Source organism: Salvia miltiorrhiza, chromosome 5 (genome assembly GCF_028751815.1).
Source record: "Salvia miltiorrhiza cultivar Shanhuang (shh) chromosome 5, IMPLAD_Smil_shh, whole genome shotgun sequence".
NCBI lineage: Eukaryota > Viridiplantae > Streptophyta > Magnoliopsida > Lamiales > Lamiaceae > Salvia > Salvia miltiorrhiza.
The window spans coordinates 19,239,412-19,374,705 of NC_080391.1; the positions used below are offsets into that span (position 1 = coordinate 19,239,412).

Here is a 135,294-nt window from a genome sequence, read left to right on the forward strand (position 1 = left end):
AACATTGTGCACTTTCTTAACAGGACTCACTCCCCCGACTGAGTGCTTTACAACCAAGATAGGAAGGGATACGTGATACGAGAGACAAAGGGTCGGGAGATCTAGGGTTTGAGAGGAGATCAGATTGGGGCGGCGGAAAGAGGATAAAGGATTCTAAGCTAGGTCATGAAAAGTGGGGGGTATATATAGAGAGGGTGTTGGGCTTAAGGAAAGGGCTAGAAGGTAACGGGCTCACGTGAGTTTATGGGCCGGAGATGGAATAAGGAGTAATTGGGCCAACATGTTCATAACAGAGTATTGCACATGTCACCAGGGGGGAGTAGGGTGTATTCCCGTAGTCCCCAATTTTCAAATTCAAAAATCCAAAAATTGCTCCTCAGCGAGTCAAGGGAAAAGCAGAGGAATCACGCTGCCATCAGAGCGAAGGAAAGCTATCGTAAGCCGCGAAAGTTGGTTGTGCCATCCGGGCCCTCCATGCTCCGCGCAGAGGGAAGCGCTCGTAAGCCGCGAAAGTTGGTTGCGCCATCCGGGCCTTCCATGCTCCGCGCAGAGAGAGGGAAGCGCTCGTAAGTCGCAAAAGTTGGTTGCACCCCCCGGGTCCTCCATGCTCCGCGCAGAGGGAGGGAAGCGCTCGTAAGCCGCGAAAGTTGGTTGTGCCACCCGGGCCTTCCATGCTCCGCGCAGAGGGAGGGAAGCGCTCGTAAGCCGCGAAAGTTGGTTGCGCCATCCGGGCCTTCCATGCTCCGCGCAGAGGGAGGGAAGCGCTCGTAAGCCGCGAAAGTTGGTTGCACCCCCCGGGTCCTCCATGCTCCGCGCAGAGGGTTACTATTTAATCGTAAGCCGCGAAAGTTGGTTGTGCCATCCGGGCCCTCCATGCTCCGCGCAGAGGGTTACTATTTAATCGTAAGCCGCGAAAGTTGGTTGTACCATCCGGGCCCTCCATGCTCCGCGCAGAGGGTTACTGTTTAATCGTAAGCCGCGAAAGTTGGTTGCACCCCCCGGGTCCTCCATGCTCCGCGCAGAGGGTTACTATTTAATCGTAAGCCGCGAAAGTTGGTTGCACCCCCCAGGTCCTCCATGCTCCGCGCAGAGGGTTACTATTTAATCGTAAGCCGCGAAAGTTGGTTGCACCCCCCGGGTCCTCCATGCTCCGCGCAGAGGGTTACTATTTAATCGTAAGCCGCGAAAGTTGGTTACGCCCCCCCGAGTCTTCCATGCTCCGCGCAGAGTGTTCAAGCTTGGATGGGAAGCAGCAAATGAATGCATTGGATGGGAAGCAACAAAGGAAGGCTTGAACGGGAAGCAGCAGCAAAATCCTCGCCAGAGGAGTCATCAAAATCCTCGCCAGAGGAGTATGCCAAAATCCTCACCAGATGAGTCATCAAAATCCTCGCCAAAGGAGTCATCAAAATCCTCGCCAGAGGAATCAGCCAAAATCCTCGCCAGAGGAGTCAGTCAAAATCAGCAGAGAGGTCATTCAGATTTCAACAAAGTCAAAAATCAACATCAACAGGTAACAAAAGTAACACGAAGTACGAAGGAAAGAAAGAAGCACAAGCAGGGAAGAAACTTCAATTAAACATGTGCAGGAGGCAGAGTTATACACCAAAAATCAAAAGTAAGTATTGAGTTCTTTACAAACCAAGGGGTTACAAATTTTTTTGATAAGTCAGGGGGAAGATTGGGGACATCAAGAGGGAGGAGTAGATGAATCTTCAGCAGGAGCAGAGGTGGCAATTGCGGGGACCTGGCTAGCAGAGGCTCCCTCTGTAAACACCGGCAGCATGCCAGTTTCCTTCATCTTCGGGAGACGGGAATCCACGTCCAGCAGTTTCACAGCTTCTTGTAGATATGTTCTTTCGTCTCTATACAGGGTAAAAAGCTGATCCACTGCGGAGTAAGAGGAAGCCGAGTCTTCAAAAGCGGAGGCCGCCAAGTCAGAGGGCAGGGGAGGCACCATGCTGTATTGAGAAAATTTCCGGGTGCTGGTTCCAGTAGGATCCCGTAGCCGGTTCACGAAGCCCACTAGGGAAGCAGAGAAGGCAGGCATATACATTAGAGCAGAGGGCAATGAGTCAGGCCCGACCCCAAAGGCAAAATAGGGAAGAGCCTTCTCCAACACAGAATACCACCACACCGGTTTCCCCGGGGAATTCTCAGGGATCCTCATCAGCTTGTTTATGTCCTCATCTTTGAGGTTCTCCATCAGGGCTCGCAGATCCAGGGTGGCAAGCTGCTCCGGAGATGCCCCCGCCATCTCTAACGCCTTCGTGGCGGATTGTTTTATCACGTAAGCAAAGAGGGGCCCGAAGTCTTCCAGATACTCGGGAGTCCGCTTGAAGGCCTCCAAGGTGCCCTCTAACATCACCCCTAGGAAGTGCTGGCCTTGGGGAGATAAAAAATACTCCAGACGTTGATCTCGCGCCCCTAGGACATAAGCACGGTTTTGAGCTTCCACAAGTGTCTTCCTCCAGTCACGCCTGGCTTCCCTGTAGTCTTTTTCGTACCCCGCCTTGAACCTCATAAGGCTCTCGTGACTCTCCCTCGTCACCCTTGTCAGTTCGGAGGCCAGGGATGACTTTTCCACCTCTACTTGGGCCAGCTTGGCCTTCAACTCAGCAATCTCTGCCTCAGCTCCACTCAGACGCTCCACTACCCCAGCGACGGCGTCGTCACGCTTGGCAATGTCCGCCTGCTCTTTTTCTCTTTCTTTCTCCAGCACATCATAATCGTGGATGCGCAGGATAGCTCCCCAAAGCCGAGACTCCACCTACAAGGAAATAGAATGGATCATGTCAGAACAAAGAAATACTCTTCGCTAAATGAATGATTTTCTTCAGAGAAACGGGGGCCACCAGAACAGTCAAAAGGTTAATAACTCAAATTTTTAGATAAGGATACAAGCTGCAAAATACCTGAAGAGCCATCTGGGCAAGCTGACTTGCCAGAGCCCCTCGTGTCAAGTTCTCCACTTTCTCCTTGTCTTTCGAATGAACACGAGACGACAAGGCATCAATAAACCCCTGCCCCGACAAACTTGAAATCGGGCCAGGAATAATATCATCCGACTCATCAACAGCGGGGACCACAACCTTGCTCTTGCCCTTTCCCCCAGCAGAAGGAGGGACTTTCGAACCACCAGCAGACTTCTTGGCGGGATTCGCGGACTTGCCAGCCTTCTTCAGGCTTTCTTGTCTCTCATTCTCACCCACGGAGATCAGAGAGCCCCTCTTCCGCTTCTTCGAGAGATCGGGAGTGGCGGTGTCCTGGGCCGAGTCGGGAGAGGCAGCTTCGTCAGTAATGTCCACAACTTGGACATCTTTTCCACCAGTACCAGATGCGTCACCAGTACTGGGGCGTCTGCGCTCGTGAACAAGGCCACCTGCATCGACCTCCTCTGCATCAAACGTGCGTGAGGCTTCCACGTTTCCCTCTGGGACCTCTGCCACAGGGAGAGTGATAACCATCTCGGACCCAGTGGGTTGTTCTGAGGGGCCCGTTCGAGAAGCAGAGCCTCCCGAGCCATTTTCCCTGCTGTGAGCGGGAGAAGCAACGTCATCCAAATTGACTCCGCATTGTTTCCTCCAAGACATGTCTGCAAATAAAAATTCTACACCGTTAGATTTAGGGTAACAAAAGTTAATATATTTTCTAACTCATATTTTTTACCTATTGATTTCTTTGGATATAGGGGAAATAAGCCATTGTATGCCAGAGCCGAATTGTTCTCGGCAAGATATTTACAGGATAAGGGCTCAGCCTTATTCATGGCATTAAGGTGGGCTATGACACTCAGATCAAATGCAGTGGGGGCAGCGGGAGTGGCGGGTTTGTAGGTGGTCCGCGGGCTATGCCATTCCAATTCCAAGGCACCATAATCGCGTCAGGAACCGACAAGGGTGCGCACGTAACAGTAATTAAACAAAAAATCCTTGTCAAAGGAATTTAAGGAGGAAAGAAAGGAGGAGGGATATTTCGGAAGACCGGCAAAGCTATACAAGGGACTGCCCTGCATGCGGAGAGATTGGGTCTGACAGAATAGTTTGGCAGTGTCCCCAACACCATGGGCTCGGCAGAGAATATGGAAGGCATATAACCTTCGGACGGCAGAAGGGGCAACTTGATAAAAGGGGATGCGAAAATGGTTGCAGACGTCAACCAGGAGAGGAGGAGGAGGAAGCCTTAGGCCAGCGTCTATCTGGGCTTGCCAGATGGCTATTGTTTTGTGGTCACGAAGTTGTTCCGGGGGTTTCGAGGCTTTAGAGAAGGCCTCGAATCTTAAGTCGTCAGGGCAACGACACTTGCTTCTCATCTTTTCCATCGCTGTAAAGCTAAGGCGAGACTTAGGAATAGGTTTAGGGGGTTGGGGGGCTTTTTTGGTTCTCTTCTTAGGCCCAGATGGACTCGGAGTAGCCTGAGAACTATGAGAGACGGAGGGGGAAGGAAGGTTTTCAGGACCCTGAGGCTGGGGGGATGAAGATGAAGAATCTCGGGGAGAGGGCGAACGCGAGGGCTGGGGAGCGGAAGTGGATGCCATTATCAGAAATTTTAAATCCTAGGGTTTCTAGCACGCTCAATCAGAGCACCAACAATTACACCACTGCACTACAACTAATCACAAATATTGGAAGAGAAAGGTACGCGAATTACCTAGGTCAAGGAAAGATTGACTGTAAGTACCGGAATGGAAGGGTCGCTGGAAGTACGCCGGAACAGGAGCGAGGATCGCCGAAAATCGCAGATGAAGGAATTAGGGAAAAAGTGGAGAAGAAGAATAGTGGGAAGCAAAATTTTGAAACTGACTAAGTAATGTACGCGGGCAACTACTACCATACATGATGAATGACGCGTGGCATACGGGAATTAATCAATGGCTAAGAATTTCTACGGAGAGACGAAAAGACGCAAAGGTTAAAAAGTAACCTCGGGGTACGGAAAAAGCACTGTAGAAAGGGCGGGCATTTAATGCTAGTGACGTCATCCACGCGGGCGAATCCTCTGACTAGTTGCATCGTCCCAGAGTGAACTAGTCAGACCAGGGGAGGGAGTAACAAAAACGTCAGAGAACAATTTACAGGGCTTACCTTTACTTTCTTATAATATAAGAACTCTCATGCCTTCATAATTTGCAGGGACCAAGGAAAACAGCATAGCGCTGGTTGAACACGAAGAATACCCGGTTCAACCAGACTAGAGGGGGGAGTGGTTGATGAGGAGTGATATGTGCAGAGTAGGGAAATGATGCAAATCAGAGGAATCGACTCCACTAGCGGAATAAGTATGGCAGAGGAAACACACTCGTCAGAGGAAATCATCCTCGCCAGAGGGACCTTACTCACTAAAGGCATCTTATACACTAGAGAAGTCACCCTCGCCAGAGAAGTCACCCTCGCCAGAGAAGTCATCTTCGCCAGAGAAGTAACTCTCACCAGAGGAGCCGTCTTCATCAGCGGAATCGCCAGAGACGCGGGAGATTTCCCGCGTGAAGGCAAATTTACCGGCATGCCCCTCTATCACGCCAAGTGCACGCCTAGCATTGATTTTACCATTTTGCCCTCTTATGTAGTCTATAAATAGAACCTGAGCTCATACATTGTAACTACGCTATCTCTTATTTTCTAATACAACAGCTACTTTTCTCCCGTTCTGAGTTTTCCGATTGTTTACTTTGCCTTCTCCGATCATTCACACTAGGTATAGTCTATATTTATCGCTTTGTAGATTAGGTGTTGGTCCTTGATTCACAAAGTTGAACATTTTATTGTTACCAACTTATTTTCTATGTTATGCAATCTTGATGTTTTTTTCAATATCTTATATTTTTGCATTTCATGTAATTTATATCTTTGATTTCTATGTATATTTTATACATTATACCTTAGATCATTAAAAATAACAAAATACAAATGATTATTTTATTTTACGCATTTAAGCCGACTAGCCCGAAACCCGAACGTTTAGGATTAGGGTTGAAAATTTATAACCCGACAAAATCCCCAACCCGATTAGCCCACACCCAATTAACCCGAAACCCGATAGGGCTGGCCCGAAACCCGGTGGGCTGGCCCGATTGACATCTCTTTGAGGCACACAACGACAAATTATTTTATTATTGAAGAAGATGATTTGCACTTTCCAAAAGGTATAATCCGGAGATTGTTAAAAAGATATTTGATGAAAGCAACGTGCCTCGTCACCATCCAATGTTGAGCACGTGAAGACCCCAAAATGGAAAAAAAAATCCCCCAACATAAAGATAGAAAGATCGAAACGCTCTACTCTCATTATTGTAAGCTCTATAAATAGCATGTAATTTCAATTATAACATATACTCCCTCCGTCCCACTTCAATAGGCTCGTTTTCTTTTTTGGGACGTCTCACTCCAATAGCCCAGTCTAAAATTAGAAATAATTAAGATTCTAATTAAAATTATAACTAGTTAATTAAAGGAGATATACACCCCTAATTAAAACCCTAAAAACTCTCATTCACATTTTCCTCCCACCTTCAGCCGCTTCAGCCCTTCTCCCTCTCGTTCACATTTTCCTCCCACCTCTGCTCAAATTTCGTCGCCGCCACTTCCCAAAATCCGGCGACTGGTAGTGTCTCAGTGGCTCTGAAACTCCAGCCTCTTTTCTCATCCGGCCCTCTTCCTGATTCTCCAGAAATTGCCCACCGGAACGAGCCCTAACTTTTCACCAAAATTTCCACCGCTTCTGGAATCTCCAGCGAGCGCCGCCGCCTTCAACGGCTCTGCCCTCTTTCTTCCTTCATTTCTCTAGTAACCTCAAGTGGAACTCAATTTGGAGCCCTAACGCTCCCCTCTTCCTCAATCTCAATGGAAACACACAATTGGGGGAGAAATGTCGAGCTCTAGCTTCTCCGAGCCTCTCTCTTTCTTCCTCTTGGTTCAGACAAAGTCGCCTTTGTAACTTCAGACGAAGTCGACGCCGCTCTTCGGCCTATGTCGCCCAAAGGCCTCCGTGAATTTCCGTCGTCGCCGGGTTTTCTACTAGATGTGGTTTTGATTCTTGTTGCTACTTTATCATTCTTGATTTCGTGAATTATCCAAACTTTCGTTGATTTTTGTTAAATAAGTTCTTGTTTCTTGATTAGTTGATTTCTTGAGTTTGAGTTTTTGATATTTTCGTTGATTTTTTGAGTTTGAGTTTTTGAGATTAAGTTTGAGTTTGAGTTTTTGAGATTTTCGTTGATTTTCGCTTATTTTTGTTGCTTGATTTTTGTTGATTCTTGAGCTTGATTTTCGCTGATTTTTGTTGCTTGATTTACGTTGATCCATGAGTTTGAGTTTTTGAGATTTCCTGCACACTTTTGTGAAATGTGCAGACTGTTGATTCACTTTAATTTCTGCATTTAAATGAACAAGTAATCAAATGAGATTAAGAAAAAAGAAGGAAACACTTAAACCTTAATTGTTGGTGGACCACACCATTTACCTACCAAAAAATGAGTTTCTTAATTTCCGTACCGAAAAGAACTGGGCCTATTGGTCTGGGACGGAGGGAGTATGATATATCATCAATAAATTGAAAGGCTGCTAATTTGAAATCTATATTGTTTCTCTCGATTTCTCACGTATCTTCACGTATACATCTCATCTAGGGGTGAGCAGTCGGTCCGGACCGGACTGAATCGGACCGAACCGACAAAACCGAGGATCGAATTTTCAATATTTTTTGGACCGAACCGGACCAATTGAAACCCTAGGACCGAACCGAAACCGCCATCGGTTCTCGGTCCGGTTCGGTTCGGTCCAAAACCGATCATTTTTAAAATATTAAAAATTAATAAAAATATTAATAATATTAATAAAAATATTAGAAATTAATAAAAATATCAACATATTAATAAAAATTTAATAAAAATATTAAAAATTAATAAAAATATTAATAATATTAATAAAAATATTAAATATATATTTAAAATATATATATTTATTAATTTCTAATATTTTTATTAATATTAAAATATATATATATTCGGTTCGGTTCGATTTTCGTCGGTTTTGGCCTCCCCGGGACCAGGACCGAACCGAAATATTTTCGGTCCAAGAAAATAGGACCGGACCGAACCAATACATGGACCAAAACCGACCCGAACAGAAAAAATCGATCGATTCGGTCCGATCCATCAGTTTTGATCCGGTTTTGCTCACCCCTAATCCCATCCACCATTCATTAATTCCTTCATCTGATTACACCAATAGAATTGTTGCAAGTGTAATTAGTTAGGACTTAATGTTAAGCCTAAAACTTAATAATACAAGTTTTAACGATCGTTTCATCGGTCGTTAAACTTTAATAAATTAAAAGAAAATTTAACGTAATGATCGTTGGTTTTTTATCATTAACTGATGATTTAATAAATAAAAAATAAAATAAAAAAGATAACAACCATATTTTTTATCGTTAAAAACAAAAATTGTTAGAGCTGCTACTTTAACTATAGCTATTTTCGGTCATTATTTTCAATGGTTAGAACTTAGAAGTGTATTTTTTTGTAGTTTAAATTGTGAAAAAATTGTTCTTGCAAAATCTAGAAGACTAAAACACAATTTTAAAAGCACACATCCATGAAGAATTTTTTCTACGTGGCCCCATGGATATATATTACCCATTATACTTGCAAAAAAAAAACAATATTTTTGAGACACAAGTTTTGAACAAAAATAAGTTATCGTTTTAGTCCTCTACCAAACCAAAAAAAAGTTTGACAAACTAAGTCAGTCAACGATCAAACCTCTAACTGCGTGGCTCAAACCACTAGGAGCTCACCACGTGGATTCGTGGAATTCCGAGTATCCAATTTACTCCTCGATTTCGAGTAGGTTTCACCTTTACTCTTCCGCTCGTTTCCCCCAAAACCAGATTTCCGTGCGTATTCGGTCATCTTCTATTCGATCTGTCGGCGTGGGGCTCTGTCCTCGATTAAGGTCTCTTTCTCTCTGATTTGATTGGTCTTGATTTGCTGAGTTTTACGATTGTTAATTTGATGCATATTGGGGGTTTAAGATTTAAAGTCCCACCTTTTGTATTGAAACTTGGATGACGATTTTGTGAATTTTGGATTAGAACATTTAGAATTTGCGTTTTGGGATGTTTTAGTTTTTATTTGTTGACTGAATTTACCTTTTTATCTTGTCTATTAATTCATGGGGGTTCTCACGTGTTAGATTCAGTATATGAAATTATCAAGCTATGTGATTGTTGAGGTTTTCTTTTGTCCTACCACTTCGATTTGAGTTTTAATTATCTGTTGGCAATTTCATAGGCAGTTTGGTGTTTTGAGGTCAAAAAATGGAGGGTGGGTTTGGGGAATCGATGAATAGGCAGCCCCCAAGCCCTTCGTTTGCAAGCAGTAGCAATAACAATAGTGATGCTGGAAATTTTGAGTGTAATATTTGCTTCGATTTGGCTCAAGACCCTATAGTTACTCTTTGCGGTCACCTCTTCTGCTGGCCTTGCCTGTACAAATGGATCCACATCCACTCGCATTCACATGAATGCCCTGTTTGTAAGGCTCTTATTGAAGAGGAGAAGTTGGTCCCTCTATACGGGCGTGGAAAGAATTCCACCGACCCTCGCTCTAAGTCAATTCCTGGAATGGAGATTCCACATCGTCCCACAGGGCAAAGGCCCGAAACAGCTCCTCCGCCTGATCCAAATGCTAACGCCAATGCATTTGCGCACCAAGGATATGGATTTATGGGAGGGTTTGGCCCCTTTGGTGGTTTTGCACCTGTGGCTAGTGCTAGGTTTGGGAACTTTACGTTATCTGCAGCACTTGGGGGACTATTGCCATCATTCTTTAACATTCAAGTGCATGGGTTCCCAAATCCCAACTTGTATGGAGCAGGCCATGGTTTTCCATATGGGTATCCTAATACATTCCATGGTGCACATGCTCAGGGATTCCCTCATCATGGAAACCAGCAACAGCAAGCGGATTCCACCTTGAAGCTCCTATTGCTGCTGATTGGTTTGAGTGTGCTTCTAACTTTAATTTGGAGTTGAGGTAAATCATCAGTTGGTGCTTGAATTTCGACAAATATCGGTTCCTTCCTGTATATATGTTAGTGCATTTCTTCTATGCGAGTTTTATTAATTGTATCCTTCACTTTTTTTTGTGAGACAACTTTGGTTTTTATAACATCTGAAGTGTTATTAATAAATAGCTGTTTAGTAAATTTGTTTAAATGTATGCTCTGCCATTTCTGAACTATATAGTGTGTATCAAGGAACAGATATTGCATTGGAATGTAGTGGTCAGGTGAAGCATCGTCTGAGAGTTACAGGTTTCTTTAGTTAGCAGTTTTACGTGGTGTCATGATCTGCATCTTGAATTTTAGGGCATTTCTCTCATCGATGAGTACTCCAGTTTCACTCCTATAACTCAATAAGTTGTATTCCAAATTACAGCAATCTAGACTCAATTGAGTTTTGCGGGTTGTCCCTGTGATATAACTATATAAGGTTCCATTTTTCATTGGATTTTTATCTTCATTGATTGTGTTGGCTTTTATATTAAAACGATGGACTCTTTCAGTTAAACTCACTTACAAATTGATTTCAGATTGTTCCTGGATGCATCAATTGTTAACACTTAGGGGGTGTATTCGTTGTGGATTTCCACAGACTTTAAAAAGGCCATGGAATTTAAATTCCATGGAATTCACATAGATTCCAGACGACTTTCAAAGAATTCGTGGTTGGATTTCACCTCAATTTTCACTGATTTTCGAAGAATTTAGGGGATAATTCTGGAATTGAAATCCATGATGCCAACGCCCGCTGAGTCCCAGCACCGCTGGAAACCCAGCGACCGCTGGAAACCCAGCAAGCGCTGGGAACAAAATAGTCACCGATCAAATACGCTTTCAGGTAATCATGATAGGAGCAAAGCTTGCTGATTAAAAAATCATAAGCCCAAAAAAGTCTTACATAATTACATATAGTCTCCAAGATCCCCATATCTCGGACACAATGTTGCACAATTACTTCTCTTGGTGGCCGTGCACCTGATTCTTTAACTCCATCGAGAAATTTCCATCTACTATTTCTGCACCACCATTGTTAATCAATTAAAATAGATGAACTGTAGTCTATATCTGCAACAACCTATGTTCCACAACCATATTAAAAGTTCAACCAAAAAAGATGAAAGACAGTAAGTAGACTTGTAGTTCAATATTCTCCTCTTAAAAGAACTCGAAATACAAGCTTACCCTGCATCAATTAACCGAATTATTTGAACAAATACATGTGTGTCGTGATATGGCAATGCGCATAAAATCAGGTCTTCTGCATTGTACACATGAATCCTACAATTCACAAAATTAAAGAGATTAAGCTTCCGCAGACTGCAGGCAAAAGATAATATATTCATTCCAAAAATAACCATGATCGCATGGAATGAAATAGCATACTTGTATCTACGAATCAAATACTCCAGCGTCTTCAATGCAGAATGCAACTCGAGGTATCCTGATAACAATCTCAAATACGAGCCAAGTGATGCATTGATTCGCTTGTTCTCTTCTTGGCCTACCAACTCCCTGTCCAGCTCCTTGCTCTGGAAACTGAACAAATCATTCTTGTAGTTCCTAAAGCGCTCCTCCATACTTATTAAAACCTCCAGCTCCTGACTATTTTGTTCCCAGCGCTCGCTGGACTATTTTGCAATGAATACCTGGTTACTATTTTGTTCCCTTGTGGCATTATTAGTTTATGCGCTGGGCCCAGCGACCGCGGAAACCCAGCGGCCGCTGGGAACCCAGCGCCCGCTCAAACCCAGCGAGCGCTGGACTTTATCAACGGATGCTGAGTTCCGGCGCTCGTTGGCTTCTTGGCCGCGGGCGCTGGAACTCAGCGCTCGCTTAAAATTTCATGGATTTCAATTCTCGTGGTTCTTGGCCGGATTTCGTCGTGTGTATTTTTTGGATGAAATCCATGAAAGTCATTCCGGATTTGAAGTCAATGGAATAACGAATACACCTAGATTTGTATGGATTTTAAAAAGTCTGAAACGAATACACCCAGATTTATATGGACTTTTAAAAGTCTTAAACGAATACACCCAGATTTCTGCAGACTTTTAAAAGTCTGGAACGAATACACCCAGACTTTTAAAATCCATAGAAATCTATTAAACTCCACAACGAATACACCCCCCTTTACAGATTTTGAATAATGCACTATCTGTCAAAAAAATATTTATTTGATTATAGGAGTTAATGAAAAAAAATTAAACTTCTGAGCTTCAAAGAAACAAAAGATTCAAAGTTTGTTTGCTTAACTGGGAGAACAGTGGGGAGTTGGGTGTCATATATATATTCTTCTATGAAGTTCAACTATTGGTGAAGATAATGAGATCCCTTACCACAGGTTTTCTCATTCTTTTTAATTTCCTCTAATGTGGTGACCAGAGGGGATGAAAATTATCGTTTAGGCCAAGTGTTTATTAGGCCCAGGGGAGGAGCTCTCTATGGGACAAGAGAAACAGTCAAACAGACATACATGCTCTCTTAAAAATGAAAGATTAGTAGTTCCAATTATTTATCTCCTTTTCTTTTGTTTTTTGAATGGATTTGGGAATTCTCCTATTCAAGAGGGCTGATGTTTCTATTTTTGTTCAGATATTTTGTATTAAGTACGGCTAATTATAGTTTATGGCCCGAGCTTTGGAGTCATTTGTGAATATAGCCCTAACTTTAAAAAGTACAAAAAAATAGTTTGAACTTTGAAGTCATGTGTAAAGTGGCCAAATTTTAAAAAATAGGAAAAATGGCATGAACTTTGGAGTCATAAAAATTGTCTGGATTTTGGAGTCATTTGTACAAATTGTATGAGCTTTAAAAAATACAAAAAAATGACATGAATTTTGAAGTTATTTATAAAAATGGCTCAAACTTTGAAGTCATTTATGAAAATGGCATGAATTTTAAAAAAATACAAAAAATAGTTTGAATTTTGAAGATTTGAGAAATGGTCTTAACTTTAAAAAATACAAAAAATAATTTGAATTTTGAAGATTTTTAAAAATGGCCTTAGCTTTCAAAAATTTAAAATAACTCGATCTTTCATAAATATAAAAAATGATTTGAATTATATGACGACGTAGAAGGTCCGAAGTTGATATGGAAAGTATGTGAAAAATCCTTGTTTGTGCGTAATTAGGATTTTATGAAATTGAAGTTTAAAAAATACGTGTTGTCAATAATATTTTACGAGCAAAAAATTATTTGTGCGAGATTAAAATTCATATGAGAAGAGAAATATTATACTTTTTTTTATGAATATACCAAGTGAATTTATCAATTTATACATAATTTTAACGTTGTCATAATTTGGATCCGAAAGTGTAAGCTCATGCCATTTTTATACATTTCATAAAAATTGAGGTCATTTTATGTATTTAATAAAGTTCGTGCCATTTTTATAAATGACTTCAAAATTTATGCCATTTTTTTGTATTTTTAAAGGTTATGCCATTTTTACAAATGACTCTAAAGTTCAGGTCATTTTTACAAATGACTCCAAAGTTCATGCAATTTTTCTGTATTTTTAAAGTTTGGGCCATTTTTACAAACGACTTCAAAACTTAGGCTATTTTATTGTATTTTTAAAGTTCGTACCATTTTTACAAATGACCCGAAATTTCGGGACTATAATTAACCCCGTTAAGTAAGCTGACCAAAAAAGTAATTACTCTCTTCATCCCATTACAAATGTCCCATTAATTTTGTGCACGGAGATTAAAAAATGTGTAGAAAGCAGATAAAATGGATTGATGAAAGTTATTTAAATATTATGTATAGAGATAGATTGCCAAAAATGAAATGAGACATTTGTAATGGGACATCCCATTATGGAAAGTGGGACATTTGTAAGAGCATCACCAACGCTGGGTGCGAAGGCCGGATCGAACCCGGCCTATCGCACCCAGCGTCGTTGCTGCACCCGGGAGCGAAGGGAGGGGGGCGATGGATCGCACTCGGCTGCTGTGGGAGCGAAGGAGGGGGCGTGTTTACACGCGCCCCTTTTCAAACCAAAAAAAAAAGGAAAATTGAAAAACAAAATTTAAAATCGGCAGTAGCCGTTTTTTCTATCCGTTTTTTTTTCCCGTTGGCTTTTTTTCCTTTTTTTTTTTATAATTCTTATAGCACCTCTATATATATATCAACAAATACCTCATTTTCTTCTTCATCCTCAAACATTCATCATTCTCCTCATTTTCTTCTTCATCTTCTACTTATATTATTTCAACAAATAGCAATGGAAGGCGATTGGAGCAACTATTGGCGTGAACATCCTCAAAATCCATCCCCCGGTGAATCAAATGCTTCCAGGCAAGGATTCTCGCCGTTCACGCAAGAATCGAATGCCTTTCAAGCGGCGGCCACCAATTTGAACCCCCGCTTTGCCGCCGTTGCCGACCCCGAGCCCGACGTGGAAGAGATTGCTTCTATGCCGGCGGCCAAACGTAGCAACTATTATCCGCCAGAAACGGTGCTAATTTGCCGTTTGTATTGCGAGCACACCCACGACTCTGTGGTGGGTGTCGACCAAAAAGGGGCGAAGTTTTGGGGCTCCCTCTGCACCCAATACAACGCTGAAAAGCCCCGAGGATCTATTTCACGCGACGTCACGCAAATCAAATCTCACTTTCAACGGGTGGCGAAGGATTCGAAGAGGTTTGAGGCCATGCACAAAAAATGTCACGATCAATGGAAATCAGGCATGAGTGATGGTCAAATCCTGGAGCAAGCAGAGGCAATGTGGCTAGCCGAGTACCGTGTTCCTTTTCGGTATCCGCATGCATGGAAGATCTTGCGCGAGTCCAAGAAATTTACAAGTCTCGGCGAGGATGTTCACTCCGATGTCCATTCGGACAAACGATCAAAGGGCTCCGACGGTCTTCCCACAACGACTTCTAGCGACGCGAGTATCTCCACCCGGCCCCAAGGGAAAAAGGCGGCCAAGAGAGACAAACGGAAAGGCAAGAAAAAGGCCGAAGAGACGTCGGAGGATAACCAAAAAGCTCTCGGGTACATGGCGAATATGGTGACTGCAATGGAAACGTTCTCCCAAGTTCAACGTGACCTCGCCGATAGCATGTTGATGAGCCGGGACACCTCTCAAATGAATCCCGACGAATTGGCGTTTCACATGTGCAAGGTGGCGGAGATCAAGCAACGAAACAACATCCGCTAGATTTTTAGGATTTTTTATTTTATGTTTGTTTTAATTTAAGTAATTTAGGATTTTAATTTCTTGTATTGCAGCTTTATTTCAATCAATGTAGGATTTGAATTTTAATTCAATGAAATTTTAATTTATCAATTATTGTAAATTTAAAATGGAAACTAGAATAAAACTAATTCAAAAATAAAATAAAATCTATTTGTCACAGCCCGCCCTAACTAGGGATAGTTAGGCCGAGTGATCCACGACTAGGGATGGGGTTAAAGAAGAAGGGGAAGAAAAAGGGCGTTATTTATAGCCGTAAAACTTACTCATCTTAATAAAACTCGTCATTTTTATTCATTAATACTCAATTGAAAACAGTCTATGAAAGACAGCATAAAACTTAATTAATATCATTAATCAAGTTATACATCATATGAAACCATTCTCTTAAGACTCAAAGTATGACATAACATACTATAACATCAACAACATCTTGCAGCGGAAAGTAGCTAGACATATGTATGAAGACATATTCTAGACAGGTTAACTATTTATTAACAACCCTGGAGACTCCGCTCATTGCAGCACCATCATCACATCAGCTCAACCTGCACATTTAGAAAACATATGCAGGGCTGAGTACATAAGCACTCAGTGGGCACGTATGCCTAGGTATAAAAATACATGCTTCAAAACTGTAAATTGTCATGCCATCATAATCAGTACAGCAAGGGAGTTTTTCGCTAAAAATGCCCAAGCTTACTAAGTTCATTTGTGATTCTTAAAGTTCGTCTGCAGACTAAGTTCTTTTGTAATCTATCATATCTGGAACTTTGTGCCGGAGAGGTGGCCACCTCTCACGGTCACTTGACCGGCCAACCCGCTAGATGACTCACGGTCACTGGTGTACACTAGCCCTGGCAGGATAGCTATCAACTGCTCAGGACCCGAATTCGATTGCATCATTGGCAAAGCCAAAGCAGATAGATATCATACTAAAATTTAAACATTTTATGGCAAGACAATACTTGAAATAACTTTAACTCAAATATTTTGTAACGAAATAACTTGCTCAAATGTAACATTAAACTCATTTGATAGATATATATAAAACTGAAATTAACAGTTAAATCATCTCATGCATTCATTCGTATAAGAGGCCTACGACACGCAGGGGATCTCTATATACGTATAGTAAAAGTAATGCCCACCTCGTTGTGTCTCTGTATCAATGAGTAACGTCACTCTCTCCCTCAAGTCGTTACTTCCCAAAAGGACCTTCATTGTTATGAAGAATTGATGAGAAGTTATAAAAGAAACCTCGATCAATAATCTAATCTCTTTTATGAAACATTAGTATCTCTAATGTTCATCTCTCTTGATTGTTAATCAATATAACAATTATTATCTCTCGTCATTACTCATTAATTATAACATCCTTATGTTATAATTAGCAGCTCTTCAATTAAAAGAAATATTTAACACATCGAAAAGTCCACTTTCTTAGCAGATCTATTCGCTCTCATCTCGTCTAATTAACCAATTAGAAGTTAAACTATCCATTAGGCATGTATTTGAGTCACGGGTCAACAAGAATTGACTATGCTCAAATCCTAATTTCACTAAAAATTTCGGCATGACCTATTCATATATAATGTCAACCACGAGATTTCAACGCGTGAATCTCACTACGTGAACTCGTCTCTCGACTCAAAACTTAACATCTTGACATCTTTTCAACGCAAACCAAATAATTCAAAATCATCAAAACTCTTTATCAGTAAACTATCATTTATACTCGACACCAATTGTTCGAGTGTCAGATACCAACATTTATGTGCGTTAATCATAACTCTCACACTCACTCCATTTAGACACATAATCGATATCAAACTCAAATAATAAATTATATCTTAACAATTTATCATGCTCATAGTTCTCGATTAAATCTCGGACTTTGTAATTAAATACTAAATTCCAACTTTAATTAATTAACATGCTTCTCTAATTTATTTATCTCATTTAAACTAATAAATCTAATCCATGCTAATTTCTCATACTTAGCCATTTTATATGCATTTATCATGCAATTCAAAAAGCTCAAAAACTTACTAATCATGCTCATCTCATAAATACTCAAATAATTCATATAGTCTTACTAACATAGCATTAACTCATATGCACTGCTAGTTCACTTACATGACTTCACATACTCCACATATCTCAACTTAATAAATCATCGAATAATTAGAAAATTTGTATTTAATGGAAATAAATTCCAAAAATTTAAATACAAATATTTTTAATTATTCTAAACACATTGGCATGCTCAAAATAACTCAATTAAAATCGAGCATCGCTCGTCTTTGGCCTTATGACTCACGGCCTTCATCAAATTTGAACCTTGGTGTTCAAATTAATCTAAGTAAATTATACGTGCAATATTTAATAAATATAAACACATATATAAACTCAAATCATTCAAATAAAAATCAAATATTCACATCCGGGCATCAAACCATTCGGTCCTCATGCTTCTCGTTTCTAACATTTCTCAAAAATTCCCAAATTAATCTAGCATGCTCATGTGATATCGTAGAACACATATACGCAATAATATTCATTATGCAACGTCCCAAACTTCACGAATTTAAATAATCATACTCTAAAAACTTATAAAATTTTCGTGCTTGGAAAAATACGAATTTAATATATATCGATCCTAGCATACCCCTAAGCACAAATATCAAGTCAAAACGATCAAACAAAAATCGAAAGACAAGCTAATATGTGAAAAACGGGGCTGCCCTCATGGGTTTCATAGCTACGGTTCGTTCCGTTCTTACTCCCTTCATTAAACATGCTCAACATCTACCCAAGAACAACATACTAAAATTTCACGACGATCCGACGTCGTTTCAAAATAAAGTCGAGAATCGACGTTTTTCGACGTCGACGAAAATCGAAAAGAAAACCATCAAAACGTAGGTAGAGATCTTACCTACTTAGATACGTGATCGAAAAGATGATCGACGCTCGTCTCGGTGCTCAAATCGGAAGTCAAAAGCTTGAACACCAAAGAAATGGTGTTAACGTGAAGTGTGTGTGTGTTTCTAATGTGTTTTAGTGTGTGTGCAGCACAAATTAGTGTGTGTGTTGTGTGTGCAGCGTGAGTTAGGTGAGATAGAGGGATAGTGGGCAGTTGGGGGGTGGTTAGGGGTAGGGTAGGTTAGATATTTAGGATATTAACCCGTTAGTCGTTAAATATCTCGTTTCGTCTCGTTTTAACGACTAACTACCCATACTCTTCGTTACTCGCCCTCTCAACCTCTACTCACTTTCATTGCACTCGTAATTCTATATAAATATAGAAAACACAAGCTCGTTCTCGAAATTCTGATAAACGAGCTCGGTTCGTTTATCGAGAAAATCTAGTTCACTATTCACTCGTCGTCCAAAAATAAAAACTTTCATTATTGGACTCGTATCGAAAAACTAAGAATATTTCTCGACGACGTGCACGTAAGATTTTGAAAGTCGACAAAAAGACGAAATAGCAGTATTTTACTATTCATCATCAAAAAGTCAAAATTTTCAAAAACGTCTTAACGGACTCAGATCTCACTTCCGAGTTCACCGTTCTCATTCAAATAATTATCTCGAATTATTCGAATACTCAAACTCAATTTCGGATATAAAATCTCACATCATCCAAACATCATCAAAAGAACATCTCAACATCTTTAAAAAAAAAAAAAAAAAAAAACTTCATATAACTCCTCATCTCTTTACAAAGTAATCAAACAAGGGATCTATACCCTAATTACTCAAACTTAAGCAATTAAACACGTCATCAAAAGCACGGGTATTACACTATTGCACCCAAGTGAGTGCAATACCATTGTTGGAGTGGGTGCAAGCGTTGGTGATGCTCTAATGGGACAGATGGAGTATTAAATAAGATTAATTATTTTTATTATGGAAAGTGAGACATTTGTGAATGGAAGAGACCTACATTGCTAACCATTACACGCAAGAGGTAGATTTCCAATACATTGCCATCAAACTTTATATCTATTTTTCGTGGAAGGGACATCTCATTATATCATGATCCTCGTTATAACAAATGTTGCATTTTTTTTTCGCTGACGTCTGTGTCTCGATGGTTCTCCCTCCGTTTCTTTCGAAGGGATATTTAAAGTGACACCACCTATAGAGATGGATGCACTGCAAGATTTACACATAGAATACACTTGACCACGTATTATCACCATATTTTCAACTGCCGACCGTGCAGGACTCATCCTCGGATGACCGACCTAAGGTACCTTACCTGGAGGAAGGCAAATGATTGTGAGATCTATGGTGGCACATTCCATTCATCATGATGTGAAAATGGACTAATATGCTCTTTATAAGTCTCTCTCAAGTTGTATTACTTGTAATAACGACTGACGAAATCTTATACAAATAAACCTACGTGCCTGTTAAATAAGCAATGTGTTATACACACAGACAAAATTATTAAATAATATTTAAAAGATATTTTCATGGTAATAATTGAACAATGACCTTATAGCAACAACATTAAAGAGGTCATATTTGGGCCCGTTTATGCATCTGTTTTTTTTTTTTTTTGATAAACTAACGGTATTAAATAAAAAGATCACGCCACAGAGAACTCGAACCAAGACCTTTGGCCTTGAAGATTAACCCCTTATCGCTTGAACATTAACCCCTTTATGCGTCTATTTTTAGGTCTACATGGAGTTGTTTTTTCCTTATTTTGTTAAAGTATTGTTTTTGGGAAGGCACAATCTACATATATAAGAGGGTCTTTTGGATGTAATAGGTGCAAGTAAGGGCATAATGTTGTTGTATTTTGCGAAAGAGGTATGCTTATCAAATCGAAGGCATTTGAGGCATAAAGCAGCTGGGAATGAAAGACGTTAAATATTTTTGCAGATGATGATAGCATAATTCATGCACAATTAAAGTAATTTTCGGTCGGATTTCGACGAATTAGACGTTAGTTTAGAATAATTAATGTTACACGAATTAAGTGTTAGTAAAGATCAGGAATGAATAAATTGGTGTAATTGAAAGTAAAATCAAATTAAATATATTGGGTTAGAAATTGCTTTTGCCTCATTTCTTTTCTCTGGTTTGTATTATTTGGTTGGTTATTGGTTTTGATAGCTCTGGGTCACTGCTCCTCTGATGTTTTTTGTGGTACATCATGAGCATGAGAAACCATGCGGGAACATTTTGGATCACCCCCAAAAGTGTTTATCTCGTGAAGATGGCCTATCTTGAGAGCAAAATAAGTTAACCTTATTTAAAAAGGATGAGATTTAATTGTAAAGGCAATTGCATTAGGAAATTCACTCATAGCGGAGAATTGGGTCTGGTCGGCTCGAATTGTTTCAGTTTGTTGTTGCTTCTTAAAATCTTAACTTTGTACACTTCCCGGTGAATGTTGATATCTTGAGAGAGTTGGATGGGTGAGTGTTGTGTTTGGTGAGTGGATTCACCTGTAGTCCTCCTTAGTGGTTGGCGTTGCTGCTTGGGAGCTAGCATCTGATTAAGTTTGGGCGAGCTGTTTTCCTTGCCTTTGGGTGCTTTTGGTGTACGGTTGTGCCTGCTTTGGGTTTTGTTGTTTTCCTTTCCTGCTTGCTTTTCGATTGTTGTTTTTGTTGGTGGTTGGTGGGTCTTTTCGGTGGTTTGTTGGTTTTGCCTGCTTGGCGGTTTTCTTCTGCTCTATCTTCGCTGTGGTTTCTGCGATGCTCTGTCCGTCTGTCTTCCATTGGTTTGTCTCTTTTTGTTTGGTTGTTCTTTTCTGGACTGCTGTGGTTTGGTTCTTTGTTTCTGGTTCGTATGAGCCGGACTTTCTAGGGGCGATGGTGCGGTCGGAGCCTCTGAGGTGGTCCCTCCCCCGATCTCGGCCAATTTCTTTTTTGTTTTGTTTCCTGTGAGACGGACACTCTTTTTCCTCTTTTTGCGGTTTTTAACGAGGCACGACACTCTTAGAAATTGCTTCACAAAAAGCGAACTATACATATTTTTTCTGAAAAGCGTGCTGACGTTTCAGCGACTCTCAAAATATCGACGCCTATCGTCTTCAACGCATTCCGTTACACTCTTATCACAGCAGACATCAATGGCGTTAGCCACCAAACCCCTCTCCTCTCTCTCTTCCCTCTCCTCATTCTCCACCCCTCACCCCTTCCACAAACACAACTCATACCTCGTTCTCCCCAAATATCACTCCCGCGCACTATCCCCTTCCGTCACTTGCAAATCCACCCCAACCGACGCCGCCGACTACCCGCTGTCAGAACTCGACGGCGCCGGAGCCGCCGCCCCAACCAGAGGCGACGTCTTCCTCCAAACCCATCACTCCTCAGCCGCTTCCTCCGCCGTTCTCGCAGAAATAAAGAAGAAGAAGAAGAAGAAGGAGAAGAACTTAGAGAAGGCTGCGAAATCCTCTTCCTTGAATAGTCCTAGCTGTTATGGCTGCGGCGCCCCGTTGCAGAAATCCGAACCCGATGCTCCGGGTTATGTCGAGCCCGACACGTATAGTCTGGTGAGTTATAGCCGTTGTGGGAAAGCCTGGCCTGAGTTTATGGTTGATGGCTTGAGCATGTGTGTGTTTTTGTGCGTTTACAGAAGAAGAAACATAGACAGCTACAAACAGTGATATGCGGGAGGTGCCGGCTTTTGTCGCACGGGCATATGATCACCGCAGTTGGTGGCAATGGAGGGTATTCCGGTGGAAAACAGTTTGTCACTGCGGAGGAGCTTCGGGAGAAGCTCTCGCATTTGCGCCATGAGAAAACGCTCGTTGTGAAATTGGTAATTGCTTTGTAATTGTGATGTCTTTTATAGGTTGTTTAATGATCATAGGATTGGATGCTTGTATTGCTCTATCTAATTGAGGAAATTTGTGGGTAATCGTCCATAGGTTGATATAGTGGACTTCAACGGCAGCTTCTTGGCTCGTGTGCGTGATCATGTTGGTGCGAATCCAATAATACTTGTCGTGACAAAGGTAGCTGTGATAGCTAGTCTTTGCCACCTTGAGTGGTTGAGTTGATGTTTTGTATTGCTGTGTTTTAATGTTTTTAATGTTTTTAAAGTAGTTATAAACTTTTGTCCTCAATGGTTTTAGGTTGATCTTCTTCCAAAGGGAACTGATTTTAATTGTGTTGGTGATTGGGTTGTGGAGGCAACAATGAAGAAGAAATTGAAGTGAGTTGTATAACATTGGCCAGATTTTTATTTGAGGTTCAACGAGCTATGCTTTACCATTTTTCTAATTTTCCTTTCTGCAATGACTCCTTATCATGCTTCTTCTTTAATCTATTTTAACTGGAAACTGTTGTGATGGCCGACAGTAATGGATTCATAATATGATACTGATAACGCCTTTAATGAGTTGCTTCCCTTTGGCACATCCTGATTGCTACTCTATGGACACACTTGATTTAAGGGCATGTTGGACATATGTTTAATCTATTCAGGAATCTGTGGAGTAATATAAGTCATAAGTAGTCTTGAATGCCCAACATGTCATGATTCCTTTCCTGTAGTTTCCTCATGGATTGGCAGCTAAGTGTTGTGAAAAAATGCTATTATGCAGCGTACTGAGTGTACACTTGACAAGTTCGAAGTCTTTGGTGGGTGTTGCCGGAGTGATCTCGGAAATTCAGAAAGAGAAGAAGGTCAGTGGCCAACTAAGGCTTCCATTGGACCATTAATTTGTGTGTTACCTGATTGCCTGCCCTGAAAATCATGCTTTGAATTGCTGAGATCACATAGAAACAATTAACTAGCATGCATTTCTGTTAAATCTTTGCATGTTGTTATTAAAAGAATGTTCAAGTTCCATTTGACGAACGTTAAATTGGCATATCTTGATGTAGTCCGATCCTATGTCAGAACTACCCAGTAGTAGGCACCTTAGATATTTGCATGATTAAATTTGAAGATTTTTGACCTTTTAAAATAATATTTGAACTGCTCTTAATAAGATCTCATGCATCATCAATATGGGGTATGCCTGTTGGATGAATATGCTGTGCATATCCCCTAAAGAAATTATATTGAAGTATGCATGTGCATTTGTAGGCATAATTGTACCAGTTGGGATTGGCCGATCACTTGAATGTGCTTTTAGGATAAGGTAAACTCACGTGTTTCGTGGAATTTGGTCCTGATTGTTCTGCTGTTTCTTATTTCATAGATGTATGTCTCCTTTTGAATGATCATTGAGAATCTCATAATACCTTTAAGGCTTTAATGCTTCTTAAATTGATATACACTTGACTTTGGTTTACCATTGCAGGGAAGGGATGTCTACATATTGGTAAGTCTATTCCGTTGTCCAGGTTAAGTCCACCATCTATCTCTGTTGTTTATTTACTGCTCAGAGGTCCAGGTGCATCTGCTTATATAATGCTTCGTTGATCTAACAGGGCTCAGCTAATGTCGGAAAGTCGGCTTTCATAAATGCGTTACTAAGTAAGCTAATGTTGTTATGATTTCCTTTCATATTTTTTTATTACAGAATTCATGTATAGGTTCTGTGAACCTTTGTTATGCACTTGTGCATGCTTTGTTTCTTCATTGATCTTGTTGAGTCTCTCCTCTGATTGATATGTTTACTTTGCACAAAAATGTATTGTCCCAGAAGATAAATCATAACTGGAGTCTCGTAGCAAAAACATTCTAGTCATAAGCATTGCTTCATTATCATTAGCTGGATATACCCAATGTTTATGAACCTCAACTTTCTTGGTTTGTCTTAGTGTGCAGTTTCACCTTGGGTGTGGCTAAACACACCAACGTGTTTCCTTTACATACACCAATTTATAAAAACTGTTGAGTTGTGTAGAGAAAATGGTTTAATGTTTAGACACATCCTTCCACATTCTGGGTTGGCATTCAAGTTGCTAATTCTCAGTTTTCCTCTTCCGCATCATTTTGACCTTATATATGAACTTATATTGAGTACATCCTCTCCTAGTAATATTCATATTATTAATTTGGAGTTTCTGCTTGTCATAGAACTGTTATCTTATAAGGATCCAGTTGCTGCTGCTGCGAGAAGATATAAACCAATTCAATCTGCTGTTCCTGGAACTACTTTGGGTCCAATCCGAATTGAAGCCTTCCTAAATGGAGGGGTAAGTGCTATCCACTCTAAGTCTTCAATGGGTAGTGATCTTATTTTCACCTTCTATTTTCTATATCCTTATACCAGAGTGGATATAAGAGAAATTAGAAATCATTATAAATTCTCTAGAGGGAAGCAGCCCAATCTTTGTGTAGGCCACATGTGATGAGAAAAAATCAAGAGAATTAAGAAAGTATGTTCATACCCCAAAAATTACGAATGAACTAGATACACCAACTAAATCAGTTTGTCATGACTCATGAATAATGACTATGGAAGTACATAACTAATGCTTCCCAAGCTCACAATGATATCAATCAAGCCAATATTCTTCAAGACCACACACAACCTTGTCGTTATCAAATATAATTAAATCCTAATGCTTTGGTAGTAGAATTTACAAATGTGATATTTTTTTTTGAACACTTGTCACGTTTCACGGTTTGAAGTTGAAAATCTAAGTATTAGATTAACAAATCAGCACATTATTTCAAATATTTGAGAAATATTTGGTTTTACTCTCCACCATTATGGAACTTTCATTCTGCTAAACAGTGTTTTTTAATGAAGTTTGTGAAAAATGTGTAGAGAATTGATGTTTTGGAAATTTTGATGGGAAAACTAACATGATGTATTTTATTAGAGTGTTCAGTCAGTGAGCATATGGTAGATATGTATAATTATTTGAATATTGTAATAAATAATTAAATAATTGAAATTCTTGAGATAATATATTCCCATAGGCCCTAAGATATGTGAAATATATGCATTTTCATGTTTGAAGAAGTGTATAGAAGGAAAGAATCCAAACATACCGTTAGTGATTATCTTCTAAATGTGATGAAGACAATATATACTTTTCATTCAGTTTGTTCATAGTACAATTCAGGAACTATTTAGGTTCCGGATAATATTATTTTCTCTATTACTTATTTTACTGTACTTGATTATAGTACAATTCAGCAACTATTCAGGTTCCGGAAAATATTATTTTTTCTATTACTTATTTTTCTGTACTTGATTATATTTTATACTACTATTTGCAGTCAATCTATTTGTGAGAATATCATTTTTTGCTAAACAGTGAATAATGAAGCAGATAGAAGGGACACATTTTCTCAGATAAATGAGAACATTCTAGCTAATAATTATACAACTCCAAGAAAAATCTACCAAACTCCTTATGATTTGAGACCCACCAAGCAATTCTAAACTTAATTCTGTACCACACATCTTCTGAGGTATTCTTTTTTATCCTCAGAAGTTCTTCTATTTCTCTCTAACAAAAATGACCAACACATAGTTGGTACAATAACCTCCTTGACACTTGACCCTTTTTTCTAATAAAGCCCTCAAAATTGACAGAAACAGCTCTTTAATATTTTGTGGCTGAATCCAATATATGCCCAACTCCCTCAGAAGTTAGATCTTAAGAGTGTTTGGCTGAGCTTATAAGTTGTTTAGGAGCTTATAAACTCCTTCAATAAGTGTTGCAAAATAAGCTCCTAAACAGCTTATAAGCTGTAAAAATAAGCTCCAAGAGCGTATAAGCTTCCTAAAAAATAAGTTCCTCTACCCCAACTTATGTTTTCATAATCTTATATGCAGCATCATTTTACAAATATATATATATATTTTTCTTGAAATGATCATTTTACAAATACTTATTCAACTATGGACCTATGGTTTGTTATTTCTATCATATACCGTTTTAAGTTCATCTCTTTTCAATTTCCTTTCAGTAACAAAGATTTTCTCTCTATCACAAAATTATCTCTCTAGCTTATAAGCTTAATTATCCTAACACTTTGACAACTTATAAGCTCTTGAAACATCTTATAAGTTGTTGGAGCTTATAAGCTCTTTAAAATAAGCTTAGCCATACACCCTCCTTGTGCCACAAGCTGAGATAATCAATTATATGCCCAACAGTCATGTTAGTTATTTAATGAATGCCTTTTACATAAAAGGTTAAAATAAAATAAAGCTTACACCATTGAACAGCAAGCAAACTTTGGAATGTTAAATATGAGGTCTGGGGAGCTGAACAAAATGGACACCCTTAATGCTTCTCTAAGTTGCCCTCTTGTATATTCTCTCCTGTTTCTTGTGTAAAAGACGAAGACTAGACAGTAACAAACTTAGAGTTTGTGGACCCAGAAACTAGAAAGCCTTAATATATAAAATATTGCTATCCTACGGGCTACAGTGAGGCATACATTTTTATATTCCTTAACACTGTTGTTTTCTAAACGTTTATTGCATAACCAGGATTATATAGTCTTTGCCATATTGACACAAGCGCATACTGTCTGCGGCTTCTGTTGAAGTTTCTGAATACAAAATTACAGAGGCACACATGCTATTTTACAACAGAATTTCAGGATCATGATTCATGAAATTGGCCTGTTTAAATAAATAACGGCTGTTACTCCTCTAACAATCAGTAGTTGTAGCTACCATAATGGGCTGTTGCATCAGATCAGTGTTTTATTATGGAAGTGTTTATGTTAATGATTCTCCAATTTGAAAGAATGTTGCCCCACTTTGCTGTAGAACTTATATGATACACCTGGAGTTCATCTTCACCATAGGCTAGCTGCTGTGATCCATTCAGAGGATCTTCCTGTTCTTGCACCCCAAAGTCGACTGCGGGGTCAAACGTTTCCAGTATGTTTTCTTTCTCAATCTTGTTCTCTAGACTACTTAAACTTCCGGTGAACTTACTCCCCCCCACCTCACTTGTGGTGTAAAACAGAACACTTCTCTGATATTCGATGACCCATTGATGGACCAAATCAAATCTAGCGGATTGGTTGGTTTCTCAATCTTTTGGGGAGGTCTTGTCCGGATAGACATCATTAAGGTGTTTGGCTGTAGAACTCGTTCAAATAAGTTCATATTCCTAAATGTTTATCTTTTGTATTGACTAGTATTATGACAGGCTCTCCCAGAAACCCATTTGACATTTTATGGACCTAAGGCGCTTCAACTTCATGTTGTACCTACTGAAAAAGCTGATGAATTTTACCAGGTCAGTTTGTGATAAAATTGCATAAGATCACCTCTCCCCATTTCTTTATTCTACTGCAATCCTATGTCAAAGGCATTGATGTGCGTCTTGATCTCTACTTCATTGAGTAGTGATTAGCTTCACTGAAGGTACTGAGCCTTGTGTATGAATTGCAGAAAGAAGTCGGGGTCCTCTTGACTCCTCCAACTGAAAAACAGAAGGCAGACAGCTGGATGGGTCTTGAAGTGAAACGCGAGTTGCAGTTAAAATACCATGATGTCGAGAGGTAGGTGAAAATCCTGCTAAAGCCAAAGATTCCCCTACTTGATGTAACTCCTTAGTTTCTTGGTGATTGCTAAAGATTTTTTTTTTCTCTGATCTCCTTCGCCTTTATAGGCCCGCCTGTGATGTAGCTATATCAGGTCTCGGATGGATATCCGTTGAACCATCATCCGTGTCAGATGGAGTGGAAGCTGGTGGTGAGATAGCTTTAGCAGTCCATGTTCCTAAGCCTGTGGAGGTTTTTGTGCGGCCTCCTTTACCAGTTGGTGCTGCTGGAGGGAAATGGTATGAGTATAGAGAGTTGACAGAAATGGAACAGGAAGTAAGACCAAAATGGTACTTCTGAATCGCCTGTAAATTGGATATACGTATTGATTGACAAGATGGTAAAAGGCTTTGAAAACGATGCACGATGAGTGCAGAGGAAACAAGAAACTGCATATATCTGCAGATTTTTGCCCAAGCTCTGCGTTTCATGTCCAAGAAGTGAACGTATCATGATGTTCGATGAGAAGAGGATCCTAGGAATTCTCTTAATTTTGTAGAATTGTGAAGCTAATTTTTAGATACTAGCAGAAAGAATATACGTTGTACTCGTAATCAATGTTATTTTATTTGATAGAAACAAAAAAATAGATATAATATCTATTATATTTAATTTTTTAATTAACAATTTGATCTATTTGATTCTATAATTATAATAAAATCACTTTAAAATAATAGTACTCAATAAATCAACATAGTTTATAACCAATAAAATTCTCATGTCCCAATTTGGATAAATTCAAAAAAGGTTAAAGTACACCCCTAAATGTTTATACTTATAGTAAAAATTAGGAATGTCAAAAAGTTCAAAATCGATGGGTCGATCCAAATAGACCGATCGAAAAGGGAGGTTAGGGCTGAAAATTTTTAGTCCGAAGAAAATTTAGTCCGAGTGGCTTGAACCGAAAATAGCCCGAGGCCGATAGGGTTGGTCCGATTAACCGAACATTTTCTTAATAATTGATTTTTAAGCTTTAATACTTTACTTTTTAATTCGATAATAACATTTTGATGCTTATAGAATATATTTTAATTTTTTTATTGTCTTTTTTTTGTATTTTTTTAAAGTTTATTGTATTTTTTTTCTAAAATCTAGTGATCATACTGAATTTTCAAACACATACATTTCAATGTATGATTTATATACAACTTAGTGAATACGGTTCTAAATAGTACTAGACAAAAGAAAAGTAAAAGCAAATAATAACTTAAATAAAACTCAAGAAGAAAAGACTGATTGTAGGAACTGTAATGACATTAATTAAATTCATATAGTTAACCTATTAATTCAATAATTCAGTCCCGATGAAAGATCACTTAATCATTCGTACACTCTCTCTCGAGCATTTTATGAAAGTTGATTATATAAATTTTTTATTTCCGTTGAATCTCAAGAAAACGCTGACTCTGACATCAATTAAATCTATATTGTTGTATAGTATATATTTGACCATTTCATATTTATATGTTATATTTTTAAATTACTAATTGCAAATTAAATCACCATTTTAGACCCAAAGTTTGCAAATTAGATGATACTATATACATAGGTTTATGGGCATGACTTCAAAAAATTCACTTAAAAGCTAGCTAAGCTTGGCACTGTTTATTATTTAATTATTTTTATATAAAAAAGTTATTTGATTTTTCTTTCACAAAATCTCCTGTACACCCGGGCCGTACCCGACTCGGATCCTGATCCGAATTTAACTCAACTGAACTATCCTACCCGAATGTTAAGTGTTAGTGTCATTTCGCTATAGTGTTAGTGTCATTTGTAAAATAAAATAGTGTTGGTGTTATTTTTGAAATAGTGTCATTTGTAAAATAAAATAGTATTAGTGTAATTCCAAGATCGTGTTAGTGTCATTTCAAGAAAAAATGGGTCAGAATAGTTTAACTGGGTCAGGATTCGAGTCGGGTACAATCCGAATGTACAGTACACCCGAGTGTATACGAGACCACATCTTTTTCTTTAGTCTCTTTTTTACTAGGCGCATGCACCAACAATCCTATTAAAATCATTCCACCTAGCTTATGATAGGTTGTTATAACAACTCACCATGTATATATAGGTTTGTAGTTTAACTTTAATATTTTCCCTTACCGTATTAGGATTACTAATTTCTTAGCTGTAGTGCTACACAAAATATGATACACCCAATCCATTTAGCTACCATATTAGAAATACTATTATGCATTTGGTTACCATATTAGGATATCATGCATTATACCTTACGCTTACATTTAATATTACATTTTTTAAAAATAAAATTATATTTAATATTACATGCTATCAAGACAAAATATATAATATGTAAATTCATTAAATTAGACATACTATGTGTGCGTGGGCAATACAAGAAAAGAAGACGAAGTATAATATGTTGAATAAAATTTTGGGTATTTTTTATTGGATATATGTAATTAATGTGTTTCATGTAATTAACAGCATTGTATTAATAAATCAAATTCTAATATTATGAATAGAAAAAAGACAAAGATTGTGCGAAATAAATAGAGTTTGGAATGTATAGGTTTTTTCCCTCTTCATCCTCCTATATAAACGTCCCAGGCTGGTGATGTTATTCATCATCAACTCTTTCATTCTCTCTCCCTCACACACACACATACATTAAGTCATTGGCCATATATAAAATGGATATGAGCATAGCTAGTAAGGATTCTAGTTGGTGGATTTTCACTCTTCCAGCTTTTCTTGGGGCTAAGACCCTCCTCGATGAATATGTAATTGTTGCAATTCTCTTATCTTTCATCTCTATTGCTCTTCTCACGTGGTTTTCCTCCCATGGTGGAATGGCATGGAAGAATGGTCGGAATAGTAACGGCAGCGTCACCATCCGTGGCCCACGGGGGCTTCCCATTTTTGGGAGCCTCTTCACTCTTAGTCGTGGCTTAGCTCACCGTTCCTTAGCTGCCATGGCTAAGGTCCACAACGCCAAGCAGCTCATGGCTTTCAGCTTAGGCTCCACGCCCATCGTGGTAGCTTCCGATCCCCAGGTGGCTAAAGAGATCCTTACATCCCCCGACTTCGCGGACCGTCCGATCAAGCAGTCAGCTCGTAGCCTCATGTTCAGTCGCGCCATTGGCTTCGCTCCCAACGGCACCTACTGGCGCCTTCTGCGCCGCATCGCTGCCTCCCACTTGTTTGCGCCCCGACGCGTCACGGCGCACGAACATGGCCGCCAGCAAGATTGCGACGCAATGCTGCACAACATAGAAATGGAGCAAAAACTTAAGGGATCTGTGAGTTTGAGAAAGCACTTGCAAGCTGCAGCATTGAACAACATCATGGGAAGCGTTTTTGGGAAACGATACGACCCCACAGAAGACAGCGAGGAGTTGAGGGAGCTTAAACAAATGGTGGAAGAAGGGTTCCATCTTTTGGGTGCCTTCAACTGGTCTGATTATCTCCCATGGTTGTCATACTTTTACGATCCTTCCCGCATCGTTGTTCGTTGCCAAGCCCTTGTGCCCCGAGTGAGGAAGCTTGTCTCCGGTATCATCCACGAGCACCAGCTCAAGAATAAAAAGAATAGCGTTTCTGATGATGCTGCTGATTTCGTTGATGTTTTGCTTGCTTTGGATGGTGAGGAGAAGCTTAATCAGGATGACATGATCGCGGTTTTGTGGGTAATGTTGTTAATGTAGATTATAAATTTTACATTCCATATTTCTTCTTCTCACGTACATTAACATACTTGCATGCATGCAGGAAATGATATTCAGAGGAACCGACACAACCGCATTGTTGACCGAGTGGATTATGGCTGAGCTGGTGTTACACCCTGAGGTACAATCTAAGATGCGTCGAGAACTAGACCACGTCGTTGGGACCCGTAACATCACTGATGCTGACGTGGCAAGGCTGCCCTACTTACAAGCCGTTGTCAAGGAAACACTCAGGCTACATCCACCGGGCCCGCTTTTGTCATGGGCCCGTCTCTCCACATCAAACGTCACTCTCACCAATGGGATGGTGGTTCCCGCCCAAACTACCGCTATGGTCAACATGTGGGCCATCACCCACGACCCAACCGTGTGGGCCGACCCGCTTAAGTTTAAACCGGAGAGGTTTGTTGCGGAGATGGGCGGGGAGGATGTGGACATTCGCGGCCGTGATTTGAGGCTTGCGCCATTTGGTGCTGGACGAAGGGTTTGCCCGGGGAAGAATTTAGGGATGGCTACGGTGGAGCTTTGGGTGGCCAAACTGGTTCAACAGTTCGAGTGGACAGAGGACAAGACCAATCCAGTCAATCTCGACGAGCTTCTTAAGCTCTCTTGCGAGATGAAGTGCCCATTGGTTGCTCTAGCCCAACCTACATCTATATGATCGCACGCTGCAATCAACTAATAAGACCATCCTGCATTTTCTTCATTTCATCACATATCTATGTGGTGGGAGAGGGGGAGAGGGGGTGGGGTCATATTTTATTTTCTCTAATAATTCAACAATATCATTTACTCCAAGTTGTACTGCTCATACTTTTCTTCGATGTTGTTGTTGTGTTTTCGTTCTTTCTTTTTCAGTTATAATTAATAAATGGCCTCAATTCATGTATGTTGTCATCATATATATTAGTTTTCCAACTATATTCGTATTTAATACAAGCGGAAAAAGAAGAACAAAAAAATAAGATAAAATCAATGTTAATTTTTTATGTTCTATTTTTGTGTTTATAGTTCGAAATATCTATTTAAATCATATCGATCGCTATCCTTAGCCACCAAATAATCAATGGCAAGCTGCTTCGTATCAACAACACTTGGAAACAACTAGTTCAAATCGGGTTCTTTAGCACCAGTTGTTCCTAGTGTTGCGCGCTACCTCTTGGGACGAATGGTTCGAATGAGGTCATTTCGAATCAGTCGTCCTAAGGGTAGCGTGCAACACTTGGAACAACTAGTGCAACATGACCTACTTATGTCAACATTAGCGCAAATAGTTTGGCACGAATGGTGCAGAATAACATATTCGTATCACTTGTACCAAACGATTAGCGCGAAAGACATTGGGATGAATGGTTCGAATATAACATTTCGTAACATTCGTCCCATAAAAATGATGCAATAAAAAAAATACTCCCTCCGTCCACTAAAAATGGGGCACCAATTACTATATTTGGTGTCCACAAAAATATGGCACTTTCCCTTTTAAGATATGGGCCCACCACTTTTCCTTATATTTTATCCTTATCAATACTCCTTATTTACAAAAAAAAAAAAAACAACTTTAATTCAATCTCGACCACTCATTTTAAATCATGGTGAGACCCTTTCTCCACTAACCACCAATTTTATTAAAACTTGTGCCCAAGATGACAAAATTCGAATCAACATTTTATTCATTTTCTAATAATACAATTACAGATCATATGAGCAAATTAACACAAAATAACACGAAATCTGTAAATTCTAGTTAAATCCTTGTTATGAACGGTACGAATTGGTTCAACGACGCTTGTAAATCCTCATGCGATTGGAGTATGTTTTTCTATTTTTTATGTCTCCTGCTTAATACAAATTCGATTAGAGGAATACATCACTTGGCACTTTGATACGGTAGATCATGGAACGAATGATACAAATTCATATCATTTACTTCTAGATCTTCTTAGATCTAGATTTATATCTCATAATTATTGTAGATCTACAACTCCTTGAACTGCTGGAACTCGTTAGAGAGATATGAACTCGTTGAAGAGAGAGAGAAAGCAAGAATGGGAGCGCGACGGCGAATTGGGTTTTAGAGAGAGAGAGAGGGTGCGAAAGTGAGAAAAAGAAAAAAAAAATATATATATATATATATATATATATAGGGGTTATTGCCGTAAAATACATCAAGTTTGTCAATTTTATAGTTTATATCATGAGCTTTTTTTTTGGCCAAAAAATACATGATTTCGGAGGCCGCGATTTAGGTGGCCTAGGGCGCGATTTGCAGACGGGTGCCGTGATATGGGGTGGCCTAGGGCGCGATTTCGGAAATCGCCATTTGTAGAGGAAGACCGCGATTTGAAGGTGGCGATTTGAAGAGGGAGGCCGCGATTTGAAGAGGGGGGCCGTGATTTGGGGTGGCGAGTTGAAAGAAGGGAGGCCGCGTTGCAGAGCGGCGGTGGGTGGTTTCTGCGGCCGACGACGCCGGGGAAAGGGAGGAGGGCGGCGACTCTGCATGTGTCTGTGTGTGTCTGTGTGTGTGTGTGTGAGAGAGAGAGAGAGAGAGAGAGAGAGAGAGAGAGAGAGAGAGATAGAGAGAGAGAGAGGCGGAGAGAGAGAGACATGGGATGGTTAAGGGATGAGAGGGTGGCGGCGGCGGCGACGACGCTGCCGTCGCGCGGAGAAGGAAGAAGGGGGAGGGGCCGTGCGTGTGCGTGTGCGTGCAGCGCAGTGGGTGTGTGCGTGTGTTTGTGTGTGTGTTTGAGAGAGAGAGGTGTGTGTGTACGTGTGATTTGGCCGCCACATTGGCAATTCCGGCAGCCACGTTGGGAATGCCGGCAGCCACCTCAGATTAATTTGAGCAAAATTATAAATAGTGGGATATTTAAGAATCAATTATAAATTCATGTATTTTTTTGCCAAAAAAAAGCTCATGATATAAACCAGAAAATTAGCAAACTTGATGTATTTTATGGCAATAACCCCATATATATATATATATATATATATATATGGGCGTGCTCTAGTGAGACCCCTTATTTTTCGTGAGACACTGACACTAATTAACGAATAAGATCAGATATCCCACAATGGAGTTTAGTTGTTTTTTCTCCCCACGCAAAAGGGTCGGGTTGGTTACAAAATGTAACTGGACTAATTAACGAATAAGATCAGATATCCCACAATTTGTTCAATTCCATCATATCTCAATATTTTATAAATATTTATTATAAAATAAAAATATATATTATCAGATAATGAACTATAATTAATATTTATTATTAAAAAATAAAATTTAAAATAATATACCCCAATTTTGGATTAAATAGCCTAAAAAGTCAATTATTAAATCAAATAAGTATAAATACTAATTGGAGGAGTGAACGCTAGTCCAATGAAGATAAATTCCAGAGTTTCTTTTCAATGCTGTAACAGCACTTTTCTACATTAAGCTGTAACCTAACAGAAGCTCCATCTAGGTAAAAGTTTTCAAAAACCTGACCTGAGAGAGAGAGAGAGAGAGCTACAATTCCACAGGAACAATTTGTAATCAGAATACAGCAAGAGTGCAGGAAAATACAAAAAAAAAAAAAAAAAAGGTTCCTTGGAGCAGCAGGTGGTTTGTTTTTGGCTGTAAGGCAGAGCTCTTGTTTTAACACTTATATTCTCCAATAAGCAAGCAGTATCCCCAAACTCCGACCATCAAAGAACTGGAAAATTTTCTTAGACCAACAACGAAAAGGAAAATTCATCAAAGAATAGGAAGACAATGCTGCTAATGAAACTCGGGCATTAAAGCTTTTCATGAGTATCAGCTATGATTTTCCATCTCCTAGTTGTCTTTCATCCTCACCATTATCTACAATACTTTGCATTTCAAGTAGCTTCTGCTGCTCCTCATCAATCTGCTGAGCCTCTACTTCTTTTGCTGCAGGTTTAGGTTTATTGCTAGTCGACTGTTGGTACATTATGCCGCCGCCCATACAAATCAAGAGCCCAATAGTTCCCACAAGGGTCGAGTGTTTATCCCAGATGATGAGATTTATCACCACTGTCAGCAGCTTGTTGACGATGCCAAGAACAGTGAATCCCGTGGCTGAGATCGCTCTGCGGCAAGAGAAGCCAAAGAAGGAGATGGCCAAGCCGAATAGGCACGACAGCCCTACAGGCAGAACCACCCCGAACGAGTACCAATCCGACTCATCAGTGATCTCATGCTCGATCTTCTTCAGTTCTCCCATGATAAGCAGCTCGATAGGAAACAACATCAAAGCCTCAAGATTATTGTACAACACCAGCCCCCATGTGTTGAGGCCAATCGTCATGACTACATGCTTGATGTAGACAAAATCTATTGACATGCTCACCAAGTAAGCTAGAGCCCAGCTATAAGCCTTGACAGAGAACTGATAATCGGTTGTGACATAGAGCACACTCCCAGCAAATATAGTGGTGAGCGAAAACCATGTCTTCAGCGCTGGCCATGGCTGGTGCAAGAAGAGGGTCTCGCCAATTGCAACGAATATGGGGACCACCGAACGGAAAACAATGAACGTATCAACATTGGCATGAAGCAGGAGCTCGCTGTTCGTGAACAGGGATAGATAGAATATGAATGCAGCAGGCAGAAACCGCCACATGGTAACAAGATCAAGCTTATCGTGCTCCAGCAACTTAAGCCACCCAAAGATTACAACTCCAACAGCACTTGTCAAGTACTGCAATGCAGTTAGAGCTCCCGGGTATGGAAACTTCATCACTGCCCATTTATTGATGATTGATAGTAACGAAGCAGAGAGACAATAACCCCCTGCAATTCCATAGACCGAGGCTTGCTGGAGAAAGGTGCTATACCAACCCGAACTTGATTGAGCATCAGATGAAGCATCCCCATCTTTAGAATTTTCCACATCGCCAGTCATCTGATCTCAATGTACTACCGGAAAATAAAAAAGAAATGTTAACCACAATCTGTATCTATATCTATATACTACTATATTAAACAAAGTTTGACAGCACTTTTACTGTTCAATTGCATTGAATTTTTCGAACGTAGTTTTCCAGCATCCAAACTATCTGTGACAATTTTTTTGCTATAATAGTCAATGTGTTACGCATAAGAATATGAAGTTGATAATGATACATGTATTTGGCAAATCAGCTGCAATGTTGTGAAAATCGCTGGAGGTGGACGCCTTGAGGTGCACCTCAAGGCAAGGCGACGCTGAAGCGCACCAATATGTGCACCTCTGTAAGATTTTTGTGTATGCGCGCCTCGTCGGCGAAAGGCGGCCGCCTCGACGCGCGGAGGCGCTGAGGTGCGAGAATGTAGGAATCGAGATATGCAGGTATATTTAAATAAACGTGATTTCGGCAAAAAAAAATCAAAATTTCAGACGTGATTTCAGCAATTTTACGCATAAATATGGATTCAGTAATCACACCAACAAAATTCATTCAATATCTTCAGCATAAAAAAGAAATGTAAGGTGAAATCATCTTCCATAAATACCTTTTATTGAATCTGCTGCTGTGTCCCCAAACTCTGGAATTGAAGATGCAGACGAGGGAGAAGGGGAATTAGGGCTCAAGAAGGATAAAAGAATGCGCAGCTTCTGTTACCAAGTGTGCTATATCCTCTCAGATTTATGCTAGTGTCGGTGGAATTTAGGGCATATGAGAATGGATCGGGGAAATTTCTGGAGTAATTGATTGAATCTATGGAGCTGATTCATTTACTCGCAATTCATCAAATGACTTCACCGTTGCCGAAGAAGCTCCAAGAAGCATCAAACATTTGCAATGAGATCAATGGAGCAACTCTATAGCAAGATTAGCTGTCGGTGAGACTTTCAAAAGAAAAAGAAAAAAATAGATAATTACATGTAATGTAAAGATCGATGAGAAGTGAAAAAGAAGTAGCAGTGCTGAAGAAGAAGCCAGTGAAGTAGCAAATATGAACGAATTTTTAGGGCTTTATATTGTTTTTTATTTTTATTTTTGTAACTTACTAATTTTACACTTTCTCCTTTTGTATATTAATAAACATTCAAACTCATCCCAAGCCCAAATTACTTAAATTCAACATACATTTTTTTTTTCCTGAAACGGAAATGCATACAAATTTATTTATTTTATTTTCTTTTAACTTTTATTTATTCTATTTTCTTGGAACTTCTTTATTCTTTTAAATATTACAAACATTATGAAACCCAATACTAATCACAATAGAAGCTTTATTTATAACTTAAAATACTTATAAATTCTAATTATGATACCATAATTCCTAAAATAAAAATATTTAACAAGAAAAAAATGAATTAAAAGATATTACTAAACCATGAAAACAGAGCAAGTTAAATTAATATAAAACACAACTTTTATATGGTTTCAAAAAAAAAATTAAAATTGTTTAAAAGAAAACACAATTTTTATAGTGCTTTATACTACTCCCTCACTTCTATTAAAAATGACTTGTATTTTATTTTGAATCGTTCCATTAAAAGTGATATGTGTTCAATTTTGATCGTTCCATTATAAGTGGTCTGTTTTTATAAATAAAAAAATTTAACCTTTAAAAAAGTGAAAGTCCTATCACTTCTAACAAATTTACACATTCTTTTTAGTTTTCATTACGAAAAGTTTTGAATACTTATAGAACATAGTATTTAAACGAATGAAAGATGTTCCAAGAAAATAAAATAGAACAAATATTTTAAAAAAATAAAAGAAAAAGAAGAAATGCAAAGGAGCGGGAAAGTTTGGGAACGCAGATAAATTCGGCATTTCTAGTGTAGATTTAAAATTTGAAGAAGGAAATCTGAAGCCCGCTTGCCTTGCTCGTTCCAAATTCCCCCTAATCTTCCAGAAATCATTCCCATCCATCTGTAATTCCAGAGAGGAAATGCACATTAAGGAAATCTGTCTTGAGGGGTTTAAGTCCTATGCAACGAGAACCGTGGTTCCGGGTTTCGACCCGTATTTCAACGCTATAACAGGCCTCAACGGCTCCGGCAAATCCAACATCCTCGACTCAATATGCTTTGTGCTGGGCATCACCAATTTGCAACAGGTTAGGGCTGCTAATTTGCAGGAGCTGGTGTACAAGCAGGGCCAAGCTGGAATCACCAAGGCCACTGTATCCATTGTTTTTGACAACTCTGACCGTAGTCGAAGCCCTCTTGGCTACGAAGACTCTCCTGAAATTACAGTTACTCGTCAGGTATGTGTCAATTCGGGAGTTCAATTGAACCGTTTTGTCCAAGTTTTTACTTTCTAATGGTGCTTGCCTTTTGTTTCTGTAGAGTTGTCTGTCATCTTGGGTTGCTTCAATTTGTGGATTTTGCTTGTGAATCTATATAGATTGTTGCCAGTTGAACTAGCAATGCTTAGTAGTTATGAGCAAGCAGGGATTTTTTTTTCCCTTTTTTGCTACTTTGTTGACTTGTTTTTCCAGCAAAAGTTGGTTTCATTTTTTTTGTATTCTATTACGGCTTTAAATAGAAGGCTCCAGATATTCAGTAAAAGTTTAGTCCATTACATGTAGTGAAAACCTTAATGCATTATGCAGATTGTCGTTGGTGGAAGGAACAAGTATCTGATCAATGGACACCTGGCTCAGCCTAGTCGAGTTCAGAATCTTTTCCATTCAGTTCAGCTGAATGTAAATAATCCACACTTTCTTATAATGCAAGGGCGTATTACTAAAGTCTTGAATATGAAACCTCCTGAAACATTGTCAATGCTCGAAGAAGCTGCCGGGACAAGAATGTATGAAACAAAGAAAGAGGCTGCCCTTAAAACACTTGAAAAGAAGCAGAGCAAGGTTGATGAGATCGACAAGCTTCTGGACCAGGAAATACTCCCAGCTCTGCAGAAGTTGAGAAAAGAGAGGATGCAGTACATGCAATGGGCCAACGGAAATGCTGAGTTGGACAGACTTAAGAGATATTGTATTGCTTATGAATATGTTCAAGCAGAAAAGAATAGGGATGATACTATTCAAGGCGTTCAAGCCATAAGAAATAAGATGCTGGAGATTGATTCAACTGTTGGAAAAATGCATGAGGAAACACAGGAAATGGAGACACAAATATCAAAACTGAGTGCTGAAAAAGAAGCAAGCATGGGTGGGGAGCTAAAGTTATTGTCAGAAAAAGTTGATGTACTTTCACATGATCTGGTGAAAGAAACTTCGGCACTCCAAAGTCAAGAAGACAATCTTAAAACTGAGAAAGATAGCGCAGCCAAGGTATGAGGCATTAGTTAGTACGATCTATTTTCTCTTGATAGGCTCACAAAGTTTATTGAATAGTTTGTATCTCATACGCACCTGATTTGTCCTACTATTATATACAGATTGAGAGGAACCTTCAAGAAGCGAAACTAGCAGCTGAAGAGAAGGCTACTGCAATAAAAACTGCTGAAGATGGAGCTGCTGATCTTAGAAAAAGTTTTCAGGGGCTTTCAAAGAGTTTGGATGATCATCAGAAAGAATTCCAAGTAAATTACTGAATTTTTTTCTGTAAGAGTATCTAATTTTCACCATTACAATGATCTCACTATTACGCCTATGTATTGCTGTAGGGTGTAATGGCAGGTAAGAGCAGTGGAAATGATGAGAAGTGCCTCGAAGACCAACTGGGAGATGCCAAGATAGCTGTAGGACAGTCAGAGACAGAACTGAAGCAGCTACAAAATCAGATAAACCATGTTGAGAAGGAGCTGAAGGAAAAAAAAGCTCAGTTGGTGTCGACATCTGCAAAAGCTGCTGCTATAGAGAATGAGTTAAATGCCAAGAGGAAAGAAGTTGGAACAGTTGAAAAGGAACTCGAATCTCTTTCTTACGATGAGACCCTTATGGAATCACTCCAGAAGGTACCTTTCATTGAATTGCATTAAACAGTTATTTGTTAAAAGGTATATGGTTCTTTGCCTCATTTGGGTTGCTGAGTGCTCTTAGGATCGGATGATTGAGTCAGAGACGGTGCAAAAACTTGAAAGGAAAGCACGCGAGGTTTCTTCAAGTTTGGGTAGGGTCGAATTCAATTACCGTGACCCAGAAAAGAATTTTGATAAGTCAAGGGTGAAAGGTGTGGTCGCAAAACTAATTAAAGTGAAGGATAGCTCTGCAGTGGTTGCTTTAGAGGTTTGTTATTGCATTTTTGACATGTGGTACTTCAAATTGTCTCATTTTAGATGTCTTTCTCTGTTAAGATCTCAAGGCTCATAGTTGATTTGTTGAAATCTTGTTCAGGTAGCTGCTGGTGGCAAGCTGTTTAATGTTGTAGTAGACACAGAAAATACTGGTAAACAACTTCTTCAAAAGGGTGGTCTGCAGAGGAGAGTCACAATTATTCCTCTAAACAAGATCCAGAGCCATCCCGTCTCAAAGAAAATCCAAGATGCTGCTGTTAAATTGGTTAGCCTGCAACCCGTCTCTCTTATAGTACGTTTTATCTTTCACTTGTTATGTTAACAAACATGTAATTTTCAATTTTGCAGGTTGGCGAAGGCAATGCTGCAGTGGCACTTTCTTTGGTTGGATATGCCCAAGAGCTTCAAGTATGCTTCTAGACTGCAAATTTGATTTTTATTTTCACTTTTAGGCATTTATTCTTGCTAGCATACTATAAGAATATTACTGTCTCTTTTGTTCTCTATGATTGTCAAAAATCTGGGGCTGTGTATTCTGATCTCTACAAGCAATAGAGAGAAAGTACATCCTCATGGTACAAATCTGCATTTCATATTAAGAGGGTTTTTGAGTTTGACTAAGTGTTTTCAAATAATATAAGATGTTTTTAGAGTTAATAAGATGCTGGATTTTATTTTAAAATTTAAGTTGGAGTGTTTGGATGATTGAGCCTTTAAGATGTTAGTAAAGGTAAAATTGTAATTCTATGACTAAAACGTAAGGAGATTTCTAAAATAAGATAAGTTTTTCAAAAGAAGTTGGAGCGCTCTTAATCCTTAAAATACAACTTACAGTCTCCTCACATCTTATTTTGGAAGCAAATTTGATATTTTTTTAAAAATAGTTGCTAAACACTGTGAAGGAGCTTACAAGCTCAGGCAAACACCCTCTCAATTTTCTTTTTTCCTTTTAAAATATGAAGTAGTAATATTTATAAGCTATACCCTTCTGAGACATATCAATACTATGCAGAGTGCCATGGAATATGTGTTTGGATCAACATTTGTTTGCAAAACAATTGATGCTGCAAGAGAGGTATGTTTATATGATATAATGTTTCATAGCTTCGTGGCAGACCTGGTACCATAGTCCTGACAGTTCCACAACTTGTTGCACGATTTTTTTTTTGTTTGGATATTCCTTGCAAGTAAAGCCTTATGTGCTGTTAGAATCACTTTGATATCTCCACTGTATCTTGCATAATGTATCATCTTTTCAAATTTTTGAAAACGTCAAATTACTTTACAAAAATTATCTTGTATTAAAATTCTTTTGCTGTCATGGTAATGTGATGAAAGGTGACATATAACATCTTTTGATTATTATGGCACTGATAAAACTGCTGACATGTCTATGCAATGCCACACCTCAAATGTTTCTGCTTTTCTCTTCTTTTCTAGTTTTCTTTAATATAATCATCTCTCATCTAATTGCTTGGTTTGTAGGTAGCGTTCACCAGAGAAACAGGAACACCAAGTGTGACACTGGAAGGTGATATTTTCCAACCTAGTGGACTTTTGACTGGTGGTAGTCGCAAGTAAGTGATGATATACTATTTCTGGAGTTGACAATTTTAAAGGCTAATTTAAATCATGATAAAATTTAGTTTCTTTTATGTTATTGTTTTTCATATGTGCTACCACTGGAGTAACGTAAATATATTTTCTAACTTGTCATAATTCCAGAGGTGGAGGTGAACTGTTGAGGCAGCTTCATGCTTTGGCAGAAATTGAAATGGAACTCTCTACTCATCAGAAGCGGCTATCAGAGATTGAAGCTAAGGTTATGTTGAACCTTCATCTCCTTATAACTTTATTACAAAATTCTAGAGCACTTTTGTGCCTGTTCATTCCATAAAAAAACACTTTTGTATATGTTCAAAAGATGCGGTGAAAATGTGATATCAACCTCGGTTTTGATCATTGTTTTGAGTTTCTATTAATAAACATTAAAAGATAGTTAAAGGCATAATTACAAAAATCACCTTGAGGTTTAGCGAACTGCAATAGAACCCAATGTCTTTCTAAACCCACACTTAACGTTTGCCATTCGTCAACCTAATGGATATTACTGATATCATCCGAATGAAGTAATGTAAAATCCAAATTTTCTTTGCATCATTGTTCTTAAAATGAGCTGGGACAAGTATACTCAGGTCTAGTTGCAATATTCTAAATTCTGTAAGGACGTCTTCTTCTTTTTTTGACGTAATTTTATTGTATTTTTAAAAATTTCACTAATTTGCTTAGTTCTTTTATCACAATATACTCACTTTATTGTTCAAAACTTCCTGTAAAACACTTAGTGATTTATTTCCTTTAATGATTAAATATTAATAAAAGCAAAGAAGCTTTAAACTTAGCTGAAATATAAAAATATAAAATAAAATTTCTATATTTGAAGGCACTTAACATCAAAATTATATATATGAATCTCTATATACATTTGTCTACAGATTAATTACGTGTATTTAATTTGACATATATGTGTATGTATTGGTAGGAGTTTGATTTTTTTATTTCAATTTTTAAATAAGAACATATGAAATGAAATGTTGGATAAAATTATGAGATCAATGTTTCAATTTTATTTGAAAGAAGAGGAGGGAAAATATGCCAATTTATAATTTTATCTAGTATTTCGGATTAGCTGACAGAATTAAGACAATGTTTACCCAAATTTTATCACCCCCAGTTGTAACTAGCTGATTTACTTATGTAGTAGTTACCCAGTAAAATTTTACTTTCAGTATACTTTATCAAACAACCCCTTCCATGGAGTAATCTGTAATCATGCTGTTAAATTTCTAAATTTTTATAGGTGATCACACAAAGACTTGGAAAAACACATAGTATTATACATTTTGGCTTCTACATTAGCAACTTCTTTAAGCCCAATCCATTCTCAGGGGTTGGGATGGAAATCCTATAGTTCTGACCATTGAAAAATAAACTGTTGAGCTGAAATTTAGTATGTAAATTCATTAGTAATATTTTGTATAAATACTAAATCTATGTATTGGCATCAGATCAATGTGCTTCTTCCCCTTCAAAAAGTGTTTGAAAACCTCAAGAAAGATTTCGTACTCAAGTCGCATGAGCTCAGACTCTTAGAGGACAGGGCTAAACAAACTGAGCACCATCAGGTTGTGCCTTGATCTTTACCATGCATTTGCAACAGCAGAATTCGATTCTTCTGGTTTTTTCCATTCCATATTTTTCACGTCTGATTCCTACATCAGTATCATCCTTTCATGAACTCTGTCTTGTAATATAGCTCAGGGAGTGGGTACAGAGTACTGAGGAGAAGCTAGCCGAAGCGAAATCAGCAATTATAGACAAGAAAGTCCTGTATGATGAATGTGTGACCAGAGTGTCATCCCTTGAGAAGTCAATCCATGACCACGCTGGAAATAGGGAAAGTAGGCTTAAGGATTTAGAGAAAAAGATCAAGGCCATCAAAACCCAGATGCAGGCAGCTTCAGAGAACCTCAGGGTATGTTCACCACTACTTGAATGAAGGCTACCATTTTACTTGAGATAATTGTACCATGAACCCACACATTCCATATCCTCAAAACATTTGGGAATAATTTTGGCAATATGAAATCTCTTATGTTCTACCAATCATAAAAACCCTGCAGTTTAGTAACACAATTAATTGCAATTCTGATTTGCATAGCCTAAATAATTTCAATTTTAGTTTTCATTACATGTAAATATTTTAAAATGCAAATGCTATCCACATTGTATTTAAATATATGAAAGGGAAAATAAGAAAATTTCTCACCAAAATAGGGTAAAAGAGAGTTAGCTGAATTGGAGGATTTTGTGGTTCATGTTGAAAGAATTCTTGACACGTCTGGAAGTCTAAAGTAATAGTCAGCTGATTAACATGTATTAAAAAACATCAATGTCTTTTCCCCCCAAAAGTTTGGTTATTGCTTATCTGTCACTGTAAATGTTATGTTATGGTGCCCATCAAAGTGTTTTTGACTCATAGATAATTAAAAATACTTATTCTGTAGTCAAGTATACAAGTTTGTTGCACAATCATGGTATATATCACTGCTATCATCTTCATGCAATTTTTTTTAACCTTATGTTATACTATTTCCTTTTGCTCATTTATGGTCCCCATCAACTCATTTTGATTGTTTCTGGTTATTAATTTGATCTGATGCATTGAAAGTTCTTGAGTATCACACCTTAATTCTGTTTTCTGTCAACTAAATTACATCCCGGTCCTATTTAATTGTTGGGAACCTTTAGCGGCATGAGACTGAAAGAGAGCGTCTTGTAATGGAAATGGAAGCAAATAAAAAAGAATACTTATCATTGGAGAGCCAATTACAAGCTTTGAATAAACACATCGATGATCTTACTTCTGAACTAGATTCTCAGAGAACCAAGGTACATACTAAATCAGACATTAAGTGTTCTAGAACAGTGCTTTTCCTGGAAGGAAAGAGAAGTGATGTTCCTTCTGTCTTTTCAGGTTTCTTCTATTAAAAAATCTCGTGATGAGGTCCAAACTGAGCACAACATGGCCAGCAGGAAGATCAAGGAATGTGATTCACAAATAAGTAGTATTATCAAGAAGCAGCAGGATATCCAGCAAAAAATTAGTGAGGCCAATCTAGAGAAGAAAAGAATGGAAAATGAGGTATTTCGTTGATTTTGGTAACTCGAACAGCTTCTCTAGACGAGCTATCCTCAGTTTTCTTTCTGGCTGTAGGTCAAACGCATGGAGATGGATCAGAAAGATTGTGCATTGAAGGTTGATAAATTGATTGACAAGCATGCATGGATTGCATCTGAGAAACAACTTTTTGGACGAGCTGGATCAGATTATGATTTTGAGTCCCGTGATGCCCTTAAGGCTAGGGAAGACTTTGAGAAACTGCAAGCTGAGCAATCTGGGTGAGAAAGAGCAAGATATTTGATAAACACGCAGTTCAAGTAGAAGAAGAAATTTCTAATAGTTTCCATATCTTCATTTCCTATTGCAGTCTAGAGAAGAGGGTGAATAAGAAGGTCATGGCTATGTTTGAGAAAGCTGAAGATGAGTACAATGATTTGATATCTAAAAAGAACATAATAGAGGTTAGCACTGTGAAATGTAAAAGTTTATGCTCTTGCTCTGCCTTTATTTATGCTAAATTTTCTATGTAGAATGACAAGTCAAAAATCAAAATGGTTATTGAAGAGCTTGATGAGAAGAAGAAGGAGACACTCAAAGTTACTTGGAATAAGGTTAACAAGTAAGTGCCCCTTTATATGATTTACAATAAGCATGAGTTCTTGAAAGAAGAAATATAATTTCTTCCAAACTGGCACTTCGATTTTCTCCCCTATTTATTAAGCTATAACCATACTAGCTTAGTTAATATTGACTTGGTGCTTTCTTTATTCAGAGATTTTGGTTCTATATTTTCTACTCTCTTGCCTGGCACAATGGCCAAACTGGAACCTCCTGAAGGAGGCACCTTCCTCGATGGCTTGGAAGTTCGAGTTGCTTTTGGGAGTGTCTGGAAACAATCCTTGTCTGAACTCAGTGGGGGGCAACGATCTCTACTTGCACTTTCTTTAATCTTGGCTCTGCTTCTTTTTAAACCCGCTCCATTATATATACTGGATGAGGTATGCATAACATGTATCTTGAACTTGAATCATCTGCTCGAACAATTTGAATTTCTTTCTCAAATGGCTATTCATTCTCCCTATTTACTACTGAGGCGTTGTTTAAGATTGTCATAAACCTCTTGATTACATGTTTTGACCCACGCTCTGCATGATAATTCTTGAAATTTTAAGCATTTACATAAGTTTTTTGTGCAGAGGTATGTAGAAAAAGTTAATGATCCAACCTATCCTTTCTGAAATGTGTCTCAGGTTGATGCAGCTCTTGATTTAAGCCACACACAGAACATCGGAAGAATGATCAAATCTCACTTTCCACACTCTCAAGTTAGAATTCATGCCTCTATTGCTTATTTCATTTCTCCTATTGCTTCATAGTAGCCAGAAACAGATTTTACCATATCCGATATGGTTCAAGGATGTTTATTCGACATTACATGCTGTCGACCGATCCTTGATTTTCTATAGATCATGTCTCTTTTGATTTTTATATTTAAATCATGTTTTGTTCACACTGGGAATCTGATTTTATTTTTAACTCCGACCGTGCAGTTTATTGTAGTCTCCTTGAAGGAAGGCATGTTTAACAATGCCAATGTTCTTTTCCGGACAAAATTTGTAGATGGTGTCTCCACTGTTCAGAGAACTGTGACGAAACAGCAAAACAAGTAACTCTGATTATCTGGTGAGCATTATTGTACCCACAGATAGCATCCTTTTCCATATTAATAGAAGGGTTAATTGCACCTAAGTATATGAACTTTCACCAAATTCCAGTTTGGGTTAATAGTGTTTTATGTCCCGAACTTTTATTTTACCCTATAAAACCCTAAACTTTCACTTTTTTCCATAAAATGTCCCGCTATACAAAACTTGATGATGGAAAAATGATTTCAAAAAAATCCCGAATTTTCAACGTTTTCCAACAATGGCGGTCCCCAAAATATTTATTTCGGCGAGATAATTCATTTTTTTGTTACCGAATTTTGTATAGTGGGATATTTTATAGAAAAAACTGAAAGCTTAGGATTTTTTAGTAGAAAATGAAAGTTTGGGACATTTTGTGGAAAACGCTGAAAGCCTGAAAGTTTAGGACATAAAACACTATTAACCCTTCTAGTTTTGTACATGATCTAAAAATTCAGCATGTAAGTAAACTAATTTTCAATTGTTTTGATTTTTCACGGTTGTCAATTACCCCCGTGGAGGGCTTGAAATGTCTGCGACTTAAACAACTTATGTATTAAATGATATAGTTGGATATTTACACCACTTCATTTAGTCATGATGACATTAGTTTGTCATTTCAGCTAGCTACGATGCCGTTAATTTGCCGGAAATTGACGACCATGTGAAAAATTAAAACAATTAAAAGTCCTTGTATTTGGAAGTAAGATTTTTAGTTCATGTGCAATAGCCAGAACTGGATGAGAGTTTGTGCAAGATTTCAAACTGAATGTGCGTTCTCATTTGCCATAGTATTGATGACTTTGATGAACTCAAGTTTTTCAGCTGCTACACGACTGTTGGTTGACGGTTTATCGAATGTGATCTAATTTGTCTCATTTCTTGCAGCTTGATAATCTGATGGTTCAGACAAACAGCTGCTTACTTACTGGAGGCTTTTTTTGGGATCATCTTAATATTGTGTGTTATTTGTAACTCTACCCAATTAGAAGCCGCTAATTTAGGCTCTTGTAATTAAGCTGTTTCCTCATCATCGTCTTGTTGGATACAATTTGGGTGATTATTCAAGTAATGAGGAAGCGTTTTGTAGTTCAACAAGTTCGAAATCTGAGTTCTCATCCAGCATAGGCAACGTATGTTGACTAAAATTAGTAATTAAGGTGAAATGCATCCTACAATGCTTTGCACTTCGAAATTTTCTTTAAATTATTATTATTATTATTATTATTATTATTATTACTATTATTTTAGTTTGAAATGGAGAAATTGTGATTAGTAATGCGATCTCTTATCTTTATAAAAGATAGTAATCGTTTATATTTATGTTTAGTAAATTCTTGTAGTTAATTATATTAGTGTATCATTTGAGCCCAAATTAATTAATATTAATGAAAGAAAAGAAAAGAAAAGAAATTGAATTTAAACCCAAGGAACTTCATAAGCTAAAGTCTGAAGAGTTTGCATCAATTGTATTTTAAAACAGTTTATCCAATTATTAATAATACAATTTAAATGGATTTAAAATAAAAAAGCATGTGGTAATATGTAGGAATAACCAATTTTATAAAGTGCATAAGTTTATTATCATCACTCATAATGTAACTATTTTGGAAATATAAAAATACTTAATACCCTTATGACAAGTCAAAAAGTGTATAATGTTGATATTTTATTTATTTATGATTTAAAAAAATATATATAATTCATTGTACATATAAACTCACGCCTATAGCTGGTAATCAGTTCGATTATAATCGAACCGATTAACCGGAACCAATTAACAGCCAAAGTGATAACCAAAAATCGAACCGATTTTTAATCCGATTAACCAGACTGGATTAATCTCAACAAATCTCAACAAATTGACAACATCTTTTTGCAGTTAGGGTTTTCAAAAGTTTTAGCAGCAGCAGCCGCATTTCCCGTTAGCCCGCCACCGCTGCCAGAGTCTGCAATGCCGCCGACGTCACGCGTCCTCGTCGGACGGATCCCGCCGGTCGTCGGTGCGTTGGCGTCCAAGCCCGAGTTGAAGATATGCGCTTCAGAGGAGGAAGCAGCGGCGTGTTCACCGCGCGCGACTCCACCGGTGCGATGCCTCTTACACCGGAGAGCACCGCACGGTCTTGCCGCCACCACGCCGTGCCTCCCGTGCCCGCGGCCATGCCTGCCTTGGCAGGATTGTAACAAAGGTGCGGCGGGTGTCGGCTCGAAGCCACGACGCCACATGACGCAACCGGCGGCAGATGGTCGGGTGCTGCACACCGGCGAGCCCCAAGCCACCGTTGCCGTCTCCTCCATCAAGGTGGTTGGCCTAGATTCGGCGGTGATGGTGTTCGAACCAAGTTCAGCAAGGCAGGCTTACAATTTTGCAAAAGTGAAGTGAAATCTACCCTAGTACCCTAGACTAATTTTAATTTGGTATCCTGTTATTTTCTAAATTCTAATATATTAAAATATAAATAAATTAATTAATTTAATAGTAAACCGGTTAATTCAGTTTAACCGACCGATTAACCGGTTAACGAAAAATACCATAACCGATAACTGAACAGGAAAAATCGATTATCGGTTAATCGATAATCAATTTTTACCGGTTCGGTTACGATTTTAACCCGGAACTGGTTCACCAACCCTACTCACGCCGACTTCAAAACCTTTAAAATTCTATGATTTTACGTGACTTTGATAAGACATTTCAAACTTTATGATTTATGTAAACAAGCATTAATGCAAATATGAATATGATTATGGTCCAAAAGCATTACAGAATTAGTGTAAATTCACACGCAATTTTGTCCAAAAATTTATGATTTTATGCGAGGGAAAAAAAAAAGCACAAGCAATTAAATATGTGTAATTAATAAAGAGAAAATAAATGTATACCAACAATTTCAATTTATTTATTGTAGATTTGAAAAATAAGCAAGAAAACCTTCACGATTCATGTAGGGTTACTAGAAATTTGGAAGAAAAAATCATCGCAAGTCATGAATTACGAGAGATATGTGAAATATTCAATTTTTTCTTATATTCTTCTGTACACAGTTACTGTTCCATAAATGCACCGTCATACACTATTTCAATTAAATATGTTCAATTGATGTTTAAAACTTTTTGGACTAGTATTTTAACGTTTAGAGAAAAGAAAACGTTGGAACATTAAAAAAGAATTATGCACGAAACTATGCATAAAGTATGTTTATGTGTGCGCAGTTTCAATTTTGTTTATTCTGAATAGTTTCTTATATTATTTATATAACTTATTAGTACATGTTTTGGAGTTACATTATTTGTGTACATGGTTGTGAAAAATCTTAGTCGGTCTAGTTTGATCCAAGATGTTTATGAACAAGTAGACGATAATGGTCGATCTGATTATATATTTTTCTACACATCGACGACCTACGAAGGAAGAAAAATAAAGGCTGCGTTAAAGACTGATTCATATTTGAACATACTACTTCAAAAAAGTACCTTGTTTTGTACGTGATCGAGAAAGACAAGCAATGTGCAGCTACAGTGTTGCCTCTCAAAATAGATGTAAGTAGAAATAGTGATGACCGCTACGACGATCCATCGTCGCATGAAGAAGAACCCAAGTCTTCGAATGAGAAAGAAGACGAGAGACGGCGCAGGGAGATATTGGATTCAGTGACAACTGAATTTTGTACTCGGATACAGCCAGGACATCGCAACTTCTCATCAGAGCATCAGTCCGGTGTCAAGCCTCGTGGCAAAGTTGAGCTACGTAATTGGGTGATTTCATTCCTTGATATTGACAGTGCGCTACCATTAGATTGGGTAGAACCTAGTGCACTAGAAAGTGTGATATTACTTTCCGGACGAAAGTTGGCTTGGCAATTGATGTGAGATTGTACCATATGGAGAATCACATAAACTACATGATGGATCGATCGAGCAAGACATATTTGGAGTTTGTTTGCAAGCATGGTAACGATTGTTCGTTTAAGCTGCGAGCCGTTTAAAATGCATCGAAAGTGATTAAGTTGATGAAGTCTCATACCTGCCACATGAATTTTAATCGAACTGCCTCAAGACAAATTCATGCCAAAGGTTGTTGGAAAATATTTTACACGAAAAATTGGCCAGCAAAGGGATTATCTTGGTGTCGAAGAATATGATTACAAAGATACAGCGCTTATTTGACATTGAGATCAATTATAATTTCGCTCTCCGAACAAGAAATATCGCAATTGAACTAACATTGGGTGATTTACATTTATTGAGATTGACAAATTCCAACACATTATATGACATTGAGATGGTTGCTGACGGCGAATTTGAGCTATGTTTGTTGCTCGAGCTTGACTGCCTTGAGAGTTATTTGCGATCGGTTATCGTGGTAGACATTGATATATGTTCCACACAACATAAGTTATCAAAAGGGTCTTCTAAAATACGAAAGCCAGGATTTTTAGAAAGCGATCTATCAAATTCAATATTTTATTTTCCATGGGATGTATGAAGAAGGAATTAGAATGGAATAAGATCAATTTATACAAAACAAAAGGTTCTTCTTTTTATCTTTTCTCTAATTAGCAGTTGACATAGTTGAAATACTCAGAACCCTTCCCAACATCAGAGCCCAATTAAAAGTGTGCTCGTAATAGTGAGTACAATAGAATTAAAGTTATATGTAACGGCATGATACAGGTGGAGATGGCGATGCAAATAACAAGAACTATACCCGCTATCATCTCTGGCTGTGGCGGTTGAATGGAGGCATCCCTTGTTTGCAATAATAACGATCCATGCCTCAATCGACCATCACCAGAAAGCTGCATCCTTCTTAATGTTCATGGTAATTTTACATCAAAGATCATCCTCGACTACAACTTGTCCCTGGAGTTGGTATATGACAGTTCGCATCAAGTGGAACCACCGATACCTAGTCTTCATCACCCCTAGGATGCACTGCAAATTCTGTTTGTGTGGAAAATTCAAGTAAACGAATCTCAAAACAAGCTGAAAACAATCTAAAGGTTTAATTCATGCCAAATGGGTCCAGGTTGATTGACCTGCCCAGTTGCAATGCTCACACGTAGTGTTGCTACAAGTTGTTTAAGCAACAATCTAAGAACAGATTTACCAAATTAGGCTACCCATCACCAAAAATAATTCATAGTTGAATGCACATTAATTTTGCATATCTTGAAGCAGGAAGTGACCGAGAGAAACTCTTGAGCCAATCAACTGCCCAACATTGACATGTTGAAAAAAAGTGCTTTACTTCTGAATGTAATCTTTAAACAAAGTTCAGCTTAAAGTCCTCTGATTAAACATTTTCTATGGGACCATCAACCAAGAGAGTCTCAGTTTGCATGCTCAATAGCGGTGTGTCTAATCATGTTTATTCCATCAGATAGATGCATGCCATGATGTTTACAGGGAAAACATAAATTTTAACGAGGTAACTGATGTGAGAAAGCATACCTTCAATCCACCAAGCTATGATATTTTTGACCTAATTTCCCACAGTCTGACCAGTACTCTTAGCAGAAACTGAAGTTGTACCTTGCTCAATGCACTATATGCAGAGAAAAAGAATCAGAACAAGCATATATGACTGAACCAATGTGACATACATGTGACCACTGAACTAGAAAAGATTAAAATCATTCCTTCCTCTCAACTGGGACCTGGTAATTTAGAAAGATACAAAGAATACAGAAAGCATTGCTACCATTAATGGATGTATTATTTATTCATACTATTTACAATAGTCTTAGCTTACAATGTTTATATGTAATATAGGTATAAATCTGCTACAAGATGAGCTTTAAAATACTGCAAAGTGAAATGTACGTCAACATCAGATTTTCCATAAGTTGTCTGTTAGTCTTCCTTTACAATATGAATGTCATCTCTCTATATCCCTCTACAAAGTCGAATGAGATATCTGTAAGTGTAACAAGTCATTAATGATGTTCCTATTTAAGTCTTACGTGTTCATAATCACCTTCCATCCTCCTGAGCTATAGAAAGTCAGAGAGGGAACAAGAAAATGAAATGACAAAACGGCAGGGACGGCACCAAAATCTCAGAAGAATATCTATTACCTGAAGAAGGTAACTATGCAGCCAATCCAAAGTCTGAGGGAAAGCTGTAGCTGATATATTGACAACTGAATAGCCCTGCTCACAAGTTTTCAAGAAGTCTATGAGCATCTAATATGCAGTATATGTGTGCTGCATGGTGTAATTCATCAAATAAAATTAGCTGCTTGAAAGTAAACTTGAGAGCGCATTCAAAACCCATCTAACATCACCCTACCCGAAAAGGATTAGAAAAAGTGTTCCTTTGCAGGATCAAAAGTTTTTATCCAACTGAATTATTACAAAATAAAGAATAACCAAGAGAGGATAGACCAAAGTTGACACACACACACACACATTCAAATGGCTAAAAAAAGCATATCAACACTTGAAGTGTCTTTAATTAATGAATTTAGCATTTGAATCCTCTGGCAATGGTTTCAAATGACAGTACCTGGGACTTAAATGAACAGAGGTAGTCCTGGATTGTTTTCAAGTTGGCAATCAACTTATCCTTGTCCTGGAAAAACATGTAGATTATGATTGCCAAATACTTATTGTAAGGAATGAATCCGGAAGCAGGAATAGAAAGATATCATATAGCTATTATGTATTGAAAAGCCAATGTAAAATTTAAGTCTGGTATTACAAGCTTATAGAACACGGTGGGATAAAAATTCAAGACTTTATACAAACTCAGACTACAGCAATTAAACGTGCAGGCAATGTGTAAATAATTCCTGAACTAATATATCTATACACCAGATTAAATTCTTCAATAAGGAAAAAGAATTAGGCTCATTGATTTAGTTTGTGAAATGACTATTTTAATTGTCAATATATAACCTGTACTGGGAATTTTTCCATGGTACGAGTAGATAACCACTCCTCCAGCAAAGCCTGTACAAATCAGATGACCAATTTAGGAAAACGTCCAAAAGGAAAAATGTTGTTTTGAATACAATAGCATAGTTTTTATGATTCATCAACACATCAAGATAAAGTCGATCTCTAAGCAATTGACACAATGTTTTGCTAAAAAAGTTATTTATAAGTTCCGATCACCAAATCCAGTGAAACAAAATTGTTACAAAAAATGACTGCATGATAGATCCAACTCATAGTCCCTAACTAGCTCTCTCCCTTCATTAACCAATTTCACTTCAACATTTTAAGATTGCATTTCTTGTACGGTGTTTGGCTGTTTGCTCAATCTTACATTCCCAGGCATGCCTAATAAGGACTTGCCCATCATTAAATTTTTACTTATTCTTGCCTGGGGTTCTCTCAAGTCTTGAGGTCACAATATAGGGTTTATCTTTTGAGCTATCTCAAGCAGGCTCTCGTTGTGGTAACAAGGAAAACGATCAAAACAATAAGTAACTTGAGACACCTTATGATCAAATTCAGCCATCTTCAGGATTATAGGAATAATAATGGGTTCAGGTCCAGACTTTTCTTTATTGACTGCAGGAGGTTGGATGAGTTCAGCATCTTTCACCATTTTGCCTGTGAAGATAGTTAAAAGTTTTAAGTTTCACTCAGAAAAATTAGTGCAAGCAAGTGAGAAAATCTTCTCGAAGAAAATACAGTATCAGTAACCAAATCAGAAATTTAAAAGTCAAGATCACAAAATGCAACAATTGTCACCTTGACATTCAGGGGCACTACTGCTTATATTCACATGTTCCATAGCACCCGAAACCATATCCACACCTGATGTTACTTCGTCTGACCTGGCAATCTGAGTGCCAGAATTGTCATTGTTAGTAGATCTTTTCTCAGCTGAGCTTCCATTTTTAATTTGGCCCGAGGCTTTTTCTCCATCTTTTGCTTGGGAGGTGGTTGATAATTTGTTTTCATCATCCATTAAGTATATACTCGGGTCCAAATGTATGCCCTGTAATTTTTTAAAAAAAATACATAACCATGAGGGTGTATGTTAACAGGCTCCACCTCTACAAGAATACAAATCCTCAGGATCAATTTCTGAAAATAGGGGAGAAAGAAGCCTAATATGTTATAATGGAATTCCTCTATATACAGACAGATGCTTCAACCTTGTTGTACTCTTCATCTCAAACACAAATGCTACAGTTTTAAACAATTAAACGTATAACCATCTAGTATTTTTTTCTTTAACCCTTCTTCTTTTAACTACCATTTCTTCTTTTCACCTATCTTAGAGCATGTAATTTTCTTTTCACCTAATCTTTCTAAAATGTTTACCTCATATATCTTCTCCATTTCTATAGATTATTCTTATTTTTCTTAAAAATAAGACACGCATGATGAAGTTATGAATGTAACAGAGGCAGGCAAAAGAGAGAACAAAAAGTTTGCTTCATCCAAATATTGCAGCTACAGCAGGAATTCCCTGCATGTCCCCTTGGACCGTTCTTTGACTTCATTTATGCTTTCTATCTTTAACTGAATGTCTCAAGTCAAGTTCATAAACCCCTCCTCAACTAGAAAAGAGTATGCTCAATTTCAAGTATCCATTATGTCATATACCACAGTATGTATGCATTCTTACTTGCTTCATTAGATTAGATTTTTTCTGTTCTACCAAAAATTCATGAATCGGCTACATAATAGAGGTGTTTTGGAGCAATTAAAAGGCTTCATTGGACTGCACATACGAAAAATTGGTAGCCCTGGCAAAATTAAGAGTCTCCGTTATTGTGAACAACACTAAACTATATTCAAGCATGAATCCATGTGTGACTAAAGTGCTATTTACTGGTTAGAAAATTATGCACACTGATAGTAATTATTATGTAAAGTCAGCAATTTAAACCTAGTCCTAAAATAGGTCATGTGTATATTTAGACCATAAATCCATAATTAGTTCTTCATTATCTTATTGCAGGTTAAAGCAAACTAGAATAGGTCCCTAAACAATTGCATGAAGATGTACTCGTGGAAAACTGCCTAAGTGCTTTGCATGCAATTGAAATGATAAAAGTGAGCAAAAAAAAATCAAGCTTCGTGGTAAGGTCTGATAATCACATCCGCCAGTATCAGAACATAAGAATATTCATGTACGGTGACTATGGTCCAATCTTTTAGTGCTTGAATTATAAAAAAGGCTTAATATGGTTTTAATTTTATCCACAGAAGCCGATACATATTGTGTTCCCTAATATACTGCATAGTAGTAAAAATTAATAGTCCGTTTTCACCAGAAAAAACAGAAATTAAGCATTTATCGTAGTGAAGAAAAGGCAAGATTCCTCTACTCCTGGTTTTTCGATATCCTTACCATGTGTACAATCAGATTCCTCAATATATGATTCTTAATGTAATAAACTCTGTGCTTTTAGGTACAACCCTTTCAACAGTCTCGCATAATTAAGATAATTGTCAATGATCTAAGATTCAGTATAGAAAATAATCAAAAGGAAAAGGCAAGTAAGCATGCAAATCAGAGATTTGCAAAGCAGGGTAGCTGGAAAATTACTTCAATAATAATTGGTTTCCCATCCTTCATTGCTTTCTTCAAATCACCAGCCAAACCTATTCGGAACACAAATTATACAAGATTCATACTATAACTTCAGATGCATCAGGGGAAACTACTGAAGCTATTACAATACCTTTACGGACAATTCGGCACTCTCTGCAAAATTCAGTTATCAACTCCTCAGATGAGCTGAAATCTCGTGCCCATACTGGGGAAGATGTTAATGGCGCACTGAAATGAAAGAGTAGGCACATCATGCAGCATTCCATATTAAGCCCTTTATCATCACACAGGCAAGATTTATCAATTTAATTCAAAATGACAATTAATGCATTGGTAAAGTATAGATTGGATCATCTGCAACTGGATAAGCACAAACTTCTTAAAAGCAATTTAGCAAACTCTCTACTGACCCATACATTAACTATTTCCAGCCTTGTTGGATTGATTTTTAGCATCAGTGAACAGTAACTAAGACTGAACAACTTGGACACTAATTCACTAAGTCTGTCGGATGGAATCCAGTTTTTAATGACAACTTCCAGAAACTGTTAACAAAGGAAATAATAGGCCAAGGAGGTGCATACTCTGTTGCTGTGCGTAGTAACTCGTACACCATATCTGTCTGTACATTGACACAATATAAAAGTATTAAGAGTTAGTCTGAGAATTACCAAACAACAAGGGAGAAACCAAAATAAATAAATAATAATTAATTAAAACAGAGAAAAAAAGCCAGCAGCAAGAGTTTTTTTGTGGAGGAGAATCTCACCTGCAACACATTTGGCAAATTTAGCCTCTGTGCAAGTTGAGTAGCGATAGTAGATTTTCCAACACATGCAGTTCCACACACAAGAATGACCAGCGGTACTCTTTGATGATGAAATCTTATAGACAAAGAAAATTATATTAAAAGCATAGTAAGACAAAGTATCAGTTAATATATCATTTTAATCCTCAAATATGGGATGATCAAGTAGCTTTAAATTGGTTAAATCTGATATTCCATTTCAACCTAGGGGGAAAACAATGCGTTTTGTAGGTGCATCACGCGAAGTGAACATTTCCAAACCTTTAGTCATCTTTACATAACAAAACAAAGTGAAGCATGTATGTGTTTGGACATGTGTGTGTGTCAATGTTGTGAAAATCGCTTAAGGCAGCCGCCTTGAGGCGCACCTCAAGGCGAGGCATCAAACAATCCGCTTCAAAATTGCGCTTTTATTGATCTTTTAATACTGAAAGCCTTTTCTTATTGAGGCGCCGCCTCAAGGCTATGAGGCAGTAAGGCGGTTAGAGAGGCTAGTATGAGGCGGTGCCGCGGTGATGATATCTTTATTAAGCTATCTTTTTCTTTAATTGCAATTTTGTTGTCAGCCACAATTTTATTAAAGTCAGCCACAATTTTGTAATCAAAATGCACCCACTCAAATAACCCTAATTATATATTCAAGTATCAATGAATAATAACTTTGCATGACAAGTCAAGAGAAATGAGCAGCAGCCAGCGTCCATCTCCTCATTTTCACAGCAGCTTTCTCACGCCTCTCTTGGTTCAGTTCCAAAATTTAAGACTTATAAACTCATGAACTCTTTTCAGCTTTTATTTTGATTATTTTAAAACTTATAAACTCATGATTTAGATATTTTATTATGATTTTTTTTTGTTTTGCTTGGTCTGAGGCTTCTTACGCCTCAACCTGCCTCGAGGCTTACCGCCTCGCCTCGTCAAGGCAAAACACCTCAATCCCGCCTTAAGCTTTTCACAACATTGGTGTGTGTGTGTGTGTAAGGAAATATTCACCCCAGATACTTTTTTCATGAAAATACATGACATTAACTTCTCACTTACCCAAGCCCCCTTCGGGGAAAACAAAAAAATAACCCTTCTCACTTACTCAAATAAGCAAACAACAATTTTGAACCCTACTCAATCCCCAATGTCATTCACAAAACACCTTTACCAATAAATTTCTCATAGAGCACCCAAAGTACCAGCAAACATTGTGCAAAACGATTATTACATAAAATGACTAAACTGCTGGTCTGAGATTCTCAATTATCAAATTGAGCATCTACTCAATATCAATATAAAACAAAGATGAAGAAGTAACTGACCTAGTCATCATTTTGTATCGGTTTATATACTCTTGTCCATAACCTCGCCGCTCCATAAGCTAAGGGTGTGAGAGAAAAATTATTGAACCATGTAATCATGTGTATAAGCCTCCATAGACATTGCAAGTAATACAAGACAACACAATGAGAAGATCTAAGAACATAATAAAACATGAAAAAACAGTCCAGGAGATTCTCTAGTTGAAGGAGATACATTTCTTGATAGTTCATTTAAGAAAATAGAAGTCACGTTCCAGTATTATGTTTGGTCATTAAGGACTTTGGCATCCATACAAACAATATGTAGACAGAAGACAACCATACAAAATGACAAATGGTACTCTAGATTCTAGAACTTTAAGGTTGCAGTCTGAAGGCACCAATCAAGACAGCAAAGTCATTCAACCCCAGTAAATTAATAAGAGGTAATCCAATATGGCTAAGATTTATTATTGCCTATGAGCTTACAAAACTGCTTAAAAGGCGATATCTATGCAAGCAGATATAATACATACCAATTACAACTTAGAAATTTTATCTCACTAACAAGAACGATTAATGGTATTCCAAGACATGCATAATTGTTTGTCAAAAAGTTTCCTTTTTGACATAAATACCAAAAACCAAAGATAGTGAATGACCCCACCTTAAATAAGTTAGCTTCAAGGTCGGACTGCGAGCTGCAATACAATTATCTAGTTAGTGAACACTGTAGAAAAGGAATTAACATTCCAAACAAAGGTTGAGTAAAAACAGACGTCAATGTGGTGGCAGAACATACACGTCTAGAAGGCTATTATCTATAAGCAGCTTTTTTAGCTCAAGCGCAATCTTAATAGCCACGTGATTAGGAATCTGCAATCAAGATCAAATAGAACACCATAATTACAAATTGGTTTAATTTATCAAAACAACCAGGAACACTCAAATAAGATGACCAAATAGTAAAAACAAAAAGTGCAGGGGGTTTTTACCTTGGTGACAGTCAACATTCTGCTAAGCAAAAAGCGGGAGAGCACGTAATAGTGGTCAGCATTGTCGCCCAACCATACCTTCACCTGAATTAAAATAAAAACGTAAATAATTGAACCAGTGTTGACAATTTGACAACAGAATATGCAGAAAAAAAAAGAAGAAGAAAAAAATGAAGATTATTTTTGATCCTATGTGTAAACCTTAACAAAATCATATTTAGAAGAAGCGTTGCGAGTAGAGAATGGTAGAGCGGCTGATTGCGCGTTTTGATATCGATGATCAAAATCATCTCCCTCTTCATCTTCCACTTCTTCTTTAGGGTTTTCGATTGCGACTCCTTTATCTTTCTTCATTTCTCTTTTCCGGAATGATTGTATGCGTTGTGTGTTTCTGGATTTCGTTCGTGCTTTTTTAATTTTGTTGTTTTTGTTTCGACTTGAACGAGGAATTACGTGTGCTGCTGCTACCAACTGCTGAAGAAGGTGACGTAAGAACGTTGGATTCTCGTTCTCGGTTTAATACCCAACTCAAGAAAAAAATTCTAACAAGTTTGATTGTAGGAGTAGTTTATCGTTTATTTGATTTATAATTCTAATCAATTTATTTTTAAAATAATTTTAATTTTATAAAATTGATTAAATATTTTGAGGTCCAAAATTGACTAGAATCTTTCGTAATTAAAACATATCTTCCGAGTTCTTTTTTTCTGAATTAGAATTACCAGAGTTCTTTTTTTAATTAGAATTACCGAAAGTAGTTGAATATAATCAATTATGCAACTCGCACGCAAGCGAGACCTCAACACGAACGCAAATAATTACATCGCACGCAGATAATAATACAACATCACCTCGCACGCAGATTGTAATACAACACCACTCCAAGGTGAAAAAATACCACCTCATGCAGGTGAGATTGAATCCAAGACCTCTCACAAAAGAGAGTCTTTGAGTGCCTCAGCTTTGCCACTAGAGCAAAACCTCATTGGTCATATCTCCCGAGTTTTGATATCACAGTAATGCAATAAAACAAAATACTTTCAGTATTATAGAATGCAATTAATGATTTTCTAGCATCTCGAATTGTGCATCAAAAATTATTCTCGCATTGGATCTACATTACACGAATTAAGACATATCTGTCGAGGTCAATGAAGCCTACCTCAAGTGGTAAAGATGAGATACCCAAACCTCTCATTTGTGAGAGATCTTGAATAGTGATCCCGCCTATGTGTGGTGTAGTTTTCCATATTTGTGTGGTGTAGAAGGACGGACGCTTGCATGCGGGTAACTTATTTGATTATATAATTGATACCTCTTATAATTCTAAAAAAAATGGTTAAATGCATGAAATATCACCAACTTTGATCGAAATCCAAATTGAACATAAACTTAAAAGGTTTCAATTCATATGGGTAACTTTACTCCATATTCAATTTTAGCACCATTTTTTGTTTTCCCAAATTCAATCTTGCGTGTCATTGACGTGGCTTGTCGGCACAAGCTTTAGTATTTTTCGGCCGACGAGCAAAATGTTGCATTATATTACAAGCTTTCTCTCACACACATTTGATTCTCTCTCTCACTAACTCCAAAAACCTCACACCTCCTTCTTTCTCCTCGCCGCCTCTTACCTCCCTCAAACCCCGCAAGGGCCGCCATCGGCAGCCACGCCGCGGCTCCTCCTCTCCCCTATTTTTTCCATCTCACATGACTATCTTTCTTTCTCTCTCTCTCAAAATCGAACCCTAGTCGTCGCCTTCTCAAACGTCCGGCTAACAGCAACAATTGGTCGTCGCCGCCCCTCGCGCCCTGACTCATCTCCATTATCTCTCTCTATTTCTTCGCCCTTCATCGACACAGACACTCACAGAAAACATGATCTTCGTCTCCCTCATCAACCGCCATCGCCCCCCTCCGATGCAGCAACAACAAATGCAGGAGAACCCACGACTACTGCCCTCTCTTCTCAGGGCGAACGACGAGAATCGCCGCCACTTTTTCCTCTCCTCTCGTCGGACAGCACCACTTTTGTGTCGTGCCCTCCTCTCTCGTCATTCTCTCTCTCTAGTCTTCAAGTCGCGCCGCCCAAGAGAAGGGGTTTAAAATCTTGTGGGTTTTGTAGTTTTAAAATCTTCTGTAATCTTCGTCGGGCTCGTAGCCGCGACGTGGCGGCCGGAGATTATGGGAAGTAGGCGACCGCCGAAGAACAAATCGGTGCAAAAATTGGACACTGAGTAAAGTTACACATTTAAATTTGGGGAAAAAAAATCGGTGCTAAAATTGAACACGGAGTAAAGTTACACATTTAAATTGGACTTTTTTAAATTACAAATTTCCACACGTCATTTGGAAGACACGCCATTGCCACATGGTTTTTTTAACATTATTGGAGTACAAATCAGTGCTAAAATTGAACACGGAGTAAAGTTGCCCATATAAATTGAAACTTTTTAAGTTCGTGCTAAATTTGGATTTCAGTCAAAGTTGGTGATATTATATGCATTTAACCCAACACACAAAAAAATATATATATATATATCTCCCGAGTTGTGATATCACAGTAATGCAATAAAACAAAATGCTTTGAGCATTATAAAATTCAACTAATGATTTTCTAGAATGTCGAATTGTGCGTCAAAAATTATTCTCGTAATGGATCTGCATTACACGAATTACTACAAGATTATTTGTTACATAACATATAAATATTTTAAATGTTAGTATTTTATTATCTTTACACATGAATCAATTATTTCTTTCGTCTCAACTAATTAAATCAATATTCATTTTTGGATCGTCCCAATTAAGTTGATCAATTTCTTTATATGAAATAAATATAAGCAAGAAAATATCTAATTACTTATTTACTTTATTATCAAATACATTTGAAATACTAATTTTTTACCATCTAAAAAAAATATTAATCTATATAATATATATATATATATATATATATATATATATATATATATATATATAGGGTTGGGTTCCGGTGGATCCCTATGCTTATAATAGATCCGTAGATACCACACATTTATGACATGTGGCGCATCAAGATGGTGACACGTGGCAAGGCATTTCAAGGCAAAATCTGGAGAGGGGTAAAATTGGAATGTAATTTTCGAAATAAAAAAAAAAATAGATTTTCTCAAAATAGGTATATTTTAGATGCATAAAGTTTCATACGAAAATGCATGAACTTTCATATAAAAATGCATAAAGTTTCATATAAAAATGCATAAGATTTCACCCCACCCCCCACACCCCTGAACCCCACCCCACCCCCACCCACCCCCCCAATTTTTTTTTTTTTAAACTGATTCTCTGACCACTGACCCACCCCTACCCCCACCCACCCATCCCACAAAAAAAAATTTATTTTTTTTATTTTCTCAAAAACTGATTTTCTTACCACTGACCCCCCCACCCCACCCCCAAATTTTTTTTTTTTTTGAAAATCAGTTTTTTTAAAAAAAAATTGGGGGGGTGGGGGTGGGGGTGGGCCAGCAATCAGAAAATCATTTTTTGAAAAAAAAAATTGGGGGTGGGGGGGTGGGGGTGAGGGGTGGGTGGGGGTGGGGGTGGGCCAGGGGTGGGGTGGGGGTGGCGAAACTACCAGATTTATTAAAATGAAATGCATTTTTTGTATAATTTAATGCATTTTTATGTGAAAACTTTATGCATTTTTGTTTGATTTTATATGTATGTGAAACATGCCTATTTTTGGGGGGTGGTAATGGGGAGGGTTGGGGGTGGTGTGGGCTGGATTGGGGGGTGGTATGGGGTGGGGTGGTGAAAATACCAAAACTGGAAAAATTAAATGCATTTTTCTGTTCAAAGTTATGCATTTCATGTGAAAACTTTATGCATCTTTGTGTGAAACTATATGCATCTAAAATATATCTATTTTGAGAAAATCTAAAAAAATATATTTTTTTTAATTATTAAATCCAAAAATTACATTCCAATTTTACCCCTCCAGATTTTGCCTTGGAATGCTTGGAAACTCCTTTCCACGTGTCACCATCTTGATGCGTCACATGTCATAAATGTGTGGTCAAGATTTGGATCTAGGGATCTATTATAAGCATTGGGATCTAAATGATCTCATTCATATATATATATATATATATATATATATATATATATATATATATATTATAGCAAAATAAATTCTATCATATGTGGCATCGTATAGTCACTCTATTCTAATTTTTTCCAATTCTCATTCATTCTTATTTTTTTTCTAAATTTTTAATCAACAATTTTCCATATCTAATAAATAAAGATAATTGAATGAAAATAAAATCAAATTTAACACTAATTAGATGATGACTTATATATGCTAGAACTCCTCTTGAATTAAAACTCTAAATATTCAAACATATCATGATAAATTCTATTTTTAATCAACCATTAATTAAATTCAATTATTAACATTTGATCAATATCACCTCAGCTATTCTTTTCGGAAATATTCTAACCTATCATGATGTTAAATTTTTAATCAACAATTTTCCATATCTAATGTATGAGAATAATTGAACAAAAATAAAATCAAATTTAACACTAATTAGACGATGAATTATATATGCTAGAACACATCTTCAATTAGCCATTAAATTCAATCTCTTGATTTTGTGCACTTTTAGTTTTAATGCAATTAAAATATTAAAAGTAAGCAAAATTAAACAAACGCTCGATTAATTTGAAATCATGGCCCTGTTTTTATTGACATACAATAAAATGTTGTTACTCCTGTTTTTGAAGGTTACGTTCGTACTTTATTAGACTGTAATGCATAGTGTTTGCATTAACATATGTTTTCGAAGGTTACGTACGTACTTTATTAGACTATAATGCAGTAAGATTTAATTTTTATCAAAAACAAAAAAAAGTAAGATTTAATTTGTTGTTAATTTAAAGTTTTTTAATTATGATTTGAAGACTACAGAGTACTTTTAGAATAACAATAAAGTAGTTGAATGCGACGTTAGGTGATATGTGATATGTGCTTGGTCATACATGTTATGCTTATTTGTGTTGTAATTGGTATATAAATAAAGATATCTTAATCCAGCAATTAGATAACTATATATTTTAGGATGCTTATTTTGCATGAGTGATAAAATATATGATTGAGCATTTTTATCATTAAAAATAGAATTTCTCCAATCTTAATAACCTTTTAATGGGATAAGAGTTATTTTGCTATTTAAGTTTGATTAATTGCCTTCCTTTGTAAATAAAATAAATGAGTAATCATTTGATAAAAGTACATTGTGGTTTCAGTCAAATGCTTCTGTTTTGGATGCAAAAGAAACCAAAGAATTTGCAGAGTTGATATTTAAAATAGGTGACGGTACTGTCGGACAAAGTCTTGGTGATGGAGAATCTGTTGTTGCATTATCAGAAAATATTTTTATACGCGATGCAACAAATCCTATTGCAGCTATAGTGGAAAACACATACCATGATGTGATGAATAATGCATTTGATCCATAAATATTTAATAATAGAGCTATCGTGACTCCCACCAATGAAACGGTTGATACGATCAATGATTACGTCATGTCTCTAATCTCTACCAAAGAAAGGGTTTACCTAAGTTCAGACAGCATTTGTAAAGAAGATGGACAAGTGGACCTCGATGAACATGTATTCTCGGTTGAACATGAAATTAAATTGAAAGAGGGATGCATAATCACGCTTCTCACAAATATTAATCCATCTAATGAGCTTAGCAGTGACACTAAGCTGATAGTAACTCAACTTGAGGAATGCGTAATTGAAGGCAAACTCATTTCAGGAAAAAAAATGCAGGCAAGAAGTTTCCTATATATAACTTGTAATACCCCGTTTCCCTGAGTTAAATTTAGAATTTATTTTGAACTTAAGATTTAAGATGATTCACGCCGGATTGAGAAAAAGAATTTATTTTAATTCCAACAAAAATGATTTACAAAAACATTTGTAAATTTAGTTATTAAATTTATATGCATTGCATATTTATTTAATTTAGCAATCAAAGCATTTTCACGAGCTTTTATTAAGCAAACACTGAAGAATTATTACAGTTTTCATAGTATAACCCAGAAGACTTTATTTTATTATATTTAATTTCTCCACCAAATTTCCCACATCTACCTACTCTTCCACTTCACTATCAACTTACACCACCAACTCTCCTTTATGCAGACAATCAAATCCTCATAATCTTAGCAAATCTTATCATTAATCCTCTGCCATATTAAATTAAACAAAAGCCAAGTTTCCTTCTATTATTTCATCCGCTCTTTCCTTCTCTTTTCAACACACCCAACAAAGTTTAAAGTGCAGAGGTAAGTGTTCCAATCAATTCTCTTCTTCTTCCTTGGGGATACAATCCTCCATTTTAACTATATTTATGTTTCCAACTTCCAGAAATCAAGCAGATTCAGATCCAAATTCATTGTTAAATTGTTGATTCGCAGATCCAACTTTGTGAGTTAAGAAAATTATCAAGGTTACCTCCTACTTTCTCCATACATTCATTTGTTAAATTTCAAAACTTTGATTCAAATGAAAACAGCAGCTAACACACGCATCCATTACCACTTCTTTTAGACTATAAATGTTTCAATTACATCAGCTTATCACCATCAGAGAGCCACCAACAGAATAATACACACGCACACATTTTACTATATTCTCTAATCTATTACATGTACAATCAGTTTTAATAAAAAGAAATGAATGATTGAAAGACCAGATTAATAAAACCCTACTTTTGCTTTTGTGCGTGTGACTGGAATTTGGGGGGGATGAGTCTCCTGTCCTTGTGTGTCCGAGTCAGGGGAGGGAGTGAGACAGCCGGCGGCTGCTCACGGCCGGCAACGGCGCGGCGGCAGGCGGCGCTCAGTCCCTGTTCTGCCAGAAAACAAGAGAGGAGAGGAGAGAGTTTAGGATTTCAGTTTTCAAATAAAAAAAAAAAAGAGAGAAAGGGAAGGACAGAGAGAAAAGGGGGAGAAACTTACCTATTTCCGGTGGCGACGCGGCGGCAGAAGCACCACGGCTGCTGCTGTCGGCCAAAGGAGAAAGAGAGGCAGGGCAGTGGTGGCGCCGGATCCGGAAAAGGAGGGCGCGGCCGCTGCTGCCCGGCCACGGCTGGAGAGAGAGAGAGGTCGGAGATCTGAGGGAGAGACGGCGGTGACTATCGTTGCTGTCGCCGGAAGGTTTGAGTCAGAGAGAGGAGTGTCGCGGTTTGTGAGAGAGACGAACGGGCTGGGAGAAGTCGGAGGCGGCGTCGCCTGATCTACGGGCGGCGGCCGGAGATTCGAGGGAGAGGGAGGAACGGGCAATTGAGAGAGAGCCGAGGATGGCGCGGCTCGTCGCCGCTGCTCCTCCGGCGAGCTTACTTCTGGAAGAGGGAGAGAGAGACCGAGTTCTTGGCGTGCGTGTGTGTGTGTTCTTCCATCTGAGTGCTGCTGCGTTTGTGTTTGTGTGTGTGTGCGTTTGTGTTTGTGTGTGTGTGCGTCTGAAGGGGGAGAAAAGGGTGAGAGTTGGGTTAGGTTTGGGCTTGGGGTTTTTGGGCTTCTATTTTGGGCCGAATTAAATCATTTGGGCCGAGTCTTTTCCTTTAGGACTAGAGTGTTGGGCTTGAGTATTGGGCTCCGTTTATTTAAATAAGTTATGGGCCGATTTTCTTTTAATTGAATCTGGGCTAATTTTATTTATTCAACATGGACTCAGTTTTAATTAATAGTTGGGCCTTTATTTATTTAAAAATTTTGGGCTGTTTTCTATTAATTAAATGGACTACACTTATATTAATTAATTGGACTATTAATTAGTTTAATTAATTTATTCAAAGATTTGTTTTCATAATAATATTAAATTATTATTATGTGCATATTTTAAGTAAATTACTTATTATATGCTAAGCATGACATGAAATTGCATTTTTACTTGCAATAAAAGTATTTAATTGGTTTTAATTATAATTCCAATTATTAAAGAAAGATGAGTAAGAATATTGTTGGTGTTCTTAACTCAAGAGAAATATTTTCAAGTATTTATTTATTAAATTTTGAAAACCCGGCTAAGTGAATCATAGAATGTTAAGCACTACACCATGACTTAAGATTAGATACAAGGAGACCTATTGAGAATAGATTTCTTGTAGGCTTCGAGCATCAGAAGGATTAGCACTGCTATTCCGATTCAGAGATAAGGTTAAACGACAGGCTTTGCCTATACAGGTGGGCATTACTTTTACTATACGTATGTAGAGATCCCCTGCGTGTCGTAGGCCTCTTATACGAATATATGCATGAGATGATTTTAACTGTTAATTTCAGTTTATTATTATGCCCAAATGATAAATGACTCTTATGAAATGAAAATGAAATGTTCATGAAATGAAATGAAATGTTTATGAAATGATTGACTGCCAAAAAAATGTTTATGTTTTTATATGTATCCTATCTGTGTTGGTTCGCCAACTTTAAAGGAAATCCAATTGGGATCCTATGCTAGACAAAGGTCGCTAGCTAGGGTTAACGTGTACACTCATGGAGACCGTGAGTCGCTTGCGACCGGTCTTGGCGTCCGTGGTAAGGAGGCCTCCTTCCCGGCGCGTGACAGAAAGGAACAGATATGGATCATATGAAGGAAAATGATCGGCCGATCGACTTTATGAAAATGAAAGAAATATTTTAGTAAGCGCAGGTCATTTAAGAAAACCCCTGTGTGTTACTGTTATGGCAGTTCAATTTATATATGTATGCATGTTGTATTTTCGGCTATGCCCACTGAGTATTTTTATACTCAGCCCTGCATGTATTTCTAAATGTGCAGGTTGAGCAGTTGATGGAATGGAATGATGTTGAGCGGGTGTTCCTTTGACATTTCAAGAAATATAACCTTGAGTATACATCTTCATATGTATATCTCACACGTTTTTCCGCTGCAAAACACTTTGATTAGGATAACTTTATGTTATGAAGTTGGGATACGTGTTATTGGGTAACCCACCTTAATCAGTTCTCATTTATGTGTATGTTTTATAAGTATCCAAATAATCATATATGATCCTAGCATTTTATCTATGAGTGACCTTTCCATATACTTTAATGCTAAGTAATTGTCCATCCCATTTCTTATTGTTCACCCAAAGTCATAACCCCGGTTAACCCGTCATTGGGATAGTGGGCTGTGACAGAGTGGTATCAGAGCGGTTCGTTCGCTCTGGCCCTAGAAACCTTATTCTAAAGAGTCGAGTCTAGTTTGATTCTTTAGACTTACATGGGTTCATATGGCACCGCTCAACACTCCATTGCATCGTGCTCAATCAAGGAAAAAAGGTAACTGCAGTTTCAACGTTTTAAAGATGTTAATGTTCTAAAATGCTTCATGAATATGTTTATGTGAAGAGCATGTTATGATGGAATGTTGAATGTTTTGCCTTTCATGGCATATTTTTGCAGTCTATGATGTTATGATCAGATGAATGATAGAAAAGTGACATATGTTTTCCCAGAGAACATAGATTGTTATAAGTTGCATGATCACAATTTTAAAAGAACATAGACTACTAGATTAGTAGTATATCTCTACAATCTAGATTCTTAAGGTGATGATGTAGAAAAATGAAAGAGAACTTAGAGCGTTTCAGCTCCCTTAAGAAAATGATGGTTCTTTTGAACTACAAAGAGGATTGAAAAGATATGTACGAGGTAAAGGAAAAGCACAGAATGACGATACGCGACGAATTCAAGGTAAACGTTGCATCAAAGGTTGAACCATAGTCTCTACGTTCAAATGTTCAAGTGCGACGGAATATCAAATCGACTTTTGCTACAGGACAGATTTTAAGAATAGTGTGTTTTGCCTGTGTACGTATGTCTGTGTGTATATGTCTTAAGAGAGGTTTGGGGTTTGAGATCAATAGGATAGAGAACCTTAAGATAAGTTTAGTTGTCATAATGAGCTTATGATTTGTTATGTATAATATGTTCATGGCTCTTCAAGTTCGGGACGATGTTTCCCGTGTGACTGGGAGGTGATGATGTTGGACCTGGCCAGTCCACATGATCCAAATCTCAGTAGACGTCTTTTGGGTTGAAAACCCATGTGTTTCAACTTTCGATTGAAAAGCCAGATGGGCTCTTACTCGAGGTCATTTTGTTCGACCTTGTAGTTAATCATTTCATACCCTCTGGTCAATCTTTTGATTCTCTTGAACAATTTCTACAACACCTTGTCTTGATGTTGTGTTGAGTTTGAGCCTTGCAACTCGTGAGTTGTCATAATAGATCCCCTTGTTTGATAAGACCAAGAAGTGTTAGTCTACCGATGTAGTATACTACCCAAATTATGGCTTCGTATAATTGTGTCTCATTGTAATTAGTTGAGATTATTAGTCTTTGTCCTATAAATGATATCGACCACTCATTATGATAGAAATTCAGAGTTCAAGCTAAGACCGTAATATAGTGTTCGAGTACGAGGACTTAAGTTAATTGGTCTATGATAGTTTTAAGATAAATTCATAGGAAAATGTTATTCATGTGATAGGTAACAAGAAATGGGTTGATGACTATTTTAGTCTTTGGAAAAAAAAATACCCCGTAGATAAGCCCTAGGAATGAGGTAGGAGCAAAATGAACCGCCGAAAAAGGACGAGGGAACTTATTCTCAAGTAAATCTCGTGTATATAAATTGGAATTAGGAATCCAATTGATATGAGGAGAGACCCGAATCTATTCTAGATCGGAAAGTTAAAGTACTAAGGAATAAATCGATACCCTTAGTAATAGTTCTTTGGAAGCACTATGATCAAGAAAAGGCGATGTGGGAACTCGATTCTAGCATGAATGAGAAGTACCCAGAATTATTTTCTGTGGTACAAATTTCGTGACGAAATTTCTTTTAAAGTGGATAGTATGTCATACCCCGACTTTTAATCCCTGATTAAGGGCTTAATTATTAATAATTAGGGTTCGGCATCCATTAATAATAAAAAACTGGTTTGATTTATCTGAGGTGATTTGATCGTTATATATGTGTTTTAATGTGCTTAGTTAAAGAAAATTTTTATAAATGTGGTGCATAAGTTTTAATTGGTGAGTTAAGTGTATTTATATGAGCCACATGAATTTTAAATTATGCATGAAGTCATGAATTTTATCTAAATTTGATAGTACATGTAACACCCCGTACTTTTCCCTATGTTGTGAGATAGTGTCTTAACACTATTGAGAATACTGAGATGTCAGAGAGATTGACTGTCCTATTAAGAAAATAGGAATAATGAGTTGGAAATAGAGTCGAGAAAGAAAGAGTGAAAAACCTTGAAAAAAAAAAAAAAAAAAAAAAAAAAATCGGTCGGAGAGACGTCTAGTTTGTCTGTGTTTGCCGACTGCTTTGACGTGATATTATGTGAAATTACGTGACTGATTGATTATGTGAGTTTTGTTACGTATGTCATTGTGAGCAAGTTATTATGATTTTTATTTGATGACTTTAGCACTTGGAATTTTAATTAAGTTTTCAAAGCAAGTGCAGTTTATTTTTACCGAGAAATCAAAGAATGCCGGTTTATGAAAATTTTTCCAAACAAAATATTTTCAAATCATTTTTCCTATGATGAGGAATATTATAATTGAGTGAGTGCACTAATATTAGTGCCATATTTATTTTAAATATTGGTCACAAGAGTTTTGTAGCATTGCATTAATTAGTAATTAGTCTTTTATGATTTTGTTAATGTAGCTTAATACATGATTTATTCTAGACTACACAACCTTACACACACATGATTATTTTAATCTAATAAGCATGTGATTAATTTCCTTAGCCTTACTTGAAGTGGACGTGTGGTATGAAGATGAAGGGAAGGGATTAGTGTATAGGGGGGACAAGTATTAAATGGTGAATAGTGTTTGGTCTCCAATCATCCTTCCTAAGCAAGACAAATTCACTTCATTTTCCTCATTTTCTTCACCATTCGGCCACTCTCAATTTCTCTCCCTCTCTTCCGATTTTGCTCCAAAAGATCACCATAGATTAATCACCAAAGCTTCCAAGTTCACATCAAGATCAATTCCTCCACCAAATCAACATAAACACCTTTCAATTCTTGAAGATTTCAAGAGGACCGTGGGGTTTGGTTTGAAGAGTGAGAAAGGAAAACTTTGATCTTTGTTTAATCTTGGGTAAGTGATTCTTATTTTTATAGATCTAGATTGTATGATGTTATATGTGAGTATATGATCATGATTGAGCAAGAAAATCACCCAACTTATTTCTATGAAATTTTCGAAAATTAGGGGCTTGAAACCCTACAAAAAATTGTTGTTTGTTTTCTTGAATTGGCTTGAGTTATATGATGATTGATGATTATTGAGTTAATATATATGAATATCTTGATGATTAGCCATGAGATATAGATTTTTCTATTAGGTTAGTCTACCTAAAATTGGGATGTTGAGATCCTATGGATCAATTGATGTATTGATGATGGATTTGAGTTTATGAGATGATTCAGATGATTAATGATGGATGAGATTGAAGCTTGAGGTTGAGAGGTGAAAAATGAAAAGTGTTAGTTTGAGGAAGAAGATGACATACATGTGTATCTATATGTGATCTTGTTTTATGATGTTGATTTGTGCTAATTGGTAACCTAGGATGTTAGATCTATGATTTGATCAATAGGTTATACATGATTAGTGATATTTTCAAAAGAGTTTAGTTTAATAAAAATTAGGACTTTTTGCCTATGTGTTATTAAAGTGATTTTGGCTTAAGATATATGTATTTGAGCATGATATTAGTGTATAATTATGTTTGAGTAAGTATTTTGTTGGCTAAGAAAATTTTTGACTTAGTTTAGTTTATATGAGTTTTTGAGTTTTCATATTTTGAGAAGTCGATGAATGATAAAATGAGGTTTAATTGCTTTATGACCATTATGTGAAAGTTTGTCATGTTTTATTAAGAGTTTTATGATGATACATGAAGTTTCATTAGAGTTTAGTACATGATAAAAGGGAATCTATATGTGTATAATGATTTATATGATGAATGAGATCGTGTTTGAGTATTTGAGTAATTTTGAGCATGAAAATGAGAAGAGAATTTTAATGATGCGTTTATTGAAACGTTTTACTAGAGATTTGAGGTTATGATGTAAGAAGAGAGTCAAGATTTGAGTATGATGAGCATTATAATGTGCTTGAATGTTTGTGAGTGTTATATGTGTTTAAAATGAGCTTTGATGAGTTTCCTTTAAGGAATGTTGGGTTGAGTATTTTAAGAGTTTGAGATGAGATTTTGGTGAGTTTCGTAGGCTTACTGACCTACTGTGATCGACGGGTTTTCAATGTCAAAAAGCTTTGAAAATTTTATACCAAGTCTCTACATGAGTCTTGAGAACATCGGTAAAATTTCAAGTCATTTGGACTTCATTTACTATTTTTATAAAATACAAAACTGAAACTGCATATTACTACCGAGAGTTTCAGAGAGCAGGGGAAAGAGTCATTCATTTCAGTAGCTTCCTGTGTGATCTAGCTTTCCAAAATTTTATGGTATTAACCTTATTGTGTTAGCTAGATATCCACAAAATGTGAGCCCAGTTTGACAACATTTACTATTTTTCAAAAATCCAAGTTTTCGATTGCTCAAAACTGCCGAATATGGTAGACTGTAGTAAAACAGTCATATCTCCTACAATACTTCGAGTTTTTGACTCTATTTTTTTTTATATATGAAATTAGACTCGATGACCTTTCTTTTGGTATGAGTCTCGAGTCCAGGAGGTGTCGGAGTAAGAACAGGTTAGATTTTGAAGCTGAGTCAGTGTAAAAACAGAGCATGTTTTGATAATGTTTGATTGTGTTTTCTTATGTGCCTTATGTGATTGTGTTGTCTATGTGTTGAATGAGATTAGACGAGCCTTATATGAGAGATAAATCGAGACTTAGTACCATGATTTTCTTGAAACCTATCCTTGAACTTAAGGATTTGAGATTAGTGGAGAGTTAATATAGAGTTGAGTAAAGAGATAGAACATGAGATAGAGCATGAGTTAAGGCTTTATGAGTATGGATTTTAAAAGGATTAAAATGTTTTAAATCAATTCCATTTTAATGGAGTTTAAAATGCTTATTTAAGTCATTTATAAATGAATAATGAGAAATGCGTAAAGAAGTTCGTAAATGAATCGCGGCATGAGATTTTCAATTTCCCTAGTAAACTAAGGAGATATTATGAAGGAACAAGCAATGAACGAGATTCTCACCACCGAGTCACTACAACAATTGGAGAAGGAAAAAGTTCACGCACAAACAAGATATGTACACCACCTCAAGATGGAGGTAAAGAAAAAAGAAATGGAAGGAAAGCACTAGAACTAAACTTAAGGTATAACCCAACCCCAAGGCTAGTAGGCTCAAGTTAAGAGAGTGAATGCTTTGGCTAAAGTGCCAGAAGCTACAGCAAGAATAAAGTTGGAACGCCACCACAATGGAAACTTAGAAACCCCATTAAATAATCATTTGGAAATGAGAAAATGAGTTTACATGGCAGAAGGGAGTGCCATTAATCTTTAAGTGAAAGTTACCAAGATGATGAGAAAAGTTTGATATTAGAATTCCCTAGTCAAATCTGAGAAGGTGACTTAGGACGAAGGAAACAATTAAGGTAGTTCACCACTTTACTAAGATGAAGTGAGTGAAAGAATGTTGTTAGGTCCTGAACTGGTCCAACAGATGATTGAGAAAGTCGACCACATAAAAAAAAAAAAAAAAAAAAAAAAAAGTCTTACGCCGATAAACGCCGATCGAAATTAGAATTTAATGTTGGGGATCGATTTTTCCTCAAAGTCTCTCCCTCAAAGGGAGTTATACGTTTCGGGAAATAGGGGCAAGTTACGACCCCGTTATATAGGACCTTTTGAGATCCTAGATAAGTTAGGCCTTTGTAGCCTATAAGTTGGCTCTGCCACCAAGCTTTGTGGATGTATACAATACGTATAGCACCTCGCAATTAAGAAAGCATGTGATTAAGCAAGATAAAGTAATCCTAGCCAGGACCTAAGTTGTGATGAGAAATCAGTCCAGATACTTGATCGCAAGATTCAAGTTTTACGAGGCAATAATATTGTTCTCGTCATGTAGTGGAACCATCACAGGATGGAAAAGGCCACAAAAGAGATGAATGAAACGAATGACTAGTATCACAAGATAGAATACCAGATATGCAATTCCGAGGACGGAATTTTTATAAGGAGGGAGGAATGTAATACCCCGTTTCCCTGAGTTAAATTTAGAATTTATTTTGAACTTAAGATTTAAGATGATTCACGCCGGATTGAGAAAAAGAATTTATTTTAATTCCAACAAAAATGATTTACAAAAACATTTGTAAATTTAGTTATTAAATTTATATGCATTGCATATTTATTTAATTTAGCAATCAAAGCATTTTCACGAGCTTTTATTAAGCAAACACTGAAGAATTATTACAGTTTTCATAGTATAACCCAGAAGACTTTATTTTATTATATTTAATTTCTCCACCAAATTTCCCACATCTACCTACTCTTCCACTTCACTATCAACTTACACCACCAACTCTCCTTTATGCAGACAATCAAATCCTCATAATCTTAGCAAATCTTATCATTAATCCTCTGCCATATTAAATTAAACAAAAGCCAAGTTTCCTTCTATTATTTCATCCGCTCTTTCCTTCTCTTTTCAACACACCCAACAAAGTTTAAAGTGCAGAGGTAAGTGTTCCAATCAATTCTCTTCTTCTTCCTTGGGGATACAATCCTCCATTTTAACTATATTTATGTTTCCAACTTCCAGAAATCAAGCAGATTCAGATCCAAATTCATTGTTAAATTGTTGATTCGCAGATCCAACTTTGTGAGTTAAGAAAATTATCAAGGTTACCTCCTACTTTCTCCATACATTCATTTGTTAAATTTCAAAACTTTGATTCAAATGAAAACAGCAGCTAACACACGCATCCATTACCACTTCTTTTAGACTATAAATGTTTCAATTACATCAGCTTATCACCATCAGAGAGCCACCAACAGAATAATACACACGCACACATTTTACTATATTCTCTAATCTATTACATGTACAATCAGTTTTAATAAAAAGAAATGAATGATTGAAAGACCAGATTAATAAAACCCTACTTTTGCTTTTGTGCGTGTGACTGGAATTTGGGGGGGATGAGTCTCCTGTCCTTGTGTGTCCGAGTCAGGGGAGGGAGTGAGACAGCCGGCGGCTGCTCACGGCCGGCAACGGCGCGGCGGCAGGCGGCGCTCAGTCCCTGTTCTGCCAGAAAACAAGAGAGGAGAGGAGAGAGTTTAGGATTTCAGTTTTCAAATAAAAAAAAAAAAAGAGAGAAAGGGAAGGACAGAGAGAAAAGGGGGAGAAACTTACCTATTTCCGGTGGCGACGCGGCGGCAGAAGCACCACGGCTGCTGCTGTCGGCCAAAGGAGAAAGAGAGGCAGGGCAGTGGTGGCGCCGGATCCGGAAAAGGAGGGCGCGGCCGCTGCTGCCCGGCCACGGCTGGAGAGAGAGAGAGGTCGGAGATCTGAGGGAGAGACGGCGGTGACTATCGTTGCTGTCGCCGGAAGGTTTGAGTCAGAGAGAGGAGTGTCGCGGTTTGTGAGAGAGACGAACGGGCTGGGAGAAGTCGGAGGCGGCGTCGCCTGATCTACGGGCGGCGGCCGGAGATTCGAGGGAGAGGGAGGAACGGGCAATTGAGAGAGAGCCGAGGATGGCGCGGCTCGTCGCCGCTGCTCCTCCGGCGAGCTTACTTCTGGAAGAGGGAGAGAGAGACCGAGTTCTTGGCGTGCGTGTGTGTGTGTTCTTCCATCTGAGTGCTGCTGCGTTTGTGTTTGTGTGTGTGTGCGTTTGTGTTTGTGTGTGTGTGCGTCTGAAGGGGGAGAAAAGGGTGAGAGTTGGGTTAGGTTTGGGCTTGGGGTTTTTGGGCTTCTATTTTGGGCCGAATTAAATCATTTGGGCCGAGTCTTTTCCTTTAGGACTAGAGTGTTGGGCTTGAGTATTGGGCTCCGTTTATTTAAATAAGTTATGGGCCGATTTTCTTTTAATTGAATCTGGGCTAATTTTATTTATTCAACATGGACTCAGTTTTAATTAATAGTTGGGCCTTTATTTATTTAAAAATTTTGGGCTGTTTTCTATTAATTAAATGGACTACACTTATATTAATTAATTGGACTATTAATTAGTTTAATTAATTTATTCAAAGATTTGTTTTCATAATAATATTAAATTATTATTATGTGCATATTTTAAGTAAATTACTTATTATATGCTAAGCATGACATGAAATTGCATTTTTACTTGCAATAAAAGTATTTAATTGGTTTTAATTATAATTCCAATTATTAAAGAAAGATGAGTAAGAATATTGTTGGTGTTCTTAACTCAAGAGAAATATTTTCAAGTATTTATTTATTAAATTTTGAAAACCCGGCTAAGTGAATCATAGAATGTTAAGCACTACACCATGACTTAAGATTAGATACAAGGAGACCTATTGAGAATAGATTTCTTGTAGGCTTCGAGCATCAGAAGGATTAGCACTGCTATTCCGATTCAGAGATAAGGTTAAACGACAGGCTTTGCCTATACAGGTGGGCATTACTTTTACTATACGTATGTAGAGATCCCCTGCGTGTCGTAGGCCTCTTATACGAATATATGCATGAGATGATTTTAACTGTTAATTTCAGTTTATTATTATGCCCAAATGATAAATGACTCTTATGAAATGAAAATGAAATGTTCATGAAATGAAATGAAATGTTTATGAAATGATTGACTGCCAAAAAAATGTTTATGTTTTTATATGTATCCTATCTGTGTTGGTTCGCCAACTTTAAAGGAAATCCAATTGGGATCCTATGCTAGACAAAGGTCGCTAGCTAGGGTTAACGTGTACACTCATGGAGACCGTGAGTCGCTTGCGACCGGTCTTGGCGTCCGTGGTAAGGAGGCCTCCTTCCCGGCGCGTGACAGAAAGGAACAGATATGGATCATATGAAGGAAAATGATCGGCCGATCGACTTTATGAAAATGAAAGAAATATTTTAGTAAGCGCAGGTCATTTAAGAAAACCCCTGTGTGTTACTGTTATGGCAGTTCAATTTATATATGTATGCATGTTGTATTTTCGGCTATGCCCACTGAGTATTTTTATACTCAGCCCTGCATGTATTTCTAAATGTGCAGGTTGAGCAGTTGATGGAATGGAATGATGTTGAGCGGGTGTTCCTTTGACATTTCAAGAAATATAACCTTGAGTATACATCTTCATATGTATATCTCACACGTTTTTCCGCTGCAAAACACTTTGATTAGGATAACTTTATGTTATGAAGTTGGGATACGTGTTATTGGGTAACCCACCTTAATCAGTTCTCATTTATGTGTATGTTTTATAAGTATCCAAATAATCATATATGATCCTAGCATTTTATCTATGAGTGACCTTTCCATATACTTTAATGCTAAGTAATTGTCCATCCCATTTCTTATTGTTCACCCAAAGTCATAACCCCGGTTAACCCGTCATTGGGATAGTGGGCTGTGACATAACTAGAATGATTATGAGTCCATCAGATTTCACAAAATTTCCAATTCTGTTTCAAAGAAGGCAATTCTCTGCGAGTGTTTGTTTTGCTATGACAATAAATAAAAGTCAGAAACAATCTCTTTCAAATGTAGGATTATACCTACGGAAACCGATTTTTAGTCATGGACAACTCTACGTGGCAGTTTCAAGAGTCACTAGAAAAATAGATCTGAAGATTTTAGTATGTAATGAGATAATTGGTGTATGATTAAACTTTCGATAGATTATGAGGAAATTGCAAATTTAATAATTTATTCAATATTTACAAGTTGAAGTAATGAATGATAGTATTATTTTAATTATATTTTTTTTATTTCTTCAGTTACTGGTTCCAGCTACGTGTATCTAATATAGGTACGTTTTAAATAATTGTTGCAATTTTTCTTTTAATATTTTTTGAATCGAAACTCTACTTACATATAAATTTCATAAGACATTTAATTTAGGTAGATTAATTTCAAATAAAGATTACACCCTTTTACTTTAAAACAATTTCATTAAATGCTCTATTTTAGTCAAAAGAAATTCATGAAATAAAAAATGTATTGAATAATTACAAAAGTTAAAATTTTAATAGATTCCCGTTGAATTTAAATACGAGTATATAAACGAAGTTCATAATCTGCAAATTGTATAATTGTCAAATTATACACTTAAAAATATTAATAAAATTTATATATAATAATTAATTTTCGTCTAAATTCGACGGGTAATAAACTAGTTTTTTTAATTTCGAAGTTGATCAATAATGTAATAAGTTTATGTTTCTGATTGGATTTGTGCATCTTCGGTGCCAAACACAAACAAACAATAAACTACACATATATACATATACATTCTTTTTTGTGCGTTAATCTTTATCCATATTGCAATGAGTTGTTAAAAAGTTATGGGGTTATTCTATTGGCTGAACGTGTTTGGTGAAACCTTTTCTGTTAAACAAGTTTTTATTAAATACTCCACCTAATAAATATCTCAAAATAATTAATGTCGCGGTAAAACTTTTATCTTTTTCCTGAAGTTCTATAGTGACTCGAAAGGGCACATGGTAAGAAGGCTGTCTCAAAATAATGATGAGGTCCTACTAATTGTTGCAATACAATCAAGAGCTACATCAAAATAAATATTCCCTCCCTCCATTTCACTTTAATTGTCCTGTTTTTTTCGGCATCATCATTTAAAAAATGCTAATTAAATTATAAAGTGACGTGCCGTAAAATTGAAAAAAATGACATGAGTCCCAAAGATTTTTACATTTTGAAATTAATTTTTAACATAAAAGAAAACAGGACATTTGAAATTGAGCGCGCGGCTTTAAAAAAAAACAAAAAACTTGAAGTGGGATAGAGGAAATAGTTATTTAGTTCGTTAGCCCGTGAACAAGTACATTAAATTATTTAATTTGTAAAATATAAATTAAAACTACTACTAAATTAATATATCTGCAAATTATGTAGTACTATATTTTTATTAGGTTATGTTTAAATGTATGCATGTCTCTTATTCTGAAATATATCCATTTCTCTTTTCTTCAATCTGCACAAAATTATTCTCTAATAATGTCAATCTCTCACCCTTGTTCTCCTTCAAACTCCAGTTAAATCAGTCGTCGGAAACAGGGGCGGATCTAAGATTTGAGGCTTGGGGGGCTGAATTTATTGATCTACGACGTCTGAAGACATTTACATGTCCTGCCCCCGAAGCAAATTTTTTTGAGCATTCCGTACATTTCATTTTCATGCATTTTTTTAACAATCACTTAATATAATAGATAATTATTTGCAATTCAATTAATTCAACACCAAGTAGATTGAAAGCATACAAAAACCTACTTTTATGCATTCTTTTGAAAAAAATATATTTCATTTTCTAAACAAATAAACTAACTTTCATTGTTAATAATTAGTAATTTTACTTTTAACTTTAGAATGGACTCAAATTCAACATTAAAAATTAAATAAAAACAAAATAGGATCAAAATAAAATAAATGTAACAAATCAATGTACAGTGTCAAATAATTAATATGGATAGTTGGATATACTATAAATAATGTATTATATTTTTTTCTTCTATTTCTCATTTAAATACACATATACATATATATAGATATATAAAATAAATTATATATCTATATTTAAAATTAGATTTTTTGTATAAAAAAAAACTCAAAATTGAAGCCCTCCCCTGGGGTCGGAAACCACCACAAGCTCCACCATTGGCCTCATTTTTTCATCCCGTAATTTATTTTTATTTTTTTTATGAAATCGCCTCAATATTATTACGTCGGCCTTTCTCCCTTTCATCATAAAAGGAACATTGTTTTAGATTGTAAAATTATTAACTTTACCTTATGTATATTTGTGTTCAATATTATCATTTTTTTTATTTGATTGTATGCATAAATTTGCACCTAACAATCAAAGTGAAAAAAATTACACTTTATACCCTTCTTATCATTCAAAATTCATTTAAATACTAAAAATATCAAAAAGCAAATAAACAAAACCATCAGATGAAATTTGAAATTGATACTATATATTACCCGATTTTTAGATAATTTTGCATATATATAAGGACAAGTTCAAATAAGAACTACTAGTAAAATAAAAATAGAAAACTATTTTTAGCCCCTCGAAATCATTAAGATCTACTGTGAAATAAATGCATCACTTGAGTTCGAATCCTGAAGAAGCGGATTTTTTTTAGTGCATTAATTTTGACAATAGAAGCATTAATTTCTACAATAGATGCATTATTTATAATGGTTCTCACAAAAAAATTATCACTAGAACCACACCTTATATATAGGGCATGGTTATCATGAGAACTACATTTTTCGTGTGAACAATACTGTTTTCTATCAAATTAATGCATTTCACTTAAATTTAATGCATTCGAGAAAAAAAATGAAATTTTTATTCATTTCAAGATTCAAACTCAAATAATGCATTCATCAATTAATTAAGATGATGCATCTACTGTAGAATTCACAATCGAAAAGTTAATAATTGATGAGGATGAAATTCGGGGCTTTGGTTACTTGCCTCTGGACAGAACCAAAAACCCGAGTACCTCGCCCATCCGTTCGGAAAGGAAGGAGAATCTTGCCAGAGCGGAACCCCGAAGCGGTACCTGAAGAAGAGTCCAGAGCGAGACCTAGTAAGGCGAATATGAATACGTCATCTATAGGACCACCTAAAGAAAGGAGAGCCCCAGAGGTTACTCTCAAGTCTGAGAGAGGGGGTACCTAGTCTTAGCAGGATAAGATACCAAGTCAGCTCTTTAGAATACATCCAAGATTAATATCAGAGAATGGGCACCAGGTAGTGACCCAAATCTGAGGAAGTTATACCAGAATGGGAAAATATGGGTTAAAAGTGAACATATACGGAAAATAAAGAGGTGCACCTACAAGCACTTAGTATAACTGGATTGTAGGCGGTCATTTTCTCCTTTTTGCAGGGATCGCCTCCATAACTAACAATTTGTCGGCTGACGTAGAAGATGCCTTAAAGTAGAAAAGGTCGTTTTACCCTCACCCATAATGAAGAAGAGGAATAAAAGGTCGAAAATATCCCTCCGTACCAGACTGATGGAATTACCAGATTATCCCTTAGGGCAGGCACTCTATAAAAGGCATGGATATCAGTCTTTGAAAGTTTCAAGTTCAAATTATTACCCAATTAATTCCATAGAAAAAATTTGAAAGATATACTTTAATCACTCTCAAGATCCAGTCATGAAGGAAGAAGACCAACGAGTTTGAGAAACCACCATTAAGGAAGAGGAAGGGAACATCAAAAAATTACGTATCTTATTCCATCTCATTAGCTCAAAACCAGGTAAATCCAAGAATCAAGTCTTAGAATTAATGTTGGTAAAAACCACCATCACCAATAATAATTCTCCTTTTTATTTTACCTATATATACATTTAAATTTTAAAAATTGGTTTGGGCTCAATTGTGCTCGAATAAGCTCGCATAGCTCGTTACTCGGCTGTTTCAACTAAGTAATCATTCTAAATTATTTTCTTCCACGTTTCATGTTGCTATTAGTTCGTTCTTTTGTTACATTCTTTCTACAATTTTTATATTGCAACCGCGATTTCCTCAGCTCTCATTCTTTCTTATATTTCTTCAGCTCGATTTTTCATTTTCAATTTCTCTCTTAATTCAGTAACACTTAACTGCCTTTCTTTCTCCATGAACTCTTCATGAGTACTCAAAGCAAATCTAATATTCTCAATTTTTAAAACTGACATTTGACGTGCAATAGTTGTTGTTGATCTTTCAATTTTTAAAAAGCATCAAAATATTAAAATAAGCGAAATTCAAGAAAATGTGAAACAACCGATTTCTCTCTCCGTGATTATAAATAGACAGATATTCATATGCAACACTAACTTGCCAAATTTAGAAGGTTGCCGCTTTTAAGTTACTACTAAAATGGTGGGCATATCGCAACCTCATCTCCTGCTTCTTCTTCTCCAGCTCTTCTCCATAGGTGATAATTCAATAAATTTAATTACTTTTGTAATTTTGGTTGTTTCAATTTTAATTTCATTAATCGTTGATGATCAGGGCTGTTGAGAATGGCCTCGGCGGCGCTATTCACTCTCCAAAACAGCTGCAGTTACACCGTCTGGCCCGGCACGATCTCCGGCAACGGCGCCGCCGTCCTCGGTGGCGGCGGCTTCGCATTGGCCCCCGGAGACACCGTCCAGCTCCCGGCCCCGGAGGGCTGGTCCGGGCGTTTCTGGGCCCGGACCGGGTGCAACTTCAACGACGCTGGAGAGGGCCAGTGCGCCACCGGAGACTGCGGCGGCGCGATCCGGTGCGCCGGCGGCGGCGTCCCGCCGGTCTCCCTAGCGGAGTTCACCATCGGCAGCGGCGCGGGGGGGAAGGACTTCTACGACGTGAGCCTCGTGGACGGCTACAACGTGGGGATATCGGTGCAGCCCTCCGGCGGCTCCGGCGACTGCCAGTCCGCCGGGTGCGTGGCGGACGTCAACGCCAGCTGCCCCGAGGAGCTGCAGGTCGTCGACGGCGGCGGCGCGGTGGTGGCGTGCCGGAGCGCGTGCTCGGCGTTTGGGACGCCGGAGTTCTGCTGCACGGGCGCGCACGCGAGCCCGGACACGTGCGCGCCGACAGCGTACTCGGATATGTTCAAGAGTGCGTGCCCGGCGGCGTATAGCTACGCCTACGATGATTTGTCGAGCACATGCACTTGCACTGCCTCCGATTATTTCATCATCTTTTGCCCTTCAACCTGAATTTATATCATTAATGGATCCTTATTTTTTCATTACTTAAAATATCAAAATATCCGTTTTACTAATATATAATATAAAGATAAAAAAATAACTATAAAGATAAAAATGATAGAAAGTGTTGCTATGTTTTGTTCTCACTTTAATTCACAAATAAGAAGCTTCGTGAATCATGGTTGTGAATCATACACAAAATATGGTTAATTCACGATTAATAATTTTTATATATTATAAATTGCAAGTAAAATATTGTCAATTCACGAGTAAAAGTATTTTGGTTGTAAATTAGAGGTAAAATACGCTCAATTCATGACTAAAAAGTTGTGTGTCTGTGAATTATAAACAAAATAAGACCAATTCACGACTAAGTAATCTCATGATTGTGAAATATTATAATAATGAGGGTAAAATTTTAAGAGTGACTAGTTTTTATCTCTTTCATTTTAATGACTATTTTTTTAGATATTTAATGATTATTTTTCATCTTCACAATAACAAAACGAACGTACTTTATTATTTCACTCACTTTTTATGTTGTTAGTCCTAACATACATAGTTAATCCATTCAATAAAAAAACAAATCTATGTTCTACTTTATACATTGGATTGGCATAATGTGTGAATATTAATTTAGTGCAATACATTACCACAGCTTAACTGTGTAATATACGAAATAATATAGGAGTATATACTTTTTTGAGAACCATACAATTATTATTAATAAGAATGCTAAATGAGTGGAGAATTAAAAATGCATGTGAATATATATATCAGCCGGTCTCTGGTGCGAGGGGTCCGCCCCGGCCCGCGCCCGACCCGGCCCACGCCCCAGACCCGAAATCTTGAATCCTAAATTGTTACATTTATTTATAATAATTGTTAATTTTAATAAGTATAAGATATACTCCCTCCGTCCCATTATTTATGACCTGTATTTCTTTTTGGGCTGTCCCAAGTAACATGGCCTGTTTCCTTTTTGGGCCATAATTAGGACTTAATTAAAATTCTTAATCAATACACTTTTACTCTCTCTCTCTCATCCTACCCACATAACCCACCGCCTCTCTCTCTCTTCTCCTTCTCCACAACCATCGGTCTCTCTTTCTCCCCATCTCTCCCACCTTTCCCTCTCGCAGCCACCGCCGTCCGAACCCTAGTAGTGGCACCGCCGTCCGTCGGCTAGCCAGATTTCTCCGCCGCCAGATCTGTCCACCGCCGTCCACAGCCAGATCTGTCCATCGCCGTCCACAGCCAGATCTGTTCGCCGCCGACCTCCACCGCCCCTGCACTATCCCCGCCGCCGCCTTCTCTATTACGTCGTCGCCTCCTCCACCCACCCCTAAATCCCCAATTTTTTTTTAAAAAATCCCAAGCTTTTTGCTTACCTCTCATCCGCTGCCGCCTTCCTGCGGCGAAGTCGCTGCCACCATCTACAAGAGGCTGTTGCCGATCTCTCTCTCAACTCTGGCTGATTTGCAGTATTAAAAATCGTCGTCGCCTAGTCTGCCTCCTCCACCCTCCGCTTGCGCACCACCTCCACCGCCTCCACGACCTCCACCCTCACGATTTCTCGAGTAATTTTGAAACCCACGAGTAATTGTTGTTTATGTTGAGATTTTCTGCTGAAGATTGATAGGATTTGTAAAAGAAATCAGTAGATTATTGTAATTTTTGCTGCGGTTTTCTGCTTGAATGTTCCATGTTTTGCTGAGGTTTCCGCTGCTGTCTCCAGTTTAATTTTTGTAATTTTGTTCTTAGTTTATGCGTGAGATTCATAGGATTTGCAAAGATTGTTGGTTTAATTTGCAATTTGTGGAATACTTGGGAAAATCATATGACGTTTGTGGAATACTTGGGAATAATTGAAATATTTGTTGGTTTAATTTGCATTTTTTGATCTCCTTAATCAATTCATTAAACTCCTCCATTCCCCTCATTTGATTCAGTGTTTTGAGAAGTGTTGGAACAGCTTAATTAAATGAAAACAAGTAAGAAATCACCTTTATCTTAATTCCTTAAACAAACAACTAAGCAAGCACATTTATCTTAATTCTACTCTCCTTAATCTCCGTGCCGAAAAGGTGTAGGCCATAAATACTGGGACGGAGGGAGTACATTTGTTCGCACAAATACATACTTATATAAATATAAGTATTTACCTTCATTTAATATAAAGTATTATATTTTCTAAACCCTAAATTATGTAAATTAAACCCTAAACCCTGTAAACTAAACCCCAAACCTAAACACTAAACCCTAATAAGAGTATTTACTTTTTAATAAGCATAAGATATACATTTGGTCGCACAAATGTATACTTATGTTAATATAAATATTTACCTTCATTCAATATAAAACATTATACATATCAATAATTACTTTTTCTTACGATAATAATTATTTGATCAAATAATAATGTAATTATTTATGCTTATTAAAAGTAATCATTGTTATAATAAAAAGTAATATTTGATATGGAGAATTGTAATATTTCAAAAATATTATATTAATTGTAATTATTGTTGTAATAAAAATTAATTATTGTTATAATAAAAAGTAATTATTATTATTATTATTATTATTATTATAAAGAAAGATAATGTTTTTAAAACATTACAATTTTCACAATATTGATATTAACTACTTATATGAACATAAATATACATTTATGCGAACAAATGTATATACTATACTATTAAAAGTAACAATTATTATAAACAAATGTAATAATTGAAAGCGCGGGTCAGGGTTCCGGGTCAGAAGCATGGGTTTGAGGCGCGGGTCAACCCATCGCACGGCTGTGCGACCGTCGCACCCAATAATTGGTGTGTGTATGTATGTATATATATATATATATATATATATATATATATATATATATATATATAAAGGGGTGGGCTACCGTGAGAGCACATCTTAAAATAAGAAATAAGAGCAATTTTTAATGTATGAATTTTATGTAGAAAACGTATGAATTCGCTGTATAAAGGTATGAATTGTGAAAAATAAATTTTTGCTACCTTTGGGATTCGAACTCAGGACCATAAATACATCCAACAGGATTACGAATCAACCGTAGATCTTGATGATCTAAGGGTTGAAAATGATTCTTATTTTATATCTTAAGAAATGCTCTTATTTTAGCCATTCCCTATAAATATATATATAAATATAAACAGATGCATGCATCGGATGCTAGAAATTCTTATTACTTGCATTTATCCCATGAAAATTTTCTCATTTGTAGTAAGAATTATTTGAACTTTTCGTTGGCTGTTTTTTTTGTAGTATGTATATATAGACGGCAGATTTTGTTTTTGAGCTATTGATTAATTAGTGTGGGTAATGAAATGTAAAAGGCAAAGGCCAAGACCAAGACATACCCAAAAAAAAAGGAATAGAGAGCATATATTTATGTACTCGACATCGCACTTCATCACCATGAAGTTTGGTGGTTAACCAAACAAGTTGGTTGGCAGTTAGTGGGTTACTTTCTTCAAATTTGGACTCGCTTTGTAATCAAGTATTATTGGACTGCTTCATCTTATTAATTTATTAAAATAATTAATTTGCATATTGAGTCCAATTAAGAATTAAAAAAAATCATTATCTTAAAAAAATTACTTTATCAAATATTAATGTAAAACAGTTCTATGATACACATTTTTGGGTTAAAGCAGAGACTAGCTACTTTAGGTTACCAGCTCTTTTTTTTTTTTTTGAAAGCGTATGTTAGCAGGCTTATGCATTCTAGATAACTATGATTTCCTTTTTCTAGAGCAAAAGAGATCTTTTATCACGAACACGAATATTTTTACAAAAAAGTTGATTAATTCTTCACCCGACTAATAAAAACACTTAACTCACATTTTTAAACGTGGTTAAATTGAGTAGGCATGTTAGAATACATGAGGTTTAAAGAAGGTTGTTAGGAATGTAAAATCTCTTCACTCGTCCTTGTATAAATGGAGACAATAAACACTGCAAATTTGGCTGAAAGCGAGAGAATATTAAGTTAAAGACGACGAATTGAGACTTACATTTCACAAAAGCCTTCAGCCGAGATACATTTGCTCTCTCTCTCACTCACTCACTCACTCTTTACATGTGGACTTTCTTCGAAAGCCAAAACTTAAATATCAATCCATCCCAATCATTTTTGGGATGGGAAAATGAAATTCTAAACTGAAGCACCTGCAATACGTGCCTGTCCCCCCCTTTTTTTTCTTCCTACAAAGCCTATCCAAATATGGCAGAGATTGAAGAAAAAATGATAGCTAAAGCTCCCTACAATTTACATAGTCCCTTACGGGAATGCTACGTCGCAGAAATTAATATAATCATAACCAAGAACTCAGTTCGCCCCAGCCCGTGCACAAACCTTCCCCCTCTTCTTCGTTGCTAAATAAGGTCTGGTCCGAGCAATCCAGTGAAGCCCCGCACGCTAAGTTATATGATTGGCATGCAGAGTGGCATACTCGTAGCCGGTTGTCCCCATTCCGTTCACACTTTTGAATAGATATCTAGTTCAACCAACCAAACACAATAATAACTCTTAGCAAATTTTATGAATATAAAGGTCAAACTTGTAAGAATTTATAATATAACTATTAATGAATGATACAATGCGCTAAAAGAATTGTAAAACGGTGCTTTCGAGGCTCAATGCGTAAAACAAAAGTTTGAAGTGCTCAATAGAAAAAAAACCTAATAGCGCAGGAGACAAGTAATGCAGTTTTTTCATTTTATAAAGACAGTTAAAAGATTGTGAAGAAACTCACCCAGCAGGCTAATCGTTTGGCAGCTCCATCACAGTCTCTGCCTCTGATATAATTTAGAAACTTCCGAGGGCCACCCGGGAAAAGGCGATGGTAGTTGGGCATCACGACAACTTCTTCTAGCTGTTGTAGGATACTTAACTCACTAGGTGCACAATGTTGCCCCGACATATCGTTCTCAAGGACAGATTTGCACACCGAGAGACTTGGGAGAAGCGTGGAACTGTTCTGGCATGTGTAGCCAGCATAGTCTGAGCAACGAAATTCACAGACACCGTTGTCACAGACCCCACCATGAAGACTGCATTGTTCGTCACAAGTGGCTGCAGATAGCCAATCGGCTCAATCAAAAGGGGGACTTATTTGAAGGCACTTTCGAAAATAGTATTAAAAATAATTGCTTTTTCCTAAAGACATTATCGAATTTCAATAAATTTTATGTTCATGCAAGATGCCTTAACAGTTAAAAATTGAGCAAGGCTTAATCTTCGCACTTCAACATTAACTTCTCTGGCTTTTCCTAAGTTAATATATATATATAATCGGACAGCTAAGAAACTGAAAACTTTGTGTTCCGAGATTATTAGACTTCTAGAATTTCTCATGAAGTCTTATCATGCGCACCACTCAAGTTTTGCGCATGTAGCATGGCATCCAACCCAGGCCGACACCTCTTTCTAGGAAATATTATGTTGAATGAATCTTTTGAGGCATGTGATTCAAACTATAGGACACTTTACTTAGCAAGCAAAGCCCACCAACAAAGTCGAGATTCTCTCGCACAATTTATGAAAAAAACAAACCAAGCCTAATAAAAGACGAATCAATTTGATTGCAGTACCTGTAGAACAGTCAGTTCCAGTGTACCCAGGTTCACAATTGCACACACCTTCCTTAAGGCACTCACCATGACCCCCGCAGTTGTTAGGGCAAGATCCTACAAACAGACGAGGAGTCGAGTTCGGAAACAGATAGGGGTTGCAGTTTAAGCGTGAAATAAAAGTTTAGACCACTCACGCTGGCTACAATCATGACCATCAAACCCCAGAAAGCACTGACATCTTCCGTCAATGCAATCACCATTAAAATAACAGGCATTAGGACATTGACCAGATACAGGGGCAGGATCTACATTGCATAGTTCATGATAGGCAGGGCAGATCAGTTCACCTGCAGTATGCACGTGACAATAATCCATAAGGAAACTTATAAATGAAAGGGACACATTAATTTGTGACTGCACATGTGCACAAGACAGATAAACCTATAGAAACCAATGATGTTACCATTAAAGCCAGAAAATTTAATGGGTCCACCAGCTTGAGGACATACTTTCCAAAGTCCATCCACCGCAACCTAGCAAGAAAGCAAAAATGTACTCTTAGAGTCATAGTTGAAGATATGCATGCATTATCTGAAGTCTGAAGCTTAATGGTAGATTAAATTGGAAGGCATCACAGCCTGCTGTTTTGCTCATTTCTCACGCCTAAATATTAAATCTTTGAATAATTAAATAGTTTTTAAGTTTTTCAAATATTTAACAAATCAATATGTCCCGAAATATGGAAAAGGGTGATCAATATCAGCTTTACAAGCACTAGCTACAAAACTACACACACACACACACACACATGTATAAGTATGTTTATAGAGCAAACTGTACCTCCAGTGAGTTGTTTAAACATCTGTGCTGATAACAACCATTTCCCTGGGTAGTAGACCCTCTAACAAACCCAGTACGCACCAAATTTGAGGCCATGCACCTGTTATCCAAGGATACGAGAACTGTAATTATCTGTCATTTATGAATTTTATAATTGTCCAGAAACAGTAGAATAAAAAGTTCACCTTGAATTACTTCCCCGCACTTCACCCAACATACCGTCAGGTGCCCTAGCACTGTTAGTATCCGTACATGAACCGTCAGAATATGCTACAAAATATGTGCAATAATCAGCCAATGATGACTGACCGCCTGCAAAGAATAACAAGCACATTGTCACGGTCACCAAGCCAGTTGAAATGAGAAAGTATGAAATACTATTAACCACATTGTAAACTACAGGGACTACAATAAAGATGCAAAATGAATGCACAAAAGGTATATAGGATATCATAGAAGTGAAATGTGCACTAAATATACATAATTTCACACTACGATAGATGTTGACACTAATGCATATGACATGACAGGATACTTCAAAGTTCCAACTGAATCATCCATCTTGAAAAAATGCCTGAGCAAATCCCAAGCCAACATTAACTCAGGATCTTCACATAACATCAGACTAGATGGACTTGTAAGCATGTAATGTCCCCACACTGGATGACAACCACATGTTTCAAGGATTCATAGGTGGGCTCAAAGGACTCTTGTGGGTTAACGATTTTCGCAAAGTGAGAATGAATGCATATAGTAGCTGGTGGAGTTTGTTGTGCTATTATGTAGCTACCAGGCCCCACCCCTGCAGACCCAGACCGTTACAAAACATGTATCTTTCATCATTTTCCAAACTTTATTATTAGAGTTCAAGTTAATAACCTCATTATTAGGTATGGTTCAAGCAACTTCAAGTTGACAGACTAGCTTGCATTGGAAAGTGGGAAAACACTGCAGAAGGATAAAAGAACCCAATGCATGGGACTTTTGACCTATCATGCCCTGTAGACAAGAGTCTGAATTGACATGCTACCCAGAACCACAAGTAAAAACGATACACATACAGTTAAGAAGAATAATAAAAGATGACATAGTAGGACAATACTTGTAAAGGAGCTTAGACAAGTTCAATTCAATGGAGGCAACAGCAGACCACACCTTTATTAGCTTGTGAGAAGTAGCGAGCCCACTGTGGAAGATCACGACTGTAATTTACAATAGGACAATAGCCTTCTGCCTCCCTATTGTATGTACATCCAGAAAACTGCGTTGAGTTGCAACGATATGCGCCCTTCCAATGATTGCAGGGTAAAGTAACAAACTCAGTTCCCTGGTTGTGGCCCCAGTCAAGATGGTCTGCCATGCTGTAATTAGCCTGGTACCATCCACTGTCCTCAAGTAAAGCGAGTGTCATCTTAGAAACAACCGATCTTGTATCAACTGAGCCCGTCATAATCTCATTCATTAGAAGTCTTTTCTCCCAATGAGATCCTGTGTTAAAAATTATTAATTATAAAACTATAGGCATCAGCCACTCTCTACCTTACTCTAATGTGTGCAACCTAAGGTAAAGACTCTACAAGAGCATTTGGATTTGAATTTTTGTGAGACATATATCTTCACTGTCTCAAAACCGTTCCACGCACCGAATTAAAAATGGTGATACTAAATCCTAAAAGTCTGGATTAAAATGTAAAAATAAAATAAAAAAATTTGGATGACAATATAAAAAAAAGGTAACATCATTGTTGGGCGTGAATGCAAAATAATATGGCAACCGACCTGATGTGCCACGCCCACCGCCATCTTCAAGCTCCAAACCAGTAAAATTCTCAGAGAAAGCCTGCGAACCGAAAATTTGTAAAGCTTTATCCCTTATATGTATATACATATATATATAATCTACATATATAATCTACATATACAAACTACACAAGGAAATTAAATCAAAATAATGCTTCTCGACATTTGCCAGCATAAGAACCATTTACAATAGAAATTTGGACAAAATGGGACATGATAACCCTACCCCATAGTGATAGCGAGAGTGCATGATAACTCGAGGAAGCACCACTCTTGTTACCATTCGTCCTAGTTTTTCATCCATAGCTTGTTCTGTTACCTACAAAGAGATTTGATAATGAAATAGTTGTGAGGATACATCTTACAACCATGTTAGTTGTGAGGAAAATCACTCAGCTAAAGTGGGGGTCAAGCAGCTGTATTTCCCCTGATAACTCATAGTTGCATCTTTGGTTGGGACATTAATTACAGTTTTATTAAGGTGAAACACATACATGGTTGTCTCATTTACAGAATGAACAATAAATAAATATATTATCAAATTATTAAAAAAGGCCCGTGTTGGGAACGGCTCCATAACAATGGGATTACTGATTAGTAGTTGCCAAAACATCTTCCCAGTGTACTATAGACTTTTCTATATAATGGGTTTCATACGTATGAGATTATGCATGTAAAAGTTTGTGCCTCTTTTTTATAAGGAAGAAACCAAAAATTGATTCCAATCTTAATTCCTGAAAATAGCAGATACGGCAGAAATTTTCTGACACAACTTTGCACTTTAATTCAATGCAACGAGCTATCAAACTACATAACCAAAACAGAATTAAACTAGTATAAACAGTAAGAAAGCACGCAGAGTATATTAAGTTGTTGAAAGTTAATTTGCTTTTCATAGATTATGGCAGGTTAAAAACTTAACTGCATGAGATTTTAAAAGATATTAGATTTATTACATGTTTTATCTTGTCAGTCCTTCCCTGAGGTCCTAAATACCAAGATCCAACTAAGAAGACTCTTAAACCAGATAAGACTCCTGCACCATCATATTCAATGTGGGAAAATGGCATTTTAGTTCTACAATGTAAGTGACAATCTGATTAAACTTAAATACACAGTGGTGGTCCAATGATAAAGTTCCTGATATCCAATACGTTGAAAATCATTTTATGATTTACCTGAATACGCCTTCTTTTCCTCTCATCTCGAAAGTGAGCAAAGGCATGGGGATCGAATCCAAGAACATGCATAACCTACAAAAGGCAAACTTCACTACTTCCAATTAACTAAGCAACCTAACTTCTTAAGTGTTTGCTTGATTTAACTTACCTCATGGATTAGGGTAGCAGAAAGTAATGATTCCGCTTCAGCAGTCAAGTGCCGAGGTGCAACATTCACATGCCCTAGTCATTGAACTTTCACCTTTAATGCTAACTATATATATATATAACAGCTAATTCAAATCAAAGAACCATACCAGCAATAGCACGACCCCATTGATCTCGTTCACATGCAACAGCCCAAGCAAGAGTGTTCCCGGTTGTTGGTCTTGTAGTAACCAACAGAACTAAATCTGCATTAGCTACACCTTCTGAAAAGATAGAAATTTGCATTTAATAGCGCCGAGATTTTGAGAAAACCAATAGATGGAATATTTAATCATCTGAAGTGTTAGTCTTTTGCAAGAGATAGACCTTCCACATATTCCCTGGGAAGTTGCACACCTCCATCTTGACCGCAAGCAGAGTATCCACTCAACCGCAAATTCCCCCTCACAGGCTCAACAGAGAGCGCTCTTCTGAACCAATCTGCCGTTTGCCCAAGAGCCTGTACAAGAATTAGCATATTATTCCAATATGGAATAGTTCAAGGATTAGAAGGAATAACTAGCAAGGACCTATATAAGCTTCAAGAATATATTTTTCAAGCTACACCCTTCAGTAATCTACCTAGCAATGGCATGCAGCAAACTCCTGAAAATAGTTGACAAGAAATTTCTTAACCAACCTCCATTTTTGCATTCGACTAATTCTGTCTAGGTTACAGTTACCACCATACAACAAGAACAAAAAATAAAACAAAACCTTGCGAAGACGAAGTTTCTTGTCCTCCTCGGCTATGTCATCTAGTGTACAATTATACCAGCAGTCCCCATAAATAGGAGGATCCGCTTGAGGGTTACAAGAAGGTGCACCAGAGTAAGAGGCTCCAGCTGGTTCCCCCAACTGGAAAAGGAAACAAAAAATCCAGCATCAGTACCCAATCACCTGCATAAACAGAATCTTTCATGTTTCTGAAAACACTTGCCTTTACAATGTCCCCCACATTCCGGCAGTCTCTATCTGAAGAATGTCCAACAGCATCATAATTTAAGTAAATTCTAATCGGTTGTTTAGCATCGGTATGCCACACTGGAAATTCAGAAACACCGAGCAGCCCGCGTCCCTTTCTCTTTAGGGACTTGGAAATATCAGGCTCAACATAGACCTGAGCAGACACAGAATAAACCTTGCGACCAGGTCTCTTCCTTTGTTCGATGATTTGATCATGAATGCAAGAATGTGATAGTATGTTCTCTTTGTCCTTATCAAGCACTCGCCTTTGAGATTGGAATCCTTGAGTCGTTGCAAAAGCAGCTTCCAAGAGAAGCAACACCAATAATATCTGAGATCGATGGAGATAACTTAGGAAATTTAGAAGATCTAAACAATTTGTCCTTTGCAAAAGAACTCCAAATTCATTGAGAGAAATACAAACTCCATAAGCTTAGCAGAGCTGAAGAAACAGCCCCTCAAGTAAACCGAATGAAACCCAGTATACCCAGAAAATGATAGCTACCAATGTAGCATACATGAATATAAATTTTAACAAAAAAATGAGCCTCTCTGAGGAATGAAAAGACAACAGAGCCACAAAAATTAGCCAATTAAGCAAACACTGAATCCAATTTATAAAAGAAAATGTCAAAGAAACCCAGAAAGGAATTTTTCCCGAAGATACCAAATAAGAAAGTAAATACACACACCCACCTTCCATAAACAACCATCCCCAGTTTAAAGCACCAATGCTCGTCATAGAGTAAATAAACAATTAAACAATTACGGAACCAAAAATTATCCATTTTTCTAGTGTCCAACATTAGCTCAACAAAAATCAAATTCAATCTTCACCTTGACGCAAATGACAGCAAGATTCAGTTCAAATCTCGGGAGTGAAGAAACCTCGCCGGCGCATCGGTTACATCGAACCCTCAACTCCATTAAACGACGAATTCTAACATGAACAGCCTCAATCAATCAAATCGCCGCCGCTCTCCTGATCGGCTTCCACCCCTGTAAAAGCCTCGAAACTCGCCGCATTATAGGTCGTGCACAAAACCCAGAAGCTGAAAACCCTCAAACCCCACCAATATGATAAAGGGGCTCAGCTTTTGAAGAACTCGGCGGAAATACGTCGGCTCTTTCTCTCTCTTGTTGTGGTGAGCTCTGTGCACTGATTTGTCCAATTCCCCAGTAGCAAATCTCACAGATTTTCAGTTCAGGGGAGAGAAAGGGAGAGGAGGAGAGAGAAAGGAGATAAGAGTACACTATGCATACACAGTAGAGAGAGAGAGAGAATTACTGATACGGAGATGAAGAACTCTTTCTGGTGAGATTGAAATGGGTAAAGTGAGAATTGGTAATGGTGGTGTATGAATTCTTAATGTTCACGCGCATTACATATATTATATCCTCCCAAAATATATCTATTCACCAAACAAGAAGCTCATTATGTTACTTTCTTTCGATTGATTTATTTACTCTTTCGTTGCCTTATTCTTCATCATTCATTTACTTTTTTAGTAGTATTTCGGAATTTTAAATGATGTAGTTTGTTATTGGGATAGAATCATTCAATTGGAGGCTTTCAAATTCACTTAGATTAATTGTTATATTTTCATTAATTATTCTATATATCACAACTAAAGTATCATTATTATTTATTTTTTTGAAACCTAAAGTAAAATTATATTTAGTTGGCTTGGTTTCTTAGGATAATTTATTAATTTGGGAAGGTAATTTGGTTCCTTATTTCTAAATGTTTGTGTTTGATCCGATTTTGATGTATTCTTTTGGAAAGTAAAAAAGGAATAATTAATAGTACAAGGAGATCTAATGTATACTTTGCTAGAGTGAATATGGATTTTATATATTATATATATACACATGTATATATAGTGGTGGTTACAGTGAAAACCACAATATAAAATAAGAACCGAGAACATTGCACTGACATGTAAAGTTACTGCATTCACTATACAATTAATTGCATTCGGAAAAAATTAAAAATTCTGCTCACCTCTAGGATTCGAACGGTGCATCCATCTATCAAAATGATGTTGATATTCATGATCAAAGAATTGAGGATTGTTCTCCGTTCTCATTTTAAATCTTGGTTCTCATTTGAACCTCTCTCTCTTTCTCTCTCTCTATATATATATAGTATTATTTTTTAAAACTTTAATTTATGTTTCTGGCTAGTGTGTTCGTTTCCCCTAATCCACCTTTGTCTACAAATCTTTGGAGAACATCAAAATTAGAATATTCGTTTAAACTTTTCTTTTCTTTTCTTCTTTTTATTAAATGAATATAAATTTTAATAATCGTGTCACGATGAATTTTTCTTTGGATACCTGAATTTAAAAGGTTAATTTTCTAAAAAAATCAGAGGAAAAAAATCTAAGTAAGTGATAAAATTTAGATCAAGATTGGTGGATAAGAAGATTTTAGTTAACTTAGACGATGAAACCTTATAATTTCGAAAAATAAAATAACCACACAAAATAATTAAGAATTTGAAGTAGGACTTTAATTTATTAGTAGTTGAATAGAGAGGAGCAGTGTCTAGTGTGGCCCGAAACCGAGACATCTTCCTTCACTCAGAGGAGGTCCATGGTTGGGTGTCTTGAAAGAGACATCAAGTTTTTCGATAATACTATTAAGTTTTTGTAAAATTAATCGTGAAGCTGTTTATTATCAAATCATTTAACAGTTCAAGATGTCTCTCATAGTCATACCCAGATCCATCATGTCATATTTTGTTTGAATATATATCATCAATAAAAACATTACACAAGATCATTCAAAAGGTGAAGACCTTTCATACGATTACGAGCTATATACCTTAATCTAATACCTATTATATTCATTATAAATTAATAACTAATCTTACGTATATTATAGCAAAATAAATCTTATTCTAATTTTCTTTAATTCTCATTCATTCTTATTTATTTATATATTTCTAATCAATTTTTACATTATAGCAAAATAAATCATATCCTACGTGGCATCGTATAATCACTCCATTCTAATTTTCTTCAATCCTTCCGTCCCAATATTCAAGTCTCGTATTCTTTTTTGAGCCGTCCCATGTAACTAGTCTTCTTTCCCTTTTTAGCATTAATTAGGATACAATTAGTTAATTAATTAACACTTCTCTATCTCTTTCTAACCCTAACCTATATTCCCAAATTTGTCACTCTCTCTCTCGATGCCTCACCACCACCGTTCTTCTCTCTCCCTCGGTGATCGCAGCGCCTCGCCGCCCGTTTTTCGGCTTCCAGGGCTCTGCCCTCTCCTGGCGACGACAAGGTGATGCCCCCTCCCATCCCTCTACCGCCTTCGCCTCTGATTTTCTCCGCCTCAACCGAATCCCTCTCCCAGACACATCCGCACAGCCAGTCGTCGCCCGTTTTTCTAGCAGCGGCGCTGCCCTCTGCAAAACCATAACCCCTAATTCGCCTCTTTCTCTTCCTTCTGCTAAACCTCTTCAACGAACGGCCTATCCCTCCACTCACAAATCCAGCATAGAGACTCGCGCCTCCGCCGCCTCGAGCCTTGACAATTAGTTTTGTTGCAGATCTATCACTCTCTTGTCGCAGATATATCACTCAATTGATTTGGGGAAGGTTTCTCTTATTTTAAAATAGTCACTCTCTGTTTTGAACTTAGGGTGATTCGAAGTGTTTGAAGGTGACTGTGAAGAGCAGATCTATCAATTGTGGTCTCTTAACCCTCCTCGCCGTTAAGAGCAGCGACAGTCTCCACCTTTGCGACAGGAGAGGCAGAGGTGGGAAATTTGGGAAATCTTGGAAGATTTTGATTATTTTTGCTTTTGTGGAAGATGGGTTTAGCTGATGATGGCTTAAAGATTGAATCTTGGGGTGTTGAGAAATCAAATGGGAGGAAAAGTGAGATCTGTGAGAGGAGAGCAGGAATCTGTGAGAGGAGAGATTAGGGGGTGGCGTCGCCGTCGGCGGGAATTAGAGAAGGTGGAGCTCATGCTGCCTCGCCGGAAGTCGAGCACAGCAGCGGCGGCGGCGGATTCCAGATGGAGGAGGAAGTTTTGGGGCTGAACTTGCATGTTTCGATTTTGGGAATGAAGGTTGAACAGTGAGCCAGAGAAAGGGAAAATGAGTCACGACCAACAGCTTCGCCGACGGCTGAAACAGCCAGCGAACGGATGCGGTAGAGAGATACAGAGAGAGGGCGGACTTCATTAGTCAATTTAATTAGTTAATAAAATAACATTAAATAAAACACTAATTATGTGGTCCCTACTAATTTTACATCTACTTTAACTCTCCTAAATACTTGTGCCCAAAAGCAAGGAGACTTGAATATTGAGACGGATGGAGTATTAGCCTATCAAACGATCTGATACTAATTATATACCATATAAAAGAAAATATAGGAAAAAAAGAATACAAAATCTCTTGTACACCCGAGTGTACCGTACATCCGAATTGACCCGTATCCAGATCTTTACTTGCATGCTAATTCAAATTCACATCCTTACCCAAATCGTGTAAATGACACTATTCAGCTTTACAAATGACACTGCTTATAATTGACACTATTTAATTATATAAATGGCACTGTAACATTTAAAAATGTTATAATGTCATTTTTAATCTTATAATGTTATTTAAAATATTATAGTGTCATTTACAATCTTATAGTGTCAATGACAGGAAATGTCATTTATATTTCTGAATAATGTCAATTATACACAGTGTCATTTACAATGTTATATTGTCATTTATACGCAGTATCATTTGTATAACATAATAGTGTCAATTACAGTCAGTGTCATTTGTATATCCGAATAATGTCATTTACACGATTTGAACAGGACGTGAATTTAAATCAGAATATAAATCAGGATTTGGGTACGGATCAACTCGAATGTACGGTATACCCGATTGTATCCAAGACCACCTCAAAAAAGAATTCCACTTAAATGACAACATCACTTTTGACAATTCAGTATTATGACAATATATGACAAACCAAAACTAAATTGTGGAGTATAACTAAAAATCAAAATAAGATTATAACTTAACCCGATTTGAATAGTAGCATTTCCCAATTTTATAAAGATGCTGAAATTTTGAGGTGATCTTACCCGACCCACTTGCTTCTATGACAACTAGACTCTGAATTTGTTAAATATATAAAGCTGCTGGTTTGGATAAAGCTTCATTTAGCTATTATTATTAAAAGTAATTTAGGTTTTCTATTATTGATGTTGAAAAGGGGTGCACGCAATTATGGAAGAATCGGAATGATTGTTGACCGAGCACCAAGTTTTTGTTTATATTGGAATCTAATTTGTTGTTATTGTAAACATGGCTTCATATTGAGATTTGCATATTCCACGACACTCAAATAATTTTTTTTTGCAAAAAATAATTTAACTTCACATCTCTTTCTTGATGTCAATTGTAGCAAGGCTTCAACTTTCTTTAACTGAATATATTAGTGGCCACGGATGTTGAATTCTAGATATTAATCGTGAATTATATCTTAACGTCAATCGGTAAAATCTAAAAATTGAATCGGAAAGATCAGTTCTCAAGTTATAAAAAAGTATTACGACTTACGAGTGTTGTATAAATTGTTTTAGAGATAGATCTTCGAGTATTCATATACAATATTTTTTATAATATTTAAATAATATTAATGGTTTTAATTTCAAATTAATTAGCTTCTACTTTATTAAATTTAAATTTAGGAGCAAAATGATATATATTTACCCTTTTAAACGAAAAAATCTAAAAAATTCCCACCATTTACAAATATATAAAGTATACCCATATAAGACATTTTTACCCTTTTGTACCATTTATTTTATTAAAGGGTTAAGGTGCAGATTAGCCCCTGAACTAGACCCCCCTAGAGCGTTTACCCCCCAGACTCGGTCAAGGCGCGTTGACCTCCCTGAACTCCCGAAACAAGGGTGCAAATAAACCCCTCCGTTAAACGGAGCCCAAACGCCGTTTTCTTTAAAAAAAATTTATTTTTTATTTTTATTTCTGGTGGGCCCCACTTCTTTCTCATCCCAATCGCCCACACCTTCACCGCTGGCTCCTGCATCTGCGCTGCACAGAGCGGCCGCGCCACCTCCTGCCGCTGCGCCTCCGCCGCCACCGCTCTCAACCACCTCACGCGCCTACCTCCAGTCCGCCGTCGACCTCTCCACAGATCCAGCCCGCGCCGTTCACGACCGGCTAATTGGCGTCAGAAAAGAAATTTGGTGGCTGCTGCTCGCCGTTCGGAAGAAGGCGGCTGCCTGAATCGAACAGGGACCAGCGGTGATAGGTGTTGTGTGTGGGCGGAACCAAAATTTCTGTGGTGCAGAGATGAAGGTCGCGCTGCACTCGGTTGGTTGGAGAAGAAGGTCGCGCCTTGCACGGCCATCTGATGCACGCAGAGGCTGGATCTGTGGAGAGGTCGACGGGTCTGGATCCAGCGTGAGCACTGGTCGCGGCTGTTGAGTCGCGCAGGGGTCGACGGCGGACTGGAGGTAGGCGACGTGAGGTGGTTGAGAGCGGTAGCGGTGGAGGCGCAGTGGCAGGAGGTGGCGCGGCCGCTCTGTGCGGTGCAGATGCAGGGAACCGACGGCTTTTGGTGGTGAGGAGGAATGACGACGAGTGGTAGCCGGCGGCTGGAGAACGGCGGTGAGGGTGTGGGTGACTGGGATGAGAGAGAAGTGGGGTCCACTAGAAAAAAAAAGTAAACAGCGTTTGGGCTCCGTTTAACAGAAGGGTTTATTTGCACCCTTGTTTCGGGAGTTCAGGGAGGTCAACGCGCCTTGACCGAGTCTGGAGGGGTAAACGCTCTAGGGGGGTCTAGTTCAGGGGCTAATCTGCACATTAACCCTTTATTAAATTATAAAAATCTTTAAAATAAGAAAATAAAAAGGAGAAGTCTCGTCAGCGGCCGACAACCACCGCATGTCGTCGGTCGACGCCATTGCCAATCATTGTGCTTCACAAATCTACACCACCATCACCACCAATTCATAAATCCAACACCCTAATACTTGAATTAAAACAAATACTCAATCCTAACATACTTGACTTGATGTCTGACGTTCAACGTTCACGCGCTCGATCAACCATCAAGCAATAGTTCACATTGAGCTATTGCTCGAAACTCAAACGTCAAACATTCGAGTGTTGAGCATCAAGTGTCGAGCGTCAAACAATAGTTTAATTTCAGCTATTACTCGACACTCGAACACCGCGTGTCGATTATCAAGCATCGAGCGTCGAGCGTTGCAGAACTGTGTGAGAGAGAGAAAGTGCCAACACTGTGGCGAGGCAACGATGAGGTGCATTGTGGTAACGAGGCGGTGGCGCGGCGCAAGGGATGGGGGCGGCAGATCTAGGGAGAGAAAGAGAGAGAGACGTGAGCTTGGGAAGGGGAAGGTGGAAATTTTTCCAATAGAGATAGGTAGAGCGTTGACAAGGCGTTGTGGCAGTGGCGCGGCACGGCGTAGAGGAATGGAAGGCGGCGGATCTGAAGCGAGAGAGAGAGAGACGTGAGTCTGGAACATTCAGATTTACTTTTTTGTTTTTTGTTTTCATTTCTAATTATATTTAATTATATTTTTCAGTAAGGGTATAAATATCCTAAGTGTGTATTATTTGTATAATTTAGTTTACGGTTAATTGCATGTAAATTCACGAAGTTTCATTTCTTTTCGGATGTTTCCCACAATTTTTAATTTTGCATAGTAATCCACCACCTATAAATTTATTCTTAATGGTCCCACGGTGAGAAAATCCGGCCAAATTTCTTCTTTTTCAAAACCTTGCAAGATTACAAATATCACTAAAAAAGAATCATCGACTATCAATTAATAGGTTAGAGTTCATTCGATTATCTTTTGCTGAAGAAATGAAGATCCAATCATAAGTGATTGCCATATAATTTGATCGAATTTTATCGTGAGAATAAATTTATAGGTGGTGCATTACTATGCAAAATTAAAAAGTCATGAAAAATATTCAAAAAAAATGAAACTTCATGAATTTACAAGCAATTAACCTTTTAATTTATATGGGTCAATGAGGCCTAACTCAAGTGGCAAGACTGAAGTACCAAAAGACTCTCATTTGTGAAGATGTCTTGGGTTCAATCTCGTCTGCGTGCGATGTAGTTTTTTCACCTTTGTATGGGTAGTGGTCTCACCTGCGTGCGATTATTTTCCCACCTTTGTGTGGTGTAGAGCTTATGCCTGTTTGTGAGTGACTTATTTGATTATATAATAGGCACCTCTTGTAATTTTCAAGCAATTACAAAGTCGTGAAAAATATTCGAAAAAATGAAACTTCATGAATTTTCAAGCAATTAACCTTTTAATGTATATGGACCAATTAGGTCTAACTCAAGTGACAAGCTGAAACACCCAAAGATTCTCCTTTGTGAAGAGGTATTGGGTTCAATAAAGTTGAGACACCCAAAGATTCTCCTTTGTGAAGAGGTATTGAGTTCACTCATGCATGCGTGCGATATAGTTTTTCCACCTTTATGTGGATAGTGGTCTCGCCTGTTGTTGTGAACTTATTGAAATATCATAATCCTTGTTTTGATGACACCAAAATCCATAGGCCTTAATTGTAATAGACTAGAACTGTTCGAACTCAAGTGTTAGAGTTCTTTTCTAGTATAGTTTGTTGTTCTGAAGACTGAAGACTGAAGGACGAAGAACTGAAGACTGAAGTTACCAACTGAAGTATCAGTTGAAGAATCAGTCTGGAACTGATTACTTAATGCGTGCCACGTGGATTCAGCGGACTGATACTAAAGTCAAGTATCAGTTAAACATTCTTCCTCGGACTGAACCTCCAACGTTCAAAGGAAGCCACGTACTCCAAAAGTACAACCGCATTAAATGCAGAGATCTCAGGATCCTCCTTTCTCTGCAGAGGTCATTCCTATTTGGTGGTTACTTTGTCAGAGACGTCGCATCTCCTGCTCTTCAACATAGCCGTTCTCACCAAACAAGGAACCTCGAAGATTGAAGCCTTAGCCCAAATTCGAAAAGCTCTCCAACGGAAGAAATCTTGAAGACGTTCTCCGCCAACGGATCTATTCAAGACCTCTCCTATAAATAGCGCTCGAGGATCACTTCAATCTTCACTGATTCAACAACATAAGCTGAAACTCTGCCAAAATTGTTTCTCAGCCAAAAGCTTAAATCTCTCCAAAGCTTGAATCGAAGAAGAGAATACCAAAGCCAAAAATCAGTCACTGCTGATTACATACATTCTCTTAGACCTTAGGCAAACCCCTGTTTACCCAAAGCCTAGGTCAAAACTAACTCCAAAGAACTTGTTCTTTGAAGTATAGTTGACAAGATTTCAAACCTCCATTCGAAAGATAGAATCGAGTGTTTGAGTTGAAAAGGAGTTCAGGAAGGTACTCTGACTCCGTGAGATCCTAGTGCAGGTTCGTGCTAGGAGTGGAAAATCCAACGCGAGTGAAGTGTTGGTACTGAAGATTGGATCTTCAGTTGATTCGGTTGTGTGCACCCGGCTAAGCACACATATAGGTTTGCAGTGCACCAGTAAAAGCACTTGCGGAGTAAAGTTGTTGGTCCGATCAACCGACCGTAGATGTAGGAAGTGTTTTCCGAACCACGTAAAAAATCTCTGTGTTATTTACAGCTTTCAGTTTTACATTCTTATTTGTGCTCTTTCAATTGATAAACTGAATACTGATTAAATGCAAAGATAAACCTGAGACTAACAACGTGCTCCACAAAGGCTATTTCGAAACAAAGTTATTTCCTCTGCGTATGTTATCAGTCTGACTGATCTATCATCTGATAGTCAGGAAGACTTGTAACATCTCTGTTTTAGCAAACTCGACTGAAGCCTTAACGTGCATCAGTTAAGTTCCAGTGACTTAACTGATAACTCATTACTGAAGAGTATTTCAGTATCAGTCGTCAACCCTGTTTGGTCAAAATTCCTTTCAGTTAATAGGCATCTAAGTTTGCGTGTAAAGTTTCGTGTTGATCTCTATCTTGAGATCCCACTGTTTATGAGTAAAAATAGCCTATAGGTGTATTCCCCCCCCCCCATACACCTATTCGAGACCCTCCGGACCTAACACCTGTGTGGAGTTATTTTCTCATATTTGTGTGGTGTAGAGCTATCGCTTGCTTGCGAATGACTTATTTGATTATATAATTGATACCTCTTGTAATTCTCAAGAAAAAAAATATAACTAATATTTATAAAAAGAGCCACACTTACGTGAGCGCCGTTATATTTGTGCGCGCATATGGTGAGCGCGGATCCTGGGTCGTGATCCGACCCGGATCCGGCTTCACCTTAAATATTAAAAAAAAAAACAATTACAATGGATTTATGGTATAAATATAAAACGAATATGTTATGAGGCAAACAACTGTTTTGCCCATTTGGTTAGGCGCTATGTTATAATCAGCAAGGTCACTGGTTCGAATCTCTATGGAGGCGTGTTTTTTGTTAAATTTTGCACCTTTTTTTTGGCAAAATTTTTCTGAGATTTTTCAGCTTTCCTTTTTTGTGTTTTTCTATAGTTTCTTTTCTTTAACTACGTAGTTTCATTCTTTCAATACTTAGTGTTTTTTGTTAAATTTTGCACCTTTTTTTTTGGCAAAATTTTTCTGAGATTTTTCAGCTTTCCTTTTTTGTGTTTTTCTATAGTTTCTTTTCTTTAACTACGTAGTTTCATTCTTTCAATACTTAGTGTTTTTTGTTAAATTTTGCACCTTTTTTTTTGGCAAAATTTTTCTGAGATTTTTCAGCTTTCCTTTTTTGTGTTTTTCTATAGTTTCTTTTCTTTAACTACGTAGTTTCATTCTTTCAATACTTAGTTTTTTTTTAGGCGTGTTTTTTGTTAAATTTTGCACCTTTTTGAAATGACACTGAACCCTAAACCCTAAACCCTAAACATTATGACACTATGAAATGACACTATGACATTTCAAATGACACTAAGACATTTTGAATGACACTATGACATTTTAAATGACACTTCATTTGTTCAAATGACACTATGCCATTTCAAATATGACACTTCAACAATTCAACTGATGCTAAAGATTTCAAATGACACTATGATATTTGAAATAACAATTTGATTATTCGAATGACACTACGACATTTTAAATGACACTTCAACAATTCAGTTAAAACTTCAAGATGACATTTTAAATGATACTTCAACAATTGGAATGACACTATGACATTTTAAATGACACTTCAACTATTCGAATGAAATTACAAGATTTCAAATGACACTATGACATGTCAAACAACACTACTCCGGCATGTCAAATGACACTTCAATAATTCGAATGAAACTACAAGATTTCAAATGACACATCAAGAATTCGAATGACACTAGGACATTTCAAATAACACTTAAACAATTCAAATGAACAATGAGATTTCAAATAACACTATGACATTTGAAATAACACTTTGACTATTCGAATGACACTACGACATTTGAAATGACACTATGACATTTGAAATGACACTACAAGATTTCAAAAGACACTATGACATTTCAAATGAAATTTCAACAATTGAATGACACTGCAAGATTTCAAATAACACTATGACATTTCAAATGACACTATGACATTTCAAATAAAACTTCAACAATTGAAATGACACTACAAGATTTCAAATGACACTATGATATTTCAAATAAAACTTCAACCATTGAAATGACACTACAAGATTTCAAATGACACTATGACATTTCAAATGAAACTTCAACAATTGAAATGACACTACGACATTTCAAATGACACTACACGATTTCAAATGACACTATAACAATTCGAAATGAGACTACAAGATTTCAAACGACACTACAAGATTTAAAAATGACACTATGACATTCAAATGACACTACAACATTCAATGAAATCTTGTAGTGTCATTCGAAATGCCTAAGTATCATTCTAAATCTTAAAGTGTTATTTCAAATGTCATTTAAAATATTATTATTATTTTTTTGAAGGGGATAATCTCTTATTTTGGATCAATCTTTTTTTATTATAAATCATTTGATATAATCAAAAATTCTATTCACGGGCAGACAGTTTATTTCAAAAATTCTATTAATTGTATTCGTTTAATTGTCACATAAGCGATGGCGCGTGCGATTATCTAATGGTGGAACGCGTGGGTCAAATAAGTCCCGTGTAGGCAAGGCAACTATGGTCTGGTGAGCGACAATTAATTTTGTCTTTTTAATATATATTTAGCGCGCACCATGTGAGCGCAAAAAATACACGGCGCTCATTTAAGTTTTTGCGTTATAAAAAAACCTTTTAATTTATATGGATATGTTTTTTTAATTTGTTTTGTTTTTGTTTTTGAGAGGAGTAAAAGCTATAGTTATCCCTTAAATTTATTAACATCTTTAAGTAGAGTTATGTTCTTAACAAATTTTCAAGCCAAAAATATGTATAAGCCCAACTGAAATTACGTTCACAAATTTAATTAGATTAAAGTCAAACTAATTATATAAAAACTAATGCAAACTTTATTGACTGCAATTCGACCGAATCCAATCTGAGCTATCCAATAATTCGGGGGATAGATTTGGACTTTGGACAAATTAATTGTCCTAGAGTAATGAAAAAGAGAAAATTTTGAATGAAATAAAAATAATTGTTTAGGTAACAGGGCAGTTGGGTTTGGTGTTTTGCTGACCTAAGTCCGATTGGCTATATGATATATAGTTGTTTAGATATTTGTGGTTGCAAATTTCACCTAATCGCCCTTTTTCAAACGCTCTTTCCCACCCAACTTATAATATATTGATATTATCAACGTTTAAAAATTTGCTAGCTTAACAACTTTGTTAAGAATACACAGCTCACCAATCTATTGCTAATTGTGTATTCTAATCAAATAATCCACAAGACTAATAATTACTAATAATATAATCACTACTACTAGAGTAGACCCACAAATCATACGTCCACTAAATCCTCCACAAACTTTACAACCTATAGCTACATTACACGTACAAACCATTTATAATTATAAATCATTTTATAGAAATTAATTTGGCCTATAGTGTTGGAAATAGATGTGAAATAAAGGCCATATAGAAACCATTTATATTATAATTAGAAATAGATGTTGGCCACAAAAGAAGAAATATCAAATAAGGGCCATAATATAAGAAAACTTATAGAATAAATCAAACAGTAAATTCCATGTACGATTCAAATGATCTACAAAATTGAAAATTCCATGTACAATTTAAATGATTTCTATATATGGACATTCACGTGGAATACACACACAATACAATAGCATAAGACACACACACAAATACAATATCATAACTTAAGACACGAAATCGTTTAACATTTGTAGATAAAAAATCATTAATTTAATCTCATCAACATCAGCAATATTTTCTAATGTATCTTTTTCAACATAAAATTGCAAAAACATTCAACTCGTCTTACGACATGCACATCCTAATTAGATTTGTATTAATTTAAATTTTAAAAATTTTACTTTCAATTTTTTTTTTCTTTAAAAATCTTCTTTTAGCATATGCTACTGTTATTTGTCGTTTCAAAAAAAAATATTAAATGCATCCGAAACATTTGGAAACAATCTGCATAAATATTTGACAAATCAATAGTTTTAACACCGAACATTAATATAGTAAACAAATTCAACTGCAATACTTTCAATTAAGAAAAATAAACATCATCTGAATTGACATATTATAATTGATACAACAAATAATCAAGTAGATGACTGCTCTCCTCCCATTTCAAGAAAAAGATTAAGAAGAGGGAGGGAGAGTGTGTGCCTCTAATACCTTATCAGCTAGTGTTAATTGCGAGTAAGTGGAACCTGCAGATAATAATAATAATAATAATAATAATAATAATAATAATAATAATAATAATAATAATAATAATAATAATAATAATAATAATAACAATAATAATAAAATAAAATAAAATCTTACATATCTTTACACATAAATACTCATAATAAATATTAGTAGCACAGTCAGTGAAACCAATACTTAATAATGTACTACAACATTAAAGAATAGTACATATAAATTGGTCACCCAATTTGCTGATAACACACTTACATTTAGGAGGTCTTGTTCGGAAAAACAATCTACCATCTAAAATTAAGATATAAAGAAACTTAGAGCATCCGCAATGGGGTTCCTTGATAGTTTACTTGATAGCCTACTTGATAGTGGTTGTGTTATTGAGTAGGTAGTGCTGCATTGGGGTTCCTTGATAGCCTACTTGATAACATTAGTTTTGATTTTTATGTTTTTCATTTAAATTTAATTGCACAAATTTAAAAACACAATTTATTTCAAATTTAAATTGCAATAATTATAAAATCCTAAATATTACATAAAACTTAAATAAAATAAAAACAATTCCTAAAAATTAACTACTCTGGCCCTAGAGGTCCGAAACGTGCCCAAAAGTGCTCCATCAAATCATATCGGAGCTGAGCATGTAGTTGTCTATCTCGAAGAAGGCTATCCCTTCGCACATATTCCTCGAAGGACACCGGTGTTTGTCCAACACTCTCCGTCGAACCACTACTAGACGCCCCGTCATCATCTCTCCAGTTGGCAGCCGCTTCACCTTCGTGCTCCACAATCATGTTGTGGAGAATGATGCAACACAACATGATGTCCTTCAGGTGCTCTACGTACCAATTGCGCGCCGGACTTCAAATGATTCCCCACTGAGCTTGAAGGACTCCGAAGGCGCGTTCCACATCCTTCCGTGCCGATTCTTGCATCTTCTTGAACCTTGCCTCCTTCGGATTGGTTGCCATTGATGGACTCTTCACGAGGCAACACCACTCCGGATATATGTCGTCACACAAATAGTAACTCATCCGGTATTCGTGCTGGTTGGCATGAAAGACCACCGGCGCCGCAGTTCCTCCTAACACGTCGGAGAAGAGAGGAGACTGATTCAACACATTGATGTCGTTGTTTGAACCAGCGACGCCGAAGAAGGCGTGCCAAATCCACAAATCGAAAGAGGCAACGGCCTCCAATATCAAGGTGGGCTCTCCCTGATCCCCGCGTGTGTATGCGCCGTACCGCGCCTTTGGGCAGTTCTTCCACGCCCAATGCATGCAGTCTAAGCTCCCGAGCATCCCGGGAAAACCATGTCTCGCCTCGTGCATATGAAGTAGGCGTTGCACGTCAGTTGCCGTTGGACGGCGCAGGTAATGGGCTCCAAAAGCCCGTATGACCGCCTTGCAGAACTTCTTTAGGCATACACGACCGGTTGAGTCCGCCACTTTGAAATACTCATCGAACACATCCGCGCTAACCCCGGTGGCTAATTGGCGGATAGCCGACGTGCATTTCTGCAAAGGAGAAAGAGAATCTCGACCGAGTGCATCAGTGCTCATATGGAAGAAAATATCTTCACCTTGAACAGCCTCGACGATGCGCAAGAACAGCTCCTTCTGCATGCGAAATCGACGCCGGAAAAAAGTAGGGCCGTACGTTGGATTGTCGATGAAGTAGTCTTGCATAAGACGTACATGGGCCTCTTCACGATCACAGGGGACTTTTGGCACGCGCCGGCTCTGGCGCCGGTTGGGGGCAGTATGATTGAAGCAGTTGTTTCTGCAACTCAACCAACTCCATGAACTTTTCAGCGACTTCGTCGGAATCGGGCGAAGAATCATGTTCAGGTGACGACATTTTTGGAAGAACGAATATGATATTTTGCAAGAAAAATTGTAGGAGGAAGAAGGAGTGAGTTGTGATGAATGAAAGTGATGAGTTGTGATGAATGAATGAGGGAGAAGTATTATTTATAGAGAAAAAAGAATAAAAAAAAGGAAAATGGGCTCAACGGTAAAAGAGCCGTTTGAAAAAAAAAAAAAAATCGAAAATAGGACGAAAAAGCCGTTGAAAAATAATTATTTTTTTTATTTCGGGCGCGTGCGCCGCTCGAGTGCTACCCGAGCACTCGAGCATTCCTCGAGTCGCCCCCCGCCGCAACGCACCTACTCGACCGCAATGCCCTCCTCGAGTAGCCACTCGAGGAATGCGTTGCGGGTGCTCTTACGCAATAATGCTCCATATTCTTATTACGCTCTCATACATTCCCAAAGTTTTACCCGTGATGGACAATAAGCCCACGACTTACAATGCAGATGCAACCTCAACTCATTCACCATCTAATTTCTCAATAAGGTAACATTATTTTTTGCAAGAATAAACCGAAGCTATCACAACAACTAGATTGATCTCTTTATAACTTCTAGACACTTTCATACTTAAAAAAACATGTGAGATACAATAATAAATTAAATAATCAAAGTATACAGAAAAGATGTCCTCAAAATATTATATCGCCTCTTTAAATAGGATTGTCTTGCTCAACCCTAATTCATCTTTCATTCTAGGTAGAACAAATAATCCTTAGAATATTATTGTATTTTTGCTCAACCCCATAAAAAAACTCTATAGTGGATGTTCTTAGAGTATTATTATTATTTTTCTCTTCTTATTTTTTTTGTACTATTTAGTGGTTAAAGTGAGTATTTCCAAGATTAAATTAACCACGCTTTGAATCTCACCAACACTTTTATAGGTTTGAGCGTGTTACACTTGTTTTTCAAGTAAGATTTATCTATCATCTGTTTACCTAAGAGCATGAGTTTACCCCATTGCTAAAGCTGCTAACGAGCTTAGCCGAATACTAGCATGCTCAAGTTCGGCTCGTCTAAATATTTTGGTGTTCGAGCTTTCTCTTGTTGATCGAATTTGATCTCTATTCGAGTTCGGCTCGAGTGATGCCCAATAATGTTGAATTCGAGTTTCAACTCGAACTCGACTCAAGATGTTAGTATAAATGATGTTCGAATTCAAACTGATTAAAAACTCATAAAAGGCTTGAAAATATTGAAAATGTGCTCTTAATCTTAATCAATATATCACTCAAACTCGACTTGTTTAAGGCTCATGCACTAGCTCGATTGCAAGTTCTTGAATAGGCTCGCAAATAAATGAATCTGAACATATATATGTTCGTGAGTTCAATGAGTTGAGTGCTGTCAGACTTGAGGTCGGCTCGATAAAGTTATTGAGCTTGAAATCAAGATCAAACTCAACTCGTTTATTATTGAATTGAGATCCGAATGAATTTGTTTCGAGCTCAGTCTCAAACAAATTGTAAGTAAATAAAGAAATTTAAAGACCGCGCAACGGAGAACTTGAACCCAAGACCTCGGGTCTTGGATATTAACCTCCTACCGCTAGGCCAACACACATACCTCTATTCATTTACAATCATATCCAGTCCAGTGTACATTGATGGTGGTTTCCATTAACACATAAAGTTGTGTTGCCTTTTTTTTTTTAACAAGAATGATTACGAAGTATATTTATAATAAACCAAAAGTTTTCTTATCCAAGTTGTTTTAGGGTAAATTGTCAAATAAATTATGAACTACAACCCATTTTTAATTTCAAAAGTTGACAATTAAATATACAGTCTAGCTATATTTTTATTTTTATTTTTATTTTTATTTTTATTTGCAGTTAGAACTCAGCTGTGAGTTTTGCATTTGGGGTCGTGGCTTTTTGGGCCATTTGAGTTCTCATTTGTAGCCTCTTTCTTGCCAAAATAGAATACGACTCGTGCAATTAATATATGGGCTTTGATGTTCCTGAAAAAAAGGAACGTTTTCATGTATGGTTCATTGATTATATTTGAGTCGCAATGGACAATTTCACCAAAGAAGGTAATTTTACGGTTGATTTGAGTTCCAATTGCAAGAAAAAAAAAAAGTGTATTTAATTGTCAACTTTTAGAATTCTGTGTTAAAATTACAAATTTGATCAATAGTTGGTGATTTATTTGGTAAGTTACCCCGTGAAATACACGGATAACTTTTTTATGTATCTATATTTATATAAAATTGATATCAACTCAATCATTATATTTATAAATATAATTAAAAAATAATCAACTGAATATATTTGAGCTGAATACGAAAAAAATAAAACCACTTAATTTGATATATATATTAAAGCTTTTACATTTTAAATCAAATATTTATATAAAATATATCAAACTAAAGCTTTTATCGTGATCTTTAATTTGATATACATATTAAATATGAAGTACATAATTAGTAGAATTTCGCATTTTTAGAAAGAAATAAAATTTAAAAAAGAAGAAGATAAAACCGGAGATAAAAAAATATAATACTCCAGTAGTTTACAAATAAACCTTAATTTTATTATAATTATAAAATTACCTCTTAATTTTTAAATCAATTTAAATAGATTTCAAATTAAAATTTTGACTTTTTAATATAGCAAGATATGTTTTCATAAAAGAGTACGATATGTCACAATAAAATTAGTAGTACTTAACATAAATTGAGTTTTGAATATCATTTAAAGGTGTTTTTCTTAGATGATAGATGACGCCTTGAAGTTTTTCAGAAGAAGGAAAGCTAGTTATCAGACTTCGTTTTGGTATGATTTGACATGTAGGTAAGATTTTACTGATAAATTAACCTAAAATATGTTATTTTCGTAATTATACTTGAAAGAAAGAAGTTTCAAATTAGAACAAAGTATCTCACACCATCTCCAACCATTTACATTAAATCTAAATTCATTTTGCTTTCACTTCCAACATTAATTCTACTCCAACCATTTATATCAAATTCAAACTTAAAAAAACATTCTTTAAATATTCTCTTTTCACTTACTTTTTATACCTTTTAAATCATACCTATATATTTATTCAAATTAAACATTCGCCCCAAAAAATTTAATTAATAATTTCATATAAAAATAAATACTATATCGAAATTAATTTATTATTATTATTAAATAATCAAAAAATACAAAATTTTAAAATAAAAATTATTAAAATTCATTAAAAATTACATAACTTGGAAAATAAAATACATCAAACAAATCAACATACACATAAAATTCAAGACTATAAATTAGTATATTCTGCCCACAATTGTTCAATTAACTCATTCTGAAGTTCGAGGTGAGCATCTCTATTTCTTATCGCTCTATACCGAGATAGAAACTCTTGAAATCGAGCATTTTCATTTTGTCGCCATCTCAACCTCCGTGTGCCTCTATAAGCATGTTCAATTATATTATTTTAATGTCATGTGCTATTTATATAATTAATATTAGTTTAAATATTCTTGTATTATACTCCCTCCGTCACATTATTTATGGGACATTGCTTTTGGGCACGGAGATTAAGGAGTAGGATATTAAAGAGTAAAGGTGTGTGGTCCATTTGATTAGGTTTGTATTTAGAGATTCTTTATTAAAGTTATTTAAATTCGGTAATTTAATTTAAATTACTGTAATTTAATTTAAATTTTGAAATCTTTATTTAATTAATTTAATTTAAATTTAAATTATGAAATTTCAATTTAATTTCTGTAATTTATTTTAGGGTTAAGGTACAAATGCCCCCTTAAACAAGACACCCCTAGAGCGTATTCCTCCCCATTCTCAATGTTGGCTCAAATAAACCCCTAAAGTCCAAAAAAAAAGGTACATTTAAACCCGGGCTCTAAACGGCCGTCTAACGCCGTCCACTTAAATTTTTAACTTTTTTTTTCTCGTTGGCTGTGCACCAATCGGCTCATCTCCCCCATTTAACACCTTCAATTTCACAAACTTCACCAACTTCTCCGCCGAGTTCCTCGACGACACCAACTTCATCTCCATCTACCCCAAGAAGAGAGAAGCCATAGTCGTTAGGATCACCACCGCCGACTTCGAGTTCCTCTCCGGCGACATCAAGACCAGCATGATCACCGCCGACGAGCTCTTCTCTGAAGGCAAGCTCCTCCCCTTCTGGCAAACCCAGCCACTCCACGCCCTCAACCTCATCAAAACCACCGGCGGCGGTGCAGCAGCCGCTCCGCCGCTGCCGCCTCCCGATCAATTGAACATTAATAACAACAGCGACGGCGATGACGAGCATGAGCGGAGGATCAGCTAGTTCCTCGATGACGACCCCTTACCGCGGCCGCCGAAGTGCACCGTGTTGTGGAAGGAGCTGCTGCGGATGAAGAAGCAGCGGTCGTCCACGCTTTCGCCATCGCTGTCTTCGTCGTCTTCTTCGTCTTCATCGGTGGCGGCTGCGGAGGAGGAGATGAATAAGAAATGAGGTAGAAGTGGTGGTAAGGTGGCGGGAAAATTGAAGAAATGATTGGAGAGGACGAGATCGGCGAATATAAGGATTAGGCCGATGATCAACGTCCCCATCTGCACGGCACTGCCGCCGCTCTTTCCGGCGTGGAGAGGAGGAAGGTTAGAGAGCAGCTAGCCATGGCGGTACCTTGTTGGTGAAGAACGACACCTCATGATATGTCGTATCTTGCGCCAGTGCTCACCGTACACGGTGAACACCATGTCCTGACCTATACCCTCTGCGTGTGGAGGATCTCATTCGCCAGGTTCGGCGACGACACGACGGCGAGGTTGCGCTGCCCTATGCAGAGGAGAAAGATGTCATCGAAACGCTTCACGTAGTCGGTGAGGTTGCAGTGGTTCAGATCATTGCCGTTAGGAAATAAAAAAAATTAAATTAAGTGGACGGCGTTAGATGGCCGTTTAAAGCCTGGGTTTAAATGTACCATTTTTTTGGACTCTGGGTGTTTATTTGGGCCAACATCGAGAATGGGAAGGGATACGCTTTAGGGGTGTCTTATTTAGGGGGGCATTTGTACCTTAACCCTTTATTTTAAAGTCTGAAATTTAAATTCTGTAATTTAAACCTTTATTTAACTAATGTAATGGAGCAAAATCTGAACCTGTAACCTTAAATTTAAATTCTGAGACTTATCACGTTCTGTAAAAAGGAGTAAAATCTGTGCAATTCAAGTTAAGTAAAATCAGGCGCCAGAATTTCAAAACACCTGCCTTTTCATTGAAAATTTGGAAATTTTAAATTTCCCACAGTTTACAAGTTTCATCCCAGTTTCCAAAGACCAAATTACACAGCTTCTACAACCACAAAAACTACACTATGCCTAGGGAAAAAAATCTCTCCACATTTGAGACGGCAACAATAATCCAATTCCTCCTTGAAGACAGCAAAGAGGGGAAGCCTGCTAGAGGGAAGATTTCAGCCGTTGTTACAAAATGGAGCAGCTCGGGAAGCACAATCAATCGGATTTGGGCAGCTGCAAAAAAGCAAAAAGAGAATGGTGAGGTAATATGTTCCATGAGTCGAAAAATACAAAGACCAAGACAAAAAAGAGTGCAATTAGATTTACAGTTAATTGCTAGCTTAGACTTGTCTAAAAGATCTACAATTTGAAGGCTTGCATGTGGGATCCAATGCAGCAAAAGTACTATAGGAAGATGGATTAAGCAAGGACTGATCAAAACTCATTCAAATGCTATTAAACTTGATCTTACTGCTCCTAACAAGTTGCTTAGGCTACGGTTTTCATTAGAGGCCCTAGAGTATGATAGGATTATGAAGAGTGTGACATTTAAAAATATGCACAACACAGTCCACATTACAAAGAAATGGTTCTACATAACCAAGTCCAACCAAAGGTTTCAAAAATATCCATGTTTTCATTCAATTTCAGATTATACCTGCTATAAAAGTAAAGTGACCTAGTTTTGCTAGCAAAATCATCTACATACAGTAGGATAATGTGCAGCCACACATTAAACACAATGACCCTGATTTCATGGCAGCTGCATCAAGTTATAGGTCAACCACCAAACTCACCCTACACAAACATAAATGATTTGGGGTGATTCAGGGTGATACAATCGCTACAAACTGAATCAGTTTGTAACAATGTGAGTGACCTAGTTATGGATGTACAAAATTCATTTGATGAATTAAGTCCACAGACCTTGAACAAGGTTTTTCTTAGTCTAGAAAGCTGCATGATTGAAATACTCAAGGTAAAAGGTCAAAACTGTTACAAAATTCCCCATTTGAAGAAGGATGCCTTGATTAGGCAGAATATGCTCCCTTTATACCTTGAAGTTTATTCAAGGCTTGTTAGGGAATGCATATCCTACCTAATTGTGCAGGGATTTATTAATGGGAGTGAAGATTTCTTAAGGCAGCTTCCTATAGGCATGATTGGAGGCACAACTGATGGGCTAACTTGTAGCATGCAACAACTACAAATTGAAGGGTGCACAAGTGCATATTGATAATGCACATGTTTTTGTTGTTTTTGTAAAGTGAAATGCACAGGTTTTTGTTGTTTTTGCAAAGTGAAATGTACAGGTTTTTCTTAGTCTGCCTTTTGTAAAGTGAAATGCACAGATGCATATCCTACTATGTAATGGTTGCAAAGTTCGCAAATTTCTAATGAAATTCAAATGCCATCCTTGTTAATTTCATATTATGCTAACACCTAACAGACTGCTATAAGCAGATACCAGCACATACATCACAAACACTGCTACAAGCATATACCAACAGATAAGGAAATTGCCAACCAACATGGCCAAACAAGAACATGCACTACACACATCACATAGACCATAGAAAACCAAACCATAATCAACAAGTGGAACATGCAAGATCAAATTAATAAATCATCTCATACAATTTCAGATTGTAATAATCGATGCACTACAATTCGGACAGAACACATAGAATGAGCATAATCTTATCATTTTAGACCTAATTTATCACTTCCCACAGTACAATTGCAACATTATCCCACACATCACAGATAACCATAAAGATAAGATCCAAAATAGGGAAGATCTCACCAAAAAGTACGCAGGAAACATGATCCGCAACATAGAAAGCGCACCATCGGTCATGTTTCGATGCTCCCGATTTTTCTCACAAAAAAAGAACGAATCAGGGTAAGCATCAATTTCAAGCACTGAAGAGCAAATCGGCAGTTCACCAGAGGTCGAGCGATTACCTTCTTGGGCTAAAGCCCGGCGACCCATTTCTCTGCATTTATCTTCTATCACAGTGACTTCAATCCACATTTGCCAAGTAGTCATCCACTCAAAATCGTAGGAATCACCGTAGGGTTTCGAGAGAGAGGGCAAATCTAAATCGAACGAATTTTCGCTCAGCTTCGACATCTATTCGGTGAAATACCACGAAACAAGGCAGTGAGTTACTCTAAATCCCTCAGTGAATGTTTTCAGAAACGAAACCTAGTTATGGCGGTAAAAGAAAAATCTCAAAGAATCGACATCATAAGGATTTTTCGTGAATGGCGATGGTTGAGTCACAATAGGTGAGAGACGAATGCAGAGAGGGCGGCTGGCTACACCCAAGAAAGGCGACGCGAGAGAGGTGGAAGAAGATGGGATCTAGGGTTTCACGCGCCAGAGATAGAGAGATGGAGCGGCGGATGTGAAATGCCTTTCAAAAGAGTTAAGTTTTAGGGTTAGTTTGAAGTCCACAATTTTCGATCCGATTAAGTGTTAATATTAAGATTTAATTAGTCAATTAATTAAACTTAATCCACCCCTTATTTCTTCCCAAAATAGAAACGTGTCATGTAGGTTGGGACAACTTAAAATGGAATATGTGTCATGAATAATGGGACGAAGGGAGTACTTTTTAGTTTTTAATATGTCATGTAATTAAAAATCTATTTTATTGTTGCAAATTAAAACTATAAATTAACAAAAATAAATGCCTAAATTAACAAAACAAAATAAATTTGTTTCGAAAACTACGAGATACAATATTATTTCTATTTCTTTTGATCTCAACTGAATTATTGAGCCCAATTTGTAGGGAGCCCAATAAATTCATAATTCTAATATCATAGTCATAAATCCTAATGAAGTGTTTAAACGCGAAAGAATTAAAAGCGAAAGAAATAAAATCAGAGCAGCTGTGTTCTTTAACATTCTTCTTCCTCAACGTCTGCAACACAACAACTCTTCAATCTGATGAATTCTCAATATCCATCAAGAAAAGAGGTCAGTTTGCAATTTTTAAAAGTCAATAAAGTGTTTTGGTGTGATGAATAATGAAACATCAAAATTTGATGTTATACTCTTCGAAATGTGACCCCAAATTCATTTTGGAGTTAAATTCAAAGTACCATTGAAGACTTGAAGTGGATTTGGTATTGCAAAATGAAGTTTGCAGTACTGTGGGAGATGGTCTCAAGTTCGATAGAGATGATGTTGTTGATGCCTAATAATTGGGCCCATTCCATGAGAGATAAAAATGGGTCGCTGATTGGTGACACTTTAACAAATTTATTTGAAATACATAAAATGAATTCATACAGTGAATTACTAATTACTAATTTAATAAACTACGAGTTTATTAGTTGGAGTTTGGTTATGCAACTATCCCTATCATAAGTTGCCAATACTACCACCAAGTGGTTGCCGAACTAGAATCACTTGGGCCCAAAGCCTATTAAGATTTCAATTTTTATTTATGGAAAAAATTCAAAAAACATTATTTATAGTCCATGGAGCCAATTCTTCAATCAACGAGGAAAATTCGACTTTCACATAACTTGATAGATAATATTTTCAGCACAGTCGAACTAAACATGTGATAAAACATCTACCACAAAGGAGATTTCAAATTAATTTCTTCGATTCAAAATGTGGACATTCTAATTTTGAGGTGGAATTTTTTTAAAAAAATCGACATCTATCACGTACTCAATTTTTACAAAGTAAATTCCATCTTTTATTAATTGAATTTCCGAAATTCATGATACGCAAGTCCTGATTTTGCATTAACAAATATTAGCCAAAAAGTATTCGCTAATTTTATGATCCAATATAAAAATTCAAACACCCTGGCCTTGAACTAGTGAAAGAGGACCAGCTTGCCTAAGCTCACCAGTTGAATACTCCCTAATTAAGGATCTATTACCATGAATCTTACTGAGTGAAATCAATAATGTTAGAAATGTAAATAAGTCTTCTTTGTATTCTGGTATCATCTAACGACTATACATTAATTTGAATACAAGTACGAATTTTCCTTGAATTACCTGCTGAATTAAAATTTATTGAGAAAAAAGAGGGAAAAAATTCATAAGAAACTCAACGATAGCACAGAGACCCTAACTAAGGGATGAGCCTCGTCAAAAAATTTCCGACAAAAACTCAATAGAAGAAATAGTGGTAAAAGAAAAAGAGTAGTTGTCTAATACAAGCGAAAACCAAGAAGAAAGCAGAAAAATAGGAGAACAAAAAGTGCAAGCAGCAAGGGAAAGGACGGCCACTCCAACCAAAACCACCATATACAAGAAAGGCATCGTGCAATCAATCCACAAACGAACAACAGTGGAGGAGCGGACGTCAAAGAATCAAGACATAGCCCTCCAACAGTAATAAGCTAAGCACCCAAGGGAACGAAAAATAGGAAGAGTCTAGAATAAGCAGGGGCGGAGCTACACCCTCAAAAACAAATTACTATACTTAATATATTAATATATATGTATAATTATAAAAAGAAAAAGATAATTGCCCCACCAAAATTTTGAGAAAAAAGGGGCAAATGTAATGTGGAGATTGAAGGAAAAAAAGTTGACTTTAATAAAAGGGATAATTGCGTGAAAATACACCAACTTTGCTAAAAATCCATATTTGACGCGAAGTTAGGATTTTATATTTTAATACATCAACTTTCGTTGTTGTCCAAATTTGACACGACTTAATTCTTAAAAATTCAAAAAACAACCACTTTTTGTAAATAATTTTACAAAGATCCACTTATGTTATTATTTGGGACATTTAAACCAAAACAAGATATTTCCTTATGATGTTTTCTTTTAATATTTGATTCGCACCTAAAATGGTTTAAAAGAAAACAAACATTCTTGGGTCAAGTGGGATGTGGTCTGTAAGAGTAAAAGTTCGGGGGGTCTTGGAGTTAGAAATGTGAAATCGTTTAATTTAGCTCTTTGTGTAAATGGGTGTGGTGATGGTCGAGAGAATATAAGTCTCTTTGGGTGAAAATTCTTAAATCTAGATATGAGTCTTTGTTTTGTGGATACCAAAGTAGTCTTGTTAGAAGAAAAAAAATGTCTATTTGGTAGCGTGATTTGGTTGATTTAGTTCAAGGGGATGAGGGTGACATCTTTTTCAGTAATCTTTCTTTTGTGTTAAGAGATGGTAGTTAGGCTAGATTTTGGGAGGATCCGTGGTTTAATGAGGGTGTTTGTCTAAAAGATAAATTTCCCTCTATCTATCATTTATCTTCTAAAAAAATTTGGTTAGTTACAGATGTGGGGGTTATTTTTTAAGATTCTTGGTCTTGGTCCTTTAGTTGGAGACGAACTTTTAATGCTAATGAAATGCTTGAATTTCTGGATTTTTGGAGCTGTATTTGTAGGTTTCAAGTCTTGACTAATAAGGTTGATTCCCTGAGGTGGAAACGCTCTACGGATGGGTTGTTTTCAACCCGTTCAATGTACGACTCCCTCACCTTTGCCGACCTGATTGCAGCTTCAGATTCACTTCTGCCAAGGGTGTGGTGGAAGCTAATTCCAGTTAAGGTGGCTGCCTTTTGTTGGAAACTCCTCCAAGATAGGATTCCTACTAAAAAAACTTGATGAAACGAAACATTTTATCCTATGTTGAATCGTCATCCTGCGTTCTATGCTCAGGAAGCCCCAAAACTGCCTCACACTTGATGCTTGATTGTCCTTGCGCGTCTCAAGTATGGTCTCTGGTAAAGTTATGGTTAAGTTGTACTGTATTTACTACCTTTTCGAATTTGTGCAATCATTTCAGATTCTTCATCATGAATGGCCAAGGAAAAGTGGAAAAAAGGTACTAAACTTAATTTGGCAATGCACGGTTTGGAGAATTTGGGAAGCAAGAAACGAGCTTATTTTTAAGGGCATTAATCCGGATTCTGCAAAAATTGTGGAAGGTGTGAAGATTAACTCTTTGAAATGGATACATGCAAACTATCTTATTTCTTTCTCCTATTCATTAACTAATTGATGTTTTAGTCCGAGTGTACTGTATACCATCTAGCTTGTATTTTTTTTTTAATGCTCTTTGTAAGGGTTGAGTACTCCTTGTACTCATCATTTATATATTTTATCTTTACCTTTCAAAACAAAAGAGTTTAATTTAATGATGATAATTAAATTATTGCAAGATTTGGATAATGGAGTTAAGGTATGAGTTTGAGTGGATGTCTGTCATTTGTCTGGCAAAGATAATAATAGCAGCAAAGTGAGTTAATGCGCAATACTATACAATGCCGTCTCTACATTTAATGAGATTTAAATCGTACCGATGGTATTTATTGTCTCACCTGCCTTATATACGTGTTCGTTGTCAGTAATAAAATTATGAGATTATTAATTGTAAAATTAAGGGGAAAATGTTTACGTATTTAAAATAAAGTTATGGGATTAATTGTAAAATTAAGGAAAACTTACATATAAAATATTCAGAATGTTTACGTTCTGTTTTATTATTGGAGGTTATATAAATGCAGCACGATATATGAATGTGTGTGATTTTATATATTTGAAATTAAGAACGATTAAATAAAATAAGAATGAGCATTTTCAGTTATTCAATCATTAAGATTTATAATGGATGCATTATTTTGATAGATGAATGTAGCATCTGGATTAAAATCCTAAAAGGAGCGAAATTTTTGCTTTTTTTCGAATACAGTAAATTTAGCAGCGAATGCATTATTTTTAATGCATATGCGACAATTTTAATGGCTCACACTTTCTTATGAAAATTGTAGTTCTTGAAGAAGAAAAAAATGCATCCTAAATTGAACATATCACATTTAATTTTTCAAATACAATCTATTTCATGTGTAATTTGCAAACTATTGCCTGTGAATGGATTTGTTTCAATGCCTAGTTCAAGTAAGACTGCCATTTTTCCTCCTCATGAAACAAATGACATATGGTATCCACCTATATGATTATTCACGTGTATTGACTATTGATTATACCTATTTTAAAGTATATGGAGATTATTTTGGCAAACCATAATATTTATTGAAAGATCAGCAAAATACATATTTGAATTCCTACATCTGTTATAAATTGGTGATTTTTTTATGACGAGAAAAAGCCCTCAGCCTCTATCACAATTCACATGTAAGAGCACCCGCATCGCGGGTACTCGAGGAGACCATCTGCGTCGAGGAGGGCGATGCGGCGAGGAGCTCCTCGAGGACTCCTCGAGTTATCGAGTATCCTCGAATGGCCGGTGGAGATGGCGCGTGCAATGCACGCGCCCAATTTAAAAAAAAAAAATATGAAAAATTCGAAAATTCGAATTTATATATATTCTTTTGACTGCCCTCCTCGGTCTCCGCACCTTTGACCGACCGTTTGAATTTTTTTTTTTTCTCCTTCTTCTCTTCTTTAAAACAACCCATCTTCTTCCTTCTTCTCCACACCTATTCTCCTTCTTTCTTCTTCCTTCTTCTCTTCACACCTCTTCTTCTCCTACAATTTTCTCCGTCATGGATCCACACAACCCTTTCTACGATCCAAATTGGTGCCCTGATCTCTCCTCCGATTATCATCCCGATATGGGAGGAATCAACTTGGAGGAGAGCCCGCCCGAGGAGGAACCGGTGAGTGCCCAGCAGAGTGTCTCCCCACCAAAAAAAGGCGGCCGGAGGAAGGAAAAGGCCACCAAAATGAAGCACGACAAACCAAAAGTTTACCGTCATACTTACCTTCCACAGCATACGGATCTCATCGTCCAAATTTGGGTGGAGGAGATCAACGACTCGATCCGTGGGACGGATCAGAAGGGAGAGTCATATTGGGGCCGGATCCGCGAACGTGTGAACCCCATCCTCGGCGTCGACCTCGGCATCAAGCAACTTCAAAGCCACTGGTCCCGGGTGAGCGCGGATGTGCGTCTCTGGGAAGCTGTTTGGGTGGAGACGCGCAACAATTGGCCGTCCGGTCATTCGGATGATATGATTCGTGAAAAGGCCCAAACCATCTTCAAGGCTAGAAGCCCAACCAATGCCTCCTTCAATTTCTGGAACGCGTGGAGAGTTCTCCGGAACAATCCCAAGTTCAAGTCGATGTACCTCCTTGGAGACGTGCATGCCTCCAAGAGGACAAAGACTACGGAAGAGGGCGGCTTCACCACCTCGGCGTCGGGCGAGGAGATCTCTTCTGCTCGGCCCATTGGCAACAAGGCGGCGAAGGCGGCGGCCAAGGCGGCGAAGGCGGCGGAGAAAGGGAAAGGGAAGGCAGCAGCGTCGCATACGAGCTCGGATCCTCCACCAGAAATTGTGGAGAGGTTGGATAGGAACGACGCGCAGATGAGGGCATTCACCGCCCAGTACCAGCGGAGGAACGATATCCGGGAGAGGGAGCTCGATATGCAGCTCCTGAACACGGATACGACGAACATGACGGACGCACAACATGCATTGCACGCGTCCATGGTCGCCGATGTGCTCAGGCGTCGTGGTCTATCCTAGGCTTTTAATTATGTGATTTTAATGATGTTTTAGGTTTTTAAATTTTTATGTATTTTTTTTTATGTTTTAAATAGGTTTTTTAAATTTTTATGTATTTTTTTTTATGTTTTAAATAGGTTTTTAAAATTTTATGTTTAATCCAGTATTTAAATATGCAATTTAAATTATGCAATAAAATTTAAATGAAAAACATAAAATCAAAACTAATATTATCAAGGAGGCTATCAAGGAACCCCAATGCAGCACTACCTACTCAATAACACAAACACTATCAAGTAGGCTATCAAGGAGGTCCCAATGCGGATGCTCTAAATCACACAAGTAGAATAAACCACAACTTGACTTTGGCCACAAATTACCTCCACCTCCATGAGCAGGCCACCTCCAAGGGTTACCTATGTTCTCTTTAATCATGTAAAACTTAACTTTTAGGGGAGGAGATTCACTGTTGCCCAATTTTATGTGTATCACTCTTCATCTATTATTTTAATAATATTTTTTATAAAAATAAAATTTATTATAATACTATGAATTACATTTAAAATTTATTTCAAAAAATTAAAATCTTAAAATCTCATATACCATAACTTTGAATTTTTCTGTCTTTCCTTATCCATCATTTTCCAATGAAAATTTTACAATCAAATATATCGTGTGAAAAAAATACTATCATAAATACTCCAGAATAATATTATCATGAATTTGATTGAAAATGAGGATAAAAATCTGTCCACAAAAAAATTCATAATGCCTGAAAAAAATTATCCACCCTACAAAACATGTAAAAGAATATATTTGGTTACTTATAATGATAAAAGCAAAAAAATGAAATCAAATGTATCAAATTTGAAGATTGGTAGGTGAGCTTCACGTAAGATGTTGGTGTGTTGATCGGACATAAGAGCATCCGCATCGCCTACACAATAGCGGCCTACTCGTGTAAGGCTCGCATCGTGTAAGGCGATGCAGCCCTAAGTTACACAAGGGCTCGGCCGTTCAAAATCAGCGCGTGTAAAAAAAACAAAAAATAAATAAAATTTGAATTTTGAATTTGACTGCCTCGATTTCCGTGCTTTTTTTTTTTACCGTTCATTTTTTTTTCTCTTCTTTATCTTCTTTTTTATTTTAATGGAATTTTAATTATTAGTAAAATGTGTTATTTAAATTTGAGCAATTAAAGCATAAAAATCAAAACAAAAAAAATTATGTAGGTTATCATGTCTTTACATAATATGCTTCCCCTTAGGGCCCGTTTGATTTTCAGTATTGGATTAATCAGGATATAAATTATCCTAATAATTTAGTGTGGATTAGTCATGATTTCTAATCTCAGATGTGTGTTTGATATCATTGGTAATTAATCCCAAAAAGTGTTTGGTATCCATTGAAATAGGTTGGATTAACATATCAAATACCTAAATTAGAAGCCTATGGAGGGGGTGGAATAATTAGTGTGGGTTAATCCCATGGGGGAGGTGGTATAATTAGTGTGGGTTAATCCCACAAAATAAGCCAGGGTCTTGGGATAAACCTGGAGTTGACCATATTAGTAACACATAATATCAAACACTACATAAATTCATATTAATTTAACTTATCCTGCTTTTAAACTCATATCAAACAGGCCCTTATTAAGTAAGCTATCATGTAACACCAATGTGGATGCTCTAAGTTGATCACAGGGAAATTCCATCAAACACGCATATGAAGGCATTAGTTATGCGACATGTGGTACTCATTTCTCATGATAAATGTGTAAAATGAATGAGTAATATTTGATTAAACAAGAAGAAATGGGTCCAAATCATCGTAATATATACAAGCTTTGCTGCGTCACTTTTGTTTTTCACTTTTGGTCACTGCCATTTTGTACATGCAGATGCAGGCTTTCAACAGATTTCCGTTTCCCACTTCATCTTATACATAAACACGAGTATTTAGGTATCAACTTTTCTTCACCTCAAAATCGAAATTTGGTAACTCTCATAGGCATCCCAATCCCAATTGCCAAAAACCTACTTTGGAATTTTGCTTCGGAAAACTTCTAATCTACAACTCACCCTAACTCCACTAATCCAACTATTATTTATCCAAAAAACTTTATTTTATCATATACTTGATAATAAAACTAAAAATCCAACTATTCTTTATATTTTCAGAAACTAAAAATCATTTTGAAAAAAGTACGAAAAAGTAGGAATATAATGTGAAAAAATCATTATTAACTGAGCTAATCACGCCATGAATTTCGCAGCTTGTAAGTTAGGGGCTGGAAGATATTGATAGTATGAGTGGGAATGCTCCAGTCTCCACTTGCAGACAAAACTATATTTAATGTTTAAATTTTGTGATAATCAAGCGGTGCCAACTTAAAAATCAAAATTTAAATTCAAACCCCACTACTCCATCTCACTCAAATAATAATAATAATAATAATAAAGCAAACTAATAATAATAAAATTATGATAAGTATAATGCAGACCACTGCATTAATTACCTCTTTTAATAAAAATAAAAATAAAAAATGAACTAGTATTAAAATTTCCCGCTTATATAGTTACATGTTGATCTAATTTGACTAAAAGAGACACTACCACTTCACTGCAAAAATGTCAAGTTGAATTGTCGATTCAAAAACCTATACTGTCTAATCAGATAATTAAATAATCCACCTGTCCTATCCAATTTTTCTTTTTGCTTTGAAGAGCTTTTTGTGTCCCCTAAAATTGGATAAATTCACCATATAATTATCAAAGTGAATGCATATAGTAAGTTTTGTTAGAGCAGAGATGTTTGAGAAATACTAACAATAGATGAATGACAAGTGAAAAGGTTAAGGTGGAGTTAATTTGATTAGAGAGGAGGGGGCTATACATTTGAAGAAAAGTCCCCAGTTTTTTGCAGGTTAGCAGAGCATTGAACCAAAGGTTTGGATATGGCCTCTTAGGACTCTCTCAGTCAGTTCCCAAACATATCTACATAGCCTTTTATCTACACCTACACAACTACACACCATTACCAAACCATATACATCCGCAACTTTGTTAGGGTGGTTGCAAAGCCCAAGTTAGCATCGATCATTTGCAAACTGTCTTCAGTCTCTTTGCTGCCTGCACGAACCCCGCGATCACTTGAAGCTCGTCCAGTTGCTACAAACACCCACACAGATTCATCAACATTCATCTCTTGCAAATGTGGAATTCATAACAAAATCAACGAACAAACCTGTGAAACAAAATGCCTCTGGACAACGTTGATGAGTTGCTCCTTGGAAGGGTTAGGATTCGTATCCACCTGAAGTCGGACAGATTTGGTTAATGCACTGTGTGTGCAGAAATGAACTTTAAATCAAGTGATATCTTTCTTTGCCACTCACAAGGTTAAAATGCAGCGCATATCTCCATAGTGCCGCCATCTCAAGTTTGCTGAGGTCCACCTGAGGTTATTTTAGCAATGGTTTAATTGTAGATGATTTGTCTCAATGAACAAAAGTAGTTTCAGCTTTTTATTCTTGTCAAGAGATAAAAGAAAGAAAAAGGGAAAGCTTCTTTTCTCACCGAGGACCCTTTTGCTGTAGAAACAGAACCCTTAAGCTGTGAGTCGGAGGAGAGAGGCCCACGAAGAGTCTTGTTAGATGAACGGTGCATACGATGCCTCGACCTATGGGACTTATGACCATCATCAAACGCTGCATAATTGCAAAATGGATGAATACAAGGGTCTTACCAAATTTGGGGGAAAAGTAATATAAGAAAAAGTGGTAAAGAAATGAAGAGCATCCTATGTAACTTTCCCAAGAAAAACAGACAGCAGGCGTGACATTCACAATACTTTTGCCTATCTTCAAACATAAAGCATTATTATTACTGCTAGAATTTTGCAGTATCACCAACATAAACAATCAATTTGGGCATATAATACACAGAAAATTAGGAATCATTTATATCATAGGCAAGACCAGTTCCAGCTTCAAAGTTTATCATTTGATTTTGCAGAAAGAGAACCTCATAACAGGAGCCAAATTCAAAAACTATCGACATTAAGTACATAGCTTACCAATATCCGAGCTATTCCACTGCTCGTGTTCAATTTCAAGGTAGTCATCTTCCTCGTTTCCAGTAGGAGCTTCAAGAACACTTAGAGCATTCCTTTGCAACTTCACCTCAATACCATTAGTGAGAACCTGCACATCCGTTTGCAGCAACATACGCATCAAAAAAAACTAATTCCACTAACTAATCATTCAATCAACAGGGCTTCATTGCATCCTTCTCAAGCATGTTCAATTTTTTTCATATGAAGATTAAAAATCGAGTTCCTCACAGGGGATAATTCCTTATATAATGGCCAACAAGCCCAACTATTTCCTCCAAGAATATCAAAAAAGATAAATAAAAAAATAGTTAAGACAGTTCCGGTTGAGTTGGGAACTAGTACTAAATTAAAATCTACTGTTTGATAAATGCAAAACCAGCAATGCAGTGTTTAATCAGTTAGGGGAAGCATTAATCATCCAAAGTTAATTTACAATATTCGCTAAATTCATAAACAAACAAAAAGGAATACATATCAGAATTACCTCAACCTCCGACGATTAAGTTAATTTGCAATAACAGAAACTTAGAGAAAGTCATCTTATAAATGACGAAGCACCAAAAAGGGAAACTAAAGCAATATTTTTAACTAATCAATGGGTAAAAATTAAAGTCAAATAAACAGTAATAAAATCAGATCTAACCACAAAAATTTCCACATGCAAAAAAAAAGGAATCTACTATCATCAGAACTCAAACAACATTCAGATAATAAATTTCAATGTCACTTGAGCATAAGTTGAATTTTAATCACTCAAGTTTAAGCTTCCAAAAAAGCACAAAGCAATAAAATCTGTAAAAATTTACTACTTTTTTAGTCCCATAATCTACGCAGAATCATTCCACCTTAAACAAGTATGACCCGAAACACATTGCTCCAGTAAGCAACTGAAGAATTCCAAAATTGAGTAGGAAAAAAAATTAAAGCAAAAAAACGTTGGAATTTATTATTTGTGGTAAATTTTACCAGCCAATGCCATCCACCGAGGCCAACAGCTTTCTTGACGACGCCCTGAAGCCCCACCAGCACCGACTTAGTGCGATTGTTTCCGGTGACCACCACCTTGGTGTGGCGAGGTAAAACCGATAGCTCCTCCTCGGAGCTGTCGCCGCAGCTGTGCAGATGCGATGAGTGAGAAGAGAATCCGCCATTGCTCACCACTGCTGCAGCTTCCAGCATTTTCAAATTGTCTTGCAAATATTATAGAAAAATTAATGAACTCAATTCCCGATATTCAAATGAGGCCCGATGGGAAGACAATTCATTGGTTGGTGCAGCTTCTCGGCGTCTCTGGATGAAGAGTGCTGCCAATTCAGGAAGAATTTGGGTCTTTTTTTGGAGAGAGAAAACACAGTGTGACTGGAGATGGGAGGAACAGGTAAGAAGATGAGAGAGAGAGAGTACGTTTGTGTTTTCTTGCTGCTCTTTTGTTTAACTTTAATTATTATTATTATTATTATTACTACTATTATTATTATGTGCGAGAGCTGTGAATCCCGAGGGTCTTCAATTGACCAATGAGAGATCGCCACGTGTTCGTAATGGTTCCCCAATCATGCAGTCTGAGTTTTTTTTGAGTTGATGCAACAAATACCAATTAGACAAAGGGTTGACTGTTTGACTTGATGAAGCAGCTACATGACTGAATTGCCCTTCCTACAAAATTTCACTTCTTTTTATCTTTTGTTTTTTATATAATTACTATTTATTCTAAATAATATCTCCTCGACTATATATTTTCATGCTATCCTTATAAATACTATTCATAATAATATCAAAACTATACACAAAGTAATGATATATTACAAATATATTGTGAGTATACTCATATTAGCATTGCTTTCGTTTAGTTCATATTAGCAATATTTTATTAATTTATTTTGATTCTGATATCTTAAAATTATTTTTAACATAATTAATTCTATGAATTGAATAAAATTAAAGCTCGTTATATTCATTTATTTATTTTAAATATATAGTGAAAATAAATAAACCGAGACCGTTAGTATTTTACTTGAGGAGTTTATTATAATTAAATAATGAATATGTGTTGCTACAAGCAGAGTTTGTAATCATATGAATTATTAAAGTTGACTTTACTGTACGGAAATAATAGTTATTAAATGACGATTTTATAAAAAAGAAAAGAAAAAACCGAAAAAACCTCACAATTTAGTGCAGTAGGCATTGTCCTATTATTCCATTTTATATCCCATTGATCAGATTATACCAGGTTGATAAATATTATACTAGTAATTAATTTGTCCGTAGGTTCAGTTGTTGGAATATAATTACCTTTTAAGTATCATAATTTATTTGAAGAACTACTTCAGGTAAACAGTATGTAGGGTATGTAGGCCAAAGGAGATAATAATAATTTCAGATAATTGTAATTTAAATTACAAAATTTGGGATCTTAGAGCATGTCCAGCGCTCGTGTCGAGCGCTGGATCGACGCGGGGCGAAGAGGGAGCAGCCGCACTGGAGACGCCGCGTGATGCGAGGCCGCGTCGAAGCCAAGACCCGGGGCGAGCGGCGAAGGAGTATGGCGGGACGCGCCCAATTTAAAAAAAAATCGAAAATCATTTTTTTGTTTTAAAAATTGACCGTTGGCTCTTTTTTTTTTTTTTTAATTCGACCGTTGCTTTTGGAACGGCTATTTTGATTTTTTTTTTCTTTTTTCCCTTCTATAAATACCACTCTTCCACTCTTTCAAATTCACCACATTCTCAACTACAATTCTCTCTTTAAAAATTTTCCCAACAACAATTCTCTCTTCTACATTTTGGATCGTGAATTCGATGAATACCTCGAGCAACAAGGCGGTTCGAGGCTTCCAATGATGGGGTTTGCTCCATTTTCACAAGCCTCCAATGTCTTGGCTACGGGAAATGTTCCCACGCCGGCGGCGAACGCCAACGTCCAAGAAGAGCCGAAGGAGGCGAAGCCGAAAGCCAAGAACACCCGCGCTGCATATTCTAACGAGGAGTCCGAGCTCGTGGCAATCTTGTGGGCGGAGGCAACCCACAATCCTATTTTGGGGACCTCCCAAAAGTTGCTCCAATATTGGGGAGCAATCGCGGAGAAGTTCAACGCGCTCAATACGTCGGGAGCGCCGCCGCGAAAGCCCGATCATCTCAAGTCCCACTTCGCCCGTGTCCAAAAGGAGACGAAATTTTTCGAGGGCTTCTACAACACTTGCAAGGACAATTGGGGGAGTGGTATGAGCGACGATCAAATCTTCCCACAAGCCCAGACGATGTTCGAGGCGAATTTCAAGAAGCAATTCTCCTACATCAAAGCTTGGAAAGTGCTTCGTGAATGCCAAAGATTCACGTCGCAAGCCGAGGATGTCCACTCCGCAAAAAAGTCGAAGGGCTCCGATGGTGGAGCAACCACTACTTCTTCGGAGCCGAGTGTCACGACGAGACCCCAAGGCCAAAAAGCTGCAAAGCGAGACAAGGGCAAGGCGAAGAAGGGAGAAGGGTCTTCGAGAGGAGGTTCGACGTTCTCCGATGCCCTCGAGAAGGTGGCCGAAAGCATGAGGGAGCATGCTCTCAAAACGGGGGAAATCGCCGAGATGAAACGGGAGGAGATGGATATGAAGCTCTTGAACAAGGACACGACGGGTATGACGGAGGCACAATTGGCCTTGCACAACCACCTAGTCCAAGAAGTGCTCAAGCGTCGAGGGCTTATTTAAATTAGGAAATTATGTTATTTTATTATCGTATTTTAATTATGTTTTTAATTTAATTTTAATTATTGTAATGTTTAATTTTATTTTTAATGAAATTGAAAATTTTAAAATAAAAGTGTAGAAATATGAATTTTGTGGAAATGAGGATTTAAGCACCCACCTAAGACACAATGCATTAGAGAGGGTGTGTCTTAGGTGGGGCCCACTCCTAAGACACCCCTCTAAGACACCACCATTGGAGTTGCTCAACTTGCTCTTATTGCATAGTATTAGATTCAATTTTTAAAGTATTTGAATAATGTCCAAGTTTTACGATTTGTTGTAAATTCTATCATACTTCTTTTCTTATTCTTTTTTGCATGGGTTTCAAATTGAGATTGCGATTTGAAATTGAAGCCCCGTTGCTTGAGATGTCATCTCATGTGGTTAGTTTAATCCTCAAATGTTTAGAATTATAGTTCGAATTTGCAGCACCACTCCTGGCTCAATTACTAATTAGAGCATCCGCAATGGTGCCTACTTGATGATAGCCTACTTGATAGCTTACTTGATAGGAGGGGATCACATTGAGTAAGGAGGCTGCATTGGGATTACTTGATAGCCTACTTGATTTTTTTAGTTTTAATTTTTATATTTTTCATTTAATTTTAATTGCTCAAATTTAAATAAAATAATTTACTAATAATTAAAATTGCATTAAATAAAGATCCTAAATACTACATCAAAGAGCACCTAAAGACACATTAAAAATTACTTAAATCCTAAAAAATATATTTAAAACTAACATTAAAATATCTAATTTCAAAGAAAAAAAAGAAAAAAAAGAAAATGGGTGATTCTCGAGTATACTCAAACAAACGAGTAACCCTCAAGTAGGCAAGCTCTGCAACGGGCTACTCGATGCTTGGACTACTCGAATAAGGGGCATCGAGTAGCCCGTTACCGATGCTCTTAATCGTTAGACATTCAACAGTAAAATTGATAACAAGTGATGACATTCTAGGCAATGTAGTTTCAAAAACTTTCACTTAATTTTGAATTTCAACTTTGAATGAATATTTAAGTGTCAACTTGAAATTCGAACAAAATGATAGAAGTGTTGATTGTTGAATAAGCAACAAATCAAAGGATTTTGACATTTACTGAAAGCAAAATTTCCTGTACACATGGGTTGACTTGACTCGTACCTAAATTATGATCCACATATTAATTCGAATTCGCATTCTGACTCAAATCGTATGACACTACTTATAATTGACATTATTCAATTGTACAAATGACACTGTAACATTTTAAAATGTTATAGTGTTATTTTCAATTTTATAATGTTATTTAAAATATTATAGTGTCATTTACAATCTTATAGTGTTAATTACAGGAAGTATCATTTATATTTTTTAACAATGTCAATTATACACAGTGTCATTTACAATGTTATAGTGTCATTTATACGCAGTGTAATTTGTCTAAATAATAGTGTCAATTATAAATAATGTCATTTGTATAACTGAATAGTGTTATTTACACGATTTTAAGTTAGGATGAGAGTTTGGATCAGAATGCGAGTCAGCAGGGACGGAGCCAGGAATTAAGTTCGGGGGGGGGGGGCTGAACTTGTACGCCCCCGAGAAATTTTTTTTGGGCATTCTGTATATTTAAGGTATTTTTTTATTAAAATACGAGCATAATACTAATAATAACGAACAATATTTTTATAGATTATATAGTTTCAATATATCACAAAACTTTTTTTGGACATTCCGTATATTTAAGACATTTTTTATTAAAAGGAAAGCATAATAATAATAATAACAAACAACATGTTCATAGATTATATATTTTCTATATATTACAAATTAGTTTCAATACATTATAATTTTTTTTAGCATTTCATACATATTAGGCATTTTTTTATTAAAAGACAAGTATAATAGTAATAATAACAAACAATATTTCATAGATTATATAGTTTTAAATAACAGAATTATCCTTAAATTAAGTATATATGGGAGAATATAATAACCAAATACTCTTTTATAAAACAAAATTATTTTATAATAGGTATAAACATATATCTATATATATTTAAAAAAAAAAAAACTCAAAATTTGGGAGGGGGCTCTAGCCCCCCCTAGCCCCCCCCGGCTCCGTCCCTGCGAGTCAGGATTTTGGTACGGGTCAACCTGGGTGTACGGTACACCTTGGTGTACCCAAGACCACCTCTTTATGAAATGTTTTAAAAATTGAGTCTACTTTGTAATAAGCTTTAATATTTAATTTAAATTGCAATTATCTCTTCTTATTATTATTATTATTATTATTATTATTATTATTATTATTATTATTATTATTATTATTATTATTATTATTATTATTATTATACCTTTTTTTTATCAGAAAAAGAAATATATAAATGATCGAAAAAAGGCACCAGAAGTGCCGAGAGCATTACAGAGCGTTAAGATCAAGATTCTGCGACATCCAAGATGAGAAGCTAACATCAGCGAGACAAAACTTGAAAGTCTTAATCCAACACCAAAATCTAACCTTAATCTCACGAATTAGAGCTTGAACATTCCACGGCTTTCCGTCGAACCGACTCTCGTTACGGTTCTTCCAAATTAACCAAGTGATGCACATCCACAGTGCAAGGAGTATCTTCCTATGCTTCTTCTTCCCAAAATTTGCAAAGGCCTCAATATGCTCAGCAATATCATTTGGTCTTGGGCCGAAGATGCCGAGCCATTGTTGAACTCCCGACCACACGGCGTCCACCTTCGGGCAATCGATGAAGAGGTGTTTGCTTGTTTCAATTCTGTGACAGCAAGCGTTGCACCAAGATTCTTCAATGCCAATCTGAATATTTCTTCTTCTCAAGTTATCGCAGGTTGGAAGCCTATTTCTGACGAGTCTCCATGTCGTGACTTTTGCCTTATGAGTTGCCGGTGTATTCCACACTTTCTTGAGGATCTCAGATGTGGGATTGGGATTGTCGTTTCGTGTCTTTACGGCTTTGATAATATCATATGCAGATTTTGTAGAGAAATCACCGCCCTTTGAGGCCTTCCATCTCCAAGCGTCCTTCTTACCTGCAATTGGTGAGAAAGGAGTAACAACAACAAGAAGATCGTTAGCAGCCTCTTTTTCCCTCTCGAGGAGAGCCCGTCTCCACTTTAACTTCCAAACCCAAGAGCCCTCCACCCATTCCCCTTGGTCGCAGACAAGGGCCTCCTTTCTCTCACTCAGTCTGTAAAGTCTAGGGAACATCTCCTTCAGAGGTCTTGATCCAATCCACCGATGATCCCAGAATTTGGTATTATTCTCGTCTCCAAGCACCCTCTCGACGTTCTTAGCGAACCAATTTCCCGTCTTCTCCCCAACCGTTGACAGCACATTCTGCCACCAACCCTTCCCACCCCCTCCCTGAGATCTTCCCTTTCTTTGCACGCTGATCCCTTCGCTAACCCATTCTAACTCCCCATAAATTGATCTCACAATTCGCGCCCACAACTTGTCTTCCCCTCCTGATAAATACCGCCACACCCACTTCGACATCAGCGCATAATTGAAACATTCCACGTCTCTAAACCCCAGCTCGCCATGCTTGAAATCCAAGCTCAAATCTCCCCATTTCACCCACGAAATTGCCCCCTCATTGACCTTTCCCCCCCAAAGGAACTTACCGAAGATGGAGTTGAGAGCTTTAATGGTAGACTTTGGAATGCAGGTGTAGGAGAGCTGGTAGACCGGAATCGCCATGAGAACAGATTTTATCAGTGTAATGCGACCAGCAAGGGACAAGTTTTTAGCCCTCCACCCTTGGATCTTCTTTTTAACCTTGTCGACGATATGATTCCAGTTCACCACCTTGTTCAAACCATTACCAATTTTCAGCCCAAGGTAATTGAACGGATTTGATCCCACCTTACATC

At 37.0% G+C, this 135,294-nt stretch overlaps 11 protein-coding genes, 7 long non-coding RNA genes and 1 pseudogene across 19 annotated transcripts; 11 read left to right on the forward strand and 8 right to left on the reverse strand.

The window, feature by feature from the left end:
• The first annotated feature begins 8,617 nt into the window (after positions 1-8,617).
• LOC130986556 (uncharacterized) lies at positions 8,618-10,208 on the forward strand. Its single transcript, XM_057909999.1, has 2 exons — positions 8,618-8,954; positions 9,293-10,208. The coding sequence occupies exon 2, from the start codon at positions 9,319-9,321 to the stop codon at positions 10,033-10,035; it is 717 nt and encodes a 238-aa protein (XP_057765982.1). The 5' UTR covers positions 8,618-8,954; positions 9,293-9,318; the 3' UTR covers positions 10,036-10,208.
• Positions 10,209-10,420: 212 nt separating this feature from the next.
• Positions 10,421-12,670, reverse strand: LOC130986557 (uncharacterized protein At3g06530-like). Its single transcript, XM_057910000.1, has 3 exons — positions 11,448-12,670; positions 11,247-11,342; positions 10,421-11,080 (listed from the first exon to the last, which is right to left on the reverse strand). The coding sequence occupies exons 1-3, from the start codon at positions 11,639-11,641 to the stop codon at positions 10,750-10,752; spliced, it is 621 nt and encodes a 206-aa protein (XP_057765983.1). The 5' UTR covers positions 11,642-12,670; the 3' UTR covers positions 10,421-10,749.
• A 2,871-nt stretch (positions 12,671-15,541) lies between these two features.
• LOC130986558 (uncharacterized) lies at positions 15,542-17,048 on the reverse strand. Its single transcript, XR_009089301.1, has 2 exons — positions 16,422-17,048; positions 15,542-15,818 (listed from the first exon to the last, which is right to left on the reverse strand). It is a non-coding gene; the product is annotated as an uncharacterized LOC130986558 (long non-coding RNA).
• A 4,244-nt stretch (positions 17,049-21,292) lies between these two features.
• LOC130986559 (putative nitric oxide synthase) lies at positions 21,293-28,262 on the forward strand. Its single transcript, XM_057910001.1, has 13 exons — positions 21,293-21,796; positions 21,880-22,065; positions 22,175-22,261; positions 22,382-22,461; positions 22,853-22,934; positions 23,558-23,578; positions 23,688-23,733; positions 24,280-24,398; positions 26,945-27,058; positions 27,147-27,254; positions 27,333-27,422; positions 27,578-27,687; positions 27,798-28,262. The coding sequence occupies exons 1-13, from the start codon at positions 21,371-21,373 to the stop codon at positions 28,027-28,029; spliced, it is 1,701 nt and encodes a 566-aa protein (XP_057765984.1). The 5' UTR covers positions 21,293-21,370; the 3' UTR covers positions 28,030-28,262.
• Positions 28,263-30,386: 2,124 nt separating this feature from the next.
• LOC130986561 (cytochrome P450 78A7-like) lies at positions 30,387-32,127 on the forward strand. Its single transcript, XM_057910002.1, has 2 exons — positions 30,387-31,382; positions 31,465-32,127. Exons 1-2 carry the CDS (start codon positions 30,387-30,389, stop codon positions 32,080-32,082), a joined length of 1,614 nt encoding a protein of 537 aa, XP_057765985.1. The 3' UTR covers positions 32,083-32,127.
• A 2,621-nt stretch (positions 32,128-34,748) lies between these two features.
• Positions 34,749-37,403, reverse strand: LOC130986565 (GDP-mannose transporter GONST3). 2 transcript variants are annotated; one of them, XM_057910007.1, is made up of 3 exons: positions 36,919-37,351; positions 36,432-36,482; positions 34,749-36,342 (listed from the first exon to the last, which is right to left on the reverse strand). In XM_057910007.1, exon 3 carries the CDS (start codon positions 36,326-36,328, stop codon positions 35,222-35,224), a length of 1,107 nt encoding a protein of 368 aa, XP_057765990.1. In that variant the 5' UTR covers positions 36,329-36,342; positions 36,432-36,482; positions 36,919-37,351; the 3' UTR covers positions 34,749-35,221. The 2 variants fall into 2 exon arrangements, with proteins under 2 accessions (XP_057765990.1, XP_057765991.1); XM_057910008.1 differs by lacking the exon at positions 36,432-36,482 and having other exon boundaries at positions 36,919-37,403.
• LOC130986574 (uncharacterized) lies at positions 36,437-36,817 on the forward strand. Its single transcript, XR_009089307.1, has 2 exons — positions 36,437-36,574; positions 36,625-36,817. It is a non-coding gene; the product is annotated as an uncharacterized LOC130986574 (long non-coding RNA).
• Positions 37,404-38,164: 761 nt separating the features above from the next.
• Positions 38,165-48,029, forward strand: LOC130986562 (structural maintenance of chromosomes protein 2-1-like). Its single transcript, XM_057910003.1, has 21 exons — positions 38,165-38,628; positions 38,977-39,657; positions 39,765-39,908; positions 39,993-40,283; positions 40,369-40,554; positions 40,663-40,827; positions 40,911-40,970; positions 41,575-41,637; positions 42,048-42,139; positions 42,288-42,384; positions 43,631-43,747; positions 43,879-44,097; positions 44,874-45,014; positions 45,100-45,267; positions 45,340-45,524; positions 45,614-45,707; positions 45,777-45,865; positions 46,019-46,244; positions 46,497-46,571; positions 46,797-46,929; positions 47,820-48,029. The coding sequence occupies exons 1-20, from the start codon at positions 38,311-38,313 to the stop codon at positions 46,914-46,916; spliced, it is 3,531 nt and encodes a 1,176-aa protein (XP_057765986.1). The 5' UTR covers positions 38,165-38,310; the 3' UTR covers positions 46,917-46,929; positions 47,820-48,029.
• Positions 48,030-51,445: 3,416 nt separating this feature from the next.
• LOC130986564 (uncharacterized) lies at positions 51,446-60,101 on the reverse strand. Its single transcript, XM_057910006.1, has 16 exons — positions 59,747-60,101; positions 59,546-59,629; positions 59,353-59,426; positions 59,218-59,251; positions 58,572-58,630; positions 57,226-57,340; positions 57,041-57,078; positions 56,587-56,684; positions 56,451-56,506; positions 54,638-54,887; positions 54,381-54,496; positions 53,834-53,887; positions 53,442-53,507; positions 53,012-53,086; positions 52,386-52,479; positions 51,446-51,875 (listed from the first exon to the last, which is right to left on the reverse strand). Exons 1-15 carry the CDS (start codon positions 59,897-59,899, stop codon positions 52,417-52,419), a joined length of 1,335 nt encoding a protein of 444 aa, XP_057765989.1. The 5' UTR covers positions 59,900-60,101; the 3' UTR covers positions 51,446-51,875; positions 52,386-52,416.
• A 5,639-nt stretch (positions 60,102-65,740) lies between these two features.
• On the forward strand, positions 65,741-66,549 carry LOC130986571 (uncharacterized). The gene is made up of 2 exons (XR_009089304.1): positions 65,741-65,889; positions 65,972-66,549. It is a non-coding gene; the product is annotated as an uncharacterized LOC130986571 (long non-coding RNA).
• LOC130986569 (uncharacterized) lies at positions 66,105-66,740 on the reverse strand. The gene is made up of 2 exons (XR_009089302.1): positions 66,565-66,740; positions 66,105-66,457 (listed from the first exon to the last, which is right to left on the reverse strand). It is a non-coding gene; the product is annotated as an uncharacterized LOC130986569 (long non-coding RNA).
• Positions 66,741-67,119: 379 nt separating this feature from the next.
• Positions 67,120-68,637, forward strand: LOC130986573 (uncharacterized). Its single transcript, XR_009089306.1, has 2 exons — positions 67,120-67,788; positions 68,387-68,637. It is a non-coding gene; the product is annotated as an uncharacterized LOC130986573 (long non-coding RNA).
• Positions 68,638-75,541: 6,904 nt separating this feature from the next.
• Positions 75,542-76,178, reverse strand: LOC130986570 (uncharacterized). Its single transcript, XR_009089303.1, has 2 exons — positions 76,003-76,178; positions 75,542-75,894 (listed from the first exon to the last, which is right to left on the reverse strand). It is a non-coding gene; the product is annotated as an uncharacterized LOC130986570 (long non-coding RNA).
• Positions 76,179-76,557: 379 nt separating this feature from the next.
• LOC130986572 (uncharacterized) lies at positions 76,558-78,075 on the forward strand. The gene is made up of 2 exons (XR_009089305.1): positions 76,558-77,226; positions 77,825-78,075. It is a non-coding gene; the product is annotated as an uncharacterized LOC130986572 (long non-coding RNA).
• Positions 78,076-82,369: 4,294 nt separating this feature from the next.
• Positions 82,370-83,537, forward strand: LOC130986566 (pathogenesis-related thaumatin-like protein 3.5). Its single transcript, XM_057910009.1, has 2 exons — positions 82,370-82,733; positions 82,811-83,537. Exons 1-2 carry the CDS (start codon positions 82,676-82,678, stop codon positions 83,500-83,502), a joined length of 750 nt encoding a protein of 249 aa, XP_057765992.1. The 5' UTR covers positions 82,370-82,675; the 3' UTR covers positions 83,503-83,537.
• Positions 83,538-87,487: 3,950 nt separating this feature from the next.
• LOC130986563 (uncharacterized) lies at positions 87,488-95,578 on the reverse strand. Its single transcript, XM_057910004.1, has 17 exons — positions 94,911-95,578; positions 94,048-94,404; positions 93,825-93,965; positions 93,435-93,567; positions 93,218-93,331; positions 93,070-93,143; positions 92,919-92,993; positions 91,967-92,059; positions 91,720-91,780; positions 91,096-91,428; positions 90,126-90,252; positions 89,941-90,040; positions 89,564-89,633; positions 89,295-89,447; positions 89,119-89,214; positions 88,281-88,600; positions 87,488-88,022 (listed from the first exon to the last, which is right to left on the reverse strand). The coding sequence occupies exons 1-17, from the start codon at positions 94,998-95,000 to the stop codon at positions 87,840-87,842; spliced, it is 2,520 nt and encodes an 839-aa protein (XP_057765987.1). The 5' UTR covers positions 95,001-95,578; the 3' UTR covers positions 87,488-87,839.
• An 18,146-nt stretch (positions 95,579-113,724) lies between these two features.
• Positions 113,725-114,900, forward strand: LOC130986568 (uncharacterized; annotated as a pseudogene).
• An 11,492-nt stretch (positions 114,901-126,392) lies between these two features.
• LOC130986567 (uncharacterized) lies at positions 126,393-129,108 on the reverse strand. Its single transcript, XM_057910010.1, has 6 exons — positions 128,629-129,108; positions 127,624-127,750; positions 127,125-127,255; positions 126,944-127,003; positions 126,793-126,861; positions 126,393-126,716 (listed from the first exon to the last, which is right to left on the reverse strand). The coding sequence occupies exons 1-6, from the start codon at positions 128,839-128,841 to the stop codon at positions 126,645-126,647; spliced, it is 672 nt and encodes a 223-aa protein (XP_057765993.1). The 5' UTR covers positions 128,842-129,108; the 3' UTR covers positions 126,393-126,644.
• A 1,396-nt stretch (positions 129,109-130,504) lies between these two features.
• Positions 130,505-132,297, forward strand: LOC131025615 (uncharacterized). The gene is made up of 2 exons (XM_057955413.1): positions 130,505-131,048; positions 132,239-132,297. The coding sequence occupies exons 1-2, from the start codon at positions 130,505-130,507 to the stop codon at positions 132,295-132,297; spliced, it is 603 nt and encodes a 200-aa protein (XP_057811396.1).
• Positions 132,298-135,294: the final 2,997 nt, after the last annotated feature.

Excerpts from the sequence above, each read along its gene's own strand:
- LOC130986556 (XM_057909999.1), top strand. The coding sequence starts at position 9,319 with ATGGAGGGTGGGTTTGGGGAATCGATGAATAGGCAGCCCCCAAGCCCT.
- LOC130986557 (XM_057910000.1), bottom strand. The coding sequence starts at position 11,641 with ATGGAGGAGCGCTTTAGGAACTACAAGAATGATTTGTTCAGTTTCCAG. Across the intron at positions 11,343-11,447 it reads TATTTGATTCGTAGATACAA|GATTCATGTGTACAATGCAG; the intron begins GTATGCTATTTC and ends TGTGAATTGTAG. Across the intron at positions 11,081-11,246 it reads ATTCGGTTAATTGATGCAGG|AAATAGTAGATGGAAATTTC; the intron begins GTAAGCTTGTAT and ends ATGGTGGTGCAG.
- LOC130986559 (XM_057910001.1), top strand. The coding sequence starts at position 21,371 with ATGGCGTTAGCCACCAAACCCCTCTCCTCTCTCTCTTCCCTCTCCTCA. Across the intron at positions 22,066-22,174 it reads AAACGCTCGTTGTGAAATTG|GTTGATATAGTGGACTTCAA; the intron begins GTAATTGCTTTG and ends AATCGTCCATAG. Across the intron at positions 22,935-23,557 it reads AAATTCAGAAAGAGAAGAAG|GGAAGGGATGTCTACATATT; the intron begins GTCAGTGGCCAA and ends TTACCATTGCAG.
- LOC130986561 (XM_057910002.1), top strand. The coding sequence starts at position 30,387 with ATGGATATGAGCATAGCTAGTAAGGATTCTAGTTGGTGGATTTTCACT. Across the intron at positions 31,383-31,464 it reads ACATGATCGCGGTTTTGTGG|GAAATGATATTCAGAGGAAC; the intron begins GTAATGTTGTTA and ends GCATGCATGCAG.
- LOC130986565 (XM_057910008.1), bottom strand. The coding sequence starts at position 36,328 with ATGACTGGCGATGTGGAAAATTCTAAAGATGGGGATGCTTCATCTGAT.
- LOC130986562 (XM_057910003.1), top strand. The coding sequence starts at position 38,311 with ATGCACATTAAGGAAATCTGTCTTGAGGGGTTTAAGTCCTATGCAACG. Across the intron at positions 38,629-38,976 it reads AAATTACAGTTACTCGTCAG|ATTGTCGTTGGTGGAAGGAA; the intron begins GTATGTGTCAAT and ends TGCATTATGCAG. Across the intron at positions 39,909-39,992 it reads ATCATCAGAAAGAATTCCAA|GGTGTAATGGCAGGTAAGAG; the intron begins GTAAATTACTGA and ends GTATTGCTGTAG.
- LOC130986564 (XM_057910006.1), bottom strand. The coding sequence starts at position 59,899 with ATGAAGAAAGATAAAGGAGTCGCAATCGAAAACCCTAAAGAAGAAGTG. Across the intron at positions 59,630-59,746 it reads CTAAATATGATTTTGTTAAG|GTGAAGGTATGGTTGGGCGA; the intron begins GTTTACACATAG and ends ATTTTAATTCAG. Across the intron at positions 56,685-57,040 it reads TTACTACGCACAGCAACAGA|TGCGCCATTAACATCTTCCC; the intron begins GTATGCACCTCC and ends CTTTCATTTCAG.
- LOC130986566 (XM_057910009.1), top strand. The coding sequence starts at position 82,676 with ATGGTGGGCATATCGCAACCTCATCTCCTGCTTCTTCTTCTCCAGCTC. Across the intron at positions 82,734-82,810 it reads TCTCCAGCTCTTCTCCATAG|GGCTGTTGAGAATGGCCTCG; the intron begins GTGATAATTCAA and ends GTTGATGATCAG.
- LOC130986563 (XM_057910004.1), bottom strand. The coding sequence starts at position 95,000 with ATGGAGTTGAGGGTTCGATGTAACCGATGCGCCGGCGAGGTTTCTTCA. Across the intron at positions 92,994-93,069 it reads CTGCTACCCTAATCCATGAG|GTTATGCATGTTCTTGGATT; the intron begins GTAAGTTAAATC and ends TGCCTTTTGTAG. Across the intron at positions 90,253-91,095 it reads CTTCTCACAAGCTAATAAAG|GCGGTCAGTCATCATTGGCT; the intron begins GTGTGGTCTGCT and ends TATTCTTTGCAG.
- LOC130986567 (XM_057910010.1), bottom strand. The coding sequence starts at position 128,841 with ATGCTGGAAGCTGCAGCAGTGGTGAGCAATGGCGGATTCTCTTCTCAC. Across the intron at positions 127,004-127,124 it reads CTACAGCAAAAGGGTCCTCG|GTGGACCTCAGCAAACTTGA; the intron begins GTGAGAAAAGAA and ends AAATAACCTCAG. Across the intron at positions 126,717-126,792 it reads AGAGGCATTTTGTTTCACAG|CAACTGGACGAGCTTCAAGT; the intron begins GTTTGTTCGTTG and ends GGGTGTTTGTAG.
- LOC131025615 (XM_057955413.1), top strand. The coding sequence starts at position 130,505 with ATGGGGTTTGCTCCATTTTCACAAGCCTCCAATGTCTTGGCTACGGGA. Across the intron at positions 131,049-132,238 it reads AAAGTCGAAGGGCTCCGATG|GCAAGCTCTGCAACGGGCTA; the intron begins GTGGAGCAACCA and ends ACCCTCAAGTAG.